Source organism: Phascolarctos cinereus, unplaced genomic scaffold (genome assembly GCF_003287225.1).
Source record: "Phascolarctos cinereus isolate Bilbo 61053 unplaced genomic scaffold, phaCin_HiC Scaffold_4;HRSCAF=312, whole genome shotgun sequence".
In the NCBI taxonomy this organism is placed as follows: domain Eukaryota; kingdom Metazoa; phylum Chordata; class Mammalia; order Diprotodontia; family Phascolarctidae; genus Phascolarctos; species Phascolarctos cinereus.
This window is the reverse complement of record NW_027555847.1, coordinates 502,661,640-502,805,818: the sequence shown is the minus strand read 5'-3', so window position 1 is coordinate 502,805,818 and position 144,179 is coordinate 502,661,640. Positions and strand designations below refer to the sequence as shown.

At 36.3% G+C, this 144,179-nt stretch overlaps 1 protein-coding gene across 4 annotated transcripts; it reads left to right on the top strand.

Annotated features, from left to right (window-relative positions):
- Nucleotides 1–26,218: 26,218 nt before the first annotated feature.
- On the top strand, nt 26,219–139,503 carry RBBP8 (RB binding protein 8, endonuclease). Of its 4 annotated transcripts, none has more exons than XM_020968712.2 (19): nt 26,219–26,387; nt 56,575–56,788; nt 64,098–64,140; nt 70,368–70,463; nt 92,771–92,883; nt 94,466–94,532; nt 98,401–98,570; nt 103,238–103,342; nt 108,990–109,087; nt 111,817–111,929; nt 113,265–114,153; nt 114,244–114,370; nt 115,404–115,495; nt 118,132–118,246; nt 123,424–123,585; nt 127,853–127,922; nt 130,313–130,409; nt 134,095–134,236; nt 139,085–139,503. In XM_020968712.2, the coding sequence occupies exons 2-19, from the start codon at nt 56,680–56,682 to the stop codon at nt 139,180–139,182; spliced, it is 2,706 nt and encodes a 901-aa protein (XP_020824371.1). In that variant the 5' UTR covers nt 26,219–26,387; nt 56,575–56,679; the 3' UTR covers nt 139,183–139,503. The 4 variants fall into 4 exon arrangements, with proteins under 4 accessions (XP_020824371.1, XP_020824373.1, XP_020824370.1 ...); XM_020968714.2 differs by lacking the exon at nt 26,219–26,387 and adding an exon at nt 49,525–49,887 and having other exon boundaries at nt 56,596–56,788; XM_020968711.2 differs by lacking the exon at nt 26,219–26,387 and adding an exon at nt 49,525–49,887.
- Nucleotides 139,504–144,179: the final 4,676 nt, after the last annotated feature.

Sequence of the window (144,179 nt, the reverse complement as noted above, 5' to 3'; positions counted from 1 at the left end):
TCCCATTCACATTCACAATTATGATTGCAAACTATAAATTTCCCCCCTTTCCAATTCTCTTCTATTTATACTTTTTTTTTAACCCTCTCCCCTCCTTAAAAATCTGCTTAGCTTTTGATCACTACCTCCCTTAATCTTTCCTTCCTCTTAACATCCCCTTCATTTTCTTAGTCCCTTCTGCTCCTACTTCCCTGTTGGATAAGGTGAATGTCTATATCAACTCTCTGTGTGTATACATACATAATGTTTCCTCTTTGAACCAGTTTAGATAAGAGTATGGTTCAAGTGTTATCCTCTCCCTCCCATTTTCCCTTCTATTGTAAAAACTCTTCCTCAAGCACTTCTTTCTTCCTCTCCCTTCCCCCTTCTCCCAGTGTTTCCCTCCTTCTCAACCTCTCATTTTTTTTAGATCCCAACATAATATACTCCTACTCATGCCCTGTGTCAAAGAAGACTCCTTCTAACTGCCCTAATAATATCCAAGTTCTTAGAAGTTATATATATCATCTTCCCATATAAAAAAATATGAAGTTTAATTTTGTTAAGTCCCTTGTGATTTTTCATTCATGTTTACCTTTTTATGCTTCTCTTGAGTCATGTTTGAATGTCAAATTTTCTATTTAGCTCTGGTCTTTTCATCAGGAATGTTTGAAAGCCCTCTATTTCATTAAATATTTATTTTTCCCCAGGAGGATTATACTAAGTTTTGCTGGGTAGGTTATTCTTGGTTGCAATTCTAGATCCTTTGCCTTCTGGAATATCATATTGTAAGCCCCCCACTTCTCTATAGTTGTAGCTGCTAAGTTTTGTGTGATCCTATCTATGGCTCCACAGCAATTGAACCATTTCTTTCTGGCTACTTTCAGTATTTTCTCATTGACTTAGGAGCTTTGGAATTAAGCTCTAATATTCCTGGAAGTTTTCATTTTGGAATCCATTTCAGTAGATGATTGGTGGATTCTTTCAATTTCTGCTTTGCCCTTTGGTTCTATATCTGGGAAGTTTTCTTTGATACTTTGTTAAAATATGATGTCTATGTTGTTTTTTAATATTACTTTAGGTAGTCCAATAATTCTTAAATTATCTTTCCTTGAATTGTTTTCTAGGTCAGTTGTTTTTCTGATGAGATATTTCACATTTTCTTCTATTTCTCCTTTAACTTTAACTTTTTAAACTTTGTTTTATTGTTTCTTGACATCTTATGAGACAATTAGCTTCCACTTGACCAATTTTGTTTTTTAAGGAATTATTTCCTTTAGAGGGATTTTGTACCACTTTTACCAACTCATTCTTTTTCCTTAATGTTCTTGCATTGTTCTCATTTCTTTTTCCAGTTTTCTTTCAACCACTCTTATTTGATTTTTAAAGTAATTTTTGTGTCTCCTTTTAAAAATCTCATTCTTTGAGTGAATCTTATTCTCATAGGATTTGGCTTAAGGAGGGAATAACACACACATTCAATTGGGTATGGAAATCTACAGGAAAATGGGGAGAGAAGGGGACAAGAGAGCAGGGGGATGATAGAGAGGAGGGCAGATTGGGAAAGGGGGTAATCAGAAGTAAATACTTCTGAGGAGGGACAGGGTCAAAAGAAAGAATAGAATAAATGGGAGGGTAGGATAGGATTAAGGGAAATAGAGTTAGTTTTTCACAACATGTCTACTATGGACGTGTTTTACACAACTGCACATGTGCAACCTATATTGAGTTGCTTGCCTTTTCAATGAGGGGGGGGGGGGGAGGAAGAGAAAATTTGAAACCTAAAGTTTTAAAAACATATGTTTAAAAAAAATGTTTTCACATGCTACTGGGAAATAAGAAATATAGGAAATGGGGTACAGAAGTCTATCCTGCCCTACAGGAAAGTAGAAGGGGAAGGGGATAAGAGAAGGGGAGAGAGATAGAAGAGAGGACAGACTAGGGGAAGGGATATTCAGAATGTATGACATCTTGGGGTGGGGGAAGGGGGGAGATGGAGTGAAAATTTGGAACTCAAAATCTTGTGGAAGTGAATGTTGAAAACTAAAAATAAATAAATTTATATTTAAAAAAAATAAAAATCTCATTCTTTAGTTCTCCTAGGAATTCTTCTTGGTCTTGTGTCCAATCTGCATTTTTTTTTCTTTGAAGCTTTGTTATAGATGTTTTCAAGTCATTGTCTGCTTATGAGTCTATGTCTTGAGCATCACTGTCACCACAGAAGATTTTAATGGTCAGGTCCTTTTTTTGTTGTTTGTTCATTTTACAACCTATTTCTTAACTTTGGACTCTGCTTAAAGTTAGACTCTGGTTATTTGGATGAGGGAATGGCCAGTCTGAGCTATATTGTAGCTTGATCTGGGAGGACTGTATTTGTTGCTTCCAAGGTGGTATGATCCAGAGAGAGGTCTGGTCACTGCTTTTTTACTCGGTGCTCTGATCCTTACCTTGTTCCTTCATCACCGCAACTGCTTCTCTCTGCCGTAGAACTGCAACCTTGAACTGGATAATAGGCTAAGGAGCTGCCAAATGGTGCATGATCCTTAACCCAGTGCTAGCAGAGGGGTCTCCTGGAATCTCTTTCTGACCAAGTGTCCCTTACTGACCTTGTTCATTGGGAATACCTCCAGGGCCACAACCTGTGCTGCTCTCAACACAATCTGCAAGTGGCAGTCCTGGCTAACCTCTATCACAGTGTCCATAAACATCTCTTTCTGTCTACCTAAGCTGCCCTGGGCTAGAATAATGACTCAGTCTGACTTTTCTTGCTCAGAATTCAATTTGGTGTTTTCTGTGGTCATTTTATAAGAGAGGTTCTGAAGGAAGTTTGGCAGTTGTGAGCCTTCACTCCACCATCTTGACTCCACCCATCGACACAATTATTAACTATTAAATAACATCTGTCTGACAAATGTTCTTGACCCCAAAGGCCACACGATGTTTCGGAAGAATCATAGTTTGCACTCCTGAGGCAACCTGGAATATTGTAAGCATAAATGCTTATTGATTGATTATTTTGTTTCCCTTTTGCTTCTATTTTTGTTCAAACTAATGGCAAAAAGGGAGTTTTAAAGTATAGAGAACAGTCCTGTGAAATACAGAAATATAATTTTACATTTTTTTACATTATAGTGTTGTGCAATTTATGACATCTCATGAAATACACAGTGCAGGTACAGGATAGAAAAGTATAAAGTAGGGTTAACCACAGGTCTCAGGAAAATTACCTTTGTTAAGGCTAAGTCCCTGGGGTTCATATTTTGAAAACACAGCTACATTCATATTAATACTTGTTAATGCTATCATTAGGGAGGGAGAGGAGAAATTCAGATATTAAATTTTCATGGAAAGCGAACCTAGATTGATGAAAATGCCAAAGTTTTCTTTCCTGTTTCAGTTTGAAATTAAAGTTATAATCTATTAAAATTCTGCATAGGAAACATTTCTCAATTCAAATCAGAACTATAGCATAAAGAAGACTGGAAATGACAGGTAATTGTATAATCAAGTGTGCATTCTGATTTGCAGTATGAATTCTCTCTTTCTCATGACTTGCCTAAGGAGAGTGAGAAAATCAACAGTAACTGTTTAGCAACAGTTTTTATGTCCTTTATGTACTGAAAACAAATAAGAATGGATGGAGAAAGCATCTGGGGGAGAACACACCTTTCCATGATTACCACCACTGCCAGTTGCATACGGTAAGAGGAAGAACGGGGGAGAAGGAAACATGAGGATTTAACTGAGACAGAAATGTTTTGTCAGGTATTTCTAAAAGTATACCTAAGCTGGAGTGGTATGGGAAGGGTAGAGGGCAGGGGTGCCCCTTTATGCAAAGATTCTACTCATTTAGCTCCTGTGTAGGTACAATACACATACACAGGGCTATTATATATTATAAGATTCCCTCTACGCATGATGAAGCCTCATAGCACCAAAGTCGAACTAAAATGCATGATATGAATTTAGCTGTCCTTTTACTCCTCAGAGAAAAAGCCATCAAAATGTTAACACAGGTTTAACAAACAGTTGTCATAGTAAAGCAGACCATATAATCTACACCTTTTATTCCTGAGAACAAAATAAAATTGTAGAGATTTGGAAAGCTAAGTGCAAAGCAAAAAATCTTTTGATTTGTGCCCTCAAATTCAATGAGTTCTTCCTTTTCATTCCAACTCCTACTGTTTTCAAGGCTTGGTAGCAAAGCATAGTGGATAGAATACTAGTCTTGGAATCAGGAAGAAATGTATTTAACTGCTGCCTCTGCTACTTTCTTATTAAGTCTGTGACTATAAGTAAATCACTTAACCTTTCTGAGCCAACTGCCTAAAAATTATTTGCCAAGATAAATTTCTAAAGTGAAGTTTCCACATTCTCGATGTGGTATGACACACAGTGGTACATGAACAAGCAATGGTGGAGTGGGCAGATGGATCATATCCCACCCTCCTTAGGATAAACAATTTGACAGCTTAACCGTAACACAACCCTACACTCCTCCCCCACCCCTCCTGACACTGTACAACCTCCCAATCTCTCCCCTTCTGTATTAAATTTCAGGCCATAACCAACTGGTGACCCAGGCAACTGCATCAGTAGCTCAGATGTCATTGAGAAAACCTCATTCTCTGCTCTCTATCACCTCATGGCTCATACAGCAGGTTCTAGACTCCAGAGAAGTGGCTGGTGAATAAGAGTCCTTCCTTGCCTTTCATTTTTGGTGGAACAGAGTGCCCAGGACATGAGGATGAAGAAAGCATCTGGGGGAGAATATACCTTTCCATGATTACCACCACTGCCAGTTGCATATGGTAAGAGGAAGAATGGGGGAGAAGGAAACACAAGGATTTAACTGAGACAGAAACGTTTTGTCAGGTATTTCTAAAAGTATACCTAAGCTGTATTGGGATCTACATCAGAGACTTCATTATCTTTCCCCAAAAATCCACTCCTCTTCTAAGCTTCTCTATTTTCTGCCAGGAGTAGCATGATCCTTCCACTTAATTATGTTTTAAACTTGGTATCATCCCCAACTCTTTGTCCAAACTTACCCCATATATTCAATCTTGTTTCTACATTTACAATATCTCTCAGACCTGTCCCCTTCTCTCTATTCACACAGCTGCCATCCAAGTTCAGGCCCTAATCACCTCTTGTCTGGATTATTCCAATCACTTCCTAAATGATTTCCCTGCCTCAAGTGTTTCCCCACCAAAATGGTTTTCCCAAGGTGCAAGTCTAAACACGTTACTCCCCACTCTACAAACTTCAATGATTATTAACCCTAGTATTGAATATGAACTCATCTGTTTGACCTTTAACGTTCTTCAAAACCTGACCTCAGATCACCTTTCCTGCCTTGTTATACATTACTCCTTTTCCTGCATTCCACAGTCCAGTCAAACTGGCCATCTTGCTACTCCTCATGTGTAACATTCCGTCTCCCGTACCATTGCCTTTGCACTTGCTGTATCCCATGCCTAGAATTTGCTCCCTTCTTACCTCTCTCTGCCTCTTGGAATCACTTATTTCCTTCAAGTCTCAGCTCAGCCACCACCTTCTACATGAAACCTATACTGATTATTCACCACCTCTCCCTGGTTCCTAGTAGCACCTTGTACTGATTTAGTATATGTTCTATATATGCTTATTTAGGTATATATTGTTCCCTCCCCCAAAAGAATATAAGCTCCTTGATGGAATGGACTATCCTCATTTCATTCTTTATATCTTCGTTGCCTAACAGTGCCTGGTACATAGTAGCTGCTTAATGAATAATCAATACTTATTGATTGACTAGTTGATTTTTGGAGGGAATTTCCAAATTGATCAAGTCACAGATCCATTTGAAGATTTGAGATTTTGAGAGGTACACCTACTTTGTTTCAACATCTAGTTAGCTAAATCCCCAGATCCATTTGTCAAACTAGAGGAAGAATAAATATGTTTTGGGGGAGGGGGTTGCTTGCTTTTCAGATATTTTAATTTTTTTCCAATTATATGTAAAAATAATTTTAATATTCTTTTTTTAATTTTGGAGTCCCTAATCTTATGTTACAATAATACAAGATTCCTCAATAAATAAAAATCCACAGAAATAACTACTCAAAATCTGATAATTATTTTAAAAAATCAAATGAAGTAAAAAAGGGGAAGATACATACTTGCCAAATGTGCTTCACTGTCATGGAAGAGATGCCCTGCATAAGGCCTAAGTGGAAAATGAATTCCCATTAGGCAGCAAAGTCCTCTAGATAAGTCTTATTTGTGGATGATATTGTGCTGATTGTGTCTAGCCACAAAATATCACAGTTTCCTCAACCAGATCCATGATTAACCAAAAGAAATGAGCCTAACTATCCACATAAGAAAGAAACACTTTCCAACTAAGGTTGGAAAATACCTATTGTCCAGACTATGATACTCAATGGGACAGCTGACCTGTTATTACATACATTTGGGGCAGATACTGCTAATGTTCAGAATAAGAGAAAAGGAGCAATTGTGTTTGGGAAATGGCATAGTGCTTTCATGGGATCATAGATTTAGAGCTGGAAAGGACCTGAGGAAAGGTCATCTTGTCTAACCTCCATAACTTAACAAAGATGAAGAAACACTGACACAGAGTGAAGTGAGCAGAACCAGGAGAACACTGGACACAGTAACAGCAACATTGTGCGATGATAAACTTTGATAGACTTGGCTCTTCTGAGAAATACAATGAATGAATGTTGAAAATTTAAAAATTTAAAATTAATTAAAATAAAATTTAAAAATAAAATGGAGGAAAAAATTTAAAAATGAATACCATAAAAAAGACAAAGAAATAGAGAAGTTAATAATAATAATAATAACAATAACAATAACTAACACTTATATGGCACCTGCTATGTGCCAGGCTTTGGGCTGTGCTTTATAATTATTATCTCATTTTGATCCTTGTGACAAGTGTTATTATTATCTCCATTTTACAGATGAGGAAACAGAGACACAGAGGTTAAGTGACTTGCCCAGGATCACATAGCTAATAAGTCTCTGAGGACAGATTTGGCTTCAGGTCTTCCTGGCTCCAGACCCAGCACTCTATCCAGTGTGCCACTTAGCTGCCTCAAATATAAGTGACTTGTTCAAGGTCACACAGTTAGGAAATAGCAAAGCCATTATTAGAAACCAGGTCTTTTTGCTCCAACTTGGTTTATTCTTTACACTGAAACTCACTGCCTTTTGAGGGCCCCAAGCTTGTCCCTATCATGATCTTTTTAACATCAATATTCTTCCGGTGATGTTAATAAAATGTCACATCTCCTAAGGAAATAAAACTGCAGGGTTAGCCAAAGGACAATTAAAGAGACAAACGGGGCATGTAAAATGAAATAAAAGATACCATACTAAAAGATGTTAGAAAGACATAGGCTTATAAATCTAACCCTATGAGGGATCTCAGAGGTCATCTAGTTCAATCTCTTCAGTTTAGAGATGAGAAAACTTGAGTTTGCAAGAAAGACCTTTGAAAATAATTACTCACCAAAAAGAAAATAATTACTCACAACAACATATAATAGTACAATAATGGTTAACATTTATACAGCCCTTACTATGTTCCAGGCACTGGGCTAATCACTTTGTAATTATTATCTCATTGTGTCCTCCCAACCACCTTGGGAAGTAGGTGCTATTATTCTTCCCATTTAACAGATGAGGAAACTGAGGCAAACAGAGTGACTTGCCCAAGATCCCACAGCTATTAAGTATCTGAAGTCACATTTGAACTCAGTTTTTTCTGATTCTAGGCTCAATGCTCTATCCTCTGCACCACCTAGTTGCAATGGTATTGTCAGCAGGTGTGTTCTCACTCTTGTAAATTACTGAATTTTAGCTTAAGAAGGTCATTGTATTGAACCATAAGTTTACTGATGCTCAGTATTGATTATTTGTAAAATAATACCTAGGTATTATTTTAAGCTGGAAATTTTCAGGTAGATCAACTATATTAAATTGTATCATAAGTGCCTGAATTTTAGGTCTTTTCTTTCCTTAATTTTGCTAAAAATTATTTGGGAATTACTTTGAATACTTAAAATTAATTTGAATATGAATCAATTTTGTCTGCATGTCTACTGTGCAAGATGGTTCTGTGGATAAATGAAATAATATTTATAATTCCCTTAGCACAGTGCCTGACATGTAGTAGATGATATATACATGCTAATTCCCTTCTCCTGCATGCAGATTGCGTGAAATCATGGTTTGCATTGCAATATTTTTTCTACATTGCTTATTTTTTCATGACCACTTTACTAAAAATTATGGAAATGAAATGAAACTAGAAGAGTTTATCCCACAACAAGTGTGTATCGGATATGTGAACATTAATAAGAAATAAAATTGTATTGAACAAATACAATAAATACCAATTTACCTTGCTTCCATCTTTTTGTCCCATTAAAGAGTGAAAAATAGACAGGGGAAAAGAAAAACTTAGACCACATATAGACACACAAGGACAAAGAGAAAGATAAATAAGAGCTCAGTACTTCCTCCCTTCCTGGACCATACGGGCCATCATTTTCCATAATCCCAATCTAATTGGGCTTCTGCTAACCCACTACCCAAAAATCTGACTCATTGCCAGGTAACACTAATCCACCATATGACAACAAAGTCTGATAAATACTGCAATAGGTTGGCATAGTTTTTAACCCCCATTAGTCTCTATATAAGAAAAACCATGAGGGGGGAAAGGACACATATGGGCTCACACCTAAAGCAACAAAGTGTATTTGAGAAATATATGCTATCCTTTTTTCTACTGCGTCACATGTATTTTATTTCCTTTCTATTGTTGTGAGTTTTCTTGGTTTTTTTTTTATCTTACTAGTTGTTTTTCTGTCTTAAAAAAATTAGTTGATGGTTTGTCAGTCTTATTGGCTGACAAGAAGAAAAAACAGTTTTATTAATTCAATGTCTTTTCATTTCAATTTTGCCTCCTTTTTATTTCTCAGAATTCCTATTTTTTAGTTTATTTTTCAAAATTTCTTGTTTTTCTAGGTTTTTTAATTGTATGGTGATTTCACTGATCTCTTGTTTCTGTTTTTGATGCATGTTTATAGATACAGAATTTTCCATAACGACTATTGAGTTGTTTCCCACAGGTTTTGCTATGTTGTTGCATTGTTGCCAAAATTACCTATTGTTTCTATGATTTGTTCTTTGACCCACACATTCTTTAACATTATATTTAGTCTCTTTTAAAGTCTGAATTCTTTATTCAACCTTTCTTTATTATTAAAATTTTATTGCACTGTATTAGTAAAGGATTTGTATAGTATCTGCTTTTTTGAATTTTTATGTTTTTATAACTTAGAATTCGATCTTTTTTTTTTTTTGCTTTTTAGGCAATTGGTGTTAAGTGACTTGCCCAGGGTCACACAGCTAGTAAGTGTTAAGTGTTGGTCTGAGGCCAGATTTGAACTCAGGTCGTCCTGACTTCAGGGCTGGTGCTCTATCCACTGCGCCAACTAGCTGCCCTCAATCACTCTTTGTAAAGGTGCCATGCACAGCTGAGAAAAACTCGTATCAACTTTTCTGAGTGAGTTCATTGCATTCATATTGACAGTTATTGTTATTGTGTGTGTTTTTTCCTTCTATCATATTCCTACTGTGATGTTGTTTTCCTCTTCCCCCACTGGGCCCTTCTTTATGAAGAAAAATTAGGTGGGGAAAAAAAAGAGAATGGGATAAAAACTAATAACCTATCATGGGAGAGATCTGATGCCCCTCTTCTGGCTTTCCTTTCTTTTCTTTTCTTTTTAAATAGCATTTTTGTTTTCTAATTACAAGTAAAGACAAATTTTAACATTCATTTAAAATTTTTGAGTTGCAAATTTTCTCCCTCCCTCCCTCATGTCCCCTCTCCCTAAGACAATAAGCAATTTAATATGTTATATATGTGCAATCATGTAATAACTTATTTCCATATTAGTCATGTTGTGAAAGAAGAAACAGACCAAAAAAAAAACCACAAAAAAATAAGATGAAAATTGTATACTTTGATCTTCATTCAGATTCCATCAGTTCTTTCTCTGGATGTGAATAGCATTTTTCTTCATAAGTCCTTTGGAATTGTCTTGGATTATTGTATTATTGGGAATAGCTAACTCATACCATAGTTGATCACCATACAATGTTGTTGTTACTATGTATAATGTCCTTTCTGGTTCTACTCACTTCACCTTGTATCAGTTCATGTAACTCCAGGTTTTTCTGAAATCTGCCTACTCATCATTTCTTATAGCTGTATAGTATTCCATTACATTCATATACCACAATTTGTTCAGCCATTCCCCAAATGATGCGTATCCCCTCAATTTCCAGTTCTTTCTGGCCTTCCTTTCTTCGTACAGACCAGATCCCAGATACTAGGTCTTACCCTTTCTCTCCTTGCAATTCCTCTGTCATAATCAGTGCTCCTCTCCTGGCAGGAATCCAAGTCCCTCTTGGAGAAGGGCTAGTGGAGGAGATGTTAAAGATATCTATCCAGACCTTCCCATGTGAAACTAGACGGCCTCATGTGGGCAAAAACAATTTACATGGGCAACACATACATACCCTACATACGTGATAGGTATGGCCAAGGCAGGTGCAAAGAGGGGCCCATGCTTCCAGTGCTGAAGGTCAGGGGGACAATTGATGTATTCACATCACTACCAGTGACCTTGGACTCCAGTCTTTGCTAGGTGCTTATCCACTTGTAGCTAGCTGTTTGATCCTTCTCTAATAGGTGTTACATGGTTCTTTGACTATCTATCATCCACTTTACCTCTAGCTTCTAGTACAACTGAAATCCTCAATGGCTTTGTTTTCCAAGTAGAACTTAGTACACAAACAATACGGACTGTTTCTTTCTCCAAAGAGCAGACTACATCAAGAAAATCTCTCTCTAGAAGATCCAGATTCTGGAACTCTAAAACTTGGAAATGCTCCTACTTAGGGGTTACCTACAAGGCGATCTCAAAAGTCCTCCTTTCCTGGCAAAAGATTAGATCCCAGGATCATGCTGTCTAGAGAATTCACAATCCCCTGTCCTCTACACACAAGGTTGAGGTTCAGGAAACAATGTCCTTGAATTCCCCCTCCCAGGCTATGTGTAAGTTTCTCATGGCCATGTGCTTCTGCAGCAAGTAAAATATTGTTTGTTTGTTGAATTTGTATAATCTTGCATTTGCAGATGATTATAATCTCCAGGCCCACCAGTACTGGTAGATCTGGACCCTCAGAAAAGACTCTTAATTATTAGATTGTCTAAAAACTGTGCTATTTGTGTTTTTCCAATTTTGTCTAGTGCAAGGTATTGGGGAAGATACTAAAAAGGATAGTGCTTGAACCTCCCCAAGTCACCAGAGTTATGCAAAATAGAAATTTGGACCAATGAGCCAAGAACATCCCAGACTGTTTTCTATGAACAATGCAGGGAATGTGTAAAGGGAATGAATCAGAGCAATCTCTAATCTAACTCCTTTACACACAGTATAAGTATATTGATCATTTGTGAGCAATTAGAATTCAGATCACCCATTGTGGAATGGGAGACAGTATGCTGGCGTCAGATATTTGAAAGCTTATTATCTGGAAGAGGCAGTTAAATGGCATAGTGGATAGAGTGCTAGGCCTGAAATCAGGAAGACTCATCTTCCTGACTTCAAATTTGGCCTCAGCATTTTCTAGTTGTATAACCCTGGGCAAGTCATTTGACCCTGTTTGCCTCAGTTCCTCATCTGTAAAATGAGCTGGAGAAGAAAATAGCAAACCAGTATATTTGCTAAGAAAACTCCAAATGCGGGTCACGAACAGTAGGATATGACTTAAGTAACTGGACAACAAATTATGTAAAAGAGAAATTAGATTTATTCTACTTGGCCCCAAAAGGCAGAATTAGAACCAAATGGTGAAAACTACTCATAGATAAGTTTTTACACATGGAATGGTCTGCCTAACGAGATAGAGAATTCTTCAATACTACAAGACTTTTGGCTGAGATTGAATAATCACTTGTTAGGGATGTCGTAGATAAGGAGTTAACTAGATGACCTTTGAGATCTCAGTTCCCTTTTTTAAATGAGAATAGGAAGGGGAAGGGGAAAAGAGTAGGGAATTTAGAGTCCCTATTACTAATGGCCTAGGACCCAAAATGCCTAGGGGCTCTTGTTTTGTAATTCCCATTTTTAACTCCCTTTGTCCTGATGAATATTTATTCCCTAGCTGATTCCCTTTGGGTTTACTTTCTTTCATTCCTTCCTTTTCATGTCAGCCTTCAATCCTGTGCTTCTTCAAAGGGAGAGGAATTTTTGTCCTACAGTCCAACTTAAACAAACATTTATTGTGTTTTTTTCTTTTTCAAAGGGAGAGGGGAGAAGAGAGAGAGAACAATAGATTTTTCTTAATAAACACTTTTTAAAACAAAAATATATATATTGAGATCCTACTGCTGACATTGTAGACAGCACACTATACTAGGATTCAGGAAGACCTGAATTGAAGTTTTGGCCCAGACACTTACAACAATAGAACTTTTGCTAAGCTCTCTCAGTCTGTTTCCTTATTTGTAAAATGTTGTTGATAACAGTAATGGCTTTTGTTAGATCATATAAAATAATATATGTATTTTGCAAACCTTCAACCACCATATTATCATTATTAATTAGTAATTTAGTAGTATTACTCTGGATATAGAAGGGACTATGTCACTTTATCTCCCAACTCAGGGCATTTTCACTGGCTGTCACCTATGCCTAAAATTCTCTCCCTCTTCTCATCTCTACCTCCTGCCTTCCCTGGCTTCTTTCAAGTCCCAGGTCATATCCCACCTTCTTCAGGAAGCCTTTCTGGATCCCTCTTAACTCTAGTGCCTTCCCTTTGTTGATTATCTCCAGTTTACCCTGTATATATTCTTGTTTGTACGTAGTTGTTTGTATGACTGTGCTGAGAATGAATACAATCTAGTAGGGTGGGAATAAAACATGCTTACAAATAAATACAACAGCATGGGTCAGGATGCATAAGAGCACCATGCTAATAGCATTCAAAATAGTTGTGCTGCCTCTGGCAGAAACCAAAACTCATCTTGAGAATACTTGTGGCAATGGGGAAGAATCTCATGACCTAACTATCTCACTAGGCTATTTGTGTGGAAAATGCTTTGCAAACTTTGAAGTGCTATCTAGATGGGAGTTGTTATGTTTATGATCAGGTCAGATATATGTGATTTCATCAGTGTAGAGAATTCTCAGTGAGGAAACACTGTTCTACAATTTATTTTTGTTCCTGTTGCTCAGTTGTTTCAGTTGTATCCAACCCTTCACGACCCCATTTGTGGTTTTCTTGGCAAAGACACTGGAGTGGTTTGCCATTATCCTCCTCCAGCTCATTTTTACAGATGAGGAAACTGAGACAAACAGGGTTAAGTGACTTGCCCAGGTTCACACAGTTAGAAAGTGTCTGAGGGCAGATTTGAACTTGGTCTTTCTGACTCCAGACCTGGTGCTCCATCCATTGCACCACCTAGCTGTCCCTCTACAATTTATAGTCTTAGAGAAATTAAATGATTTGCCCGACCATATCACACAGCCAGTATATATCAGAAGTAGAACCAGGTTTTCCTAATTTTGAGATTACCTTGCTTTCTTTGCATTATGATTACCACCAGAAAGTCCTTTATAAAGTCCTAAAGCATAAGTCTGCCATGTCATCCTCCAATTCAATAACCTCCAGTGGTTCCCAACTGCCCACAGGATCAAATTCATAATCCTATGTTTGGCATTCAAAGCCCCTCATAACCTAGCCCCTTCCTACTTTTCCAGTCTTCTTACATCTTATGCCTGTCCAAGAACTCTTTGACCCAGTGACACTGGCCTCCTTGCTGTTCCATGAAGAACAGCCTCCATCTCTCAGCCCCAGGTATTCTCTTTGGCTGTCCCCCATGCCTGGAATGCTCTCCCTCCTCAAATATCAGTAAGGTTTCTTGGCTTCCTGTAAGTCCCAACTAACATTCCATCTTTTACAGGAAGCCTTTACCAGCCCCTCTTAATTCCAGTGCCTTCCCTCTGTTGTTTCCTATTTACCCCACATATAGTTTGCTTTGTATGTATTTGTTTGTCTGTTGTCTCTCCCATTAGACTGTAAACTCCTTGAAGGCAGGAATTGTCTTTCACCTCTTTTTGTATCCCCAGCATTTAACACAGAGCCTGGCATATGTGCCAGGCACTTAATATTTACTGATAGGTCATTCTGATCATTTCCTGAAACTTGTGTTTTGATGGGTTTATACTTCAACTATTTTCTTTATATAAAGCTAGTTCCCCTTTATGATCAGTTTGTACTACTTCACAGCATTATTTTTTGTCCATTAAATCTTCAGGGTGAGACATTTTTAAGGAGTTTGGAGAGGGTGGGCCCATTATCTTAATTTATTAGTCAAAATACTGATTAGCTTTTAATGGCTCTAGAAAGGTATGTTGCAAACTCTTTGCTATGAATACTTGTTGGTAGGAATGTTTGTTCAGTTTTTCTGCAGAAGCAAGACTGTACTTGCACCAAATTGATTGCTTTCTACACATGCTCAATGCGTACTTCTGATGTTTTTTCAAGAAGGGAATTGTCTGCTAATGTTGACTAAATTGGCAATGGTTTATAAATATACACTAGTAGCTTGCTTTAATCAAATCCTGAAAAATAGCCAAATTAGTTCTTTTGGTTAAGCTAAGAAAGCAGAAGTGTTATAGTAGGCAGCCTCAAAGAAGAATGTAAACTCCTGGAGGGCAAGAATTGGTTATTTGTTTTTTTAATCTTTGTCTGTATAGCACAGTAACAAGAACATAGTAGGGTCTCAATAAATGCTTGTTAAATTAAATTGAATCTAGTTTACATGTAAGTAAAACCTTTTTTAAAATTTATTTTTGCTTGGACCCTTGATTTCAACTGCATATAAAACTCCAGAGAAATGGACTCCCATTGCCAAAGCAGATCAATAAATGTCCTACAACTTACGAGCTACCTGGGGCACTGAGTAGTAAGGTGATTAGCCCATAGCCACATGACAGTACATAACAGGCGAGATTTGAACTTAGGTCTTCTTGCCAGGAGGAGCCAGGCTCGGATCTATTTTGCCACATCGCCTCTCAAAACCTTAAAAGCTCACCAGATAAGTTTTAAGTTTTTTAAATTGTCACAATCAAAGTAAATTTTTAAAGTGAAAAAGACATTAATAATAGTGTTTGAGGAAATTAAAGTTAATAGTAAAGAGAAATCAATACAATACGGACCACTCAAAATTAAGAAAATGTCTTTAAATATATAAAATCCTTTTTTATATTTATTACATTTATTCCAAATTAGCATGAAAAGGATATGATTTACACAAGAGGAGACCCAGGACACCTTCTCTTCTTCCTCTGTACTGCTTCATTTGCTGTCCCATGAACAAAACACCCTATCTCTCTGCTCTGGGTATTTCCTCTGATGGCCCTTTGCTGTGAATGCTTTCACTCCTCGTTTCCCTGGCTTCCTCCAAGTCCCAAATGAAATACCACCTTCTATAGGAAGCCTTTCCCAATCCTTCCTAATCCCAATGCCTTCCCTTTATTTGCTATTTATCTTATATATAGATTGTCTGTGCGTGTTTGTTTACTTATTATTTCCTTCATTAGATTGTGAGCTCCTGAAGGATAGGGATTGCCTTTTGCCTTTCTTTGTATCCCCAGGACTTAGCCCAATGCCTGGCATGTAGTAGGTGCTTAATAAAAGCTTACTGACTGACTGAAATATCCCTATAGGTTGATGTGGGCTCTTTGTGCCACAGGAGACAAGAGCACAGGGTACAGCAGAAAGAACACCGGTTCTGGAATTAGAGGGTCTGGATTCAAATCCCACCTCTGACACTCTCTCTGAGAGTAACCTTAAGGGAAGTAATTTAACCTCCATAAACCTCCTTTTTCTCAGCTATAAAATGAGAGCTTAGACCAGACAGCTTTTAAGCTCAAGTTCTATCATTGTGCTATAGTCGGTTTAATATACCCTAGTTGAAATCAGCCTTTGTGAAAGGAAGAGTTTTGTTTTTACATGGCTTGGCTTTGTTCTGTTCTGTGACTGGAAGTTAAAAGTCTCAGATGTTTATACTAGCTTTGCCACTTCCTAGCTGTGGGACTATGGGTAAACCACTTAGTTTCTTTGGGTCTCAATTTCCTCACGTGTAAAAATCCTAGAATATAAACTCTAGAAAGGACCTCAGAGATCATCTAGTTCTGTGGAATCAAATTCAAATAGAAAACAGGAGCACTAAACAATACATAAGGATCCCTACTGGCTGGGTATTGACTTAGTTTTAAAATGCAATTTTTTTCCATGTTTTGTTGTGTTTTTATGTATTTTGCTAAATATTTCCCCTGTTTTAGTCTGGTTCTGGCCACAGGGAGCCTGCTGGCTAAGCCTTTATTGATGCCTCTGCTCTAGTTCAACCCATCCCTGAAGAATTCTCTTGTATAACATTCCCAATAAGTCTTCATCCAGCTTCTGACTGAACATCTCCAGGGAGAGGTCTTCTCTAATAGACTTCCCAAAGCAGCTCATTCCATTTTCAGATAGCTCTGGTAGGAAGATTTTCCTTAAATAAAGTCAAAATTTTCCCCTCTACTATTTCTAACTACTGTTCCTGGTTCTGCTCTCTTCTGCCCGGCAGCCCTTCAAATGCTTGAAGGCAACTACTCAAGGTCTTTAGGCTAAATGCTCCAAATTCCTTCAAAAGATCCTAATATGTCATGTTGTCCTGTCCTTTCATCATCCTGGTTGCCCTCTTCTAGACCTCCTCCAAATTGTCTATATCTTTCCTCAAATGTGGTGTTCAGAACTAATATGTACTCTAGATGTAACCTGATCAAGAAACAGTAACGGTGAATTATTACCTCCTTGTTCTGGAAATGATGTCTCTCAAGCCTAGATAACATCCTCTTTTGAAGCTTGCATAGCAATAGACTCATATTGAACCAGCAGTCCAATAATATCCCCAGATCTTTTTCATAAGGAGCTATTATCTGGCCTATTTGCCTTATTTGTGATAATGACTTTTAACTATGTGAGTCAAACTATGCATTTATCCCTATCAAGTTTCTTAATACTTGATTTGTCTTGTTGAAATGAGAGTTTGCTCCAATTACGTACTTAAAGTCTCATAATTCTATGTCATGAAACTTCTCGCTCTCAGTCTATATTATAGGTATTATGAGTAGTGGAAGTCAACAATTTATTAACAGGTTATACTCTTAGAGGCTGTAATTTGTTGGAAACATAATACTTCTCCTCCACCAAAACAATGATTTGGTCTTCAAGCCATGCTACAAAAGCACTATTTAATGTATAATGTACATGAAGTACAGAGACCCAGATGGATCCAGAGGAAAAAAGTGAGGCTGGTGACTTTGCCCAGCCTTCCCTCACTTAAATCTAATTCACTTATAAGTCATGACATCACCTTCCTGGTGTCATGGTTCTCTGCAAGAATGAAGGACAAGGAATAACAACAGGCAGCTGATGATGCAGTACTGGATGGAATTCAGAAGAGAAACTCAAACTGGAAACATAAATCTGGTAGTATTTGCATAGAGGTGATAGTTGAAACCATGGAAGCTCCTGTTGAGATCACTGACACTGTGTGGAGAGAAGAAAATTGGGCCCAAGGCAAAGATCTGGGGTATAGAGAAGGAGAGAAATAAGGATGATGAGCTTCCAAGAGAGACCAAGGAGCAGTTAGACAGGTAAGAGAATAACCAGGAGGGTTATCACACAAAACCAGGAGTAGGGAGCAGTCAACAGCATCAAATAAGAGAGGTCAAGAAGGCTGAAGATTGAGAAAAGGTCATGAGATTTGTCAGTTAAGGGATCTTTGGTGACTTTGGGGAGAGTAATTTTTCAGCTGAGTGATAGAAGCAGATTGCAAAGGGTTGAGAAGTATGAGGTGAGAAAGTAAAGGCAATGAGTATAGAGCTTTGTCTAGCAGTCCAGTTATGAAAAGGAGGAGAGATATAGGAGGATAGTTGCTGGGTCTGTGAGTATAAATACCTCTGAATCACCAAGGGGAAGATGCCACAGAAATTATGAAGGTCAGCTTCTACTACCTTAGATAGAAATTCTTTACAATATTTCTGACAAGTGGTCAGCCAGCCTCTGCTTAGACAAAGCCAGTAAAGGGAAACTCACTGCTGCATGAAGCAGCCCTGTTCACTTTTTTATTCTATAGCAACTGTGTTGACAAAATTCTCCTTCTAGCCTCATAACAACCTTACCAGTTGGACATTTTTTCCCCATTTCCCAGATAGTCTCAGGTTAAATGATTTTCCTAAGGTTACTTAGCAACACCAGTGCTATAACCTATATCTTCTAACTGGGTTTTTCTTTTAACTTTGGATACAATTTTCTTTCTAATGTTTGTATATAAAGTATTGCACTAATTCATGTGCAGAGAAAAATCTGACACCTCAGACAGTCCTAAGCATTTCATCCTGGATTATGAGATTCTGAGTCAAAGCATAGGACAGGGTCTAGAAGGTAGAAGTGAATATTTACTAAAGTGTCAAAGGTTTAGAGATACTATTGAGGAGACAATTTCTTAGGCATTGGCATCAATTTGGGAATTAAGGTGAAGGATTTTCCCATCCTTTTCTTCATCCAGATGATAATGATATCCTTGACGGCTTTCAGCAGATACAGGTGAGAAGTGGTAGTTAGTCTGGAGGGAGGGAAGAAAGAAATCCTAATATAGCCTAGATGTGGCATGTGTAGTACCCCAATTCTCCATCTCTAGGCTGAGTCATTCACTCAGCTCTTTACCACTCTCCTACCGTGTAAATCTATGTTCTAGTCGCTATGCTAAGCAATTGGGACACAAAGACAAAAATGAAAAATCATTACCCTCCAGGAGTTTTAAATTCCTTCATGGGAGACAGCATATACACATAAGTTATATATGTAGCCTGGGCTACATTCTCCAAAAACCCACTGGAACTGGAAGTTTGGGTCTTCAAAGGGAAGTTACCATATCTTTCTTCAGGGTCCTAGGGGACCCTGAGCAGTTTCGAGAGATGGTTCTCTGGTATTGTTGCTCATGAGCCCCCACTAGTGAGCTTCCCCCCAATAAGTAACAGTTGATATGAGTTAGCTACTCAGATTAAATTAGCTTCTAGAAATTGGTATTTACTTAGTATATTGTAAGACTTTGTACATCCCCCCTCCCAAAATGGGGGTATGCTCTCTTACAAGTATATACAGAGTCCAACTTAGCACATGATACAACCCTCGTAAAGTTCTCCTTAGGGATGGTGTAGCATTCTGCTGAGCTCCTTATAGAGACATAAAACTGCATCTCCTAGGGTCTCTAGTTTGTCTTTAGCTCCTGAAGCATATACTGCCATCAGCTATTCTAGAGATGCTACCAAGATGTCAATGAAAAGTCCAAATTTCCAACCTTTCAATATCGACTATGTCGTCCTCTGGTCACAGATAGAGGAGGAGGCAGGGAAGAAGACCCTTCTTCCTCACCCCTTGCCAAGAGATTCTCTCTTAAGGGTTTGGTTAGAACTGCTTTCTCCAGATACTTCTAGACACTTGAAAATGCCTGATTCTGAACTCCATTGTTGGTTTTATACAAAAACCAAAGGATAAGACTGTGTCTTTATTATCATTATTTCATAGCTTTAGTCCACATTTATAACAATACAATAAACTCTGTGATAGTGTAGAAAATTTCTCCTACAATCACAAAATATTCACTTGAAAGTTCCTCTCCAGGAAAAAAGGCCCTCTACCTCTATATCACCCTTCAGCTTTATCTTGATTTAAATTTTTTTTTAATACAAGAGGAATTTGATGAGTCAGTCATCTGGGTGTCCAATTTGTGTCCTTCATCTCTTTATTAAAAGATAGAAAGAATGTTGTGATGAAAATGTCTGGTATTTTCCATTCCACCTATAATCTATCTAAAAAGTACTACTCTATAAGCATTTAGGTAAGAAAAAAGGCAAACAACAAAACCTATGATTTTTCTTTAAAGAAAATCCTTATTGTAAACAAGGGCATTTATCAGTCAGTAAGCAATAGTGAGTAAGGATTCACAATGGTCCTTGTTTTTTCTTCTAACTGGCAGGTGCTTTTAAAAACCAGTAGCACAAGGGTTTTTAAACCCTCTCAGGTTTTTACAACGAGCATTTCTGATTTTATAGCCAATAACTGAAATGTCATGCCACATGAAATTCTAACCAGTGAATGTGATGCATCTTTATAGGTTATTTTCTGTCCTTAGTATTTAAGAGGAATTGAGATAGTATTTTCACTATCCAAGTCCTCTAATTTATTACAAAGTGGAAGCAGTTATTGTCAATCAATTTCAGCTCCTTTTTAGGGCTTTTTACAGTAGATTCTTAGGCATAGTTCTCAATCATGGAAACATAGCAATGACAGACATCTAAATACAAAATGGTCAAAATTTTTTTGTCTGCTTTAAAAATATGGTTATTATTTACAACAGGATTTTTGTGCTGAGAATAACAAACCATAGATTCTAGCTTCACTTCACAAAGAGAGTCTAATAACAGTTTAAAAAATTAATACATTTCTTTAAAAAATTCACAGCAATTTGATATTAAACTGAAACTATTACAAAAGGAACAATAAATGACAAAAAAATTTTAACCACGAGTTGTCAGAATTTCAGTTTACTGTTTACATATTTTGTCATATAGTTGAAACTACCATGTACAAAAAATGAATCACTCTGAACCCTAACTAAACTGCACAGTCTAGGAATAAAAGCTTTATAATAATAATAAAAAAAGTTTGTACCTAACAGTTAGTTGAAAAAAAACTGTTCATTCACCTGTTGGCCTGTAAAAATCCAGAATTTACTCTAAATGATTAGCAAAACCTTTGTTTTGTGTAGCGGGATCCTATTTTCTCCTCCCACGGCTGCTTAGGTCATAAAGTCAATGATGTTCTTCTCCAGGTCTTTGGATTGCTCATATCATCGATTCAGCCTATTATCTGATCTGACATGGTCTGAAACTTGTCTTGCATCTGCTGGAGAAGTGTCTGAACCAGAGTGGTCAGGTCTTGTAGTTTCGGGGTTTGTCTCCAACCATAGCGCCAGCTCCTGACTTCAGTCAGTTTCCCAATTTGTCTCTCTGAGTTTTTTCAATCATTTCCAACATACCTCTTTGATACATTACTCTATATCATCGAATAGCATTCATTTCTTTCCCCTACTTATGATTAACTAGGTTTTTCTTACATGTTTTTGATTGATTGATAGGATTGAAGTAGGCTTTATTTATACCTACTTAATTCTGTTTGTCCAGACCCTCTGAAATTAGTCTGGTACAGGTATGAAACAGCCCTCTTCCATATATATTTGTATATTAAATAGTTTATTATTTTGTATATTATTTGTATATGTATTTTGTAGTTTATTATTTGTATATTAAATAGTTTAGTATATTAGTTTGTATATTAAATAATTTGTATAAATATATGTGTACATATACTTGCTGGGATTTCATTGGCACAGTGAGCTCTGGGGTGAGGAAATTCTTTGTAGCAAAATAAAGTTTGCAGGTTATCTTCAACTTAGAAAATATTGAGGGGTTAGGAGACTTGCCCAGGGTCACACAGTCAGTCTATATCAGATGAAAGATCTAATCCCAGGTTTTCCTGGGTTCCATGCCAGCCCTTCATTCACTAAGCCTTGAAAAAATAAATACAAAATAATTTTCAAGAGGAGGTACTAGCAAGTAGGAGAATCATGAAAGACTTTATGTTGGAGGTGGTATTTAAACTGAACACTGAAATAAACTCAAGATTCTAAGAGGCAGAGGCCAGGAGGTATACCTCCCAGGAAGAAAGAGTCTGTGATGATATGAAGGTGTTAGATGGAAGTCTTGTGTGAGGAACAGCAAAAAAACCCATTTGGATAGACTTTAGTGTCTTGAAGGGAAGTGTTTTGTATTGTCTAATTTGGAGGGAAAGGTAGTTTTGAGTCACTTTGTGAAGGGCCAAAGGTGAGTTTGTATTTGCTCCTGGAGTTTATTGAACAGGGGAGTCACATGGTCAGACTCCTATACATTTTTATATTTTAATTTAATTGCAGGTGTCTAGTTTCTATTTTTCATCATTTCTAAGCAGGGAGCCACTAAATTGTTTCCTTCTACAAAAGACAAGTACAATAGTCTTATACTCATCCTAGATTTTCCATGCAGCCCTTATTTTAAGAAAAGAAAGTCTATTCCACAAAACGTCTTAGAAAAAGTGACAGCCTTTGTTCAGAACATGTTTAGTTGTGTTCTTGGTCAAGGTAAGCTATGAATAATCAGTAATGAGGTATTTAATATAACGCTAATTTTAGAAGTTTATCAAGATGGAAATTTGATGGGCAGACTCCATGGGGAAGAACCTCAATTTTCCTTCACCCAGGAAGATTAAAGCAGCACAAAGTGCTCCCAACTGGCCTCCTACATTGCTAATCAGAGGACACACCTTAGCTTTGGAATCACCAAACCACTTCCTGAGGCAACTTTTCTTTTGGGTCAACTTTAGTATCAAGCTAATAGTTCAGCCCAGCCCAGCTAAATGCTATCTGTCAGTTGATAATGATATCCAGAACTGATGTCTGCAGGCAAAGGGAGGAGTCACTCAGCATTACCACAAGACTGGTTTTCCTTCTTCAAGTTACCTCCTGTTTTCAAAATCTTTCTGTACCTGGAATTCAAACAGCATAAAGGATAATTTTGTAGGACAGTTTCTATGGATTTTTATTCTTCAGAGAAGTGTTTTTTATTGACCTAATCAATTCAAGATGCTTTCACTCCGGTAGTTTTAATTATAGCTCTGTTCATGTATAATATGTATAGTTCTTTGTAAAAACAAGTTCTTAGATTCCAGACTTTCTTCTGTAAAGTTACTGACTTCAACAAACGTCAACTATGGTGATTTTTGCAACCTTGCTGCTGGACTAGATTTAATTGTGGGGACCATATATAAATGCAATTCCATTCAGTTTAATAAATATTTAAGATGAAATATTGGAGGCAGCTAGCACGTGGGTGTATGTTGTTTACTCTGCGTCACCTTGGGCAAATTACTTAGCTTCCTGGGCTTCAGTTTCTTCATCTATAAAATGAGGGGGAAGGGGAATTGACTAGATGGTCACCCCAGGCTTGTTTCCTTGAGTCTAAAATGAAGGGTTAGGACTAAGTGGCTAAAAATTTACTTCCAGCTATAAATATATGTTCACATGATTGTCCCTACTCCATCAGAGTTTCCATTATTAAAGAAACAGGACATAGGACACAAAATTGTAGGTACATTTTACTGGATGCTTGTTATTTTATTTCTTGGGAGAATGTAAGAGACAAAGAAGGTGGAAAGAAGAAAGAAAATCAAATAGATAAAGGAACAATTTATTGGTGATAGGAGAAGGAAGAAGTATAAATTCAGTAGGGATTGAAATTAGACCTGTAATTTCATTGGTACAGGAAACTCTCAGGTAAGGAAATTTCCAAGCCAGTACAGGTCAGCACCTTCTCTGCAAAATACTGTTATCCCTTCCACATTCTGACTTTCCCCATTGCAGTTTTGATATATGGTGGGTTGGCATAAGAAATTAAATAGGAATTTTGGAGGAGTCTTGAGGAAGCTGCAGCATAAGACATAGAAAAAGTTTAGAAACTCAGAAATGCATAAAATATATGTATAGCATTGTATAATATCAATATATTTTATCTTTTAAGGTACTGTAAGTACCCCATAAAAGAAAAAGAAAAAATTCAGAAAGAAAGAAGTTCTTCTCCAGTACAAAAGGGGGCCCAAAAGATTTTATGTGGATTTTCCAGATTTCGGGGAGTGCCACAACACTAAGCCCTGCAATGTGGAAGGGATAACCGTAGAATCTTAGAGAGGTGCCCAGAGTACTGAAGGGTTAAGCAAATTGTACAGGGTCACACAGTTGGTATCTGCCATTAGCTCAACTTGAGCCCAGCTATTTCTGGCTTCAAGGTCAGTTGGCTATCCATGGTGACATGCTGTCTCTTTATACATATAATACCAGGGTAATTATGCCAGGATAAAAACTAGATTTAAAGTGGACTTCTTCCAAAAAACCAAATTTAATCATTTTTTATCATGAATATTAATGGGAACATTTTAAACTTCTTGATTTCTTATGTATAAAGCTTAAAATAGTATGTTCTAACATCCCACTCTTTTCCTGTTTCTGTTTTCCAGTATGTATCCACATGCATCACTAGGGAGGTCAGCAGGGTAGTTACTCTGAATTTAACATGATTATAAAGGGCTCAGGAAACGTATCAACCCAGAAGCTCTTCCAGTACAATCACCTTCCTAGTGGTTATTGTTTTATTTTAAGTCAGGGACACCAAAACACATGGAGCTAGTGAATGAAGGTGAGGTTTATATCAAGTTCTCCCTGCAGAAGGAGCATTCTTTAGTTAGACTCTTATGAACCTCCACTAATGAAAGACCTAATTATGAAGATGACCTAGAGTAGAGAGTATTAATGTAGCATCTAAGAACTTTCAAAAAATATTTTGATAACTACATTTCAGTATATTGGTTCATTTTGTAATGCTATGTATTTTATTTCATGTGTTTAAAAAACATGATGCTGAGGAACAGTCCATAGGCAGGGGTATGCTGGCAAATGTTTAACAGCCACCTGGGGGTGGGTGGAATGTAAAAAACACTTTTAAGTTTCATCAGCATTATTAACATTTCTTTCACTTTTTTTGAATCTAGAAATCAACAAGTATTAAGTCCTAATTTTTGAGGTCTGAATGCTCACACTCAAAATTTAATAATCAGCTGTCTCCTCCAGTTTAATTAAGCTCCAGCACAGCCCTATCTTCACTGGACTGACCTAAGGGTTCCCAACACAAAAAAAGATTAAGAACCTCAGACCTAGAGGGATTCTTGATGGCTATGCCAGCAGGGAACATAGTCTAGCATGACCTGTCAAGCTGGGACAACTTCAAGTAGGGCTCTGGCAAATAGGATCTATTCAAGTAGGTAGCCTTGGTAATTTTCAGCCTAACTAAATTTTCAGAGGCTTATCATCAGAAAGCTGTCCACCAGGTAGTGAACATTTTTGGGACATCCTGTATACGTCTTATATAGTTTTTATGTATCCTATGGGATACATATAACTTGACTCCCACCACCACCACACACACAGGGTGTCCCAAAAGTTTTGTGCAGTTTTAAACTTTAAATTCTTGCCTAGAATGCAAAAATTTTGCCAGTATGGATCTGATAGAACATGGAGGCCATGTGAGAAGACAAGGAAGATTACACATATCTGCACGTGGTTGATCACTCGGAACTCCATTTCCACAACTGCTTCTAGGTCATTTGGAAACTGGAGACTTTGGGAATTAAATAGATTTGAGTTCTCTCATATCTACTGGGGTGGGGACGGGGGTTGCTTTGATTTGGAATTCCTATGCAAAGGATCCCAAACAGAAGCCAGCTGGGAGGAAGAGGAAGAACAACTGAAGACTCTTGGGCCAGTCCAGATCTCTCAGAGTCCCTAAAAACCAGGCCAGATCTCTCCCTACAAGGCTGGGCTAGAACCAAATATGTCACAAGGGGGACAAGGATGGAGGCAGGAAATTAATAGTCATCCATTTCGCTGAATGTTTTTTTTTCCTCTCTAAATTTTGGAGTACCTATTTCAGGGGACTCTAATCACCTTGGAGCTCTAGACTATTTTTAAATGTCATGTAACTCAGAGGCTGTAGACCACTAGCTTTAACTAAAATAAAAGTTTACAACAATGGGACATTGCCGTACTTGACAGAGCTCTATCTCTCCCACTCCCTCCTTCTCTCTGTGAATTATTTTGCTGGAGGCTACAACATTCTAGCTGAGGAGTTTGTTGGGAGTGGACTGGGAGGCGTGAATAATTCACCATCTATGAAGCTGAGCTGAGCTGAGCCGCTGCAGCATGTTGGGCTAGCCTTTGATGCAGACTGGTTGAACAGGTTCTGGGTCTACTGAAGAACCAGTTTGACTGGCCTGTTATGCCAACAAATTCTGGTATGAGTCCATGTTCCACAGACTGTAGAAACCTGCCCAGCCAGTTAAATGAAAGGCATATTAGGTTATCCATTGCAAGCTGAATATATCTTAGATGCAGGAGACCTCCTGTGCACAGCAGTAGTTTCTTAGCATTCTCTAGTGTGGTCCAGAGTGGTGGCTTCCTCCACTGATTTTATGTTTAAAGTTTATAGCTTCAGGGAAAGTCAGTAAAGTATTCTCTACCCTTGACCAAGAGCAGAAATTTTCTAAATAAAAACTGAAGGGTAAGTCAATTTATTTTCTATATTTCTCTATTTTCTGTGCATTCTGAAAAATGCTTATGAAATTATACTTAGTGTTTGATATAATGCACTAATTTTTTCCCTTAAATTTAAGCAGGCTAGATATTAATATTTTTATTACAAAAATACTAGATCTTGTATCTATTTATTGGTTAGCTTAAATTAAGACAATTTGGTATAGAATGGACTTCTTGTTTTTTGCTATAATCTTACAAAGCTGTCATTTTAATTGATCTGGAGAGAACAAGTTCATTAATATTCAACATCTAATGTTTAAACCTTAAGAAGTTACCCATTTCTCTGATAAGGATATTTAACTATAAGTATGTCCACAGGACATATGCATGGATATGTTCCTATTAAATCCAAGCTATCACAGCAATAATTTCAAAAAATGTTTACAGCAGAAAAAAAATGTTGGTTTACTTGTGAATCATAAGCACACCTACAAGAACAGTTGTTCCTAGTTAGAAAAATTAAAGAGTGTGAAAAACAAAGGCTGTGGAATCTGGTAACTGATTAACTATTAGAACTCAAAAGCACTTGCTGAGCTGAATAGAAAGGAATGAAGACAGGTTTTGTCATGCCTGTTAGGTCTGAAAAACTCTTTAGATTAAAAAAAATGAATCTTTCTGTCAACTGTATTATAGTAAAAACTTATCCTGTTCCCTCTTCCCTTTTATAGCAGCCAGTTTGTTTAGTAGATATTGTCACTATTCAGGAAACTAACAGTTACCATCTTTTACTTTATTTTGATTTAGTGAATGGTAGAGCTCTTTCCCCCCTAGCCATTTATATGAAACAGGATTGAATATCTTCAATGGTTTATGCATTGATCTAAGAATCTGAAGTCCTACAACATGCAATATTTAAGCAAAGTATTGTCTAGATGTGAAGGAAACAGTTACCTTTAGTATGTCTTGGCAGAACCTTGACTCAAATTGGAGATCATTAAATAACTCTTGTTCTCCCTGTATGGAAGGGATGTTCTCTACTATTAAGGGGACAACAAAGAGATCTCATTTGTAAGGTCTGAAAAATGAACATGTTGTTTAGGTATGAGATACTTCCATTTCTGGAGAGGAAACCTTTGGTTACCTTTTCATCTTCTAATTCTATATATATGACTTTTGAGAAACTAACTCTCAAAAGATGCTATGTTTTGTTTTTCTTAATTTTGGAGGCAATGGGGGTTAAGTGACTTGCACAGGGTCACACAACTAGCTAGTAAGTGTATGAGGCTAGATTTGAACTCAAGTCCTCTTGCCTCTAGGGCTGGTGCTCTACCCACTGCGCCACCTAGCGGCTCTAGACATTATGCCAAATGAACTGGTGGATTCAGTTAGCAAAAAAAAAAAATCAATTCAATGAAAATTTTTCTTCATTGAAATTTTGGTCATATGGATGAAAATTTCTAGTTGACAGAATTTTTCACTTTTCAATTCAATACAATAACATTTGTCTAGAATGTATGGATCACCAGAGAGTACCCCGGTTTGGGTGCTTTTTGTAGAAAGTAATTTAATTCCTTAGAATATGCTCTTTTAAGCAGTATAGTGACATGGTATCTAAAACACTACTTAGAATAATAGATTTTGAGCTGGATAAGATCTTGAAGGTCATTTAGTTTAGCTTCCTCATCTTCCAGAAGGGGAAACTGAAGCTCAGAGAGGTAAAGCGATTTACCCAAGGATACAAAATAGTAAGTACCAGAGCACTGAACCTGGGTTCTCTGGCCCCAAACACTGCCTTCCTCATTCAGGAGTACCACTTCATTCTATTTTTCATGTTTATGGTCTAAAGAATATTTGGGAACTAGCTTTGGTTTATGTTGTATCTCAGGTTTAATTTAGAGCCCAAATTTCAAATCTAAATCTTATAACTCTAAATTCTCTATAATTATTTTCATTTTTTTGATGGCATATTTCAAATGAAAGAAACTAGGCTGTTAAAATATCTATTACTCATAGCTTGTTTAATGGTCCTTTTTATTAGTTATTTTGGAGCATTTAAAATAAAATTGATCATGTAATCTTTTAAAAATACTTAAAGACATGAGATCTCTGAATGAATCCATTGTATATAGATAGCTATGTGCATGTTCATATATGTATATGTATATATGTATATGTGTATATACACACACACACACACATGTTCCAAAATGTCTCTGCCTAGACAATTTCCCAGATGGAATCATTTTTTCCTTCAACTGTTCTCCATATCTTGAAAAGTTGCATTTTCCCTAACTCATGATTGCTTATTAATTTTTCTTCTAAAAGGACTTAGAATTAAGCACTGCAATGCTGGAAGAGACCTTAGAGATTAACCTCTACTTCAACACCCTTATTTTATAGATGAAGAAATAATAATGACTCTGGCTTATATAGTGTTCCATAGTTTATAGAGGACTTCTTTCCCAACAGCATTATAAAGTGTGCGGCGCAAATACGATTATCTTCATTCTATGTATACTGAAACTGAGGACTGCAAAACTAGTCTTGGAACCCAAGACTTCAATTCACAGTCCAGTATTTTCTCAACATCATCAAGCAAGTCCTTAGCGGTTTTCCCCCTTGCCCCCCATACTAATTGTTATACTAGAAGTCCAACTTAAGCTTGTTATTTAAGATATATCCATAAGAACGAAAATATGTTACGTTCACTGCACTTCGTAAGATGGTGGATCAGTTTGTTATCAGCTCATTTCCATTAGTTTGGTAAAAAATTATATTTAAAATATAGTGCTTTACAACTGTATAGCATACATACCTGTTGATATTGTTGTTGAATCATTTTTCAGTCATGTCCAACTCTTCTTCACCCCACTTGGGATTTTCTTGGCAAAGATACTGGAGTGGTTTGCCATTTCCTTTTCAGGTCATTTGCAAATGAGGAAACTGAGACAAATATGGTTAAGTGACTCACCTAGCGTCACACAGCTAGTAAGTGTCTGAGGTCAAATTTGAGCTCAGGTCTTTATAACTATAGGTCCAGCACTGTATCCACTGTGCCACCTAGCTGCCCCAGCTTGTATACCTATATTATCCTCAATTGATCTTCAAAAGAACCCTATAAAATACTATAGATTCTCCATTGTAAATATAAGAAAAGTGAAGCTCAGAGAGATCACAAAACTTGCCAAGGCCACAGAGTTAGCTGGTAGGTAGCAGAGTTTGGACTGGAACCCATGTCATCTCACTCTAGGTTGAAGGTTCTTTCTACTATTACACACTTCCCTGGCCTCCCAGTTCCTTTTTATAATGTCTTCAGTTAACCTCCTCAGGGCATTTTACTTCTCATAATCTAAATTTCTAATGCCATTGTAAGATTTTGCCACAGCAGCAAAGTCTATCTGCTGCTATCATTTTTCTTGTTTATGTAATGGGGGCAAAGACGTGAGTATCCTATAATCTATGACACCTTAGGCCATTTGAAGTGAGCCATCTGTTCTGAAGATCAGGGGGCCATGGAAAGGGAGACTCATCTGTTTGCCCTCATTATAACAGGGATAGGGACCTGCGATGTCATTAGTACAGAGAACTCCTGGGTGAGCAAACTCTCTTTACTAAGGCAGGTCAACAAGATCAGCTTTAACTCTTTACTCTCAGTCATCCCACATATACAATCAGTTGTCAATCCTTGTCATTTCTACTTCTACAACATCATTTGCACACATTTTTTTTCTCTATTCCCAATACACAGCCTAGTGCAGGCCTTCACCATCTCTTTCTAGTTGGTCTTCCTGCCTCAGGTCTCTCCTTATTCCAATCCTTCCTCTAGACAGCCACAAAAGTGGTTTTCCTATTGCACAATTGCAGTGGCCACACCCCAGTAAAATGATCTCAACAGACAGGCTAAACCAGATGGAGGGTAACTGACAAGTCCTAAACCCATTGGAAAGGTAGGGGGATGTCTACCCCAAGCAAGTGAAGCCGCCTCCCTGTGGAATGGGTGGATGAGAACAATTTGTTCCAACAGTCATGAAGGCAGTTGAAGCAGACACTGTGGAGTGCTTAGAGCTTGGTCAGACATCGAAGACACCAAGGTCACCTGCTGTATCACCAGGCCATAGCCAATCATCTTGAGTTTGTCTTGCCACTGTACTTCAAGGACTCTGGAAGAGAAAGTAAGGATGATGACTTTGGGCAATTCTGCCTCCCTTAAATCCAATACATGAGCAAGTCAAGACGTCATCCTGTGATGTCACTGGTCCTCTTTGAAAACAAATGAAAAACAATCACAAATATAAACTCCTCTGACATTTAAAGCAGTCCCCTCTACACTATGTTTTAGCCAGATTATCCTTCTTGCTATTACTTTCACATTCTATCTTCTATCTCCATGAGTTTGCACTGGCTGCCCTCATGCCTGGAGTGGGCTCTTTCATCTCTGTCTCTTGTAGTCTCTGGTTTCCTTCAAAATAGCTCAAGTGCCACCATTTACATAAGGCTCTTCCTGGTCTCCAACTCCTGGTGCTTCCCCATTATCTTGTATTTGTTTTGTTTGTGTTTTGCATATAAATTTTTATGTGTGTGTGTGTGTGTGTGTGTGTGTGTGTGTTCATGTTGTCTCCCTGTGGAAATATAAGCTCTTTGATGACACAGGCTGTTTCGCTTTGCTGTTGTCTTTGCACTATGAAAGCTTAATACAGTGCCTGGCACATAGTAAGAGCATAATCAGTGTTCACCAATTAACTGTTTTATTACATGCCTGAGTGCTTTGTCTAGGCGGGATGGTTTTAAACTCATTCTAAGCAAACGCTTCAGAAACATCATTAAACACTGTATTTGATCTGACTTACATTATTTACATAAAGCACGGGCTCAAAACTTGAAAAGACCTTAGAGGTCATATAATTCAACCTTCACTTTACTACAGAGGAGACTGAGGCCCAAAAAGATGGTGTGACTTGTCCAAAGTCGCACTGATTGATAGAAAGTAGAACAACTACCAAAGTCTCCTGACTTCTAATCCACTATTTTTTCTATCATACTTCACTTCTACTCAATTTATAGTTTGCAATAAAAAAGCCAAACATAAAGTGACTTAAACTTTGACTTCTGCATTTTTCACAGAAATATAAGTATGGCTAGGTCCCTATTAGTACAAATAATGAATCTCCCTGAAGTGGTTGCATGTATTCCAATTTGCACTATTTGAAGTTATAATTATGTAAAATGTGGTAACTGGTTCCAGCCCAATGGAAATATGCAGGACAAATTCAAATAATGTGACCACTTCAAGGGATTCATTATCAGCACTAATCTGGGATTAAAACAACTGACTACTTCATTATGTACTTAGTAAAGAAACTGGTTGGCTGCTTAACTAATAACTAAGCATTAAAAGATTTCATTACGGAAAGCATATTTGACTTCAACAAATTTGTAACTGGAAAAACTATCCAAGTCTCTTTTCCATGTCCCCAAATAAGATTTAAATCAAAGAATTTCTTGCTAAACTAAGTTTGTACACAAGGGGTAGAATTTTACAGGTTTAGAAACAAAGAAACAAACGGCCTGAATCTATAAATCATTATTTTAAACAAATGCTATTTTCTAATTTATCCTTTCCAAGTTTAAGAAATACTTCTAAAGAACTACCTTTTTGAAGTGCTCAGATAGCTGTCCTATTAAAGAAGAAACATACATTCAAAATTAATAGGTAGAAGTACTATACCACCTTTTAATATGAAGCTAAATAATTTTTAAATGAATCTAGATATATCTCAATGAAAATTATAATCTATCTAAAATAATAATCTTTTGCATTTAAATAAATACATAGAGCCATATGTACATATACATATGTATATGTATATCTCAGTGCACTAGAAAGAGGAAACACAAAACTCAGTTTCTCCTTTATGTACCTAATTTATTACAATGCTCCAGGCAAGTCACAGCCTTTCTAGGCCTCACTTTCATAGACTCATATGTATTTGGAACTGGAAAGTACCTGTGAGAGAGGGTTGAACTAGAATCATTCTTTCTTTCTTTCTTTTCTTTCTTTCTTTCTTTTTTTTTTGCCTTTTGGTGAGGCAATTGGGATTAAGTGATTTGCCCAGGGTCATACAGCTAGTAAGTCTGAGGCCAGATTTGAACTCAGGTCCTCCTGACCCCAAGGCCAAAGCTCTATCTACTGAGCCACCTTAGCAGCCCCTATAATCATTATTTCTAAGACTCCATACTATAGAGTCAATAAATATGTACTTTCAACATGAGTAGTAAGGCTATATAAATTCAGGATAAAGAAAAATTTCATTTTAAGGCATGAATTATATTATTTGGCAGTCTATATTGTTATAGGGCCCAACTCTAATGTTTCAACATGGCGTGATGTGACCCTCGTTTTTCAAAAGTATGCCAGTAAAATGCAAGGTCTTGACTGCCAAACTGGAAAGTCTTTGGGTATGGGCCTGGTGTTAGACTATATGTCTACTTTTTAGGAACCTGCTTTTGTTCCAGTATGAAAAGGCTTGTCACAAGAAGGTTGAAAATTTTGGCCACTTGGTGAGTTTTTGGTGGGAAAGGCCCCAAAGGCCCCATGCAATTCATGAAGATTATATGTAAACATATTACACATAATATGTGACCAAAAACTATTCCTGTGGAGAGAGCACTCACATGTAAGGACATGGTGCCACAAGTAAAGAAAGGGACCATATGTATTGAGGGAAGAAGAAGGAGAAGAAAGAGGAAGAAGGGGGACAGGAGGAAAAGAAGGAAGAAGAGGAGACAGAAGATGACAAGAAGAAGAAGGAGGAGGAGGAGGAGGAGAAGGAAAAGAAGAAGAAGAAGAAGAAGAAGAAGAAGAAGAAGAAGAAGAAGAAGAAGAAGAAGAAGAAGTAGAAGAAGAAGTAGAAGAAGAAGTAGAAGAAGTAGAAGAAGAAGAAAAAGAAGAAGAAAAGAAGAAGAAATAGCATCCCATAATTTCTGCTTGAATTGACAATTTGGGTCTCCAGAGGACAGCTAACTACTCTCAGGGTTCCAGAGGTAACTCTAGGGTTTGGGGGGAATATGTTAGATTTAAACATTTAAAATTTTCCATTTATTTAGTTATTTTTCAAAAAGCTGAGATAATTTACTTTTTGTCTTGTATAGTTTTCTTTTATGATTTCTTAAAAAACAGCTCTGAAAAAAACAGGCTTTAAAAAGGCCCATTGTGTTTCAAATGGAGCTACTTAACTATACTTTAAACCCAAATCACTCTAGCTTTCATTGAATGGCCAACAACAGCCCCCAGCCCAAGCCTCTGTGGCTCATCCTTTAAGTTTTGATGGCTTAGAATGAGTGTAAATAGCAATTGTTTTCTATTCTGGCCAGAAACTTTGAGGGTCTTCCCCTCCCAGACTGATTTTTTTTCTTTTTCTTCCTTTTCTTTCTTTCTTTTTTTTAAGACAATTGGGGTTAAGTGACTTGCCCAGGGTCACACAGGTAGTAAGTGTCAAGCGTTTCGTCTAAGGCCAGATTTGGACTCAGGTACCCCTGACTTCAGGGCTGGTGCTCTATCCACTGCACCACCTAGCTGCCCCTTCATTTCCTTTTTTGACAAGGTTACTAAAACCAGTAAATGAGGAGAATGTTGTGGATACAGTTTGTCTTGCTTTCTGTAAAGCTTTTGACAAAGTATCTCATACCATTATTGTGGAAAATATGGAGAGATAGGCATTAGATTATGATATAATCAAATGGATTCAAAACTGTTTGTATAACTGGACTCAAAGAATAGTTACAATGGTCCAATCACAATATTGCAGAAAGTCTCCAATGACATATCCCAGGGATCTCTACTTGGTCTTGTGCCATTTAACATTTTTATCACTGTCTTGGATAAGTGCATACATGGCACACTCATCCAATTTGCAGATGACACAAAAGTAGGAGGGATAACTAACACAAAGATGACAGAGTCAAGATCCAAAATGATCTTCACAGGTTAGAGACTTAAACTGAATCTAATAAGATAAAATTCAATGTCTTGCATGGGGACAAGAAAATCAAATATCAAATTCTCAAGCATAAAGTGAGAAAGGTAGGATTAGATAGCAGCTGTTCTGAAAGAGATCCAGGAGTCTTGGTGGACTGCAAGCTCAATATGAGTCAGCAATGTGACACAGTAGCCAGGATTGTGTTCATTCCTTGGCAACACAATTTAAGGGCACTGAGAAATCAGAATGTCCAGAGGAGGGCAAGCAGGTGAAGGGCTTTGAGTCCTTGTTGTAACAGAATTAATTGAAGAACGAAACACGTTTAGCCTGGAGAAGAGCAGGGAGGGACATAGCAGCTATTTACATGTATATGAAAAACTCTCTTTGAGGTGGAACCAGATGTGTACTGTTTGGCCTCAAAGAGCAGAACCCAGAAGCAAAAGGCAGAAGCTGCAAAGAGGCATATTAGACTTCATGTTAAGAAAACATTTTAATAATTAGATATTAGATTTAATAATTAAGAGTTATGCAGCAAAAATGGAACAGGCTGTCCCCAGAGGTAGTGGATTTCCATTCCTTGGAAGTCTTTAAGTAGAGACTACTTGACAACTTACCAAGTATATCATAGTGGAGAGTCTTTTCAAGCATGGTTTGGACTAAATGGCCCTTGAGGTACCTTCTAATTCTCAAATTTTGTGATTTTATATAGAAAATGCTTTATAAAACTAAGAATGCTATGTGAATATTAGCTATTATTGTTGTTATATGTAATAACATCTAAATTAATAAGGAAAATTGACTGAATTTTTAAAAGATATAGATAGTAACAATAATTATAGGAGACAGCTGGGTGGATATAATAGAAAAATAAAAAAGGAAAATATAGAATTGGCAAAATTGCTGGAAAAAATAGAGTGGAAAGACTTATGGTATCTTTTGAATAGGAACATTAAGGAATATACTTTTTTTTCAGCACCACATGGCATCTTTACAAAAGCAGAGCATTTACTAGGGCTCAGAGAAATGATAAATAAATGCAAGAAAGCATAAACACTAAATACATTTTATAAGCCTTGACAAAATTAAAATTATAATCAATCCAGAGAACAAAAACAAAAGATACAGACTTAATGGAGACTTCATACTGAAATACTAATCAGTGATTGGATCAAAGAATAAAACCAAAGAAAAACAAATACTACACAACAAAGAATGATAATGATTAGAGAATATATCAACATTTTGGGGATACAGCTAATGCAGACCTTGAAAGAAAAGTATATCTTTGATTGCATATAAGAAGAAAATAGAAAAAGAGATGATTATTAAACTGAGGTTACAATTCAAATACTAGAAAATCAACAGATAAACTCAAAAAGCACAAAAGAAGAATTCTTAAAAATTAGAAGAGAAATAGCTAAAATGAAAAAAGCTTTAGAACTGATGAACAAAAATCTTTAGTTAGTCTGATTAAAAAGGAGAGAGGAAGAACAAATTAACAAAAGAAAAAATAAATAAGGCAAAAATCACAACATAGAAGAAATGAAAAGAAATATCAGGACCCAGCATACAATTATATGCCTAGAATTTAAAAGAGAATTGAAAGATTATTTATAAAAAATAATGTACCCCAATTCAAAGAACATTAAATAGAGATCTTAAACCACCCAGTTTCAGAAAAGGAAACTGAACTAGCCATAAAGGAACTACCAAAGAAAAACATCACTGGTCTACATGGATTCACAGGAGAACTATATAGGTTTTAGAGAAGAATTCTATCGAACTTGTAAAGAACCACTAATACATATGTCATACAAATTACGCACATAAGGTCTTACTACCTAAATCAGGAAAGAGTAAAATTAAAAGAACTACAGACCAACATCATTAATGAACAGAGATTCAAATTTTTAAAATAAATTTCTTGCAAAAGGACTATGGTAATAGATCTGTCTAAAAACAATTGTTCACTATGACCAAGTGAGATTTGTATCAGGGATGTAAGGAGGGTTCAAGGGCAGCTAGGTGACATAGTGGATAGGGTGCCTGGCCTGACAACAGGAAAACTCATCTTCCTAAGTTCAAATCTAGCCTCAAACTCTTACTAGCTGTGTGACTCTGGGCAAGTCACTTGCACCTGTTTGCCTCAGTTCCTCTTCTGTAAAATGAGCTGGAGAAGGAAATGGCAAACCACTCCAGCCAAGAAAACCCTAAATAGGGTCACAAAGAAGCAGGCATGACTGAAATGACTAAACACATACGTACACAAAAAGGAAGGTTCAACATTAGGAAAATAATTAAAATAATTATATTGCAACTAAAAATACACCATTGGGGGAAAAATAGGAACCACAATGATTTCATGACATCTTGATGGACTACTAGCATAGAAATCCCCCAACCACCTGGTGGTCTAATCATGAAAAGTAAGGAAAAATAAAATATAACAAACTATGTAAAGTGGATATTCTTATCCATTGTTCTAAAAACTATTCATTGTCGTCCTAGGATAAGAGACACCTGTAGATAGCTTTGCTTAACCCTGCAGTTTTGTCTAAAAGGACTTCTTTCACAGTTGTAAAAATATTTGGTCACCTCATCTAATCTCTTGCCCTTGAATAGAGAATGTCTTATTATGATAACAAATCCTGCCAGCTGCAAGGCAAGTATGAAGTGCCCCAGAAGTCCCACTTTTTTCCCTTAAATGATTTTCCCTTTCTCTACCACTCTTTCTCCTTTGAAAGGCTGCTGCAAAATGCTGCTGATAGACTATGTACTCTAAGTGAGCCTGAAAAGTTAGAAAAACTATGTCTGCATCCTAGGAAAGTTGAAGCTGCTATCAGCAGTCTTCCTTAGCATGCAAATACACTTTTTTGCTTTCCGTTTGAACTCTTATCTTTGATGCAAAAACATTGGACCCCCTCTTCCAAGAGGCCTCATCCTTCTCAGTTGAGAGAATTCCCTAACAACCTCAGACAGCTTAATATCAATAGATTCAGGAAAAAAGCCTTTGACAAAATACAACACTCTTTTATGCTAAAAAAATATCTTGCAAAATATGGGCGTGGGTGGGACAATTTTTAATATAATAAAAAGTATATACCTACAGGGAAAAGTCAGGATTATTTGAAATGGTAAAACACAAAGAAGGGTAAATATTTAAGTTAAGAAATATTCATACACTATTGAATTGAATTTGGATTGTCCAGATTTTGCTTTCTGGTCTGAGAGCTATTTAAACAATGTATCAGCATTTCATTTGACTACTTCATGTAACATGGAAGACTATCCTAGAACTTGGCTGATAGGACAAATGTTAAAAAAAAGATCCTTAGTTCCTGTGCAATAATACAAGTGTCTTCCTCCCCCTCCCCTCCAAGTTTTACTTGTCTAGGTGTGGTGGATGTTTACATCTTCGATATGAATGACATGCTGTTCTTGTTCCACCAGTAAAGCTTAAGTGGGAAAGTTTAATGAAATTCTCAACAGTTCCCTGCAATCATAACTTAGATTTTAATACTGGAACTAGATCCAAATGAGTAATCCTAAACCACATTTCCTTAGGGGAAGAGCCAAGTGATTATGAAAAAGCAAATAAGAGTTAGAGGAAGACTTCCTTTTTATCATATGCTCTTGACTATGGCATGTCATCTCACTGGGTTAAGAACTCAGTGTTACTAAAACCAAGGTTTAGTCCACAGGTGGCTTGGCTAGTTTCAATCCATTCCATAACCACAGGCTTAATCTAGGGTGTACCTTTGATCAGAAAATGAACCGAGAAAGAGTTGGTGGGTGCCCTAATGCAAATCAATCATCACTACTGGGAAACAACTTAAAGCATAGTTCTATTGACCATATTAGTAATGTCATTTTTATTTACAAATGTAGCATATTATTAATATAACTTTTTGGTCCACACAAAAGAAACTTCCAAGAGTTTAGTTTTCTAGGAATGACTCTAAAACAGTGACTTTGGGTGTCACTTGAGTTTTTTTTTTCATCTCATATGACATTAATATAGTCAAATATTTTTCTCTATTTTGTAATCAACAATTTCTCTGAATTTTAGCTTATTAGCTACATTATCAAAAATAAATTTGTCAAGAAATTTACTAGGCTATTTCCACAAACCCAGTTTTTTTTCATACAAGTATAAAGCCAAAAAACCTGCCTTTGCTTGCTAGGTTTGATCTATTCCCACAAAACCTGAGAGGCACTGAAACTTGATCTTCTGTGAGAAAGTTATTTTCTGATGTTCTACAATTAACAGCAAATGATCACCTCCTAAGTTTGTTTACTAGTTGTTAAGGTGCTGAACCATAGTACATTATATTAGTTAACATGTAATCTGAAAGTACTGTTATTTCTAACACTAGTCTCTATGGTTTTATCTACTTATAAAGGAAATATAGTGTTTACAACTTAATGAAAAGAAATTGACCACACTGAAGTCTCTTGGACTCAGTTTAAGAGCATTTAGTTAATATCTCTGAAAACTTATTTATATCACAAGGGACAGAGCCTAATAAGACCATATTATAAACAAGGCACAAGTAGTTAGATGAAAAATAGAAAAACTGAACATCTTCTGCATAGATGTTCTTTATTATTTTATTTAAGTAACTATCATATTTGCTCACAAAATTGATGCAACTTTTAAAAAGATGGTTGGGAAAAGCTATACTAAAAGAGCCACAATTTGTTTGGTTATTTGAAGTGATGTTAAAATAAGTTCCATAAATATCTTCCAGGGGTGGGGAACCTGCAGCCTCAAGGCCACATGTGGCCTTCTAAATCCTCAAGAGCAGCTCTTTGACTGAATCCAAACTTCACAGAACAAATCTCCTTAATAAAAGAATTTGTTATGTAAAACTTGGACTTAGTCAAAAGGCTGTACTGAGGCCATAGAAAGCCACATGTGGCCTTGAGGCTGAAGGTTCCCCACCCGACCTTTAATAAATACTTATAAATGGGTAAGAGATAAGACATAGGGTACAAGACTGCTACAAGTTAGCTATGTAAAGCACATTCCATTGTGCAGTGCCGGACATCTAGAACTTACCCTCACAAAGAAATAAAAATCACCAATTTTTACCAACTTTCCCATACATTTTAAGATCCAGATCAGATCCCTGCTAATATATGACTTCTCTTTCACCCTGGGAGTTGAGTATTTCAGAAGATAAAGGTATATGAATGATTTTTAATTACTTAGAACAACCTGTGACAAATTGGCATATTAGTTTCTTTCATCTCGAGGGTGAAGGATTTCGATTAGAGTGCCTCTCTTAGAGTTCTGAGGATCAGCCACCGCAGCCCAAACAAGAACAAAGAACTTAACTTCTAGATCAGTACACTGGTAACCTCCAGAGAGGCCCTAAGCTGGGCCAGAGGGGATTGAGGATTCTAGAGCCTAAAACAACTCATAACAATATTCCTTGGAAGGCTTCTGCTCTAATAATACCAGCAAGTCTACCAAGCCACTGAGCTCAAAACTCAACTGTTTGGCAGAATCAACAACTTGATACAGCTGAGAAGGCCTTGTCCGATCTTCTTACGCTTTCCCATGTATTCTACCTGCCCCTTTGCTATCACTCACTCAAAACACTCCATTTCTTTACTCCGAGTATTCTTACTGGCTGTGCCTCCCAAGTCCCTCCTCATCAACATCTCCTGGCTTTCCTGACCTGCTTCAAGTACTACTTTTTGCAAGAAGTCTTTCCCTCAATGCTAGTGCCTGACCTCTTCTGGAAGGACAAGGCACTAGCATTAGTGCCTTTTTACTTCCAATTTCAGGGCAGGTAGGTGACACAGTGAATAAAGTGCCAGGCCTGGAATCAGGAAGACTTGTCTTCTTGAATTCAAATCTGGCCTCAGGCATTTACTAGTTGTGTGACCCTGAGCAAGTCACTCAAATCCTGTTTGCTTCAGTTTCCTCATCTGTAAAATGAGCTAGGGAAGGAAATGGCAAACCACTCTACTTCTTTTGCCAAGAAAACGCCAAATGGGGTCACAAAGAATTGGACATGTGATAACTGAACAACAAAAATTTCCAATTTATCCTGTATATATGTGTGTGCATAGCTGTTTGTCTAGCATGTTGTCTTTCCCATTAGAATGCGCTATCTTTGAAGGTGGGGATTTTTTCTGCCTTTCTTTGTATCCCCAGTGCTTAGCACAGTGACAGGCACATAGTAAGCACTTAATAAATACTTATGGACTTGAACTGACTTGAAACTGACTCTAGCTACAGAAACACTAGTATTTGTTGTTAGTTTGTACTCAGTTATCAAACATTGCTTGCATTCCTTTGAGGGCGAGCAAAGAAGTTCAGGAAAAAACAGCTTCTTTTTTTTTCTTTTTACCATTATTAGTATACACACACATATATATCTATATCAATATACATTTAAATTTTCATATAAGCAAGCCAACAGAGTGAGCATCTAGGATTTGTTCAAACAACATAAGCACCAATGAAAGCATCTCCATACAACTCTGTTAATATCGTTAGACAGACTAAGAGCACTCCATTCAGTTTCATACCTACCCAATATGGGGCCTCTGAAATCAGACTAACATCCGAAGGGCTGATTAATTATGTCTTACTATGTAAACATTTCTGAGGTGTGCAAGAATACAGAGACCACGATAAGTATGCTTCTGGTTAGTAATCACTTTCAGTCATTCATTACTCAGCTACTTAAGAGATTCTATCTGATGATACATCTCGAACAACTTATTAAAATTAAAAAGAAACTGAAAAAGCAGACCAAGCTTGCAAAAGGGCTTCTTCTTTGTGTATTTGTGAGATGTCTCCTATAAAACCAAGCATGAAGGGTGTTCCACTGTAAGTGATGTGCACATGAGACAGCTAGAGGAAAATCATATCTTTATGTTTCAAAACCATTTCACATTTGCTCAACCATCAGATATGTACTGAGTACCTGCAATGTTAAAGACACTGTGCTTGATATAAAGCAGCACAGTATATAACCAGTACAGAGCTTGCTGTATTATCTCCACCTATGACATACAACAGTCAGTCAACAAGCATTTTTAAACACCTAGTATGTGTCAGGCACTGTGCTAAGTGCTTAATATGGGAATAAATGTTTATAGAGTGCCTTCTATGTACCAGGCATTGTGCTAAGTGCTATCTCATATGAGACTCACAACTCCACAAAGTAGGTGCTTTTATTAGACTCATTTTACCCTTGAGGAAACTCAAGCAAACAGAAGTTAAGTGACTTGCCCAGGCTCCCATAGCTAAGTATCTGAGGCCAGATTTAAAGTCAGGGCTTCCTGACTCCAGGTCCAGCACTCTATCCACTGTGCCACCAACTGCTTCTAGTCCTCTGCCTTTATATAAAGAAAGGCAAAAATAGTTTTGGTCTCAAAGACCTCACAGTCTAATGAGGGATACAATATGAGAACAATTCTGTACAAACAAGATATAAAAAGGTATATTGAAGATAATCAATAGACAGAAGGCACTAGCATTGAGGGAAGCTAGGAAAGGCCTCTTGCAAAAAGTGGGATTTTAGCTGAGACTTGAAAGAAGTAAGGAAATCCAGAAGGTGGAAATGAAGAAAACATCCTAGGCATGGGGGACAGCCAGGAAAAAGCACAGTCAGCAAATGGAGTATCTTAGGAACTTCAGAGAAGCTGCTCCTACTGGACTACAGAGTATATGGAATGGAGGGAAGTGAAGTATAAGATTAGAAAGATAGGGAGGGGCTGGGTTATCAAAGGCTTTACAACTAAACAGAAGATTTTATATATTATGATTCTGGAGATAATAGAAAGCCACTGGTGTTTAGGAGGTGACATAGTCAGACCTGCAGTTTATAAACATTGCTTTAATAGCAGAGTGAAGGATGAACTGGAGTGAGGAAAGCCTCAAGGCAGGGAGACCAGTGGAAAAGCTATTGCAATAGTCCAGGTGTGAGGTTGATAAGGGCCTACACTAGGGAGGTGGTGATGTCAGAGGAGAGAAGGGAGTGTATACAAGAGATATGGAATCAACAGGACTTGGTAACAGATTGAGATGGAAACTGAGAGTGAGGAATAGAGGACAACACCTAGTTTGCAAGCCCTACACAGTAAGAGGCAAATTAGAAAGAAGGGAGAGATTTAGGGGAAAATAATGGGGTCAGTTTTAGATATATTGAGTTTAAGATGTGCATCAGGCAGAGATTCAAGACTGGAGGTCAGGAGAAGGGTTACAGCTGGAAAAATAAATATGAGAATTATCTGTGTAGAGATGATCATTGAATCCAGAGAATTTTGCCTAAGTTCATATAACTTAGGGGGACAAATATTTCAGGTTACAAAGGAAGAGTTTTAGCTCCTTATTTTGTTACTCAAGTACCTTCCAGAAAGATAGGAGGATTTAGAGCTCCAAGCCACCTCAGGTATCATTAATTTTTTAATTAACAAGCATTTATTTTCTCCTCCTCCCATCTCTCCTCAAGTACGCAAAAAAAAATTTTAAAGAGGAAAAAAAGCCCTTTATAACAAATAAACATAGTCAAGCAAACCAAATTCCCACAGTCTCCATTTCCAAAAAATGTATGTTTCATTTTATACCTTAAGTCCATTATCTACCTCATCATCTGTCCTCTAGCATCATGATTAATCATTACATCAATCAGATTTCACAAGTTTTTTGAAGTTGGTTTTCTTTAAAATATTGATTTGTATTAATTTTTTTCCTGGTTTTTCAAGTCTAATATTTTTCCCACTAAGACCAAGGTAACATAATGTTATTTTTTAGTCTGGATCAATTTAAGAGCCCACAAGTCAGATACACTTACAAGAAAAATATGAATGGGAATATGATTTAATTTCGCCATTCAGTGCTGAACAATTCCATTGATATGGTAACTAAGAATTGAAACAAGAAGTAAATAAGACCCAGGAAGTGTTTTGATTGAATTTTGATCCCAAAATATGTTAGGAATGACAACAACATGTTGTTTCCTTAACCTTTCAGCCTGAATAATTTAATCAGGAAAAGCAAAGGGCCAATTTCTGAAACCAGGGTATAATTTTTCTTAAGCTGTTTTAGAATAGGTTGAGAGAACAAGAAATCTGTGAATATTTCCAGTATTGCATATGGAATACAAATTTTTGTCTGTGTATGTGTCTGTGAAATATCATTAGCCAAAAAGTTTTAGCTCTAGGCCAACAATGGAAAACATTAATTAGCAAGTAGCCACATTAGTTTTAAAAATATGACTTTAATATTTTAAGGACAATTTAATATCTATGATTGTTCTCATTCCACTGTTTTTGATTATAACCATTCTGTACCTTCATAGATGTACTATCCCTTATTGTGATTAATCTGATAATAATGAACCCCTCCACACTTAACTAGGCAGCTGTGCTGGTCTTCACAAAATAGTTTATCGCTGAGTTCAAATTCTTAAAGCTTTTTCAGCTTAGTGGAACTTGCTAGAGCTCACGCTTTCATGGAATGGCTTTTAAAAACTCATGATCACTTATATGCCACAATAAGAACATTCAAGGACATTAGTGAAGTTTAAGAGATTACAAATCTTTTTTTTAAACTATATTAAAAAGGCAGTGAACTTTGAAATAACGTGCTCTTGTGACTGACAATTTCAATAACTGAATCACAGAATTTGGGAATTGGAAGAGATCTCAGCAGCCATCTAGTTCACTCTGTATATGAAGGAATCCTGTCTATCTCATTCCCTAAAAGTTGTTGTCTTGAAGCCAACTTAATCTGTCTTCTTGAGTTGCCATATTTTCCTGGAACATTGGACCCAGGGTATGCAGGAGGCCCTGAACAAGTCAAGGATGAAACTGTCCTCTGAGCTGACATTATTTGTTACTTCCACTCTTAAGTGATTCTCTAACCTCTGCAGAGAGACCTCTAAAGAAGGGGAATCCATCACTTCTTGAGGCAAGCCATCTCACTTTTGGACAGCTCAAATTATACTGACAGCCAAGTGTCAGCAATTTGTTTGTCCTTGAATACTCCTCACCCTCTACACACTGTGGTAAACATTGTTTCTACAGCTTCTATTATAACATTAAATCCTGAGAGACAGCATTTAAGGGTATAGTGGGGGGGAAATGCAGGAATTGGGAGTCAGAACAACTGAGTTTGAATCTTCACTTGTTATAAAACAGTTATTTGACAATGGGCCTCAGTTTCCTCATCTGTAAATTGAGTTAGTCTAGCTGACCTCTATCGGCTCCAAATTCGTGATCCTAGAACTCATTTCCAGTTCCTTCCCCCCTGCCTCAAGCAGTTCTCCTCTTGTCTTATTTTCACTTTCTTTCTGTCTGCAATAGTGCAATTTGCCCTAGTACATAACTCGCTTTAGGACTGGTAGTTCTGTCTGGAGATAAAAGCACTCATTAGTTTCTCTTATCTTGCCCTTGGGTCATAGTCTTCTTCATACCTGGTTTGAAATCACAGGAAACAAAACCCTTGTAGTGTCTAGTTGCTCCTCCACTGAAGTCCTTCTCTGATGCTTCATCATGTTCTGGATGGGATCCTGAGCTCTCAAAGGCTGGGCAAGCCGAGGATGAGTTCTGGCAGGTCCTTCCAAGCTGGAAAAGCTGTAAGTCTGGCAGGTGACAGACTCTAACCTATTGTGGATCAACTAGCCAGGCCAAGTTTGAAGGGGAACTGTTCACTAGGCTGGCCACAAGGTGATACATTTTTTGCCTACAACACACTTCAAGACCATAAGTTAAAGTTAAAGAGGGATCCAGTCTAATAATAATGATGATGATGATAATAGTTTAAATAGTTCCTACTGTGCTAGAGCTAACATTGAGCTAAGCTTTTTATAAATATTATCTCATTTGATCCTCACAACCAACCCTGAGTTGTCATCTTTTAGCTGATTCAGTCATATCTGACTCTTTGTGACCCTATTTAGGATTTTCTTGGCAAAGATACTGAGGTAGGTACTACTATTATCCTCAATTTACATTTGAAGAAACTGAGGCAAACAGAGGTTGTGACTTACCCAGGGTCACCAAGCTAGTAAGTGTCTAAGGCCATATTTGAACTTAAGACTTCCTGACTTCAGACCTAAAGCTCTATCCACTGTACCACCTCGATGCCTCAGTCTGCTTTGGGGATGGGGGGGTGTGGGCTGTGGTGGGTGAAGAGTGGGATGCGATAAAATCCACCACAGTGAAGTCATGAATTCTTTAAGAAATGAAGTAAATGCCTAGTAGTGTGTGGTAAACAGTGAACATTCAAAATTAACTTATTGTGTGCAACCTAAATTCAGAACAGTTAGTATTTTCTGCACATATACGGACACACACACATTTATATGTATATGTACTGTTTAGTTTTAAGGTCTAAGTATTAGATTTGACTGCTTAAGTCAGGATTTTTCAATGTACCAAATGGCACACAATAATGCTAAAGCAGTAACTCCCAAACTTTCTCTGCCCCCAAGGGAACAACTGCCTACCCATGTACCCCCAAAATGATAAAGGGAGATAATATACTTCAGCTTCCTGGGAGAAGGGGGGGGGGAAAGAGAAGGGGAGCATTAAATAGTTTTAATTCCAGAGAAGGAAAACTCGTCAAGCTGAAGAACTTCAGTCATTGATCTCAATTCTAAGTTTTAACGAAAAGTCACCATAATTTACTTGCATCTTACCTGATCTACCTGTATCTTAACACTGTTGTTCTATTACCCCCCCAAAATCATTGATATCTATGAATACAGACAGAATTATCTTTTTTCATTTCTTTAATTAGCACTTCATTGTATTCATACAAGTACTTTACAGACATTTAATCAGTGGTTAAGCTATAAAACATCCCTTTGACAGAAGCCAAGAGGCAGGTTATTTAATTTGTATACCCCAAGATGGCTGGAATTATAATTCAAATCTCAGTTCACTGGATTTTTGGGGTCTATAGTTCTGGTTTCCTTGAGAAATCACTATAAAATAATTCCAACACTTTCTGATTTTTATTTGTTGATTTTTCTAGCCTACTGAAGCTCACCAAGACATAAAGTAATACAACATTCATAGAGGGCAGGCAGCTAATATTACTAGTACATGCTTTACAAATAAGAAGAGACTCTGAAGTCTGTGAGCACTGGGTTTGGAGTCAGAAGACCTAATTGCAAAGCTGGCCTTAGACCCTTACTTAGCTGTGTGACCCTGTGCAAGTAACTTAACCTCTGTTTGCTTTCAGTTTACTGTAACATGAGAATAGCACCTACCTCCCAGGGTTGTTGTAAGGATCAAATCAGTTAATAATTGTAAAGCACTTAGCACAGTGCCTAGCACCTAGTAAGCACTATATAAATGTTAGTTAGCTATTATTATATGTATAGTATTGTGCTAGGAGCTATGGAGGATGTAAATGTAATTGGATAGATGGTTCTAAGGGAATTTACAATCTGATGATTTGGACTTTAATAGGTATGAATTCTTATTTAAAGACTATAGTCCAAGTAGTCTTTGATGAGGACTTCAAGCTTCTACTTTGCCTTTTACCTTGCTTCTGGAGAGGTCACAAAAAAAGGGCTTAGAAATTGCATTTGCTTCCCCAAGCCCATATGGCCTGTAAGTTATCTTCTTCACTCTTGAAGAAAAGTTAATAAACTGCTTCTTACAATGAATTCTCAAGGAGCCCTTTTTCTTGCTGTGAAACTAGTCATATAGAATTTAGTTCCAGTTAGAGGACGGCATTACAAACCATCTTACTTAAAGATGCATAACACTTCTACTAGAGTACCTGCTAGATGTACCTCAGCTTCCCATGTTACTGTCTAAGTTAAGAGAGGGAAGAAATTATATACCCCTTTCCCAAAAGAAAAAGACTCTCTTAACTCTGCTATGTAACAACAACCTAATTAATAGTCTTTCCTTTCTTAATGTAAAGCATTTTACTCCAGTCCTCAAAAATACTTAAGATTTTAATGCTTTTCAACTTTGCTTAAGTTTAGCAAAAACAACAATTTTACATAAAGAATAAGGTAAGTATTACTTAGTCAGTATTCCTTGGCTTAATTTTGGTTATTCTTAAAGATAGAAAGCATTTTCTTCACATGCAAGGTGGGTGGAAAACATCAAAATCACTTTAAGTCAGATAAATCTTGCCATAAGTACTATAATGAAGTGAATACTTTGGACTACTACATAAGATTATTGTAACACAGTTAAAATTTTTTAGCTTTTCAAAACACACCAGCTTCCTTAAGGTTCTCAATTTTTCCTCAAATTAATTATTTCAATATGTTCTTAGCAAAATTTATTGGGTTTTGAGATACTGAAACTCTACTAGGTTCTGTTACATCAAACAACTTAATCCTTCTCTGGTCTATAGAGGTAATAATCATAGGAGATAAAAAACCAACTCAAAATTGTCAAAATGATTGTGTCCAGTACCAGATAAAGATTATCTCCTTTTAATTTTCTATTTGGTATTTGGGCTCATTTTCTCCACGTTTACGTAAAGCAATATATTAATTTAGTCGGATTACTTTCTAAAATAACTCAAACAACGTTCTGGCTAAAGCTCAAGGAAGATGGTACCCTGTAGTGAAAAAGTCAATGAATACAAAGCCCTTCAAAATTAGGCTCCAAACTGCTTTTCCAGACTTACCTAGTAATCTCTTTCACACATACCACGATCTAGGGCCAAACTGACCATCTTGGGGGTAGCTAGGTGGTGCAGTGGATAGAGCACAGGCTCTGGAGTCAGAAGGACCTCAGTTCAAATCTGTCCTCAGACATATAACACTCACTAGCTGTGTGACTCTGGGCAAGTCACTTAACCCCAATTGCCTCATATTAAAAAAAAAAAAACAAAAATGAAAGACAGATTGGCCATCTTGCTCTTTCCAACATAGGATACTTAAAGCTTTCCACAAATTGTCCTCCCAAGCCTGGAATGTACCCCTTCTTCACCTCTACTTCATAAAATCTCTAGCTTCTTCCCATGCTCACCCCAGATCATCTCAGCAGGGGGTTTTTCCTGACCACAACCACCTCATCCCCAATATATTATCTTATAGTATGTGTATAGTTTGTGTTAATTTATCATTATACATATTTTATAATTATGTATGTACATATATGTCTCTATATATATTCACACTAAGTTCGTTGAGGGCAGAGACTGTTTTCTTTTGTGTGTGTGTGTGGTTTTTTTTGGGGGGGGCAAGGGAATCGAGGTTAACTGACTTGCCCAGAGTCACACAGCTAGTAAGTGTCAAGTGTCTGAGTCCACATTTGAACTCGGGTCCTCCTGACTTCTGGCCCATTACTCTATCCACTGCGCCATCTAGCTGCCCCTTGGTTTTTATTTTGAAATTCATCCTCAAGGCCTAGCAGGGTGCTCGGTTCCTAAGAAACCCTCATGGACTGATTTAATTTGTAATCAGAAGAGCTGGGATCACAATCTGACTCTTGTCATTTACATTACACTTCTTGGGGGGGAAAAATTTTTTAAAAATTACCCTTCTTGGGGCCTCAGTTTCCTCAACTGCAAAAGCATTTGCTTCAGTTATTATGGGGAATCAAATAAGATAAAGTAGGTGCATAAAGCACTTCGCAAATCCTTTATCAAAACGCGATTCTTGTATACAAACTTTAAAACCTCTTTCAGCCCTAAGATCCTACGATTCCCATAACGCAGGGGTTCTCGCACCTTTTTTGTGCCATAAACCTCTTACAGCAGTTTGGTGAAGTCCATGCATCCCTTCTCAGAACGTCTTGGTTTTTTTTTTAAGTAGTTTAATTCATAACTGTAGGAAATGCTCAATTTCAGTTAGCGGTTAGGAGAAGTGAAAGATTCAAGTTTTGTTAAGAGTTCACATTTTTCTTTTCCATCCAAGTTCGGATATCCCCCAAGAGCTTTCCAGATTCCGGGTGACATACCCCTGCTTGGAAGGGGATTCTGCTCCCTCCCAGGCATCACCAAAATGCCTCTGCCATAGCCTACTTCCGAGCGAGCTCGAACTCCCTCACCCAAACCGTTAGCGTTGAGACGAACCACAACGGCCCGGGTACTCGCACGTCTGGGAATCCCCTTGCGGCCCGCCCGCCCTTTTATAGAGGGGCGAAGGGGCGGGGCCTGGCGCGAGCCCTGGGAACCAAGCCACTGCGAGGGGAGTACAGGGGAAGCCTGACCTCGTGACGTCTCGCGGCGTCCCCAATGAGGGGGCGGGGCCGCTTCAAGCAGGCTCTTGGCAGTTCGCACCAGCTGTCTTTCCCTCCGCCTCTTCCCCTCCCCTCCCCAAAAGCGCGGGCTGGCCCCGGGGCCGAGGTTCCGCTGGCCGGGCTCGGACGCCGGGGAAGGGGGGGAGTAAAGAGAGCGAACGCTTCAGTCCAACTCCCGGAGGGGCTCTCCTCCTTCACCGGGACCGCTCCTCGGTCCTGCAGGCGCCCAGAGATCTTCGCGTGGAGTCCGGCTGCCTCGCGTTTCTCGGGTCTTTCGGTCCCGCTTGTCCGGAGTTCCCCCCATTTCCGGTGGGGCGGTGAGAGGCCACTCCCCCTCCCCCACGAGCGCGCTCTGGGGTAAGTTGTGAGTCGGGGTTGAGGGTGCGCGGGAGTGTGCGGGGGAGGGGGCGATCGAGTGCGCGGACGTCCGCGCCGGAATCCGGGCTTATGGTTCGAAGTGACCACCAAGAGTCCACCCCCTGGTTCCACGCCTTCGTTTTCCAGATGAGGAAACTGAGGCCCAGAGAGGGGAGGGCCTGACCCTGCCCGCTCCCTAACCCCCCCGCACGTCTCGTTCCCTCCCACGCTGGCGGAGCTGGGGCGCGGGACCCAGCTGGTGCCCCAGTGGGACGGGTCGCTAGCCGGCCACCCCCGATGAATGGAGCCACTTGTCCGGAGCGGGCTTGGAAGTGACCCCAGGACGAACAGCCGGGCCAGGCGCCTTCATTCAGCCCCGCGTCCCTCCGTGTCCGCGGCGCCCGGTGCCAGGTGGAGTGGGGAGGATAGAAAGTTTGGAACAGAGGCTCTCCTGTCAGTGCTGCTTCCAGTGCAGGCTTCCTTTTTCTTTTCTTTTCCTTTTCTTGCGGTCTTGTAAAGTACAGAGATTGTCTCTTCTCTTTTTCTTCTCTTTCTTTGCACTTCTTTCCACTTCTTTTCTTCCTCTTCTTCCCCTTCCCTCTTCTCTCCCCGTTCTCCTTCCCCATCTTTTGTCTTCCCTCTGCTTTCTTTTTCTATTCCCCCTTCCCACTTCTCTTCCATTTTCTTCTCTTTCCTTCTCCCTCTCTTCTTTTCTTTCTCTTCCTCCTCCCTTCTCTTTCCTCTTCCATTTTCCTTCTCTTCTCTTCTTTCAGTTTGAATTGAATGGGATAACTCCCCTGTCTCTTTATCTAGCTCTTTATCTTTGCACTGAGCTCTAGTCCTATACAGGCTCCTCCAAAAAGTCTTAATACAGTTTTAAACAAAACTAAAAAGACTTTTGCAAAACCTTGTATTTGCATCTTTGATGGACATCTTTAGTGCCTGAATTTCAATGTGTCCTAAATCGAACTCCAAACCCTGAATGCCTTTGGAACTGCTTTGTCTAGTTAATTGCCAAGTCCTATAGATTCTGTCTTACCAGAATCTGTAGAAACAGTTCCTCTCCCTAACCACAAAAATTGCTACTGCCTTAGTTCAAGGCAACCCTTCCCCACCTTTACCTTTCTCATGGACTGTTGCAGTAAGTTTCCTAACTAGTCTCTCTGCTTTCATTCTCTCACCTCTTTATAACACCTCTTATACATTTGCTAAAAAGACCCTCCTAATGCATTGGTCTGGTTTTGTCATTCCCTTTTGCCTGTAGGATAAAATACAAACTCATTTACCTAGTATTTAAAGATCTCTAGATTCTGATTCCTTTCCTAGATTCTGTCTTTCCTATTTTATTTCATTCTACTCCTATTTACTCACATTTAAGTGCTCCAGTCCTCCATATGCATAGACTGCTCCCCATGTCTAGAATACAAGAATCTATAGATTTCTTGTTCACATCTTCCTCTTTCAAGTTGCACTCAGCTCAGGTGCCACCTCTGTGAAGTGTTCTTTACTTAACACGTCCCAGCCCTCAAAAGTCATCTGTTTCTACAATTTTTTTAGCACTTTCTCTAGATCTTTCATGTAAAATTTAGTGTTAGAAGAGATCTTGGAGATTTAGTCCAATCCTCATTTTACAAATGATTACGCCCAGGCCTAGAGAAGGAAACAACTTGCCCAAATACGCATAGCTACTAACCAGCAGAGCTGGAATTTAAACTGAGATGTGCTAACTCCAAATCTAGTACTTTATAAAACTTATGTGTGTGTGTGTGTTTTGTATACAATATAAAGGGTTTATCAGGTATTACATATGCAAATATGTATGTACACACACATACATATGATTTATAAAGTCCTTTACCAAAAACAATCCTGCAGTGTAATCCAACTATGTATGGTAGGAACAGTGCTGGATCAGTCAGAGGTCTTGAATTCAAATCTTGGCTCTTCTACTACTTTCTGTGTGATCTTGAGTAGATCATTTGACTTCTTTGACTTTTATTGTCCTTAGTAATTACATAAGAGTGTTAGACTAGGTGACCTCAAAGATCCCATCCATCCCCAAATCTATGAAACTCTGGTCCCCATTTTACAGATGAGTAAACTGACACTCAAGTGACTTGATTGTGGTTGCATAGCTAGTAAAAATGTTGGAGCTGGAATGGAACACAACTCTCATAACTGCAAGCCTTAACACCCTTCATCACATCAAACTGTCGCTAGAGTGCAGGGTAAGGGGTAAGTATCATGTACACAGATTGTTATTGTGTATGGCTTATCTATCACATTAAATTGTAAGTTCCTCAAGGACTGAGACTTTCTTTTGTCTTTGTTGTATCCTTAGCATCACTGCTTTGCCACATAGTGGGTTGTTAACATATTGGCTTAATTGATAAGGTTCATAATTAATTTTACACTTAAGATAACAGATTAACACTGTTCTAGGGAGTACAAAAGTATAAGACACAGTACTTGTCCCATGAGGAATTTAAAATTTAGTTGAGAGGGACGCCACACATGTTAAAATACCTAAAAGAATTTGACAGGATAAATGCTATAGAAATTCAGGATAGGAATGGATCACTGCAAGTTAGAATTTCCATGTCATAAGTTCATAGGATCATAGATTTTAGAGCTGAAAGGGAGCATGGAGACGTATTGATAAAGGATTTTAGAATTTTATGAAAATAAAATAGGCTATGTTACAGAGAAGAGTATATAATTATGTCTTTTCTGTAGGACTACTCCTGTAAAATGAATAGCTCCATTTTATAAACTGGAGGAGGCCTAAAGGATAGGTGGGAGATGCTACATTTTTGTCACTCATGCCTGTTTTTCTTTTCTGAAAGCCAAGGGCTGTATTAAAGCAGTACATTGTTTCACAGTTTATCTTTTCAGTTCTGTTGTTCTTAAAAGTATGTTGTATCTTTCAGAGATACTTAGTAAATATTAATCTGTATTTATTGCCAAGTACAGAAATTTTGTTGTAGAGAATTAGATCTAACAGCCTATTTAGAGTGTTTGCTTTTGTTTTCTTTTCTGTTTTTGCTTGCCTTTGAACATTTCACAGAGTCCAATTTTAGTCTCTGTGTTACACTGATCCCCAGGTCATACTCCCCTACTTTCTTGGCTAGTTTGGTGCCTGGTTCACAATATTCATTTCTTTCCCAACTCCTGTTCTTCTACTAGGGGACTTGAATATCCACAAATATTCCATCCTCTCAATTCTTCAGTCTCAAGTCCAATGACTCACTTTTTTACCTCAGCCAATTATAGGGGTGGATCAGAAACTAGAACTCACTATCTATCCTCACGTACTCCAGTTCCCAAATTAGAACCTTTGACATTCCCCTGACCATAATTCCATATGCCTCCATCCTTCCCAAATGTATTCTCCTTTAAGATCTCCAGAAATTATTCTCCTTCAGTCCCTCCATCCCTCAGTATTTTCTTAGGCTGTTAACCCTGCTCTGATTTCCGTTTTCTCCCTTTGTAATCTCTATCAAATAGTTAACCTTTTCAGCTATACAGTGTTCTCTGTTCTTGGATTGTCTTGTCCTGTTGCCACTTACCCTTGCCAGACCTTAGCCTTGCATACCTCTTATCATCTAACTCTTCTGCTGTTATTGAGGAGCTGCTGAACACCACTGTAGAAATATAGAAATTCTCAGCCATGCTGATTGACTATATACATTATCATATCTAACCTCAACTGGATCCTCCCTTTGACAAGGCAGTACTTTTATTCCTCCCTAATTGATTTCCCTTTTCATTCCACTCAGAAGCTATTTCAAACCTCTTCCCTCCTCAAGCCTCCTATACCTTCCCCTCTTTCTCAGCTGAGGGCTTTTCTTTTTCTTTTTTTGCTTTTTGGTGAGGCAGTTGGGGTTAAGCCCAGGGTCAAGGCCTTTCTTTTTCAATAAGAAAATAGAGACTATTCAATTTGAACTCCTGTTTCTCCCATTTACTTAATCTGAAAGTGCCTTGGTATCACCTCACATTCTCTCCTCTTTTACTTTCCTCGTTTCTGGCAGAGATGTGGCCCTTGTTGCCAAGATCAACTACTCTAGGGGCAGCTAGGTGGTGCAGTAGATAGAGCACCAGCCCTGAAGTCAGAAGGACCTGAGTTCAAATATGGCCTCAGAGCAGACACTTGACACTTACTAGCTGTGTGACCCTGGGCAAGTCACTTAACCCCCAATTGCCTAACAAAACAAACAAACAAACAAAAAAGACCAACTACTCTACATGTGTACTTGATCCTATCCCTTTTCTTCTAGTAGATATCCTTGATCCTCCCTGCTCTGCAATCTCTCTCACCTCTATTTCCACTGATTTCTTCCCTACTACCCTCAAACATGCCAGAGTCTAATCTCATCCTGAAAAAACCTTCACTATACTCTTCCATTCTCCTCAAGCTTTTGTTCTCTACCTTACCTCCCCTTTTGACCCAAGCTCCTTGTAAGAACTGTCCATACTCTCCACTTTTCTCTGCTGTCACTCTTCAACCCTTACTTCATGACCCATCACTTAACTGAAATTGCTCTTTTGAAGTTTTCTTTGATCTCTTAATTGCCAAATCTGGTGGTCCTTTCTCAGTCCTTATCCTTCTTGACCTCTGCTGTATTTGACACTAATGAACTCCTTGAGCAGGGACCTTTTTTTCCCCCATTTTTATGTCTTCATTGTTTAGCATGATGGTTGGGACTACCTAGTAAACTTGTTAACTGACTTGTCATACCCCTCCTCTGTCTATTTTGCTGGATCATAATCCTTATCATGCCCCCTAACTGTGGATACTCTCTCAGATTCTGTCCTAAATTCCTTTAACCCCCTAAAATTCCTTAAGTTTGATAATCATGTCTCTGCTTGTAACTCAAAATCAGTCCCTGTCTCTCCCCTGACTTTTAGTACCGTGTCACCAGTTGCCTATTGGGTATTTCAAACTGGATACCCCAGAAGCATCTTAAATTCAGCATGTCTAAAACTGAATTCATATTTCCCCGTAAACCCTACCCTCTTCCAAATTTCTTTATATTTATCCCAGGCATTGCCGTCTTTCCAGTCTCACTTATGCAGAGCTTTGGCGTTACCTTGAACTTGTCACTCTCCCTCACCCAACACATCCAGACAACATCTTTCGCATCCATCCTCTTGTCACCACTTACACAGGTCCCATCTTAGTCTAGGCCCTCCTTGTGTCTTGCCTCAGATGCCTGGAATGCATCCGTCCTAATGAAGTACTCTTATTTAAAGAGAAGTACTTGTGGCTCAAAGGCTTCTGCATGAAGCCTTTTCTAATTATCCCAATTTCTTGTGTGTTCCTTCCCAAACTACTTTGAATATATTTGTATTTGTTTACTTTATATTTAGGTTATATGTGTTTGTAGATGTGATTGTCTTTCCCCATTCGAATGTAAACTTTGATTAATAAAATACTTATAGATTCCTTGATTGGATAACACCTTTACTAGAAGATTTAACTTTGTTTAATGGGAGACTCAAATCAATTTCTTGTTCATCTAGGGCAAGGAGTTTCTTGTAGGAGATGATATTCAAACTTCTAAAATGAGACTTGGCAAATTATCAGTAGATTTGTTATGTGTGTAATGTTCTGATGGTGACTAGTTCATAGTATTTATTTGATGACCTTTTTTCAGCTTGGTAACTAATAATTCAAAATATTTATTAGTCTTGAGAAACTTCTATAAGTATCTTTCTGCAGGTACACAGATAGAGAAACACACTTTGCTGCACCTCTAAACATTAACTACCTTTAAAATTCTTGGTTGATAAACTTATTTGTATAGCCCTTTTCAGTTTCATATATGTTTGATCTGTCACTTTTGTTCTCCCATTTTACGAAGAGAAAATGCAGTCAGATAACTGAAATGATAATATAGCTTTAACTTAAAGTTTATGTATTCAGTCTGCTGAGCATTTGAAGTCAGGGAAGACCTGAAAGAAGAAGCTGCTTAGGGCACTTAGTAGTATGTGACTCTGGAAAGTTTCTTTACCTACCTGAACAGAGTTTCCTTATCTGTAAAATGAAAATAGTATAGGAATCATCCTCTCTAGGTGTTATGAGGATTAAATGAGATAATATATGCAAAGCTCTTCGAAAACCTGAAAGCACTGTTTTTAAAAGTTAGCACTTTCTCTGCACATATGTATATGGAGTGGAGGAGGAGATGTGTGTTTATATGTATGTCTTGTATATCTTCATGTTGAGATGATTGTCCCCATAATTAAGGATTTTCATAGAATATGTCCAAGTTTCTATCCAGTGTTTTGTTAGTTCGTGTATCAATCCCAAATATGTAAGTAGCCACTTCCTCTGTACTAAAGAAAAGTTGACTGGATGTGATAGAAAAAGCAAAAGAATATAGTCAAATATATATTGGCCATATGTGACTTAGAATCTTTCAGTCAAAATGTCTTTAATTTAGCATAATTTCTACAAAAGTTCTATTCTTGTGAAAATAAAACGATTACCTGAAAACTATTTTAATTTAATTCAAAACCAAATTCCTGGAGTTGTGGTGTCATCCCACCTATCTCCACCTTTCACACTTTTAAGGTGATTAATTATACATAAATTTAAAAACAAACAAACAAAACCCACGTAGTTCTTTTTCATGCATAATTGCAAGTCACACATTGATAAAGTGTTGTCATCTGTCATCACAGGTGTCCCAACTGTCTTCACAGAAACAAGTCCATAAATATATAATGTGACAGCAAGGTGAAGAGAGTACATCAGGTAAACAGAAGATTGGGAACAGAGAAAACAAGATGAGTGTTCCTGCAAGTAGTTGTGGTAGCCCCAGTTCTGCAGAAACAGTCAGTGATTTCAAAGATCTCTGGGCAAAACTGAAGGAGTGTCATGACAAAGAAGTACAAGGTAATTTTTTTTCAATGTTGTTTTACCTTTCTTAAGCAATGATATTATAAAGATACATATCAGATAAAAAAGAACTGAATTTGGCTGAGTCTAGAAAAAGTTACTTTTTGAATGCCACAGAGATCTGATCACTTTACTAGGGGTAATTAACTTCAGTTGACCGTTTGTGCTCCATTTTGATTGCAATTAAATTAGCTTTGGTCTACAAACAACCACATTTGTATTCATGAATAATTGTGTGTTAAGTAGACTTGTTTGTCTCTTTTAGCTCTAAAATTCTTAGATTGTAATGCATTTATTGCTGGAATGTCACTGAAACCTGAACCATTATAATATGAGATTCATTATAAAATCTGTCAGTTTTAGAGCCTGTTCAAGGCAGTTCAGTTATTTGAAGGACTTTATGGCATAGCCTCAACCTTAAAATAACTTGATGAGACCCTTATACTATTACTGCAAGCTCTAGCATTATTCTTTAGCTTGTTTTGGATTTTCCTATGATTTTTAGTTTCGTTAGGATTACTTTTTAGTGGAAAATGTTTCATATAAAATATATTATAAATCCAGTCAGGTAGTAACTTTTAAAATTGTTAATTTGGCTTTTAAAGTTAAATTTCAGTTTTTTTACCTCTCGAATATATGCTCACAAAGTAATATAATTAGAGTTCTGTACTTTACTGGACTTCATTATTCCTTTGAAATTTTAGGTAATATGAATGACAACACACTAAATAAAGCTTAAGAGTGCCATTGATACTGTTTTGCTTCTTTTTTAGAAAAATTGATTTGCCTATTACCTTGTGACAGTTAATGAATTAGCTTTAAATAGTTTTTCTGCATCAATATGAAAGTCTTGTCATGTGTCCCTTTCTTGCATTGGTGGTTAAATGATGTAAGATACTTGAGTTTGGGGGAATACATCAATTAAAAGTTCTTAGAGCTAGATCTGGAAGATTAGTGAAGGAAAATTATAGAGAAGCTCCAGTTGTCCCATCTACAGTATTTTTTTATGAAAATATTTTTCACTTTAAGTTTAGACTAAACAGACATTTAGGTAAGGCCATTAGTATAAAGAAGCAATTTTCACAATCTACCAAATAACTGTACCAACCCCCGAACCTCCATCTCCCATTCTTGGGAGGAGCTTTTCTAGAGAATGTTTACTTGTGGTTACAGTATGGGTAAATCAAGTAGAGCAGCACTAAGTTTGAACTACAGTAGTGTTAATATATATTTTTAAAACTTTATATTCCTTTGTGATCTGGAAGTGAAATAAGGTAACCTTTTAAATTAATATAGTTTGAGTTAGAGCAGTTAGGAGTCAAAAAGACCTGGATTCAAATCTAACCTCAGACACTAGCTGGGTGACCCTGGGCAAATTATTTAGCGTCTGCCTGCCCCAGTTTTCTCAACTGTAAAATAATTGCCCATCCCTCCCAGGGTTGTTGTGAAGATCAAATGAGAATATTTGTAAAGCACAGTGCCTGGCATATGGATGCTTGATAAATCCTTGTTTCCTTTTCTTCCTTCCTCAGTACTGCATGTTACCAAGAACATCTGTGACAGAAAAATTAACATTTTACCAGATTTTATTTATGAATATTTTAAAATATTCATCAGTTAATCTTACGTTTATAACCAATAGGTTTAAGAGCTTTATTTTATTTGCGTTACCTTTAGGGATCCTGTGGCATTTGGTAGATTTTCTTGAATGCTAGTTTTTTGTTTGTTTTTTAATGCTCATCAGAAATCAGCAAACTTAAAAATTGTTTATCCAGATAGACTCAGGGCAACTTCATTAAAAACTCTGTTTAAAACTAGGACTTTTCAGATACTTAACTTGGTGTTGATAATTTTTCAATAACATTGCCTTTTTTTAATCACATTTTTTGTTTGAGATTCCTTATCTTCGAATAACTCACCTTTTAAGGAATATGACAGTCTCATGAGGAAAAAAAGCAGTATAATTCTTTATAATGCAGCTTGCTTTTTTATATCCTCTAGGTAATAAATTATACAATTGTTGCAAATACTCTAATCAGTCATAGTGCCATCATTAGTTAGGTTCCTACAAAAAATTTCCAAGGGAGATCCATCTGGCAGCTCATGGCTTGTTTGCCTACCATGAATAATAAAGAAAAAGGGAAAAATTCTGTAGTTTAATGTACAAAATGTCTTTCCTTTCCCATTTATTTGGTGGTATTTCACAGATTCCTAAAACTTTTAAATGCTAATTTAAAGTTCATTTAAAAACATACTTTAGGTGGGGTCAGTCACATTTGCCAGCAGGCAGACCTTTTCATGCTTAGCCCTTTGTCAGTATTTCTCATCCAAAACTTTTGTATAAAATTAGATCCTCTGACTATGTGATAACATCAAAGACATGCCTGAAGGATAGTTAATTTTTTAAGAAGGTGGAGATCCTCTTATAGAACTAGTATAAGAGGCTATTTGAGAGACATCAAACATGGACTTGCCTGGACTGTATTTGTTTTGAAGTTTATAAATAGAGATGAAAATTGACTAAATTCTTTTAAATCTAGGTGTCAGCAAAAAGCAAGTTTTTATGAATAGTGGTACCTGAAGAAGATGGCATTTTCATTTGAACATTCTGTCCACAGATAAATATTTATATGCACTCAAACACCTTCCCATATGTATCCAAAGGCAAAATTTGGTCAAGCGGGTATTTATTACTTTATTGTGCCATTTCACAGTGTAATTATGGTTGGAGATTTTCTCTTAAGAATTGTTTTCATCCTATATATGTTCATAGGACATGAAAACAGGTTTTCATAAATGAAGTTTTTGCTTTAGGACTTTCAGATAAATTATTTCATACTCAAGAAAGTATATACTTACCACAGTGTGTTTTATGATTTTATTGTACCAGATGTTATGTAAGTATAAACACCATACAGAATGTTGTTATTTATTTAGCTTTTATATTTTAGAAATGTGTTATGAAGATTTTAATTTGTTCAGAGTTGATAGAAATTATGTTTTGAAGTTTCCTAATTTTTCTTGATGAATAACCTTTTAGGTAGTCTTGGATTCCTTTTCCTTTCTATATTTATTCTTATTTGTCTAATTACTTTCAGGTGCAAGATGCATTAATGAATTAGAATTTAGAAAATACTATTTCCCCGATTCATTATTGTTACAAATATATATCTTGTGGATGCTCAGTTCAGTTGTTTTCTTATACCTTAGTAAAAGTATTTTCCACAGCTTGCAAGTATGCTTAGGACCTTTTCAGTCTTATCTTGCTCCTAAAAGAACAGACATAATGCACTTAGTTTCTTAAGAATGTCTGTATTTATTTTATCAGTCACATTAATATTCACAAACAATGATGTGAGATGAGGACTAAAAATAAAGAGAAATAACATACAGTTTCTGTCTATAACTTCAGAGTCTATTGTGTGGGTCTTCTGTAATTTCCTATGATTTCACTACAGTTTGCCAAAGTACAGAATAGCATTCTAGAAATTTTTATGAACACTTAAAAGAGAGGTATTATGTCTTTAGTGTAGTATTGAAATCTTTCTAAGCAGAATGATAGTTAAATTTCAAGGATAATTAATTGTAGCTTCCCATAATATGCCAGTATTTCCACAGTGACAAGAATGTGACCTTATTCTTTTTTGTTCTGTTAATGGATATCAGTAAATTTAAAATTTTTAATTTCACATAGATGAAGCTGTCCATATTTAATCATTTATTTGAGATTAAGCTATGTATTTGTATGTCATAAATATGGGCAAACAATGTACATTTAAAAATTTTAACTTTGAAATTTCTATCCACCGAAGGAACACTAGCAACATTATTAATCTTCAAAGTCAAAAAGATGATCTGCCTCAAATTAATCTATTATTAAGAGGGAAGTGATTTTATGAACATATTAGATATTTGGACAATCACAAATCTTTTTAAATGTCCCGGTTGCATATAGTTTGATCTTGTAGTCAAGTGATTTTGATCATTCAGTCCACTTAAATATTTTGGGGGAAGATTGAGGGCATAAAAATGGGAATTAGGGTCAAATTCTTAACACTTTTTTGAATAACAAACAATTCCTGCTACATTGCTGGATTCTTGTTTAAACTTAATTTGTTTGTATTTTAAGCATACATCTATTCACCTAATGCTTAATCAGTCCTGTTGCTGCTGAATTCAGATGCCAGTGAGGGGGGATAGTGTTACTGGTAGCATGATGTTTGGCCTTCTGAGCAGTGCCTCTTGAACTGGTGGCTCAGGTTGCCACTGTTACAATTCCAAATACTTGGCTGAACAGAATGCCTGTTCATACAAGAGCTGCATTGTTGTACAGCCTCATTCCTTCCGATGGGTGTGGAGCAGGATTAAAGTACACTTTATAGGGGTTCTAATTGCAGATGCCTAATTGACTTGATGAATAGCAAGCACTTTAAAAAAAAACACAAACCTCTGTTTCTGGACTGATCTGCATGACAGAACAAATGTCTCACAGGTGTTGAATGCTTATAAGATAAAAGAGTAGTCTTTCCATATTTCCCAAGAATTTTCTTTTGAAGTCTATACAGATTTTTGTATCTCATTGTTACCTTTCTTTTTGAAATAGTCCTTGGCACGAATCCATTTTATCTTTGGCTCCACCTTCCTTTTTTAAATACAAGTCTGAATTTCAGAGGGTCGGCCAAAACAAAAAGCCAAGGAAATCTTGTCAACAAGTAAATTTTCATGTAATCATTCTTTGGAAGGGGAAAAGAGTGAGAAGAAAGATTGCTAATTCCAAATACTGCCCTAACAAGGTCATGTATTGGTGGTGATTCTTCAAGATTAAATTAGTTAGTATGTTGTAAACCCCTAATTTGAAGGGCTTATGAATTTATCACTATTACCTAGGAAAAAGGAAAAAAATGTTTTCAATTCATAAAATTCTACTTCGTCATGGAGAACAAACAAGAAAAATGTGAAAGAAATGTATGTTATCTCTAAGTGGTATCTCAGTCTACCCTCTGAGGAAGTGTTATAGCCAAGAGTATTAACATTAATTTTGTTTCCAAGGATGTTATTTTTTTCCTTTCTTTTCTTTCTTTTTTTTTTAAGGCAATTGGGGCTAAGCGACTTGCCCAGGGTCACACAGCTAGTAAGTGTTTGGTGTGAGGCTAGATTTGAACTCAGGTCCTCCTGACTTCAGGGTCAGTGCTCTGTCTATCCACTGTGCCACCTAGCTATCCCCTCAAGGATGTTAACTTTTCCACAAGATTAAGTTTCACAGTTTATGAATAAATTGTTGACAGTTTGGAGCACCAGAGAAATGTGACCACTGTATCGGTATCTGTGTGAAATATACTCAATTTCCATACTACTACCAGGGAGAAAAATAGCTTAATAGTTTTAAAAAAACCAAACACTAGGACGAGAAAGAAGAGTTTGGATGCATACAGAAAGTTGGGATCAGCTGGTTGTGCACACCTTCTAATGGGGAGTGGGGGCAGAATGGCAGCAAGGCTGATAGATTGCTTGAATTTTGGAGTTCTGAGTTGTAGTAGGACCAAGGTTGATCCAGTGTCCACACTGTCTGCTACCAGTAGAGTGTGCTCCCTGGAGCAGGGGGCCACCATACTGTCCAAGGAGAGTTGAACCAGCCAGGATCAAAAACAGAACAAGTTAAAGCTTCCATGTTGCTCAGCAAGGGGATTGGCCTGTGACTAATGTGCTTCAAGCCTGGATGAAAATGGGGTCTAGTCTCAAAAAAAAAAACAACCCAGATAAACAAAAACCCCACTTAGGAATTTGACATTATTATTTTAGCAGTTAATGATGGAACTAGCAGTGAGAAACTTTAAATTTAACATAGTCTTTAAAAGATTGAGTAGCTAATTTTTTGTCATACAATTGTATTGATGATGCTATTATAAATTCCCATTAATAACATGAAAAGCTTTTCTAAAATAATAATTTAAGTAGAATTATAAAGACAGAAGAAACCTGAAATCATTTGGTCTGACCCCTACCAATTTATACCTAAACAATGACTTTTTTTTTAACAGCATCCACAATATGTGCCTAATTGTCCAGCCCCTTTATGAGGACCTTTAAGGAGGGCAAACTCACTATTCCCTGAGGCAATCTGTTTCATTTTTTAATAGCTGTAGCTATTGGAAAGTGTTTACTTATGTAATAAAGGAAAGTTGCTTCCTTACACTTCCATCCATTAGTGCTAATTCTGTCTTCTGTGGCCAGAGTATATGAAAACCATTTTTTGTTTTGTTTTGTTTTGTTTTTCCTTTTGGCTAGGCAGTGGGGTTAAGTGACTTGCCCCAGCATCACATAGCTAGTATGTGTTATGTGTCTGAGGCCGAATTTGATTTGAACTCAGGTCCTCCTGAATCCAGGGCTGGTACTCTATCCACTGTGCCACCTAGCTGCCCCAAAAACCAATTTTTTTTTAAAATAGGAAAATCATTTATCACAAAAAGTAATGAAATTGGATTCAAGAAACTTTTAGTAGCTTTGTCTTTACCTGCTATTCCTCTTCCTATCAACATAATTCCTTCATAAAAGCTGTCGAAGACCCAGGCTATTTACCTGCTTTGTGACTTTCCCTATCAGGGGCTTAGGCCAAGGATAAAGGCATAAGATCCCTAGCATGTCTTATTCTGTTTCATATACCAAACTGTGTCCATTTCAGTGGTTCTCATTAATGAAATTATAAATACATAAAAAGATGCTTATTCAGATACGAATGTTAGATTAAATAACTTGGTTAAATAACTTTTATGTGTTGAAAAAATGAAAAATAGGATTTGTAGGTCCTGGAGATGATGCTATCAGAGAAATCATGTCGTAACACTAACAATTCGTATAACATATGCAGGTATATATGTGTATGTACATACTTAAACAAAACCTAAAATCATTAAACCTGAAACTTCTGTTAAGAGTAAATTACATATGGAGGCTTTTTAAAAAAACTGTATAGTTATCATGTCATGAGCTGAAAGGAATAATTTAGTTAGTGGACCTCAGCATCGTAGACATTAGTATAACCTATATCAAATTGCTTTCTTTCTCAGTGAGGGGGGAGCAAAGGGAAGGAGAGAATTTGGAACTCAAAAATTTAAAAAACAAATGTTGAAAATTGTTTTTACATGTAAGCAGGAAAAAAATAAAATATTCCATTTTAAAAACAAGCATAATAGATTTTAGGGGAAATGTTATTTCCTTCTTATTAATGCTATCATTATTCAAATACCAGACTGAAGTTGTGAAATATATCAGTAAATTACAGCTGTTCTTTTTTCCCCCTACTTTTCAGCCTTACAGATCAAAGTAACCAAACTGAAAAAGGAACGGATTTTGTAAGTATCTGTAATGTAACATCAGTATTTTTGCTTAAAAAGAAAATGGTATTTTATTTTTCTCATAGTCACCTATAATTTTTGAGCTGGAAAAAAAATTTATCTGATTCAGTTACTTCATCTTACATATAGGCAAACTTAAGCACAGAGTGTTGCCTACCCATGATCATATGACTAGTTAGTAGCAGAGGTGGCATTAGAAGCCTGTCTCCTGACTTCCAGTCCAGTATTCTTTCCATTATACCATACTGGCATGGGCCTTTAGGGGTGAGGAGGGGAGAGAAAAATTGATTTCTAAAAATGTATTCAAATAAAACTTAGTATTCACAAATGTAACATAAATTTTTAGAAGGCGAATTTTAATTTTGCTTTTTTTTAACTAATCATTTTAGATGATATTATAATTATCCAGTTCTTTTTTGTTTGTTTGTTTGTTTTTGTTTTGGTGAGTCAATTGGGGTTAAGTGACTTGTCTAGGGTCACACAGCTAGTAAGTGTTAAGTGTCTGAGGCTGGATTTGAACTCAGGTCCTCCTGACTCCAAGGCCAGAGCTCTATTCACTGTGCCACCTAGCTGCCCGTAACCAGTTCTTCAAATTATAAACAGCTACTGCATAAATGGAGGCAGCTAAGTGGCTCAGTAGATAGAGCATTGGGCCTGGAGTCAGGAAGACCTGAGTTCAAATGTGGCCTCAGGTACTTACTAGCTATGGGACCCTGGGCAAGTCATTTCTGTTTGTGATATACTATAGAAGGAAATGGCAAATCACTCCAGTATCTTTGCCAAGAAAACTCCATGCACAGTGGTTTGAATTGAATGCCCTTTTTATCTTCTAATATCTTAATATATATTATAATCATGTTATAGGCAGGTTTAGGCTTAGTACCAGCACTTACGCTATACCCTAACGGTGAGATCATTTCTTCTCACTATATTTTGTGTCAGGTGGCTTCAATTCCTCCTTTTCTTTTAAACAGTCAAGGATGTGGTAAAAAGCTAGAATTGTTGGACACATACCTGGGAGCACTTAAATTTTACCTATTTTTATCTGAAAATGAATGTAAAAAGAAATACTTTCCTTCTCATAGGTTAGGCTAAGTTTTTGGCTAGCCCCTTAGAATCTATTTGTAACATGCCAAACTTGAAATTCTTTAAAGTCACGTACAGTATAATAGGGGAGTCAAAACTGAAGCAATGTGTAAGCAATATAGATTGAGCTGATTGACTGAAATTGACAGTTGGGCATTTCAAATCAGTTTTTATTAGAGTATGACTAAAAACAGCTTTTATAGATGCTATAGAACACTTTATTTAACTTATGTATCCATATATCCTATTTCCTTATGAAGTTCTGCTACAAGAGACAACCCCTAATTCTCAGATTCCTTCACTTCTAGAGAAGCTTCCAACAGGTTTCTCCTGAAGAGAAGAGTCAAGATGGGGTACACAAGCCACATTTTTGTAACCCTCAGTTTTGGGATAAACTCAGTGAGTATTCATTGTACTTCTTACACAATGGCTCCCACTTAGGCAATACTGAATTATCAACATGATCACAGTATAGGGAATGAGCATATATTTCCTGCTTTTTTTGTGGAAAGTTACTGCAAGGAACTGCAGTGAACTTAAATCTACAGCCAGACCTTGTCTTTGTGTTGTTGTTCAGTCATTTTCAATAGTGACCCTGTTTGGGCTTTCTTGGCAAAGATGCTAGAGTGGTTTGCCATTTCCTTCTCCAGCTCATTTTACAGATGAGGAAACTGAGGCAAACAGGGTTAAGTTGATTTGTCCAGGGTCATACAGCTAGTAATTATCTGAGGATACATTTGAGTTCATGAAGATGAGTCTTCCTGACTCCAGGCCCAGCTCTTTATCCTCTGCACTTCCTAGCTGTCTTTATGTTTAAGAGTTATCTGCATGGTTATAGGGTTTGGATTTCTTAAAAAGTCAATCAAAGGCTAAAATCAAGTAGTACTCATTTTTGATTGCATCATTAAAATTTCTTACTACCTATTTGTTCCCTGGTTTTATGAGGTTTATAACGATTTTGTCCATTGAAAATTCCAAGGTAAAATGTATGTTTTGCTTTCAGAAAAAGATAGGCATTTTTGTTAATGGTAAAGAATTTTTTCTGAAGTGTTTTTAGAAAGAATAGTTTTCTGTTTTAGAATTATAAAGTTTACTTATGTTGTTCATTTCATACTCAGAATAGCCTGAATAGTGAATATATTTGATTTAGTTTCTACTGGTTTTTTAATCATCTCTAGAAGATGAGTATTATCTGTTTGTGACTTAATACATACCAAACTAAATAGCTAAATTATTGTTCACTGGAATCATTCTACAAGCCTCTCATTGTATGTGTAATAGCCTTATATAGGAGGTCTTGTTCCTTCTGACTCTTTTGAATACCTAAGGTTTAATGTTTCAGAGTTGATAACTAGTTGGACAATAAGTCCCTTATGCTGTAGTTTCATTCAACATTGAAGCTAATGATCTTGTAAATGCTGGGTCATAGACCATTCATTAGGAATACAACCTTCAGAGCCAAAATGTCAGTCATTTTGGTCAAGTAGTATTTGAATTTGCAAGGTGATTGTAAATTTTAAGTTATATTCCCTACCAAAATGTTTTTCAAAAGAAGCTGAAGTTTTACAGCAAAGGATACTTAAAGTAAGCCTAGCAATAACATGTATATGTTACTTGTTGAGGAATTAAATGTTTAAAACAATACTTCCATAAACCTGAAATATTAACAGTGAATATTAAGTTTTGATATTGTCATAATCACAGAATTGTGGAAGTTTAGAGTTGGAAGGGACACCAGCGTCCATCTAGTCCAGCTCTTACCTGATCAGAAATCTCCACAATATATACCCTATACATGGGGGGGTCTTTCAGCCTTTGCTTGAAGACCTCAAATTAGGGAGGACCCATTACCTTCAAGATAATCCAAGTATGCTTTTGGATAGTTCTTATTGTTAGGAACTTTTTATTTATATCAGGCCTAAATTCACATTTTCACAATGTCTACTCATTTGTTTCTAGTTATGATGAAAACAGAACAAATCTATTTTCTCTTCCACATGGTAGCCCTTCATGTATTTGAAGACTGCTGTCATGTTCCCTTTAGTTGTCTTCTTCAGGCTAAATATTCCCAATTTCTGCACTAGTTATATATCATAATCTTAAGCTCCTTCACTATTCTGGTGGTTCTCCCCTGCACACTCTCCAGCTAGTTAATGTCTTTCTTAAATTGTGATACTTAACGACTGAACAAAATATTCTAGATGTAGTCTGACTAGGGCAGAATAAAATTAAACTGTTACCTCTTGATTCCTGGATACTAGATCTCGCAGGACAGCTTAAAATCACTTTGTTGATCAGAGTGAGCTCCAAATCTACCAAAATTCCCATATATTTCAGACACGCTCTTGTCTAGCCTTATCTTCTCTCTCTTGAACTTGTGAACTTGACTTTCTAAATGTAAGAGTACATTTATCCTTATTGAATTTCATTTTATTCCGTGTCCTGTGTTTGAACCTATCAAAGAGCTCTCTGAATCCTGTCTCCCAGTTGTGTGTCACCTGCAGGTATGATAAACATTCTGACTTTATCCAGATGATTAAATAAAAACATTAAATAACATAAGACCAAACATGAAACCCTAGAAGGCATGCTGCTGGAGATTACCTTTTTACTTCCTACTTCTTACCACTTTATCAGAATGAAATTATTTTCACTTGCAGATAGATGCTTATTTGTAATTAAAAATTAGGTAACTAAAATTTTTGAATTTTATAAACAAAATGCTAATGTGTATTTCCCTGACAGTGGCAGCCCCTGCCCAGTTACCCTTTTTTTTATTGAATTAAGAAAAAGTTCTTTAGATATGACACTTTATATGACTTGCTTAAAATATTATGAAGTCTATGAATAACATGCCAGGTATGAAAACAGACTAGTTATATAGTAACTACAATATAAGTACTGTGTAGCTATGTGCCTATAGTAGTATACTTCAAGTACTCCTAGAGGTCATATAAATGGCTACTTCGAGAAATGAGGAGAGAGCTACTAAGTTTCTACTGTCCGTAGAGCAAGTTAAGACTGTGCTTCAGGCCAGAGACTGGATTTCTCCTGATTTTAGTCCTTTTTGTCTTTTTCTCCCTGCTGCCAAATACCATTGTGATAAGAGTATAGCCTTTTCTGTTTCCGGAGGCTTCTTGCCCCTAGGAATCCCTCCTTGAGACAGAGACATGACCGTTAAGTGTGTTATCATTAAATCTTCCCAGACTTATATTTTGATCATAAATCATGCTGACTTGCAGTTGCATACATTTTACTTTATAAGAGTCAGGATCTGTTCCATTTTTGTCTTTGTATCATCAGCACCTAACAGGGTAATATGCTCAGAATAAGTGCTTAATAAATATTTATTGATTAATTGAACTTAGTTTTTTTAGATAAACTGATGAACATGAATAATTTTGTCAGGGGAGATGAAAATTTTAGGGACTATAATTGTTATCTCTTTGGGAGCATCTAGCTGTCTTAAGATGCAATTTATGGGGAAAGGATTTTGACTTTTTCATTATTTCTATCACAGATGACAATTTCTTTGTGGCGAGTCAGGTTCATAATGATTTATCTGTCTTCTGCTGTTGTCTTTTATTCAGAGTAGTTCTTTTTCTTGACCTGCTAAAGTAATGAGGCAGCTATGTTTTGGTTTGTCAAATCAGTCTTATTACTTTAAAATAATGTACATATAATTTTGCGCCACAATTTATCATTTGTTTACAGTATTTTACATGACTAGTACATTTGTTATATAACGGAATGCAAAATATTCCATTGACTCAGCAAAATAGCCATTTAACTCCGAGAATTATGTTGAGTCATCAGTTTGATAACATTCTGGGAATATATACATTGGGATACACTTATAGATAAAACTGCCTTAAAGCAAAATTCTTTTGGTATAGTTAACCCATTTTGGATAGGTTCCAGTATGGGTCCCTTTTATTGCATTGTATCCTAATTGTCAGAACAAAGTTCCAATATATTTGCAGTTGTTCGAACTATTTTGGTAGACTCATTTGTATGGCCTTGAAAAAATTTTTATGACCTTTTTTTTGGACAGTTTAAGAGTCATCATGTTACCCCTTTGAAGAATTTATAAATTTACACAGAGACCATTATTCTTACAACTGGGTTGAGGAGACTCATCAAGTAATTGAGATGCTAGTTTTATACTTTTAAAGCTGTCTTATCTTTCGTAACTTGGTTTAGTTTTAAGACAAACATTTGCTGATTCTTTGTTCTGAGTTATAATAGAATATTTAGCTGCCAGAAAGTCAAACAGTAATGTAAAATGTATTTCATTATGTTGATAGTTATAGAAAATACCTTTATGATATATACTTTTCACTCAAAATATATATTCTTATAAACAAATATATAGACTTGTAATGTGTGTATGTGTGTGTATATACGTTTTTGTGTGTATAATGGCACTTTTAAGGCCATTTAGATTTAATGCTATGCTTGAGGAGATGATATTATCTAGTAGCACAGAAACTAAAAGATAATCCTGCATATGAATTTAATTATGTTCTGAAACCATGATTAAGTTGTTTGATTTTTGTGGGATATACCTAAATTTACAAATTGTGGTCTGAATTTATTTATTGCTTATGGGCTGAATTTTTGGGTATTCATAAATGTACCTTTTGGAAAATTAGAAAATATTTGGTTATTCTGCTGAACTAGAAACAACAATTTAAAAGAATCAACTATATCATGAATTTTTGTGTTTTAGAAGGTACATTATGATTGCTTACAGATGCAACTTTATAGCAGTTATTATAAGAAGTGGAAAGCTATCATTCTTAAATTTTTTCAGTATCTGAAAGTCATTCATATTGTATACCTTTCATGCCCTTAATATTAAGAAATGAATATTTTTCAACCACTTAGCCTTTTGGGGAAAACCAATAAGAAGGCATTGGAATTTAAGGTAGTTCTTATCATTCTTATCCAGTACAATTAAAACCCTATACAATTTTGTTTCCAAATTCTGGCTGATTAGTTATTTTAGATGTTTTAAAGAAGCCAAATGCTAATAAAATGAGAAGGTATTGAAACAATTCCTTGTAATCCCATAGTAATAATATTTGACCTCTAAGGGCTATTTGTTTCATAAAAATACTTCTTTTTTTCTCAAGAGATGCACAAAGATTGGAAGAATTTTTTACCAAAAATCAACAACTGAGAGAGCAACAGAAAGCCCTTCATGACACCATTAAAGTTTTGGAAGATCGGTGAGTTTGCAAGTGATTATAAAGTGTATTTTGAAATAGAGGTAATTGTTTTATGTAAATACATTTAGTTTTTAATCATATTTGGAATTAAAAGCTAATATCCCCACCACTACCACTGCCACCACCACCACCTCTCTCCTGCCCCTTTCCCTCTGTAAATTCTGAAAAAGAATTGCCCCCAAGTGAGGAAATACTATCATGGCTATAGAACCAGAGATTAAGATATTGTTTTCTAATTCCTCCCTTCGTTCCACTAGGCTGGAAATAATCTCTTACTTCTGTGTTTTCATATTGTACAGCTCTCATAGCACTTACCTACTTTTCTTGTTGAAACAGGGAAGATACTAAATAGTGTCCTTTTTTTCTTCTACCCCACTTCTAGTCCCTTGCTTACATGAATACTGTATCTTTTTGAAATTTTATTTTATTTTCACTTCCAAATACTCTCTCCACATCCTTCACCACTGAGAAGGCTGGGAAAACAAACTCATTACAAATATATACAGACATGGGAAAGAAATTTCTGCATTAGTCAAGAAAAAAGGTAACATTGTGATTTTTATTATATTGGCTTAGCCTACCCATGAGCAATTACTATTTCTGCAACTATTTAGGTCTGGTTTTATGTGTATGAAGAGTTTTGTAATTGTATTTGTATAGTTCCTATGTGTATGTCTTGGCAGGTAAACTCACAGGTATTTTATATTTATTTTAAATGTAATTTCTGTCTGTAGTTATTTTAAATGTAATTTCCCTTTTTAGCTATTCCTTCTGGGTTTTGTTGATAATTTATAGAAATACTGATGATTTTCTGTGGGTTTATTTTGTATCCTGCAACTTTGCTGATGTTTTTAATTATTTTGATTAGTTTTTTAGTTTGCTCTGTAAGGATTCTATATAAACCATTATATCTGCAAAAAGTGATCATTTTGTTTTTTCATTGTTTATATTTCTTCAGTATCTTTTTCTTGTCTAATTGTTAAAGTCTGCATTACTAATACTATACTAATAGTATTACTAATATTAGTAGTAAATTTCTAATATACTGCTATTACTGCTACTGCTGATAATAATAATAATACATCAACTCTGATCTAATTTTTTCAATTCTTCAATTTTCTTTTTACAATTTTTTTACACTTAATAGTGTTTTATGTTTTCCAATTACAAGTAAGAATAGTTTTGAACTTTCATTTCTGTAAGATTTTCAGTTCCAAATTTTTCTTCCTCCTTCCTTTCCCTTCTCCCCTCCCCAAGATAGCAAGCAGTCTGATATAGGTTATACATCTACAGTCATGTTAAACATATTTCCACGTTACTCATGTTGTGAAAGAAGAATCAGAACTAAAGGGAGAAACCATGAGAAACAAAAAAACAAAGTGAAAATAGTATGCTTTGATCTGCATTCCGACTCCATAGTTCTTTCTCTGGATGTGGATAGCATTTTCTATCATGAGTCTTTTGGAATTGTCTTAGAGGGTTGCATTGCTGAGAAGAGCTAAGTCTATCATAGTTGATCATTGCACAGTGTTGCTGTTATTGTGTACAGTATTCTCCTGGTTCTGCTCACTTCACTCAGCATCAGTTCATGCAAGTGTTTCCAGGTTTTTCTGAAATCTACCTGTTCATCATTTCTTATAGCACAATAGTATTCCATTACATTCATATACCACAACTTATTTAGCCATTCCCCAATTGATGGGCATCCCCTCAATTCCCAATTCTTTGCCACCAGAAAAGAGCTACAATAAATGTTTGTATATGTGGGTACTTTTCCCTTTTTTATGATCTCTTTGAGATACGGACCTAGTAGTGGTTTTGCTGGATCAAAGGGTATGTACAGTTTTATAGCCTTTTGGGCATAGTTCCCAATTGCTTTCCAGAATCAACCCTGATCTTATTAAAGAAGGCTTCTGACTTTTCCCCGTTACAGATAATGTTTGCTCTTGCTTGTAAATCAGTAATACTTATCACTTTAAGTAAAGCTCCATTTATTGCCATAATTTCTAGGTTTTTTTAAAAGTAGCAAGAATGGGTGTTGTATTTTGTCAAAAACTTTTTCTGCATCTATTATAATAATTATATTTTTTCTGTTGATTTTGTTAATTTGGTCAGTTATGCTGCTAGTTTTCCTAATATTGAACCGGCTCTGCCTTCTTCATATAAGTCACAGTGGTAATAGTATGCAATTTTTTTATTATGTTGTTTTAATCTCCTTGCCAGTATTTCATTTAAAATTTTTGCATCAATCAGGGAAATTGGCTTATAGTTATCTATTTCTGTTTTGTCTCTCTCTGTTGTAGGTGTTAAGACTATATTTGTGTCAGGGAGGGAATTTGGTAGTATTCTTTGTTTATGTGTTTTTTCAAGTAATTTATGTCATATTGGAATTAATTGTTCTTTAAATGTTTGGTAGAATTCACTTGCAAATCCATCTAGTTCTAGTTTTTTGTTTTTTTTTCTTTAGGGAATTCACTTATGATTTGTTTAGTTTCTTTTTCAAAAATGAGATTATTTTAGTATTTTAAGTATTCTGTTAATCTGTGCAATTTATATTTTTGTAAATATTCATCTATTGATTGTCAGTTTTATCGGCATATAGTTCATCAAAATAGCTCCTAATAATTGCTTTTATTTCCCCTTCATTGGTTATTAATTCACCTTTTTCATTTTTTGGTACTGGTAATTTTGCTTTCTTTCACTTTAAGAAATCAATTAGCCATTAGCTGTCTTTAAAAAACAAAACAAAACAGCTCCTAGTTTGTGTGTGTGTGTGTGTGTGTGTGTGTGTGTGTGTGTGTGTGTTACTTTCAGTTTTGCTAATCTCTCCTTGGAGCATCAGGATTTCTATTTTGGAGGTTGGGGGGGCAGGGTTAATTTGTTGGTTTTCTTATTTTTTTTAATTGCATTGCCCAATTCATTGATCTGCTCTTTCTCTTTTTTGCTTCAAGTTATACATTTTCCATTAAGTACTGCATTAGCTGTATCCCACAAATTTTGGTATGTTTTCTCATTGTTGTCATTATCTTTAATAAAATTAGTGAGTGTTTCTGTGATTTGTTTTTGGACCCACCCATTCTTTAGGATTAAATGTTTAGTTTCTAATTAATGTTTACTCTATACTTTAAAGGCCTTTTAGCAAATGTAGTCTTTATTCCATTATGGTCAGAAAAAAACGCATTTAATATTTCAGTTTTTCTATATTTCTTTGTGAGATCTTTGTGCTCTAATTCATGGTAAACTTTTGTGAAGATGCCAGATACAGCTGTGAAATAGATATACAGACAGTTCTTGCTTAAAGTGAATTTGTATCATGCAAATTCAACTCCGGGGCAGGCAGACCCCATGCTAGAAGCAGTGCCAGTACACTGTGGAGCCAGGGGTTCTGTGCATTAGTGCTCTGGTACTGGGCCAGAGAGGGTGTGGAGCCACACTCACCCGCAAAAGGGGAGGAAGAGGTGTGCAGAATGGTCCACTTACATACATTTAGTGAAATCTGGCTGTACCCCTTTCTGTTCCCATATAGTATTTCCAGAGGTCTGCATGTCTAATTTTTCTAAGATTCTATTCATCTCCTTAACTTTCTTGTTTATTTTATGTTTAACTTTATCTAGGTTTGAGAGGGTTAAATTGAGGTCCTCTGCTGTTATAGTTTTACTGTTTATTTCAGATGCTAAGCCCTCCATTCCTTTATAGTGGCAGCTGTTAAATCTTTCATGATCCTAATTGTGACCCCATAGTACTTGAATTCTTTCTTTCTGGCTGCTTGCAGTATTTTCTGTTTGACCAAGAGTTCTGGATTTTGGCTGTGATATTCCTAGGAGCTTTCATCATGGTATATTTTTTTCAGGATTGTAACTGGTGGATTTTTTTTTTCAGTTTCTACTTTGCCTTCTGACTCTCCGATGTCTGGGCCATTTTCCTTTAAAATAATTTCTTGGATTAGCTAGGTGGAGCAGTGGATAGAGCACCAGCCTTGACATCAGGAGGACCCGAGTTCAAATACGGTCTCAGACCAAACACTTGACACTAGCTGTGTGACAAGTCACAACACCAATTGCTAAAAAAAAATTATAATAATAATAATTTCTTGAAATAATGTCAAGGTTTTATTTGTTTGTTCATTGCTTTCAAATAGACAGTGATTCTTAAATTAGCTGTCCTCAATCTGTTTTCCAAATCAGTTGTTTTTCCTGTCAGATATTTTGTATTTTCAGTCTTTTGTTTTTCTTTTATTATTTCTTGACATCAAAAGATGTCAGCTTCCATTTGGCCAATTCTAATTTTTTAAGGAATTCTCTTCTTCAGTAAGTATGTATTTTAATGAACTTTAAATCTCTTTTTATAACTTTCTTGGATAGCCCTCATTCCTTTTCTTTTTCCTCTTATTTGTTTTTAAAAATCATTTTTTGCTCTTTCTTATCTCTTTATTTAGCACTTACTTTGTCTAGTAATTCTTGTTGTGATTGTATCTGGTCTGCATTTTCCTTTAAGCCTATATTTGATGTTTTCAGGTCATTGTTTTCTTCTGTTTGTCACCCGAGCTTAGGTCTTTGTAGTTGGCTTCTTTTTCATTTGCTCATTCTTCCATCCTACTTCTCAGCTTTGGACTTTATACTGATATGGAGTTCTGCTCATTTCTGGGGGGCCTGAACTTCTGCTGTTTTTAAAACTCAATACAGGGGCCTACAAGTTTTCATTGTTTCCAAAGTGGGGAGGAGTCTGTTCACTGCCATCCTGGTCTTTGAGTTCTGCAAGTTCCTGACTCAGGTTTCACTCTGTTGCTTTGTGTGTAATTGAATTTCAGTCACTGTTATCCTGCAGAGAGGCTTTTAGCTTCAGAGTGACTGAATGGCTGGGATCCTTTTCATCTTGGGCAGAAGACCACTGGTTATTCCACTGTAGGCTTGTGTGCTGGGAGGAAGGTTAGAATTGAGTCGCCTCTCTGCTGCTATGCTCAGAGTTACACAGCTAAGTTTTGGAAATTTGTTTTGTGTTCATTATGCAGCTAGGGCACTGTGTTCCTCTCTAGTCTGCCTCCTATAACTGGGTATTAGGTCACAGAACTGCCAGATGGCAGGGGTCCCCTGGGATCTCTTTCTTGCCCTGGTGATCTATATTGGGTCCCTTTCCATTCCTGGGTGCTTGGGTGATTATGGTTCCACCACTGCTGCCATTGCCACCATGCTGTGCTCCTGCCCAGTCCCCAGACCTCTGTGTCTGTCTTCCTAAGCTGCCCTGGCCTGGAAAAATGACTCACTATGGCTTTTTCCTGGCTTTCCCAGTCAAAATTTGGTCTGTCCAATTTTCTTGGTTATTTTGGAGGTGTATTGGGAGAGTGAGGCAAAAATGTTGAGTCTCACTCCACCATCCTGATTCCACTTCACATGAATGCCTTATCCATCTCATTGACTTTCCTTGACCCAAAAGACTCTTTGTCTTATTGGTTTTTATACTTGGGATTCACAAAATCCTCTCTTCAGTATCTCCTTGTCTTTAGAATAAAATACAGATTTCTTTATTTAACATTTAAAGCTATCCACAATTTAACTCCAGTTTATCTTTCTACAGTTTAATTACATAATATTTCCCATCGAATACGCTATGTTCTAAACAAACTGGCTACTTTATATTCCATGTACGTAATTGTCCCTCCTACCAAGTTGCTTTCAGTGTCTCTCATGCCCTGAATGCCCTCACTCCTCCCCCTTCCTCTTAGAATCCCTGTTCCTCCTCCACTCAGTTTAAGTTAGCCTCTCCTACTTTAAGAGGACTTTTCCTGGACTTCTGGTCAGCACCACCTCCACCCCCAAATTGATGTATTTATTTTGTATACATACTGTATTTCCCAATCTGTGAGCATGTTGTATCTCACTAATAAAATGTGTGTTCCTTGAGGACAGAGATAGCCTCATTTTTGTATTTGTATTCCCAGGGACCAATACCTGGGTGCTTAATAAATGTTGATTGAGTTCACATTTAATAACCCTTTGATCTTCAGGGAAGTAGAGGTTATATCCAATATAATTTTGAGGGAGAGCAGTGGCAGATTCTTCACAGACATGTTCTTCGTTCCATGTAAAATTATCTTTTTCTTGCTTGTTGCCAATACAGGTCTTTGCCCATGAAGCTTTCCTTAACTAATACTAATATTAACTTTTTATATAGTGCTTTAAGGTTTACAAAGAAAATTCCTTACAATAACTCTCTGAGGTAGATAGTATAATTGATGTTATCACCATTCTGCAAATGGGGAAACTGAGGCTCAGAGAAGGCAAGTGGCATATCCAGGATTACACAGTTATTAGGTAAGTGTCGGACCTGAGACTGAACCCAGGGATCTTCATTCTAGTAGTCTTTTCCACTATACCCTGCTGTATTCCCTCTACACTTTGTGTGTAGAGTCTATACCAACTTCTCCAATATTTCCTCAGATGTTAAATCAGGATTGCTCATTAGTTGTTTTATCTATGTTGTGCCTATTCAACTTGAATCATTTCCCTTAGTGGAAGAAAATTTTGTGATTCTTACTGTAGCATTTGTCTATTACTATGTTTTGTACATAATAGTAGACACTTAAATACTTGTTGAATGAATAAGATTAGATTTACTGATGAGGTATTTTACATTTTCATCGATTTTTTCATTTTTTTGTTTCTGTTTGACTGATTCTTGCTCTCTCATAGAGACATTAGTTTCCATTTGTCCAATTCTAGTTTTTAACAGATTGTTTTCTTCTATTAGTTTTTGTACTTCCTTCTTCAACTGGCCAATTGTGTTTTTTAGGGACTTGTTTCCTTCAGCATACTCTTCTGTTAGATTTTGTACTTCCTTCTTCAACTGGCCAATTGTGTTTTTTAGGGGCTTGTTTTCTTCAGTGTACTCTTCTTTTAGTTTTTGTCCTTCCTTCTTCAATTGGCCAATTGTGTTTTTTAGAGACTTGTTTTCTTCAGTGTGTTTTTTTTCCAACTGGCCAATTGTATTTTTGAAGGACTCTTTTACCTCTCTCATTTGACTATTAAAATCCTTCTTCTAAGAAGGCTTTTTGGGCTTCAGACCAGTTCATATTCCCTTTTGTTGTTGCAGATGTGGGTTTGTTGACAATGTTGTCCTCTTCAGAATTTCTGTCTTGATCTTCACTCTTCTCATAATATGAATCTATGGTACGTTTCTTTTTACTCATGGTGTTTCTTTATTCCCTGGCCTTTAAAGAGATTGAGCTCTCCTGCTGGGGAACAGAGGGTACTGTCACTGGCTTTGCCTTCTGGGGCTTCTTATGCTGGGAATTGGAGACTGTAGGTTTCTGGCAGCTTACCTTGTGTTGGGCTGGAATCAGCAAGGCTGGAACTTTCAGGCAATTCTAGGTTGCCTGCTTTTCCTTTCCTTTAGCTTTCTTCAGCTTCTTTTAGATGGGTGCTACAGGGTGTTTATCTGCCTGGGGTCCCCTGCAGTGTTGTCTCCCTCGTTTCTGCTAATGCACCGGGAGATTCCTTTGCAGTGAAGTAGTGCGAGACTCCTGGTGGTTTTCTGAGCTGGTTTCCACCGGTTCCCCCACCGTCACTGAGGTACTCGGAGATCTAGGTGTTGGTGTTTGCCTGCTCTACCACCTGGGCTTCAGGATCTCTTCACAGTTGGGGGCTTCAGGGCTCCTAAAGCTCACCTGTTGTTGGGTTGGAATCAGCAAGGCCGGGGCTTTAGGAAGCCTTTAGGTTGTTTTCTTCACCTCCTTTCAGATGAATGCCTCAGGGTACTTATCTGCCTGGGGCCCCTTGTTTTTGCTGAGGCACTGGGAGACCTGTTTGCTGGGCTAGTGCACTGCTGTTCCTTGTCTTTCTTCTAGTTCAGGTGTTCCAGGGTTTTTTTTTTTTTCTGGAGTGATATTTTCTGGGTTTTCAGAGGTTGATAGGGGAGAGTGAGAGCGACTACCTTTTCACTCTGCCATCTTGGCTCCCGGAAGCAGAAGTCAAGATTAGATTTAAAGAAAGAATAATATGGAATTATTATTTAGAGAGAAACAAAATTTTATCACAAAACTTTATTCAAACCTACTGTGGGAGTCACCACTAAATAGGCTAGATGGATAGCTCTTGACCAAATCATCTGCCATGCCTGACAAGTACTCCTTTCTCATTTTCCCTTTTAGAATCTTAGTTCAATCACCACCTTCTATAGGAAGCCTTTATTTCTGCACTTGGTAATTCCTTCCCCACTTCCCCCTAAAAAAATACTTTGTCCTGGTATCTGTTATGTATATATTATATATGAGGCAGCATGAAACAGTGGAGAGCTGGCCTTGGAATCAAAAAGACTTAGTTCAGTTTCCACCTCTGACACATTCAGCGTGACCCTGGGTAAGTAACCTAACTTCTTAGTACCTTAGGCAGCTCTTTAGAACAGGTAGGTGTTGGGGAGTAAGTTCCATAGGAGATCCCTGTATTGAAGAAACCATAGATGAAATCCAAAAATAAATCTATGTAGGTGTATGATTTTTGGGTATATGTATGTATGTATGTATGTATGTATGTATGTATGTATGTATGTATGTATTTACGTGTGTTCACCAATAGAAGGTCCAGTCCTTTGGTGCAGGAACTGTTTCATTTCTCTCTTTGTGTCTCTACCACCTAGCACATTTTGTTGTTAAGTCGTTTTTTCAGTCATGTCTAACTCTTCATGATTGCGCCTCCCCCTCCCCCCCTTGGGAGTTTTTCTTGGCAAAGATACTGGAGTTATTTGCCATTTCTTTTTTCAGCTCACTTTACAGATGAGGAAACTGAGGCAAATAGGGTTAAATGACTTGCCTAGAGTCACACAGCTAGTATTTGAGGCTGGATTTGAATTCAGGAAGATGAGTGTTCCTGACTCCAGGCCTGATAATTCCCACCTAGCTGCCCATACCTAGCACATAGTTGGTGCCTAATCAATACTTATAAAGTGATCGATTTAGCCTCTCTGATTATCAGGCTGTTTTCTAAGAACTCTTATTATGTTAAAGATAAGCTACGTTCTGCCTCAGGGGAAGGAGTTCTATTACTTGACAAAGTCACAATGCTTTGTTATATGATAATATAATAGTTGGTAACTTTGTGAAGTTATTAGGTTCAACTGTCTTGTTTGTGTTAGGAAAAAAAAAAGCATTTCCCACTCAAAAAAAGATCTTCAGGAGCTTTAGAGTAGATGATTTAATGTTTAGTTAAGTTATGCTTTAGTTAACTTATTTAATCCTTTAGAGTAAGCGTAAGTCATTAAAGTTTTATAGAGTGTTTAAGAGTATAATAAAGTGAGCTTATAAAGGCAATGCAGTTCTGCCAAGGTCTTTAAAAGGTTATGTGTAGTTTTGCTAAATATCTAAACATTTATTCTGAAATTTGTTACCCACTCTTTAAAAGACTTACTATTCTTTCAATAATGTTTTGCAAGGACTTCAGCAGTAGACAGAAAATCAAAGGTCTTAGTCTTGGTTCTGCCATTGCTATCTTTGTGACCTGTACAAGTCCCTTAACTTCTTAGGTTATAATTAACTTAAAAAGAAGGGGAAAAGATGAATAAAATGACCTCTAACGGTCAGCTCTCAATTTCCATGGTTTTTATTGAAATCTTTGAGTGAAAGGCAAGCTGTTAAACCAATCAGAATCCTCTTTTCTATATAATGAGGATTATAATACCTGTAGTGTCTGTATTATTTGAGGATCACATGAAATAGTATTTTGAAAGTCTACAGAAGATCAGCTGTTGTTATCTCATTACTATTGGTATTTCCATCAAGGAACTCTAAGTACTTTACTAAATCTTAAAAAATGAAAAATAAAAAGTGCCAATAAACAATGTCAATAAGTTATCTAAAGATTGAAACTTTAAAGGTCTATGGTCTCATTGAGGATGGGGTTATTGCAAGTCGTAGTGGTTAGAAAGCATGAATTACATTAATTGCTAATGGCCCAGTTTCAATTGATAAGCCTGTCTGAGTTTAGTGAGGCTTTCTCTTCAATGACAGGAGTGCAGAATGTTTTGAGGCCTATCCCTGAAGTCTCTCTAGCTTGATAGGTATGTCCTCACTTTCATGCCAATTTTAGCAAACCGTTTAGATAACCCAAATGAACTACAGTTTATTAAATATATTCAGTATGCATATACATTTGTATGTGCACGCCAAATGCATTTTTATTGATCTCTTGAAGTTTCATTTGCAGTTAATAATTCAGGTAGGTTGTTTTATGTCATAACTATTTTCTACTCCCTCCACTGAGGTAGAACAAGTAGTCAAGAGAACTCTTTTGGGTTGTAGCTTGTAATTTAATATGCTTACTAGCCAGGAGTAGTTTTAATTCCAAAGAAGAAGCTTCTTGACCCCTGAACTTAAGATCAAACTTGTATAAAGGAAAATACATGCTTTTCTTTTCCAAACAGTGTGATGACTCTCTCACCCACACCCTACTCCCAACCCTTCAACCTGCTCCTGTTCCTCTTATCTTCTACTCTCAGGTAGCTAGGTGGCACAGTAGATAGAGCACTGGACCTAGCATTGGGAAGACCTGAGTTCAAATCCAGCCTCATACACTTACTAGCTATGTGACCCCAGGCAAATCACTTAACCTTGTTTGCCTCTGTTTCCTTATCTGTAAATTGAGCTGGAGAAGGAAATGGCAAACCTCTCCAGTATCTTTGCCAAGAAAACCCCAAACAGGGTTACAGAGTCAGACACCACTGAAATGACTGAACAACAACAACTCCTCTCAGGTAGCCACAGTAGGAATGGGTGGTAGGTAGGTAAGAGGATAAGAAGTTAAGCTTTACTTATATGAAATGCTTTTCTGATATCAATTTAGGTTTGATTTCCAAGGTCTGTGGTAGGAATATAGTATGCCCTGACTTAATGTGAAAGGTGGTTTGTGTTTTTTTTGTCCACTTGTTTTGACCAAAAAGACCTTTTCTGAAGGCTGCCTCCTTTGGATTTTCCCACACTGGTGCAGAAACAAGGAGTTCTGCCCATTTACTTCATGTTAACACATGGCATTTTCATATCCTTTTTAACCACACTATACCTTTTGATGAGAGATTTCAGAAAAACAGTGGGATTCTACTGAAACACAAACTACTCACTTTTTAGAGGCAAATTAACCAGGCAACAGGATGTTGCTTAATACCCAGAATTATAGCATTTAGTAAAGTGATTATTGAATGTCTCAAAAGGCTTCTTTGTCTACTAGTTTACTTCTAGCTGTAGCTTTTATTCACCCAGATCAAGTCTATTATTCCTGTTATCAACTGTTGCAAAAATTCTGATGCTGAAGATTTAATGGAAATACCAAGTCTATTAGAAAAATGCTTCAAATTGTCCATCCATCAGCAAAAGTTTAATAGTATCTTGGTTGGAGATTAGTAAAGAGATACTGTAATCTTATATTTATTTTGGAATTTTAAATATAAGTATAAACATAAAGAATACCACAAATATTATATGTAACTAAAAGGTAGAAGTGTTTCATTTGAGGGATAAGAATATGCATTTCCTTTATTGTAGCTTAAAGGCCTATGTTGTGTTTTATTTAGCTTGCCAAAGTGTAATTTTAATTTGGTACCATACAGAAGTGGAGAATCTACACAGTATAGCCAATTTTTTCTATACCGTTTTTTTTTTCCTTTGGTGAGACAGTTGGGGTTAAGTTGGTTGCCCAGGGTCACACAGCTAGTAAGTTTCAAGAGTCTGAGGCCGGATTTGAACCCAGATCCTCCAGACCCCAAGGCCAGAGCTCTATCTACTGCGCCACCTAGCTGCCCCTTTCTGTACCATTTTAAAAGAACATAAGTCCACACTGATCTGAAAGACAGAGACTTTACTATTTCCTTACCTCAGGTACCTTGCATTAGAATGATGGCAGACTGAACATTTCCCATCTGTTTTATTCTGAGATGAGATTATACATGATTCTTACTTACTTTACACTCTCCATTGTTATGATCTGCTTAGTACCCAGGTGGATCTGTGATCCTACCTATTTATAAATTTCCTCCAACAATACAAATCTGAACACTTGACCTACTTAAATGTTTCAAATGTGTGATTGGGCTTATTTTTTTTTTAATCATAGATTATTATGTGACTTTCATTGTGGTCTCTTAATGTCATTGACTTAAAATTTGAAATACATTGTAGAGCAAAACTATTCAAATTCAATTCAGTAAACATTAAGTGTCTACCCAGGTGTAAGACATTGTTCTAGACACAGAGAATACAGATGGTCCCTCTGCTTAAGAAGCTTGCATTCTATAGTAGGGTAGAATGTGGTGTGAAAGAAATAATGTATATGCACCAATAAAAACTATGCAAGAAAAATTGATGTAAGAGAGAACAAAAATAATCAAGTGGAAGGGGATCAAGGAATGCTTTATGGAGGAGGAAACACTGGAATTGAGTCTTGAAGAAGGAAGGAAGATAAGAATTTTGAAAAGTGAAGATGAGGGGAGTGCATTCCAGATTGGGGAATGGGGCAATTTGTACAGAAACACAGTAAGTGGGAGACCTATTGAATTCTGAGAACAGCTAGCAGACTAGTTTGGCTACAAGAATTCATGCAGAGAAGTGATGTGAAATAAGGCTGAAAGTATAGGTAAGAGCTAAATGGTGGAAGACCTTATGTACCAAATTTTAAGGAGGTTGTATTTATCCTATAGATGATGGCTAGCTGTTGAAATTTTTTGACTCTGCACATCACATGATCAGATTTATGCTTTAGGAAAATTATTTTGGCAGCTGGATAGAAGATGGATTAAGAGGGAACTACTGAAAGCAGTGAGACCAAAAAGGAAGTTATTATCAAAGTAAGAGGGTTAAGAACTTGAATTATGGTGATGGCTGTGTCATTGGAAAGAAAGCACTAGGTCCAACAGATGCTATAGAAGCAGAATAATTGGTTATGGGGAGTGAGAGAAAGGGAAGAGTCAAGGATGACTCTGAGATTATGAGGAGCTCTGGGAATATCAGTGCCTCCCAGGCCACTGGCTCTGCTTCTAGCCTGGTCTCCAAAGCCATTGTGTAGGGGAGATGGACCTTGCTACAACCAATATCAGCTGCTTTCACCTGTGGCAAGCAAACCATTTTAGCCAAAGCAGTGTTTCCCTAGACAGAAAGAGATTTGGGCGGGGGGAGTAAAAACAGCAGCCACCATTTTGTCCCAAGAATTTAATTGGAAAATTGTACTCTTGTTTTCTAGAGTAAACCAAATGAAGGTTAAGAGACATAAAAAGTAACGAAGTTTTGTAGTGATCTATTATTATCAGCAGCAATAGTGATGGAAAGGCATAGGGGGCTGTAACATGCATTGGTGGAGGTCGTCTTCACATCCGTGAAATCGTGTCTCCGTTAAAGCAATAGAATATGTTTCTTCTATTTTATTAATGATAATTATTTTCATTTTATCAATGTGAGATGAAGCATATATTTAAAATTTTTCTATTAGATAATTCATTTTTCTATGTTAGAATTCAAACAGAGGTATTAAAATAATTATAAACATTTTTTGCATTTTTATTAGAAAAGTTCTCTGGGAGAGGGAGAATGCTGGGGAGAAACTATGGTGATATTAAAAAGCAAAATATATTAACAGACTTTATTTTTTAAATTATATTACATAAAAATGGGATTAAACAATTTTTCACAGAGAAATCTGCATTTTTATTTCTCTATCACATGCTAAATCACAAGCAATGCTTTTAAAAACATATATAAAGACTTAGTTGACTTGAAGATAAATTAGGATCCACCTCAGAATCTTAATAAAAAATAGGAAAGTTAATTAGAAAACTTAAATATTTTTAAATTTTTAGAGGCATTTTATTTTGGCAGTATTTATTTTGGCAGGGATATGCTAGTTTCAAAACTGAAAGTATACTTTTATTCCCTTTGGCTTCTGGACTCCTATCTTATTTATTGCGTTGTGAATCACTCCCTTCAAAAAGAAGGAAGCCATACTATTTTTAGCACAGGTTCACTGCTGGGTTCAGTCATCCATCAGCTTTCCCTCAATAGTGCAATCTGTTATCTAGAATATAGCAATCATTTTATTTTTCTGTCTTATTTTTGATGTGTTCAGAAAGCTATTCTATGATCAGTTTTGTTCTGATTGTTTTGACTATTAGAATTGGATTTCTTTAGTATGGGAGGATAATGATAACTAACATTTACAAAGTACTTTAAGGCTTCCAAAGGACTTTCTTTATGTATACTATCTCATTTAATCTTCAGAACAGCCTTCTGAGGTAGGCACTTTTATAACTGTTATTCCCCGTTTTGCAGACTAGGATACAGATTCAGAGACGTTAGATGAATTGCCAGAAGTGTCATACCTAGTATCAAAGGCAGGATTTGGAGCCCAGATCTAACCCCCAAATCTTCCATTCTTTCTATTCTACCATGTTTTCCTGACCAGAAATTACATTATCTTTAGTTGCAAATATCTTCTCTAAGATACCTACCCCCCCAAAAAACATTTAAGCAAGAACAAGTAATTAATCAAGCATTTATCAAGTGCTTACTGTGTACCAGGAATTTGTGCTGTGTCCTTGGGATATAAAGAAGACACAAAATCAATTCCTGTCTTAAATTAGTTGCCTCCTGAAATTAAATTCCATGAATTCTTGGCTTGTCTAAGTAGGGGAGTGACATGGTCAAATCTGCATTTTAGGAAAACTTACTTGGTAGCTCTGTGGAGAATGGATTGGAGAGGGAAGAAGCATAATGGAAGGGAGATCCATCATGGTAATTATGGCTCTTTGGCCCTTGAATTCTTTCTGGCTGCTTGTAGTACTCTGACCTGTGGGCTCTGGATTTTGGCTATAATATTCATGGCAATTTTCTTTAAGGAGATAAACAGTGGATTCTTTCATTTCTGTTTTGCCCTCTGATCCTAAGAGATGTATATAGTTTTCTTTTGTGATTTCTAAAAATATGATGTTTAGGCTAATTTTTTTTTGGTCATGGCTTTGGTTGGGGGGAGGCTACAGTGTTCAAAAGTATATTAATAAATAAATATAAAATATGATAAAGTAATTTTAAGATGGAGACAGTACTAATAAATTGGCAAGTATCAGGAAAGGCTTAGGAGTAGAAGATGGCACCTGAGCTGTGCTTTGAAGAAAATGAGGAATTCTACAAAGCAGAGCCAGGGAGAGGAGGGTATTGTAGACAGACGGAACTCCCTGATACAGATGCCCCAAAGTAGGAAAGGGAGTGTCACTTATAGGGAATAGTCATATAACCGAACATTAACCTTGCACATCAAGTGGTTCCAAAGATATTTTAATGCAGCTCCCTCACAAATTTAGAAACCATTTAATTATATTTAGGAGACATGATAATGGATTTAAGACAATGTAAAACCATAATGAATTTAAACAGAAATGTACCATGCTTTATATAGAGTGTCCCAAGGGTCTTAGTGTAGTTTTAAGCTACTGTAAGGGACACCCTGTATTAATTGTTCTTGACATCATTGTATTGATGGCCTGTTTTTAAATAAAGAGAAGTTTTCTGTATGGATTTCAAATGCACTAACATTTCTACTATGCTTGGTTTTATTTATATTTATAATACATGAATAAGCCATGAGTATAGAACTGAATTAGAAGCTCCTAGTGCCTCAGTAACGGCGCTGTAAATGTTATATTGTTTTCAGGCAGCTTGTTGAATTCTTACTAAATTAATTATAATAGAATAGGTATTGGAATAAGAATTTTTCCCAGTGATTTCTCATGTTTACCAGACTTTGTCCAAGAGTAGTTTTGATGTTTCTTTTCCAAGTATTATACCTGGATTTTGAGGGAATTTTTAGAGAGTAGCTGGAAAATTGGAATAATATAATGTTAGTAATAAAAGAGCCTCTCTAATAATCTAGTTCAAAATCTGTTATTTTGCAAATGAAGAAATTAAAGTAGTTGAGTGGCAGAGTTAGGCCTAGAATCTAGGTCCAATACCATCTGTAGTACACCACATTTATTCAGAGAGGCAGCATGGGGTAATGGAGTGAAGTAATTATTGGTTGTTGTCAACATTAACAAAAATAATTCCTGGAGGCAGATCTCACTGGTTATAGGCAAGGTTTTATGCTTTTTAAAAGTCAGTAATGCCCTCAGTTCCAAGTTATACATCAATTTTTGCAGACCAATACCGGGGCAGTTATAAGAAATAAATTTTGTCAACAAGCCCATGTTAGCCGAAATGAGCTGACATTGAGGAGTTACTAAAACTTGAAGGCAGAAATGTTGAAGAACATAGCAAGGATCACTGAAAATCTTCACTTAACACAAATTTTATAAATTCTTGTTAATAATGAAATGCTTGACAAAAATGTCATTTTGAGACCAGTGTCTCAAATAATTTTTAAGAGAAGGTAGGCATGCTGGAATTTTGAAATGGCTTTTTTTGTCACAAAACCAATTATCAGACCAGCTGTACCAAAAGAATAATTTTTTTAAAGATTTAGCCTTTGCCATAACCACCATTAATATGCCCAAATTATTTAACAGAAAGTGTAAAAATATTTCAAAAACTGCACACAGTATAATGTGACTGTTCTTACCTTGGTAAGAACTGTAGGAGGAAAGGTGGAGCTATCAAAGAATATAGCTAAAGACAGGTGCCAAAACACCCATCATAGCAGGGGTGGCTTGAGAAAACTTTTGAAGCCCTGAGGAAAAGCTTTGGAAGATTGAAACAATATCTAGTTTGTGTTTGCAGTAGAAAACTTTGGTGCCATTTTATACGATTAAAAGTAACCCAAAAAGCCATAGAACCTGGAAAGAGAATTCCAGAAGTCTTGAATAGAATGTAGAAAACAAAAGTGTTTTAGAAGTTCTAGATTCCCTTAATAAACAGTTTAAAGTAAAGGTCAAAAATGTGAGGCAGCACAAGGTCTCAAGCCGATGCAAAGAACAAAATCAGCAGTTCAGCATCTACCAAAACTTGACTTCAAGAACCAATGAAATCATTAGAGAGAGAGTACCCTTTGAAGAAGTATAATGTTGAAAATTTCTGGGCATCTATATGTTTGCAAGAATTCCAATATGACAAAAACTCAGAGTGAATCAAATGCAAAATAAAATGTACACACCGTAATATAATGAACCAAAAAGCAGTTTATGTTCAATGAAACTCTGACTTCTCTACAAAACTGAAGCAGAATAGCCATATAAAATCTGTAATTGTTGGCTCATATATTTCCCAACGGCACATGAATGTCTGTCAAAGTGTTTCCTTTCAGACTGAAACCACTTTTTAAAAAAAAAATTTTATAAAGAGGATGACAGCTGAAGGTGATATGGAAAAATAGGGACATAATGCTCTGTTGGTGAAGCTGTGAGCTTGCCTAACCATTCTGGACAACTGTGCCCAAAAGGTTGTAAAAATCTTCATACCATTTGACTATTAACCACTACTAGGTCTATATATATTCCAAAGAATCAAAGAAAAGAGGAAAGGACCTATTTATTAAAAAAAAATTATAGCATCTCTTTTTGTGGTGGCAAAGAACTGGAAATTAAGACACTAAGCCCATCAATTGGGGGATGGCTAAACAAGTTGTGGTATATGATTGTAATGGAATACTATTGTGCTGTAAGAAATGATGTGTTAGGATGGTTTTAGAAAAACCTAAGAAATCTTATATGAATTGATGCAAAGTAAAGTGGGTAGGAGAGTGCTGAATAGAGTAACAGCAATGTTATAACAATGATCAACTGTGAAAGACTTAGCTACCCTGATCAAGATAATCCAAGACAGTTTCGTAGGACCCATGATGAAAAGTGCTATCCACTTCCAGAGAGAGAACTGATGAACACATAGTGCAGATTGAAGCATAATTTTTTCCACTTGATTTTTCATGTGTGTGTATTCTTCTGCATCATGGCCAATGTGGAAATATGTTTTGTACAACTTCGTATGTCTGATTGATATCATGCTGCTTGCCTTCTCAAGGCACGGAAGGTAGGGAGAAGGATAGAAAAGAGGGAGAAAATTTGGGACTTAGAATTTTTTAAAATGAATGCTAAAATGTTTTAAAAATGTAATTGGAAAATATTTAATGACATAAATGAAGAGGATGACAACTCACTTTTTCACTTAACCCTACATATATCCAGTCCATTGCCAAGTCTCAGCATTTCTGCCTTCACAATATCACTTGTATATATCCCCTTTTCTCTACTTATGCAACTCCTTACCCTGGTTCAGACCATCCTCATCACGTCTTGCACGGGCTGTTGCAGTAGCCTTTTAATTATTCTTTCTGCTTCTAACCTTTCCCTCTTCCATCCATCTCTATTCAGCTGCCTAGATGATTTTAATAAAAAATTGGTTTGCCTATGTCACCCTGCTCTGCCCCTTCCATTCTCCCCTGCCCCCAACTCTATCCCCCCAATTCTACACACACTCACACACTCACTGACTTCTAGTAAATTTCACCGGTTTTCTCTTTGGCATTTAAAGCTTTTAAGAAAGCTTTTCCCACCTTCTTGTATCCACTCTACTCCATACACTTTACTATCCAACTACATTGGCTGTCTCTCATCTCTCTGTCTTTGCACTGGCCATCCCTTTGGTCTGAAATGCTATTTTTTCTTACACTTCTTAGTTTCCATGGCTTCTTTTAAGATTTCTGCTCAAGCCCCGCCTCTCCAGGCATCCTTTTCCAGTCACCCCTGAGCTTTCATCTTGTATGTACCTAGTTATTTACAACCTGTCTTCCCCCACTAGAATGGGTGGGCAGGGACCCTTTTTTCACCATTCTTTGTATCCCCCGAACTTAGCACGGTGCTTGGAACATAGTAAGCACTTTGGTAAATGCTTTTTGACTGACCTTGTTACCAAAATACAAGAACACAAGTGACCCCTCCAAATATAGGCCAGTTATGTGTTGAAGTACTTTATACAAAGGATTCACATCTTGCATCACCCCACCCTATCCCCAATTGATAAACATACAGGAAAACAATATGTTGGCTCAGGAACAAAAATGATGCACAAAAACATCTCAGAATAAGAAAGAATAATTTATCAAATCAGTAATTATTGAACAAGCCACCCGAAAGCATTGTCTTTATGGTTTTTTTAGTGCATGTGTTGATGATTTCAAAGCTGTTGACTCAGCTCTACCTTCATGGTTTATTCATGTCAAAATATATGAAATAGGTCATGGATTTCTTAACCTGGGTTTATAAACTTTTTTTTCAATATTTTGACAACTATTTCAATATAATTTATTTTCTTTATAATCCTACGTATTTTATGCATTTAAAAACTTCTTAGAAGATGTTCATGGTCTTCACTAGACTTCCAAAGGAATCTGTGACATTAAAAAGAAATTCAGAATCTCTGTAATAGATTTGTTGCAGTGGAACTTTAAGAGTGGTTGAAGTCCACATAGAAAACTATTCTCTATTTAAAAGAGACTAATAATAGTGATGTTGAGAAAAATTAATATAAAATCTATCTTTTAGGGACAAAGTTTACACCCATTCTGATTTTGTTCAGTTGTTCAACCTTGACCAACTCTTCATGACTCCGTGAACCATAACACCCTAATACCTTCCATGGGAGTTTCTTGGCAAAGTGGAGTGGTTTGCCATTTCCTTCTCCAGTGGATTAAGGCAAACAAAGGTTAAATGGCTTCCTAGGGTCACACAGCTAGCAAGTGTCTGAGATTGGATTTTAATTTAGATCTTCCAGACTCCAGGCCCAGTACTCTATCCTCTGAGCCATCTAGCTGCCTCTGGTTTTGCCTTGCATTAAACCCATTATCCTGTGTTCTGAATAGTCCTGAATGACCCCCAGACTTAGGAGGCAGTTGTACCAAACCATTTTGTTAACCACTTGGTGTACGTGTATGAGTCATATTACGTGACTCTACTGAAAAACATATTAAACAGATCCTTCATCTCATGGAATCTTTTTCCCATGGCATGAAATTGTTATTTGGACTTGAAGTAAAACATTTTTAATGTATGCCAAGGAAAAAGAGAAACTGAAGGCTTCTGGCTTGAATCATAAGATTGAATCGAACCAACTGGTGAAGACACTATTTACAAGTACCGTGGTCATCTTAAGACACGTTGAATATAAGTCTTTTTAAGGAGAAAGTTATGTCTGTATATGTCAGGAAACTTAACTATCATCCTTAAAGGAAAAACAGATTTAAAGCAATTAACACTTATAGAATAACAGTTTTATACAGTTTTGGAACCTCAAAATGGAAAATGAAATTTTGAAAATATTCTAACAAAAACCAATAAAATATTAACAAGAGTAGTCCTTTCACCCTACAGCTAGTATAGAAAGATTAATAATTTCTCTTTTACAAAGTAAGAGGATTCAGTTAGTCAAGTAACATTAGGCTGCTGCTCTGTAGCAGACTCAGTACTAGGTATAGGGGATTTAAATACAACTAGAACTTAATTATTAGCAGGGAAAGCAACATTTGCATGAATATCTATATAAAAAAACACAAAATAAAAGTAAGTTTAGGGAACCTTAGTACTTGGGAGGATAAGCAAATGCTTTCTGTAGAGGTTAGTGTTTGAACTGAATCGTTAACACAGAGATAAAGCCCTCTTGTAAAGATCAGAAAGAAGATTGCAGTTAGTGCAAATAATGATTCTTCTACAGTGAATACATTTTTCATATTTGTATTTCATATTTCCATTGGGCTGGAACCAATTATTTTACATAACTATAACTTCAAATAGCATACATTTAAATACATGAATATGTGTGACCATTCCAGGGGATTCATTATTTGCAGCAAACTGGACTTCACTGTACCATAAAGTGAACAGTGAGGCTAGAAAAGTAATTGGGATGAGGTCGAGAAGAGTTTTAACAGCCAAATCGAATTTTTCTGTTTGATCATAGAGACTATAGGAACTACTGAGTTTTATACTTAGGGGAGTATGAAATCAGATCTCTGTGGAGGAAAGTAACATTGGAATCAGTATGAAGGATGGATTGGAATGGGAAGAGACTTAGGTTAGGAGACTTCTAACTAGGGATGCCATTGTGAGATGTGACAAGGGCCTGAATTCGGGTGTTGTCTGTATGAATAGTGAGGAAGGTATGGATCTGAGACATGGAGGATTATCAGAGCACATAAAAATATCTTTAGAAGTTTTGAAAATATTTTTGTAACTTTTGAGCAATTAGTTAAGGCTAACAATAGGTACTTGCCTCTATATTTGTCCAACATAGCCAAAAATGAAGTGGCTGAGATCTAAAAATGAAATCAAAAGCCTCCCTATGTGTAACATCTACATGAATATCTACCCTGCAGCTATACTGTATTTTATGTGTTGTCTTTCTCAATTAGAGTTGGAATATCTATTGGAAGTATCCCCAGCACTCAGCCTAGTTCTTGGCATAAGAACATGGAAGCACTTAACAAATGCTCATTCATTCATTCAGCAAAGAAGGATCAAGCAAATGACCAGTCATGATCTATTTATAGAAAAAGAAGAGTTTATCATGATAGTTCAGTATGTGACTACTGGAATTATGGAAGGTATATCCTTTAGGAGCCCAGTCTTAGGGACCAATGCAGAATATTGCTGAACAGAACCCAAGTGCTTTTTCTGTGGCTTGATAATGACAAAGGCTTATTCTTATTCTTCATGATAAACATTTATTTGATGATAAAGGTAATAAGTTTGGTTTCTAGGCAGCTGATGCTTGGCGATATGATGGGTACTAAAAACATAAGGGTAAAGCTTCTCTTAAAAAAATTCTTAAAATTTAATATTATATACTGTAGTCTTGCTGTAATATTGGGCTTGGAATTTGCCATGGAAACAACCTCCATAGGTAAAATAAGATGCTTTTCTTCAATATATAAAGCCTCTTGGTAAAATCCCAAATGGGCCAAGCTTATAGAACAAAATTCACTCAAAATTCAAGGTTCCTAACATATGTAGATGATGTTCAAAGACTTTGTTAATGTTGTTCTAGGCCTGTGATTTCGTTGGTGTGGCAAACTACTTCCTGCATAGAATTCAACTAATCTGTAACTTAGAGCCTTGGAGAGTTGCTTGATGCATTGAAAGATTAAGTGACTTGCCCATGTTCACAACTGCTAGTATGAGTCAGAGGCAGGCCCATAAGTGATACTGCCTTCTAAATGAAACAAAACTATTAAACCTTTTCAATTTATCTAGTGTCTTTGACTTTATATTTAACTCATTTGTGAATACTTAAAGCTAATCAGGTGAAAAAATCTTAAAGTTTAAATGCAAGTATTTTTACAATAGCAAGTTTCATTTCTGTTCCATAGGTTAAGAGCAGGGTTATGTGACCGTTGTGCAGTGACTGAAGAACACATGAGGAAAAAACAACAGGAGTTTGAAAATATTCGGCAACAAAACCTCAAACTTATCACCGAACTTAGTGAGTTTTTCTTTGTTCAAAATTTTAATATGCAATGTAAGATTATTGATACAGTATTAAAACTTGTTAGTAAATTGGTAATAATGTTATTTAACTATTGCCTTTTAAAATACATTTGTGAGATTCTGCAGATATAAATCAGGTGAGAGAAGGAAGGAATCCTTTACATAGAAATAGGAGAGTGTATGTGTGTGTGTATATGAAGACGAGAGATTGGCTGATTCGTATTTTGGGGTGCATGTGTCCTTTCTTCTCCATTCAAAGTACCGGGATTTGAATGCTCCAAAGCACTATCCTTTCTCATACACTGTAGTTGTTTCGTAAAAACTGAATAAAGTGTAGAGATGGAGAGTTACCAGATTACCTGGGTCTGCTCCCAGCATTCTCAACTGTTTTCCTATTTGGGAGAAGCCAGTCTAGCTGGCAAAGCATGGGGAGATGTGTAGTCATTCAAATGTATTTTTCCGTAGAGACAGTATTAAATGCAATAGTTGAAATAATACTAATACTGTACTTCCAGCACATTCACTTCAAATATACTATGGATTAAAATTGGCCTTTATGGGCTAGCCTGGAAACTTATCCATTATTTATATTGTTATTTTACTGATAGGAAAATGTAATCCAAGTTTCAAACCACTGGTTTACTAATAAACTTTTGAAGCAGCCTAGTCTTAAAGCTTGTGTTGTTGGTATTTACTGTAATCTAACTTTTTCCACATTAGTAGCTTCATAACAAAAGCAGAGGTAAGTGTTTGCTAACTGTTCTTGCTGAACATAGCAGAGAATTGTAGCTCCGAGATAGATCATTGTTTCAGCATTGGGTATTGATTGTTAAGTAAATTTTAATGAGTCAGATTTCTAAAAAGTAGTTAGTTCTTTGATGTACATAACAATTTATTTACTGTTATTTACATTCATAAACAGAAGAGATTATTTTCAAGAAATAACATTTGACTTGTTTCTATATCATTTTTTATTTCAATTGTATTTACTTTGTGTTACTTTCTGTGATCAGATTTAGTCTGACAGTTTTCATCATAGAGACTTAGAATTGTAAGGAACCTCAAAGGCACCACCATACCTGAACAGAAACTTCCTTTACTTTATCCCTGACAAGTGAAACTATGTCTCTGATTTCATCTATAATATCTATCACTAAAATTCATGTCTGTAATGTATTCTATCTGAGGAGGTAAGGCAGTTGGAAATTAGATGGAATGAGTAACCAAACAGAATGTTTTCCACTGCCTTCTTATCCTCAGCGTGAATAATGATATACTCCTTTACACATTAAGTGCTTTTTCTTTTTAGTCACCAAGTATTACATAAAATCATCAGTTAATCAGTTACATAGCAGTCATGAAGCTTCAGACGTAATAATCAGTGCCTGGTAACAAATTAATTTTGCACAGTACAATTAATAAGCTTAACTGACATTGTCCTGACCTAAGAGTTAGGAAAAATCTAACATAAATCAATAAATCAGCAGTTATCTAGTAATGCATATTTTCCCATGATTGCCAGTTTATTTTGTTAGATTTCAGTTTCTTATGTGGCTTCTTTTCCCAAAATGTTTCAGTGAATGATAAGAATGCCTTACAAGAAGAAAACAAAAAACTTTCAGAGCAACTACATCAGAAAATTGAGTGAGTAACTATACTAAATTTCTTTTACAATGTCTTCTTCAGTTTTTTTTTTTGTGTGTGTGTGTGTGTGTGTGTGTGTGTTGTGAATACATAAGTTTATTTAGGACAGTACTTGTAGGGAGTTTATCCAGGATATAATCATTTGACTTATTAAACTACTTCAAAGATATTTTTATTCTGATGGCAGTTGTATACAATTTGTCTAATTTTGATTTCTCTAAATTAGACCATATTTTATTTTAATGGGGAAATAAAAACAAGCCTTGTAATGTCTCACTGACTTAAAATATCTTGTTTATAATTCTTGAAACATTTAAGGGTTCCTTCTTTTAGAGCTTGGTTTTTTTTTTTTTTAAAAGACTCTTAATATTTAATCATTTAAAGCAGTGGTCTCAAATTCAGATAGGAATGTGAACCACTAAACTGTACATAAGGATCCCAGTGAAACACATTTTGACTTGCAAAGCTATACATTAACAATATCTATATTTTATTGTATTTTATTTGTTTTGTTAAATATTGCCCACATACATTTTTAATTAATTAATTTTTAGTATCCAGCATTCACTTCTATAAGATCAGAACTTAGTTTCCATAAAACATATAGCAACAATCATTAGGTTTGGGTCCAAATTGGTTTGTCATGTGCTTTAAAGAGTCTTTTTTTTTTGTGGGTATGCATTCCTGTAATACAATAAGTTACTCTAGATGCCTTAGGGCAACTGATGGAGACAATTTCTTAGCTATTACAAGTGCTTCAGCTTCTAGGCCCTGGGTCTCATGGCTTTCATTAAAGTCTGTACCAATTTTCTCTTAGATCAGTAGTAATAGTAGGATTTTGAGTTTTCCCAATTTTGTGCTGTTTAGGCTATAATATTTTTTTCTTTTTGGAAAAAAATCTTAGACTTTATTTATAACAACAACAAAAACCAAAAAGGCAACCAGGAAAACAACAACTACTAACATATATACTTACTTTTCTATCTATATAAAATTCTGTGGGGATATAATACACATATCAAGGGCATACTTGATAAGAATATTAGTAAAAAAATAGGGAAGCTTTCACAAATGGCGTTCTACAGTAGACCCCTCTCTACTATTATGCAGTTGGCCAAAAAATAGACTATAATATTCCATGGTATGTATGTATGTATGTATGTATGTATTATGTATGTATCCATCTACAAGAGATAACTACTGTATAGCTTGTTTCCATTGGTTTTCTTTTGGTAAGAGAATTTCTTTTTTCTTTTTTTCTTTTAAATTGATTAATTTATTTTTTGTTTTTAACATTCATTTTCACAAGATTTTGAGTTCCAGATTTTCTCCCCATCACATCCCTTCCCTTGCCCCAAGACAGCATGCATTCTGAATATCCTTTCCTCTAATCTGCCCTCTCTTCTATTACCACCACCACCCCTTCTCTTATCCCCTTTCCCTTCTATTTTCCTGTAGGGCAGCATAGATTTCTATACCCCATTTAGGCTATCATATTTACTATGTCATCATCCAGCATGAAAATTAAAGGTGGGGAATTGTTAGTGTCACATAAAGGAGGTAGTAGGGGAAAGACAGTATTAGCAGAAGGAGGGCTGAAATTGTCATGTAGGTGTGTATGTTCAGTGGTTTTCAGTTGTGTCCAACTCTTTTTGTCTCCGTTTGGGTTTCTCTTGGCAAAGATACTGGAATGATTTGCCATTTCCTTCTCCAGCTCATTTTACAGATGATGAAACTGAGGCAAATAGGGTTAAGTGACTTGCCCAGGGTCATACAGCTAGTAAGTGTCTGAGGCCGTAATTAAACTCAGAAAGATGAGTCTCCCTGACTTCAGGCCCAGCATTCTGTCCGCTGCCATTTAGCTGCCCTTCATCTAGTTATAGGTAATGACATTAGCACTTCTTGATTCTCTTTCCACTGATCTGTTGCATTTGGTAGGGAACGTTATTGCCCGTGTCTGTGACTGTCTTACAACTTGTAGTTAAGTATAAGAGACGAATGGCAGCTACATGTAAATATAGTAGGCAAAAGTGTGATAATTGGTGTTGAAAACAAAACTAAAATTAAACTCCTATAGATGCTACAAAGATCTGAGTGAAATGTTTTGAAAATGTCTGATGCTTATTGCTGCATAGAAGTGTCTGTACAGTTTGAAAGCTTATGCTTTATCTTCACTCTCAACTCACAAGTGCCTTTTTTTAATCCTATAAAAATTGACTATAGGAAAGTAATAAAAACACTAGGAGTTTGGATTTATGATCAGTGTAAATTGGATGAGCTCAGTGCAAAAGTCTGTCTTTCTTTTTTTTAACCTAGGATGTCAACAGTATAGGAGGTTAATCTAATCCCTCTCAGTTTTTGAGTTTCTTAATGAACCTGCCCTTGTTTACCTTCTCTCAAAGCAATTTCCTTTTATTTGGCAAGTTAGAAAACATAAAGTGCAAAGGCTAACAGTAGGATTTGTCTCAAATAAAATGAGAACTAAGATTTTTGTAAACAGAGTAGTCATTTATCAAAGTTAGTTGTCTTTTCCCCTTCCCTTTTTATTCACTTTGTGTCAGAAGGACAAAGAAGGACAAAGCTAGCAAGTTGTTTGTTTGGTTTAGAAATCTCTGGTTAGAGCTAGCTTTTTCCTTCTGAAAGCCCTGCTTCTTCTAGACTGGCCTTGTCAGGGAATCAGTTTTTCCTCGTGACTCATTCATGATTCAGATAGAATTTTTATGACTAACAGGCAAGTAGACTGTGATGTGATCAGTTTAAAGCTAGGTCAGGTAGACTTCATGCTCCAATAATCTATAAGCCTTTTTCATGTGATTTGTCTTGTTATGGTGTGATTTTTTTTTTGTCAAAGACAACATAATTATGGAGAAAAAATATTAAAATTAGAGAGATTTAAAGATAATAGCACTTAAAAGAATTCCTAGAAAGCTCAGAACTTTGAAAAACAGAATTATTTGTAGAATTAAGGTATGAATTGTTTACTAGAGGAAAAAACCCCTTTTAGGCAGTTTTAGTATATCTTTTATGAAAGAGATTTTAGTCTGTACTATTCTATAGGTTTGAAAACTTAAACTTTTAGAATAGTGAAATGAAGTTTAAATGTTGTCTTACATGAAACTATATTAATAATATATCCAGAAGTGAGAATTCTCAGTATTTTTTTAGAAAATATTTTAACATTAGTCTGTGCTTAAATAGAAATTGCTTATGTTATTATTAAACGTGAATAAGCTAGCCATTCTTAGTTCTTTGGAAATTAATGTTAGATCTACTTGTGGGCTTACTTATCTCCATTTATTTCTATGGCCACAAACTTCAGTCTGAATCTTGTTCTACCATGTCATTAGTCACAGGATGACCTGTGTATGTTTAATTGGATCAGCATAAATTCTGCACTGTTAACCAGAAAGATAAAGATAGGCTTGAGCTAGATTGCAGAAGAGCTCAAATGTCAGGATTAGAATTTTCTCCCTCTTTGGTAGGCATTGGGGATCTCTTGAAAATTTATTAGTAGAGGGAATGATAGGTCCAGGGAAGATTACTAAGGTACAGTGTAAGGGATGAATTGGGGAGGGGATAGATTGAAGGGAGGAAAACAAATTAGGATGCTGTTAAATATGCTAAACCGAGAAATGTGAAAAAGCGAGAGCCCGAAGTGATTGCCTGACAAATGATTGGTTTTATTGGAGCAGAGGAGGTATGAAAAAGAATGGGGGGGGGGTCAGAAATGTTGGCTGGCTAGAATGGTGGTAATGTTAACAACAGAAATCAAGGTGTGAAAGCAGGTGGGGGGTGGGCAGATAGAAGGCATTATTAGATATTCTGAAATAGGTTTCTTTATATTGACTTCATGCCCTGACCCCATCAGGAAGAAACAGCATAAAGCAGCAGAGCCTGAGGAGGAAGTTATCCCTGATTCACCTATATTGACTTTCTCATTTCCTGGACTTAACCGACTGCGAAGAAAGAAGGAGAACCTACATGTCCGATATATAGAGCAAACTCACAGTCATTTGGAGCACCCTCTATGTAGTAATGGTAAGGATCTATGGAGAATTTTGTGGAATTCAGTCACTTAAGTCATAACTATAATCACTTGGCATGTTTTATGTCAGAACAATAGAATGTCTTCATTATTTAGTTAACCTCTGCTGTAGCTCATTGATGCCAAACTTAAATAGAAATGGATCCCTCTGGGCCACGTATTGACTTAGACAACCACACATTAACATCATCTATGTTGTATTATATTTTTATTTATTTTGTTAAAGACTTCCCAATTACATTTTAATCTGGTTTGAGCAGCACCTGGAGTTTTGTGGTCTATAAATTGTATACCTCTGCTGTAGGTGAATTTGTTAGTTTATTAGATTTAAGGTCAAATATGTTGAGGCTAGAATTTTGCTCATAGTTCTACTTGTGACCTTGGAAAATTATTTTAAAATGTATTATATATGGCACTCTCCACAAAAGTATTATTCTGATGCTGCTTCCTGATGTGGAGCTGAAATGGGACTTTAGAAGGCTGTACCATCATAACCAGCTTTTTTGCTATAAGGTTCTACTAAATTGGAGAACCTCCAACTACAACCTAGTGACATCCTAGGAATCTGGTGCCTGAGAACCCAGGATCATGGGTTTAGATCTGGAAAGAACCTTAGAAAGGGACTTACAATCGCTGACATTTACATAACACATTAAGGTTTATAAAATTCTTTGTGTAGGTTATCTCATTTAAGCCTTATAGCAACCCAGGGAACTAGGTACTACAAGCATCCCCAGTTACAAATAAGAAAATTAAGCCTTGGTTGAAGTGACTTGCTTGTTCATAGTCCCATAGCCATTATGTGTTGGCAGCAAGATTTGAGCAAAGGCCTTATGACCCCAAGTTTGCCTCTTTCCACTACACCAAAACTGCCTCTCTAATGTGCTGATTAAAAGTCATAAAGTTAATACTTACAAAAGCTGTGACCTCTGGTTTCAAACCTGCTATTATTTAAAGGCCCATTATCAGAAGGTTGGTCATCACATGATTAATTTTTTAACTTAGATGAACCAGGATAAAAAAATGCACATTGGTTTTCAATGCAGAGTAACCCATTTAGGTCCATGCAGTGACGGTGGTTAAATGGTGGAACAGAGAATGCTAAGAATAACACTAATCTAACTGTTGGAATTTAGTGTGTTCTTTATCAAATAGCCAGCGAGTTGATGCTATAGTTAATACTAATGCACAGTTCTTCTCTAAGTCTCACCCTAAATTCCACTTTCTACAAAGGGCTTTTCCTAGTCTCTAATCAATACTAGTCCCTTCACTTTGAGGTGATCTTCTATCTATTCTTTATGTATCTTGTGTGTACAGAGTTGTTTGTTTGCTTGTTGTCCATCTTTTTTATTAGAATGTGAGTTCATAGAGGGCAGAGGCTGTAGTTTTTTACCTTTATAGCCCCAGTGCTTGGCACATAGTAAATGCTAAATAAAAACTTCTTGTTACTGGTATCCATATGGATATTCTTCATATAAATGAAATAAGACCTAAGAAGTTACAGTTATTTGGAAGGACAATTTGCTAGTTCTCTAAGCAACAAATCAGGTAACTAGGTAGTATAGTGGAGAGAGCACTGGACCAGGAGTCAGGAAGACTTGAGTTCAAATCCAACCTCAGACACTTCCTAGCTGTGTGACCCTGGACAGGTCACTTCACCTCTACCTCAGTTCTTGGGAGGAGCTTTTCTGGAGCGTCAATTTCAATAGGCTTTCTTCAGTAACTATGCAGAAAGGAGGAAATAAGGATTAATTTAATAAAATGCCTACTACATGCCAGGTACTGTGCTGATAGATTTACACATATTTCATTTGATCCCCACAAGAATCCTGTGAAGTTGGGGCTATTATTATCATTCCCATTTTACAGTTGAAGAAACCAAGGCTAACAGTGACTTGCCCAGGGTCACACTACTAGTATCTGAGGCTGTATTTGAACTCAGATCTTCTTGACTCCAGGCCCAGTGTTCTATGCGCTATGTGTCCTAGTGTGACCTACCTTCCTTAAGTGAAGTTATATAACTATGAGCCCTGGAACAGCACCGTCTCTGAAGAATCAAAATTATGGGTGACCCAAACAGCAGTGGTAGGCATATGTCCATGGTGGGCCTAAGTAGACCACCTCATTCACAGTGATGACTTCATTGTGAAAGGTAGAATAGAAAAGACATTGTTTGAAGATATAGGAGGCAGTTGAATCTTCTACTGAGAATGAGAGATAATAACAGAATTAGAAAGATTTAAGGGATTAAGTTCTGCAGTTCAAGGAGGAGGGAAATGATCCACACTAGGGAAATGAACAGATTCATCCATCTGTTTATGTTGTATGTGGATATGCACATTTAATCTGATGTGTGTGCATTTGTACACACTGGACATTTTGTAATGTGATCAGTTCATGTACGTGTGTGTGTGTGTGTGTGTGTGTGTGTGTGTGCGCTCTAAATTTTATTAAAACTGTGTTACTGTTCATATCGTAGTAGGTGATAAATCTCACCTTTCGTTATCTGCTTTATATATTGTTCATGTCATTTTCAGTACCTGGCTCTTTATCCTCTCTGGCATGCTCCTCTCCATGGGGTCATCTCCCATGTTGCTCTGCTCTTTATCATGTGCTATGGGAAACTGCTTTGTGATGTAGTACTGGATTTGGAATAAAAAAAATTTAGTTTCAGATTCCAACTTTGTTAACAGCCATTTAACATTGAGCAAGCCAACCTCTCTGAGCTTCACTTTTCTTCTTGTCAGTATCAGATAAGATCATGGATAGGAAAAGTGCTTTGCAAACTCTAAAGGAGGATGTGAACGTGAGTTTTGCTATTAGGCTGAAACCCAGAATAACCAGGAAGATCTCTTGGGTAAAAGATATAGTAATGTGTTTCAGTTATATGTAAATTATTTTTTAGTTATTCACATCATGATTTATCTTCTACTTATGCAAATAAACAAATTTAATTGTAGTTGTCTTTATAGAATTATGAATCAGGAGAAAGAACACCATAGATATTATGTTGAAAAATAGTGAATTTCAGTAGGTTTTCTTCAAAGACTATGCAGAAAGTAACAGGAATCTTTCTTTTAAAAATGAAGAAACTTATGAAGTTGCTGGAATTTTTTTTACTGTATGCACTTGTGTCACCATCTAGTGGAGGACAGACACATCACTCTCCTGCACTATTATAAGGCATTGTGATTTCATCTGTATAGGTATACCTTTACAGAAGCAGAGTAGCCCCTTAACCCCTTAATAAATCATTTAAGGGGTTGCTTTGGCCAAAAATATCATCGGCTTGTGGCCAACCTTCTGATAATGAGCTTCTCCAACCTGACTTATCTAGACAGATCTTTTAGAACTAAATTCTTAGCCTGATGTCCATGCATGGATTTTTGGGAATCCATGAACATAGAAGGGGGGAAAATATATCTTTATTTCTACTAACCTCTAACTCAAAATTAGCATTTCTTTCAATTATTTAAAAACATTCTAAGAAAGTGGAACACTGACTTTACTAGTCTGACAGAGGAGTCCATGACAAAACAAAGGTTAACCCCTGTTTTAGACTGTGAACATAACAGTCTGTGAGCAGGCTAATTCATGAAGATTGCCACTTAAAACTTTCTAGTGCTTCCACACTGCCAGCTTGTCCCTAGAGAATTTAAAGTCACCTCCACATTGGAATAAGGCTTTAGTGGATACAGCAGGTAGATGCTAAATTAAAAATCAATGACATAGTTTTTTGAAGGAACTTCAGTTATATCAGCCCTTCTTTTTAATACCAGGCAGGATTGTACTTAAACCATTTTAAAATGATACACATTTAGGACACTCTCTAAACCATCTTAAATGCATGCAAACATGCAGTAAAGCAGATTATACCAATTTCCTTTGTTAGAGAATTCTTCTCTGGATGTATTATAAATTCCTCTGGTTCATTTTTCCCTTATTGAGGATTATTATGTAACTTTAACTTCTAAAAAAAATTGCATTCGTGTGTATTCCTCCTCTGCTGAACATTCATATTACTATTACTATGAACCTAAAACATTTGGTTGCAAAGAATATTGTGAACATTTTGAGCCAGCTAAATTATTTGAATGAGATTAACTCTGTTCAATTCATTAAATATTTATTAGGCATCTGGTGTATTTCTCCAACGAATCTGTACTGATATAATTCTAAGTTTGTAATGTTGGCTTTTTTCAGTGAAACTGAATTTTTATAGGACCAGGTATTTTAAAACTACATTCTGGTTATAACTAAAGTTCCCCTCCTCCAATCCCTTAAAAAATTACTTCAGGTATTTCTGTTTTTTAGACTATATATTCTAGTAGATGAAACCGGATTTAGGTCCTCTTTCAGATAGCAGTATATAAAATATTATCATGTATACTTTTGATAAGACAAAAAATGGAAAGATATAAGGTAGTCATACAGATGAAATACTAACCTGTAAGTCTCAGAAAATCTGTTTATTCAGGCAATGATTTGTCCTTTTGCTGTGCCACCTCATGGTTTTTATCAGTTATGAAATGAAGATACTGTATTTTTACAGGCTTATGAAAATTTCTGTAATAAAACCATATTTTTAATGCATTTGATTTTTTTCATGTTTTCTTTAATCTTTTATAAAAAGTTTCATATATGTGTTTTGTTTTTCCAGAATTAGCAAAAGGTCTAAAGTCTTCAACTCAACTGCAGCAAAACCACTATGAAAGTGAGATTCTTGTAGCGGACACATGTGATCAAACATTATCAGCTATGACCAGTAAGAATAACATTGGATTATTTAATAATACAGGGTTGTTGGGTTTTTTTGTAAACTTCTTTAAAGTAGGAGAAGTCATGTCTATTTTATGTATTATCTAATTATATGGGAAATACTCAACTAATTGAATTGTTTAGAGAATGTGGTGTTTTATAGTTTTCTGATGAATTTAAATTTGACCTATTAAGCACTATAACCCTTTCTTTCCTAGCTGTTGTTAAAAAGTCTATCTAGAATATGTTTGTATATTCTCCTACCTCACTAAGTGCAGTATGCACAATACTACTTAAAATTTCTTTTATTTTTCTATTATTATCCTGAAGGTATTTTAGAGACAGCAATAGCAAAAAAAAAAATCCCCATACCTTTTAGATTTAATGTATTTGGGAGAAATTTTTAAGTGACATGATAGGCATCAATAATAACTATTAAATAGGCCTGTAAAAGATTGGTATGAATCTATATTGGGCTCCAAAAGCTGCTTTAAAAAATAAGTCTCTGGTAGTAAGTGTCTTATTAATCTTCTAAAATAAAATGCATTAAAAAAATTCAAGTTCATTTTTTTTTAGTTTATTGTAATTATCAGATCATGTTGCCTTGTAATTGTTTCATTCAAATAGGAGATTTAAAGTGCTTGGAAATGGTCATTTAAACATTTCTCTTGATGTATCATTTGTAGTCTCAGTTTACTTAGCAAACTTTTTTAAATAACAAAAACAAACTTGAGATCAACTCATTTTTAAGTCATTCCAAATTAGTAGTCTGTATTAATGAGGCTTGATTCTCTCCAGTGGTCTCTAAAGTGATTACCATAGCTCCTTGGTGGGAGTGGGGAGAACCATGGCCTAATTTGAAGGGTCAGCCAGCTAGAAGGTGGGAAGACAAATCATTTTCCATCCTTGCTTATAATAGCCAACCTCATGAAGCTTGTTTCCAATGTACCCATGCCTCCCTTTATCGCTACGTTCTTCCCTCTTCCTTCTCCTTCTGTATAACCTCTCAGCGTCTCTCCTTGAGTAGCTTGTTGGCGCCACAGGTCATTTGTAACCTAAACTAGTTAGACATCTCTTCAGATACCACTGGGAAGATTTGGACCTATTCTCTATCTCTCAGATCACCTCATTGCTGAGACAGGAGTCCTTTAGAAGGCAGTCTCTGCTCCTTGGGGCAATAACCAGTAAGAACCATTCCTTGTCATTTTCATTTTGAGGATGAGACAGAGTAAGTAGATAGATTACATTATTTTTCCTCCCAAATCTATGGATCTTCTTGTCAAGGACTTTTGAATAATTATTTATAAAATATGCCAGTATATAGTGTAAGGCAGCTATATTATTTGGATATCCTTTATTCAGTTACTTATCTGTAGTCATTAAGGAAAGACTTTCAACCTTCAACAGTATTTCTCCATTTGGAATAAATCTCTGATTATTATGAGGTCAAGGGAAAAGAGAATAAATGGAAGTTCCTTTTATGCTCATTTTGTATTCTTATAAATTTGACTCAGTTCTCTATATTTGAGAAATTGGGTCTTTTATCAGCGATGCTTACTGTAAAGATTGTTTCCTAGCTTTCTGCATTCCTTCTCATCTTGATTGTATTGGTTTTTGTGCAAAAGCTTTTTAGTTTAATATAATCAAAATTATCTATTTTGCATTTCATAATGCCCTATCTCTTTTTGGTCATGACTTCTTCCTTTTTCCATAGATCTTCTCATTTACTTGTGCCATGCAGGAGTGGGGGACTTGCGGTCTCAAGGCCACATGTGGCCCCCTAGGTCCTCAAGTGCAGTCCTTTGACTGAATGCAAAGGATCCCCACCCATGGCTTAATGTGTCACACCCTTTATGTCTAAATCATGTACCCATTTTTTTCCAGCAGTTTTTGTCAAATAGTGAGTTCTTATCCCAAAGCCTGGGATCTTTAGGTTTATCAAACACTAGGTTACTACGGTCATTGACTGTGTCTTGTGTACCTATTCTATTCCACTGATCCACCACTCTTTTTCTTAGCCAGTACCAAATAGTTTTGATGATTACTTCTTTATAATATAGTTTGAGATCTGGTATTTCTAGGTGCCTTCCTTTGTATTTTTTTTTCATTAATTCCCTTGATATTCTTGACCTCTTGTTCTTCCAGATGAATTTTGTGTTTTTTTCTAGCTCTATAAAATAATCTTTTTGGTAGTTTGGTGTGGCACTGAATAAGTAAATTAATTTAGATAGAATTGTCATTTTTATTATATTGGCTTAGGCTACCCATGGGCAATAGATATTTTTCCAGTTGTTTAGATCTGACTTTATTTGTGTGAGAAGTGTTTTGTAATTGTGTTCCTATAGCTCCTGGGTTTGTCTTGGCAAGTAGTCTTCCAGGTATTTTATATTGTTTACAGTTATTTTAATTGGAATTTCTCTTTCTCTTTCTTGCTGTTGGGCTTTGTTAGTAATATATAGAAAAGCTGATGATTTATGTGGGTTTATCTTATGTCCTGCAACTTTACTAAAGTTGTTAATTATTTCAAGCAGTTTTTTAGTTGATTCTCTAGGATTCTCTAAGTATACCATCATATCATCTGCAGAGAGTGATACTTTTGTTTCCTCATTGCCTATTCTAATTCCTTCTTAGTCCTATAACTAGCATTTCTAGTACTGTATGAAATAATAGTGATGATAATGGGCTTTTTTTTTGAGTTTTTTAAAATTTTATTTTATTTTTTTTTAATTTTTTTTTTCCATATGCTTTTAAGTTGAAAATTTTTTCTCCCTTTTTCTCCCCCCCCCAAGACGGCGTACAATCTGACATAGGCTTTACATTTACATACGATAATGGGCGTTCTTGCTTCACCCGTGATTATATTGGGAAGGCTTCTAGCTTGTCCCCATTACAGATAATGCTTGCTGATAGTTTTAGATTGATACTGCTTATCTTTATAAAGAATGCTCCCTTTATTCCTGTGCTTTCTAGTGTTTTTAATTGGAATGGGTGCTGTATTTTGTCAGAAACTTTTTGAGCGTCTGTTCAAATAATCATTATTTCTGTTGGTTTTGTTATTGATATGGTCAATTATGTTGATAGTTTTCCTAATATTGAACCAACCCTGCATTCCTTTTATAAATCCCACCTGGTCATAGTGTATAATCCTTGTTATTGCTGTAATTTCCTTGCTAGTATTTTGTTCAAAGTTTTTACATTGATATTCATTAGGGAAATTGGTCTATAATTTTCTTTCTCTGTATTAGTTTTTCCTGGTTTAGGTATCAGTAGCATATTTGTGTCATAACAGGAGTTTGTTAGGACTCCTTCACCTATTTTTCAAAATAGTCCGTATATAATTGGAATTAATTGTTCTTTAAATGTTTAGTAGACTTTACTTGCGAACCCATCTGGCCCTGGGGATTTTTCCTTAGGGAGTTCATTGATGATTTGTTCCATTTCTTTTTCTAAGATGGGGTTACTTACTCTATTTCTTGATAGGCTAAATCTGGCTAATTTACATTTTTGTAAATATTCATTGATTTCACTCAGGTTATCAGATTTATTGGCATATAATTGGGCAAAATATTTCTTAATGATTGCTTTAATTTCTTTTTCATTGGTGGTGATTTCACCCTTTATTTTGATACTAAATACTTGGTTTCCTTCTTTTTTTAATCAAATTAACGAATGGCTTATCTATTTATTGGTTTTTTCATAAAACCAGCTCCTAGTTTTATTTACTAGCTCAAAAGTTTGGGTTTTGTTTTGTTTTGTTTTGTTTTTACTTCCAGTTTTATCAATCTCACCTTTGATTTTTCAGGATTTCCAATTTGGTGTTCAATTGGGGATTTTTAATTTGTTCTTTTTCTAGTTTTTTTAGATGCATGCCCAATTCATTGATCTGTTCTTTCTGTTTTGTTGCTATAAGAATTTAGGGAAATTAGATATCCCCTAAGTACTGCTTTGGCTGTATCCTATAAATTTTGGAATGTTGTGTTGCTGTTAATAAAATTATTGGTTGTTTCTATAATTTGTTCGTTGACCTACTTTTTTTTAGGATTAGATTATTTAGTTTCCAATTAATTTTTAATCTGTCTTTCCACTGCCCTTCATTGAATGTAATTTTTATTGCATTATGATCTGAAAAGAATGCATATTTTTGCCTTTCTACATTTGGTTTTGAGGTTTTTATGCTCCAATACATGGTCAGGTTTTTGTGTAGGTACTATGTACTGCTGTTCCCATTCAGTTTTCTCCAAAGGTCTGTTATATCTAACTTTTCTAATCTTCCATTCACCTCCTTAGTTTCTTTTTTGTTTACTTTTTGGTTGGTGAGTCGGGGTCCTAGTGCTGGTGTGTGGCATGAGCTAATGCTAGTGGGGTATTTCTGAGTTTACCTGGGGCCACACTGAAGCATGTGGTGGTCTGGTCGCTGGAAGCAGCCTGTTTGCCCAGGGGTTCTCAGAGTTTGATGCTGAGGTACATGGGGGTCCTGGTGTTGTCATTTGCCTGCTCCACCACACTGGGGCTCAGATTCTCCCATTGGTTTGCTGAGGTGTGGCTTGCTGGTTTGCTGGAATGCTTCCTGTCTTGGACTGTGTTCCCCTTTTACCCAAGTGAGACAGACCTTTCCTGCCAAATCCTTCAAGTTTCTTAGGTTAAAAGATTGTTTCACCCTCTCTTTTTACTGGTTATTCTTTTCCAGGATTTGTTTTTGGGCTCTATTTTATGTGAGTTTGAAGGTGAATATAGGAGAGTTACCATGATTTACTGTTTACTCCACCATCTTGGCTCCTGGAAGTCTTTGGAGGAGTTTTTAAATGTGCATGTTACCAGTGCAGCACTGAAACTGTCCATCTGTTATCCTTCACCCTCCTCATACACACCTGCTTTTTAGATCACCACTATTTTGTGCAAGTCACCGTTGATGATAAGCTGTAGCCTACCCATATCCAGCATGCATTTCTTCATTGCCCCATGGGGCAACCTCAGTTTTGATTCTTTGGAAATTGTGTGCATATTTTTGTATTTTTAAATTTTTGTTTCAAAGAATAGCTTGAATGCTTGAAAGTTCTGAACGGTTTCTCAGCTTATTCTCTTCCTTCTCTTTAGTGGTATGTGTAATTCATTGTCCACATGCAGCATCTAAGATCTTCTTAAAGATATGCTCAATGAACTGTGTATTCAATAACATTTCACATTCTGGGAAATAAATATTTTTCATCCATTTGGTTTTGCTTTGGAATAGTCTTCAACTGAAATAAATGTTCACATTGAATTGAAATTAATTGAAACTGCTCATTTAGCCCTGGAAGGAAATAGATTCATTTAAGTTGACACTTCTAATTGCAAAAGGAAAAAAGAATTCACTATTTTGAAGAATTTAGGGGTTTTACTTAAGGGGCTTTAAGTTATGATTTGATAGCAATCTTATTTGATGAATGAGATAAAGCTTATCTAGTATAAACTATATAGTCATATTTTAGGATAATTTTGCATTAAGCATCAACTCCCTCCCCCACCCCTAACTTTTTAAAAACAAACTTTATGCCCTTTTATCAACTGCCATATTGTGCATAGTAGTCTTCATCTTAACCTCTCTACTAGGATGTGCTCTATTTTTATAAGAACGTAACTATATATTCACTTGCATATGCTTTTTTTAAACTTAGATATCCAAGATACCAATAGTTATCCCATTGAGAAATCATCTTTTAACTTAGCTGCAGTTGTTGCTGAAACACTTGGACTTGGTGTTCAAGAAGAATCTGTAAGTAATATATCTGTCTTGATAAGTATGATGACCAAATTGAGCTTAGAGAAAAATATTTTTTCAAGTCCTAAGACCTTCATGTTTAGGCCAATAACGTCAAAAGACTCAACCATCACCCAGGTTTTGGTCCAGCTATGAAGTGATGAGGGTCTGCACCAGAATGGTGGCAATATCAGGAGAAAAAGGTATGTGTAGGAGAGAGGTTAGGAAGGTGAAATATGAGGAATATAAAATTGATAGAACTTACACAGCTAATTGTATATCAGGGTGATTGACCTGTCAAAGGCTGAAGAGAAGTCAAGAAGGATGTGGATTGAGAAAAGACATTTAATTTGGGAATTAAGAGATCATTGGTTACTTTGTAGAGTGCAGTTTTAGTTGAAGTATGAGTGAAGAAGAGAATGAGAGGAAACTAAATAGAAGCACCTATTGTAGACGGTCTCCTCAAGGAATTTAGTCACAAAAGGAGAGATAGAAGATGATAGCTAGAGTTAAAGGATGAGAGCAACGATAGATGGATCAAGTGAGGATATTTTTGAAAATAGGGAAAACATGGGCATTTTATAGACAATAGAAACATCGTCAGTAGGAAGGGAAAGATTGGTGATTAGTGAGAAAGTAGAAATGAGAGAGAGGGCAGTCTGCTAGAGAAGATGGAATGGAATGGGATCACTTGGGCATGTAGAGCCTTGGTAATGGGAAGGGCCACCTCTTCATGTGATGGAGTCATTCAAAGGGGTGATGGAGGAGGTAATACCAGAAAGCATTGAGATTATGTAGCATAAATTTCTAATGGATCCAGCTGGCTTAGTTTCATGATTTTCTCCACCTTTGTTCAATAGCATGTGAGTAAGAGTGAAGGCAGCAGATGGTGAGAGTAATCCAAAGCTGTAGTTTGGCAGGGCAAGATGTTAAAATAGGGTGAAGGGGTACAGGATCTGTCTGAGAAAAGAGGACTGACTAGAGTTGAACTGTGTGTAGCCAGTGCATAGGTCATTTATGGTTTAGGAAAGGGCAGAAGAGTAGAGGGACTGGAGGTGGCAGTGAGATAAGAAAAACAGGATTTGGAGCCAGAAAGAAGTAGAGGCAGATTAACAACAGATTATGATCATATAAAGATATTTCAGAGTTCTTGAACATGAAAATAGAACCCTTGTGGGTGATAGCAGTATGACCATCTTGGTGTGTAGCTATAATGGAGTAGAGTACAATTAGGTCATAAAAAATAAGGAGGTTGAGGAATTGGGAATTTAGGGTATTTGAGAAGTATCATTATGTCCATTGAAGTCCCCTTATATGGAGCAGGAGTTGAGGAGGAGATTGAACTTGTTGAGGAAGGAAGGAGAGTGTCTTATTGGTCCCTAGACAACAGCCTTCAGAATCTTGACTGAGTAATAAATCTGGATTGCACGAACCTTTCAAAGGAGGAGAGATTACTGAGTGGTTGAGGGAGAGCCTGGAAGTGGTGATAGGGAGGAGGGGTATTCCAGCATCTCCACCTCAGCCACTGAGATAGGGATGTGAGTGAAAGTACAACCTGTGCTAAAGGAGTAGCCAGGGAAGCTGTGTCATCAGGACAGAGCCAAGTCTCAGTGAGTACAAGAAGATAAGTGAATGAGAAAGAAAAGGTGTCAGACAAAAGTTAATGTGTTTTCTAAGGAGCAGGCATTCCAGAGAGCATGGTGGAAGAAGTGAGTAACTTTAGAGTGGAATGTTGGGGAGGGAGGTTTTGTTTGAGGTGGCTAAAGATAAGGGAGTAGACTGTGGAGGATGAAGAATAGGGTTTGAACAGTAGCATTTAGGAGTTCAGAATCACTGGAATGGGGAGGTATGATAGGTATGGTATTCATTAAAGAGTGAGTTCAGGTAGGTTATCATAAGAGTTGTAGGAGCCCTAGAATGCAAGGAATGGTTTTTCTGTGAGGCAAGTGAAGGCAAGGCAACACCTGTGGAGCTAACTGAGTCTTTTCAGTGTTCTTTAGACTGAGGATAACTTAGTCACTCATTACTTAAGAGTTGCCATAGATGGCAGTGTCCACTACAACTTTTCTTGTCCAAGTAAACACTAGTACTACTCTTACCAGATCTGAACCTTCAGGGTTTTTGACCAAACCATTCTTTTGGTCACTGGGTGATTGGGGTTTGAGAGGAGGTAGAATTTGCCTTAATTTAGTTTCTTTTGTCAAGCAGGTTTTCCCTACTCCCCCTATATTGTTTTCCATGGGAGTAGAAAGATTTGGGTTCTTCAGACTGAGTGAAGAGTTTTCTTTCAATGTAGGATGATATTCTGTTGTTTTATATAATAGAGTTGTGTCCCTGTAGAGTTGTCTACAGATTAAATTTTTAAAAAATGAGTAACATTTTCCCATTTAAATATTTCTTCGTTATACTTTGAATTCGTCCTAAATTTAACTTTAAATTTATTTTCACTCCATGTATATATCCTACTTAACTTTTAATCTTAGTCTAGTAGTTTTACTCAACCTAAATTTTATTAAGGGAGATGATATTTAAAGTACGTTTTGGAGTTAATTTTGTAATGAAAAATTTCCTGATTTTTTTCTATTTAGTAAATTTTGATTTTTGTGTATTATCTTATATTAAAATATTTTTATAAAGTTGTCAGCTTTGAGTTTCATTTTTTGGCTTATTTTATTACAATTACATATTTTATATATATATATATGTATATGCATATGTATCACATATGCATTTTACTTTTGAAGGACTCTCAAAGTGCTTTGAATCCTCTCAGTGAAGAACTACACCATCAAGAGGAAGCAGAGCTAAAGAAACAACCTTTTCAGGAATCCACAAAAAATAATGAAGATGGTTTGAGGTAATTTTGGGGGGATTTTTAAAAAAATCCAAAAATAAAATGCTTTTAAAACAGAGATGGCATGATCATTGATTTAGAGCTGTAATGAGGGGCAGCTAGGTGGCGAAGTGGATAGAGCACCGGCCCTGAAGTCAGGAGCACCTGTGTTCAAATCCGGCCTCAGACCAAACATCTGACACTTACTAGCTGTGTGACCCTGGGCAAGTCACTTAACCCCAATTGCCTAAAAACAACCCCCCGCCCCAAAAAAAGTTGAGGTACAGCTGTAATGGTTCTTATTGGTCATCTGGTAGAACTCCTTCATTTTATAAATGTGAGAAGTTCAGTATAGCAGTATGGTTTGTAGAATTTTTGCAATGGATGTTTTCTCCAATTTTTTTTATATTGTGCTTTTTGCATTATACAAGGAGTGAGAGAGTAATTTAAGTAATATATTTACTTCTGTCAGGACTTGAAATTCATTATTCCCAAGTAGCTTTTTCCTTCTTTTAAAGGATCCAATCTTTCTTATCAGAAAAACAATCCATATTTTCAAATAATGTGCCAAAATTGAATTATCTCCCACCTCAGATTTTACCATACCACTTTATAACTGCACTTTCAATGATACTTTTTATTGTTACATGCATACATATCTTATCTTCCCTACTAGACTCTAACTTTAATGAGAACAAAGACCACATTTTATGCTTCTTCTTATCCCCGGCATTTACTTTGCATCTACAAAGTAATTGGATGTGTGTTGGATAAATGAATGAGTATTACCTTAAGTATAGTAGAGAAAGCAGGATTGAATCAGGGATTTTTGGAATCCCATATCTTGAATTTGCTAGCTTTATGAATATAGGCAAGTAGCTTATTCTCTTAGCCTCAGTTTACTCATCTGCAAAATGAGACAAATATAATGGGACTTACCTTCTAGGGTTTTTGTGATAATTGGATGACATAAATATATGTAAAATGCTTTCCAAGTCTCAAACCTCTCAATAAGTTTGTTGTTATTATTAATGTGCTTAATTTAAGGGCATAGGTTTTGGTTTTGGTTTTTTGTTTTTATAACCATTTGGCTGATAAAAAGTACAGTGTACCTAGCCAGTCACTGCATTCTACCTATATTTTTATTAATTCTTCTCTTAGCATCCTAGTCTACTACTAATAGGTAAACAAGACATCACTGTCAAAGATTTGGGATTGACAGAGCTTTTTGATATATAAACTATTGTTGTTGGTCAGTGTCTTTTCATTATAATTTTAGCATTTGTTTCGCTGTCCAGATCATTGCTTGTTTCCTCAGTAATAGGCAGGACATTTCAGTACTTCTGTTTCTTTGTTCAGATTTTCAGATTCCTCTCCTAGGACTCCACCAGAAGTTGACTGGGCTGCTCGGGCATCTTCTCCTGTGTTTGGGGCTGCTTCTAATTTGAAAAATGGCTTAGGCTTGAATACAAGCTTGTCCCCTTCTCTTTTAGAGGCTGGGAAAAAATCCCATCTCAAAACAAATTCCCTCAGCAATACTTCTCATTCTAGACCACAGAAACCTAGATCAAAATCTGAAGACACTAGCCATGTTACATGCCTTCATCTTGGTTCTCAAGCAAGCACTGTTATTGATCATTCTTCTACCATTAAGCAAATGCTTGTGAGAAAGAGTATAAATGAATCAATAAGTACACAAGTTGAGACTGATAATCCAAAAGATGAAGCTACTGAAAAAAATGATCTTTTTGTGCCATTGAAACCACTGGGAGGCAGAGGAACCAAAAGGAAGAAGACTGAAGAAGAAGGTGAACACTGCCTCCAGACCTCTTTTGATAAAGAAAATGCTTTTCCTTTCCGAGGAGATAGTTATCCTTCCATCAATGGAGACCCTGTGATGGATAAGCCCCTGGATCTTTCTGATCGATTTTCCACTATCCACCGTCAAGAAAAAAGCCAAGGAAATGAGGTTTGTAAAAACCAATTTAGGCAAATGGCTCTTCAGGATACTTTGAAACCCATTCCAGAGGGCTCTTCCTCTAGGCACACAAACTTAAATGGGAGCTACATAATAAGCAGAGAGTCCCACAAGGACCCCTATTTCCAGGAATATATCTTCCTGTCCCACAGTAAATCATCCCCAGATCAAAAATTACAGCTACAAATAAAAGAAGACAATCCTGCCTTCAGAGTCCCTCTACTTCCACATAAAAGTCTGGAGTCAGAGTGTCTTTTTGATGGCCTGAAGGTATATTGTTGTGCTAGGTGTGCAGGGATTTGTTTTCTAATTAATGTTTGTGAATTCCTCTCAGGTGCTAATACTGTCATCTGTTCTTAGGTTACTGGTGGTTATGAGCCAATAAAAATGAAAGGCAGGATGGGACATGGAGATTGTGAACTCGCCTCAGTTCTTCAGTTAAATCCTTGTAGGGTAACTAAAGCACAGGCTTTACAAGATAATCAAGGTATGTGTATGTTATCTACAGTATATTTTCAGTTTCTTTTTTAAAAAATCATTAAAATGAATGTAAATTTCAACTGAAATAGCAGTTCCCATTCATTATATTAGCTGAATTACAAGAAACTTTTAGTAACTACATTTGTATCTCGTTTCTTACATTTGAAAATGTTAGGTTTTTTAATGATGTTTTGTTTCAGTGCAAGACTCTTCCTAACAAAATCCACCACAAAGTATATTTTCTGAAAATACTGAAGCAAAATTGCCTAATAGCTTGATGAAATGTTACATTGCATACTTGTTCATTTTCACCAATTTCATCCTTTCCTGTTCCTTTCTTAAACTTTCTCAATTGAACAACAAGCAGTTTTTGAGCACCTACTAAATGCCTCAGTAGGGACAGAATAGTTCCCAGCCTGAAGGAACTTACATTCTTTTTCAGAGAAAGAGAATATACACTACTGAGTAAATGGAAAATATATATAAAGGGACTTGGGGGGCAGGAGGGAGCACTAGCAACTTGGGAATTCCACCTAGACGTCTTTTATGAGCTGGCACTTGATGAAGAGGGAGTGCATTCCAGTCATGAGGGACAGTCTGCAAAAAAACGTGGTGGTGGAAGGATGGAATGTTGTTTGGGGAAAACAGTAAAAAGGCTGGTTCAGCTGAAATGTACATGAAGCAAAGGTAGACTGGAGCCAAATTGTGAAGGGCTGTAGAAGCCAAATGAAAGAATGGCTATTTTATTCTAAAGATAAAAAGGAAACATAGGAGTTTCTTGAGCAATAGGAAGAAATGGGTAGGCCTGTGACTTAACCTGTGTCAAGTCTCCCTTTGCCACCTAATTTTAGTAATTGCTTCTAGTGAGAGAGAGGTTGAACTAGATTCAGGACACTAAGATAGATTCTGGCTTTAGTTTAGCTCTTTAGGGTGAGGTTGCTATGTTACTAACTTTAGACACATATATTAAATATGCTGGTTTTAAAAAGTGATGTAAATTCATAATTCAGCTTTTAATTATGAATTTTTTCTTCTCTAAGATAAATCATCCTTAGAAAATATCCAGTGGAGTATAGATCCAGCAGCAGATCTTTCTCAATATAAAATGGATATTACTGTAATAGATACAAAGGTAAGTTAATGAAATGAAGGCATATTTGCTTCTTTCTAGTCTATTAGAAAGAGTACTTATCTTTACAACTGTGATTCTTCTCCTGATTGACTGTGTGACCATGTAAACCCAGTTTCTCATTCCCAGACCTTCTTTTCTGTCTGTACCTCTTCTGTGATCTCATCATAATTGTATCAGTTCCCAAGGGTTCAGTTATCATTTCTAAGGATAAGATAAGTATCTCTGTCTATATATCCAGTCCTAATCTTTTTCAGAGCTACAAACCCATATTAATATCCATCTGATACGTATGTATATCTAGATTGTTATCATGAGCATTTCTAAAAGGGAATTGATTTATTTTCTGTTGAGGGCACCAACATCTTTTTGGAGTCATCCTTCACTCTTCCCATTCCCTCTTCCTCCTCCTCCCACATGCCCCAATCCAGTCAGAAGCCAGATCTCACACCTCCATCCCCTTCTCTCCATAATTCAGTTTATTATCACCTTACATACACCGTTCAGACAGCCTCCTAGCTGAACTCCTTGCTTCCAGATTTTGCTCCTTTCAGTCCATCTCCTCCTACACAGGTGCCAAAATAATTTTTGTAATATCACTCTGCTTAAGAACTTTCAATGGCCTTTGTCTCTTTGATAAAATAGCTTTTATAAAATAAAAACTCTTTTATTTGACATTTAAATTCTTCAGAATCTAATTCCACCCTTGGCTTTCAGAATTGGGGACTCTGTATGATATAATGAAAAGAGTACTGTCTCTGGAGTCAGGGTACCTGGGTTCAAATGTTGCCTCTGATGATTACCTGTATCACCTTGCACAAACCACATAACATCCTTGGGCCTCATAAAATGGAACTAGATGGCTCATGAAGTGGTGTCTTTCAGCTGTAAATCTTTGATCCTAGGACTTATTTTTGCCTTACTGTCCTTTATGTACTCTGTTCCAATCCAGACTTGCTTACTTGACACTTTGGGACCTTGAAACTGAGGAGCAGAGAGGTTAAGGGCTGAGAATTGAACCTAGGTCCTTTGATTTCAAATCCAGCACCCTCTTCTATTCCAAAATACTATTGCTAAAACTTGGTATTTATTCCCCTACTTCTAACTGCTTTTGTACAAGCTGTCCCTCATGCCTGGAATGCATCTCTTAAACTGTTTCTTAGAATCTTTATCTTCCTTCAAGACTCAATTCAGTGTCGTCACCTGTGGGAAAACTTTTCGGATTACGCTAGTTCAGGGGTTCTTAACTTGGGTCCATGAGCTTTTTTTTAGAGTTTTTGATAACAACCTGTCAGTATAATTCTTTTGAAATCCTATTTTTTTTATGCATTGAAAAACATTGATCTGAGAACGACTCCATCAGTGTCACCAGATGACCAAAGGGTAACACAGCAAAGTTAAAAACCCCTACCCTCCTCATTAATGCTCTCTCCTCAAATTCTCTTACCTACTTATCTGAGTATATGTTCTCTTCACTAGTAGAGTATATGCTTTTTGAAGGCAGGAATTTTCATTTTTTATCTTTATATCCTCATCATCTGTAACAGAACAAATTTAATAAATATTTGTTCATTGAATGAATTTCTAAAATGGGAAAAATAAGAACTATATGACCTAATTCATGCTGTTCCCATGAGTTAAACTGGGTGACATGTGAAAGAATAATTTCAATGTGTTAAGAATCTCTATGTTGAAAAAGCATCAGTGTAGCTTTGAACTGAAATATTGGCATAGAGTCCTGGATTTGGAGTCAAGAACCTTGGGCTTATATCCCACCTAAGACATCACTTATGTCACCTTGGGGAAGTCACTACCATTTCAGGACTATAGTTGCCTCATTTCATAGGGTTATGGATTTAGAGCTGGCAAAGATTATCTGACAGACATCATCGTGTTCAACCCTCTTATGTTATAAAAGAGAAAATGGAAGCCCAGAGAGGTTGTGAATTGTTCAAGGTTGCATAGGTATTAGGACTGGCATTTGAACCTTGTCCTCTGACTCCAAATCAGTGTTTCCCATGCTACAACATGGGAAAAGACTATATCCATTACCTACTTCACAGGGTTGTTGCCAATTAAATATGCTGTAAAATTTGCAGTGACATATAAATGAACTATTATAATTAAATCACAAAGCAGCAATTTTAGAAAAAATTACTTTCACCAGTTTGCAAAATAAACTTGTTGATAGTATTTTAACTCTTTTAGTTGACCAGTATTAAATGCTGCAAATACAAAAGCTCAAGGTAAAAATCAGGAGGAAAAATTTTTATCATTTTGTTTTATGCTTGGGTTTTGTGTCATTTAAGAAATTATTTTTAGTTTGTAAAAGTTTATATGATTATTTTAGTTAGTAGAGAAATTTAAAAAAAAGAAAGGTAGGTTATATTCGCTCCCTCTAGAGCTACTAGATTTTGAGGTAAATGAGAAAGGAGAAGAAGGCAGGAGAACCTTAGGTTTTACCAATAAAAGGCATCTTTTAAATTAATAGATACCAATTACTCATGAAACCCCTAGGGGGCTTTATTCTGTTATGAGTTGATAAACAACATCTCTGTCATCAATGTAAGCTATGTATGTTATTTCACAAGTTTTAAAAGATAATTAATGAAAATGCAAATTTTTTTATATTTATTCAGGATGGTAGTCAATCAAGATTAGGAGGCGAGACTATGGACATGGACTGTACCTTGATTAGTGAAACTGTGCTTTTAAAAATCAAGAAGCAAGAGCAGAAGGGGGAGAAAAGTCCAAGTAAGGTTTGATTGGGGGTGGGGAGGACGGGACAGGGCAGCGTAAAAGAGAGTTTTACAGTTGCATTCATGTTGCTTAATCACAGGACAATAGGATTTGTGCTGAAAGGAACCATAAAGATCATCATGTCTAGTCAGCATATTTTACAAATGAAGAAAAATTGAACACATCACTATCAACCTTTTTTCTGTTTTCTTTTGGTTTATGTATTCTGTCAATCATATCCAAAAGAAAATTTTTGGGAGATTTCATCAAAGAAATATGTTTGAACCTAAAATTATTGTACTGCTTGTTAAGAAATTGCTTAGATCTTTTTGAATAATTCAAAAAGATCTGTAAAACTCACTCTTAACATAGATTGGAAGCATATGTTTTTTGTGGATTAAAGCAATATAAAATTCCTTTTTTAAAAAGCCTGATAGGGAAGAAAACAAACATTTATTAAGCACCTACTGTGTGAGGTAGAGGCAAAGTGCCCTAACAATTAGTTAATGTCTATGGCCAGATTTAAACTAAAGTCTTCCTCATTCTAGGCCATACACTCTAGCCACTGTGCCATTTGCAAGTGAGCCAACATTCTAAGGAAGGTGCTGCATTCCTTTATCTTTCTCCAGTTACATTTTCCTACTTCTCTAGAAAAGAAGAATGACTAGATAAGAAGTCTCCAAATTCTGGGGTGGAGTTACTCCTCACCTGAAAAATTTTAATCTTTTGGAATGGATGAGATAGGAAGAGTGGTGATCACTACATTTTTTCCTGTGCATCACCGCCATTTCAGCAAGTGAGTCATTAAGAGGACAGTATGGCCAAAAGTCACTGCTACCACCATCACCATAGCTTCCCCCACTCAAAGGCACCCAAACATCTCAAATTGAAACAGAAGGAGACCTGTACTGCTTGAACCCGTATTCATGCCTTACTTTGATATGTTGGTAAGGAACCTCAGGATACCTATTAGTAGAGCTACTGAGCTGGGGGGCTCAGAAGCTAGATCAGATTCCACATGATTTCCTATTTCTGTCTTCTTCTTATGGCAGGAAAAACAAGCAACTGGAGTCTTGCTCAAATCCCATATTCCCTCATATCTTACCCATTATCTCCCTAAACCATCTAGTCAGAATTTGTAATTTATAACATTTGTTTATGTCTACAGCTCCATATCTCCTTCTAGAGATTAGCCAAGTATGTATGCTATCTGATATCTAGCTACCTGGAGCAGAAGGCTAAGTAACTATTTAAAATTTTTGATTTAAAGGCTGATTTTATAATCAGAGAAGAAGAGAGTTTTCATAATGTGTCAGTTGAGGTTTTAAATGATCATTTTGGCTGTGTCATATTAAAACACTACTAGATAACTGTGTAGTTGCAAAAAGGTGAATTCTAGGAGTGGTAGATGGAAGCTTCAGGGAGGTAAATTTTTCCATCTGGAATTGTCCAACAGCCAAAAATAGACATCTTAAGTATTAAGCTGACCATCGTTGGAGATGTTTAAGCTGTGACTATAAGAGATAACATACACAGGAAATTCTTATGTTTGTTTTGCTTTTTGGGGTTTTGTTTGTTTCGAGGTTAGGTTACTTGCCCAGGGTCACATAGCTAGTAAGTGTTTGAGTCTGGACCTGAACTCGGGTCCTCCTGACTCCAGGGCCAGTGCTCTATTCACTGCACCACCTAGCTGCCCAGAAATTCTTACATTTTGGTGAAAGATTAACTTTGGTACTCCCTAAGGTCTCTTCTAAAAATAATATTTAATGATTGTATTACTTGATAGTGATAATATGAATGCATGTCTAAACAACAGCAATTTTCATGATTTCATGTGTCAAACGTATCTTTAGAACAAAAAAAAAGTCCAACTTATTTAAAGTTTGTTGTTGTTCAGTCATGTGACTTCGTGACTCCACTTGGGATTTTCCTGGGAAAGACACTGTCATGGTTTGCCATTTCCTTCTCCAGCTCATTTTACACGTGAGGAAACTGAGGCAAACAGGATTAATTGACTTGCCCAGAGTTACGCAGCTAATGACTGTCAGAGACCAGATTTGAACTCAGGTCTTCCTGACTCCAGGCTTGGCTCAAGAGAAGGGCAGCAGTACATGGCACCTACACAAAAATTAACCATATATTGGACATAAAAGCCTCACAACCAAATGCAGAAAAGCAGAAATGGTAAATTTGTCTTTTTCAGAACATAATGGAATAAAAATTAATTTCTGTAATGGACAATGGAAAGATTAAAAATTAATTGGAAATTAATCCTAAAAAATAAGTGGGTCAAAGAACAAATCATAGAAACAATCAATAATTTAGTTTTAAAAAATGACAACAATGAGACAACATCCCAAAATTTATGGGATGCTGCCAAGGCAGTACTTAGGGGAAAATTTATATCTCTAATTGCTTACATCAATAAAATAGAGAAAAAGCAGATCAGTGAATTGGGCATGCAACTAAAAAACCCAGAAAAAGAACAAATTAAAAATCCCCAATTAAAGAACAAATTGGCGATCCTGAAAATCAGGAGAGATTAATAAAATTGAAAGTAAGAAAACCATTGAACTAATAAATAAAAGTAGAAGCTTGTTTTATGAAAAAACTAATAAAATACATAAACCATTAGCAAATTTGATTTTAAAAAGGAAAGAAAACCAAATTACTAGTATCAAAAATGAAAGGGTGAACTCACCACCAATGAAGAGGAAATTAAAACATTGTTAGGAGCTGTTTTGCCCAATTATATGCCAATAAATTTGACAATCTAAATGAAACCAATGAATATCTAGAAAAATGTAAATTACCTAGATTAACAGAAGAATAAAATACTTAACCCAATCTTAGGAAAAGAAATTGGACAAGCCATGAGAGAACTTACTAAGAAAAATCTGCAGTGCCAGATGGATTTACAAACAAATTCTACTAAACATTTAAAGAACAATTAATCCCAATACTATATAAACTATTTGGAGGTGAAGGAGTCCTACCACATACTTTTATGACACAAATATGGTGCTGATACCTAAACCAGGAAGAGCCAAAACAGAGAAAGAAAATTATAGACCAATTTCCCTAATGAATATTGATGCAAAAATTTTGAACAAAATACTAGCAAAGAGATTACAGCAGTATATCATCTCATACTGTATACTAAGAAAAAGTCAAAATGGGTACGTCATTTACACATAAAGGGTGATACCATAAGCAAATTAACATAGCATGGAGTAGTTTATCTGTCAAATTTATGGATAAGGGAAGAATTTAGGACCAAGAAGACATAGAGAGCATTACAAAATGTAAAATAGATAATTTTGATTATATAAAATTTAAAAGTATTTGCCAAGGGACAGCTAGGTGGTGCAGTGGATAGAGCACCGGCCCTGAAGTCAGGAGGACCTGAGTTCAAATCCAGCCTCAGACCAAACACTTGACACTAGCTGTGTGACCCTGGGCAAGTCACTTAACCCCAATTGCGTAAAAAAAAAGTATTTGTACGAACAAAACCAATGCATCCAAAATGATGAGGAAAGCAGGAAACTAGGGGGAAATTTGCACAAGTATCTCTGATAAAGAACTCATTTCTCAAATGTAGAGAACTGAGTCAAATTTATAAAAATACAAGCCAATGCCCAATTGATAAATAGTCAAAGGATATGAATAAGCGGTTTTTCAGTCATGTCAAAGCTATCTGTAGTCACATAAAACTGCTCTAAATCACTATTGATTAGAGAAATGCAAATTAAAACTGCGCTGAGGTACCACCTCACACCTATTAGATTGGCTAATATGACAAAAAAGGAAATTATTGGATATTGGAGGGGATGTGGGAAAACTGGGATACTAATGGCTGTTGGTAGAATTGTGAACTAATCAACCATTCTGGGTTTTTTTTTTAAAGGCAGTTGGGGTTAAGTGACTTGCCCAGGGTCACACAGCTAGTAAGTGTCAAGTGTTTGGTCTGAGGCCACATTTAAATTCAGGTCCTCCTGATTTCAGGGCGGTGCTCTATCCACCGCGCCACCTAGCTGCCCTTTCTAATCAGCCATTCTGGAGAGCAGTTTGGAACTTTGCCCAAGGGGCTACGCAAGTGCATATCCTTTGATCCAGCAATACCATTGCTAAGTCTTTATCCCAAAGACATCCAAAAAAAGGGGGAAGGTACCTATTTGTACAAAAATATTTATAGCTAAGGCTCTTTTTGTGGTGGCTAAGAAGTGGAAATCAGAGGAATGCCTATCAGTTGGGGAATGGCTAGACAAGCTGTGGTATATGATTGTAATGGAATGTTATTCTGCTATAAGAAATGACAAGCAGGATGATTTCAGAAAAACCTGAAAAAATTTACATGAACTGATACAAAGTGAAGAGAACCAAGAAATCATTATATACAGTAACAGCAATATTGTCTGTGAATGACTTAACTATTTTCAGCAATACAGTGATCCAAGACAATCCCAAAGGACTAATGATGAAGCATACTATCCGCCTCCAGAAAAAGAACTTATGTTGTTTGAATATAGATTGAAGCATGCCATTTTTCACTTTCATTTTTTTCCTTTTATTTTAGTCTTCTTGTACAAAATTACTAATATGGAAATAGTTTACATAAAAATAAAAACTTGAATGGGTCTTTGATCTCCTTCATTTGGAAGTTTCCTCCAGTAATGCAGAGTGTTTAACATCTGGGCCTGCCCATCCTATATGACTCTTGACTATGAGCCTCCATAAATTTGCTATACAGCTTCCACCTAATAGGCTGGAATCCTTTCTTTCACATCATCATTCACATCACCAGAATACTAGTGGAATACTTAGGCATTCCTGTCATTTCTTGCCCTTGACACATAACCAAACTCTTAAACAATTCCTAGATTACTCCCTTCTATTCCTGTTCTTCATTTCTTCATTCAGTATGTGTTACAGCCTGCTCATACCAACCAACCACATTCCTAGTAATTTAAAGATAAAAAGGTTAAAATATAAAATTTTATAACTGTCCCTATTTTAAGAATGAAGTTGCTTTTAATATAGCTAAGACATTTTATAGCCACATTGTAAAACATCAGGTTATTTTGTAAATATATGATGTAACTCCATGGCATTCAGGGTTTGTATTTCTTGCCCCTTAGACTTATGTATGTATAAATTGTTTATTGCCTAAAAACAATTTATGTTTTCCATAGAGCAAGAAAGAAAAGTGAATGATAGCTTATCAGAATTGTTTGATCAGACAACACGTGAAGAATATGAATCCTATTTGGCAGATAGTTCTCCACTGTGTGAGCCAGAAGAAAATCTCCAAGTAGAAGATGAAGAATTATCAGTTGCTGCAAAGAAACTAAACAGTAAGTATGTTGATCCTTTAAAGTGTAGCTTGTCTTTTAATCAACCGTTCATGAAAATTGCAGTGGAACCTTCTTAATCAAGACTAGACCTGGAAATTAATGTGCTAAGTAAATGATCATTCTAATTAAAAGAGGCATATAATTTATAGGTAGGCTGCATTTCAGAAGTTCATTTTTAAGTTTAGAACTCAAAACATGTTTTCCCATAGAAATACAGAGCAGTTTTTAGACCATCCCACAAAAGCTTACATAGTTCATATTTCTATAGTGCAAAAAGATGAAAATAAGAAGTCCACAGGCTTTGCAAACTTAATTATTTATAAATATTTTCCTTAAAAAAACATTCTACGGCAGGCAATTCAAGTGTTATTATCCTCATTTAACTGATGAGTGAAGCCCAGAGATTGGTGAGATGACTTCCAAGTTCACCTATCTAATAAGTTTGGGACCCCAGCCCAGAACTTTTCAGGGATTAGGACTGGCCTGATGATTTCAGCGATATAGGGAACTCCCAGAGGAAGAAATTCTCTCCCCCATTCCAGATTCGCACCTGACACTTATTGTCTTAGAGAGTCACATGCTCTGGTGTCAAATGCAATAAGAATGGGAGCCATTAAACTATGCAGAAAGATTCCTAGGGACTCCATATTAACATGGAAAAACACATATTAATATTATCTGTGCTTTATTGTGTTTTGCTTATTTTGTTAAATATTTCCCAATTACATTTTCTGCTGGTTTGGTCCAGAGTCAGAGCCAGCACTCATGGAGAGGCAAGGCTTGGAGCCAGGTCAGCCTATCTGCTGCACCACGCTGCCCCTCACAAGGCTTCTTATAGAGTACAAAATAACCTGACCACTATGTATATCTTTTTTTTTTAATAGGAAAAGTCATTCAGAGTTTCTAACTTGAGCTGCTAGTACAAAGAGCTTTATTCTCTTTTAACCTGTCAAGTAAAGGAAATAGGGACCATATCTCTGAGCCTCAACTGGTAATGTCTTGGGCTTCACATTTGTATTGAAAATGCCTGCCTTAGGGGCAGCTGGATAGCACAGTGGATAGAGCACTGGCCCTGGAGTCAGGAGGACCTGAGTTCAAATGTGGCCTGAGACACATTAACACTCACCAGCTGTGTGACTCTGGTCAAATCACTTAACTCCAATTGCTTGACCAAAAAAGCAAACAAACACACAAGAAAATACCTGCCTTAGACATTTTTGCATGCATGTCATGGGCACAAATAGCCACTTGGTTTTATATAAATATAAAAAGGAAAACCTTAAGTTTGAACATTTGCCCAAAGATGTGGAATGCAGAAGTTATCTGACTTTTGCATTCACATAAAAATATAAATTGTTGCAAAGCTACAGGAATAAAAAATGTTAATATTTCAAACAAACAAGTACTTTAAGTGTTCGTTAGTACTTATGACCAGTTTCCTCATCATTTAAAATACATGGCCCTCTATGTCAGATTGCTATGCCATGTGGGGGTGGGGGTAGGGGGAGAGAGAGAAAAAAAATTTGGAACTCAAAACCTTACAGAAGTGAAAGGTGAAAACTATCTTTACCTGTAATTGGAAAAAATAAAATACTATTAAGTGAGAGGGGAAAAACAAGATATATGGTCTCTATAATAACAGTATAGGCATCTGGTAGATTTTAGTTAAACCTTATAAATTTCTCATTTGTGTGTAATACTTATGAAGCTTCTGTGGGCTTCTCACTTTTCCTTTCAGGCTGTTAACCAGTGTCTTAGCTCTTTGTTTCAACATTTTTCCCATGGCCCACTGAAATGGTGTTTGTTTAAACCTTTTTTGAAAAAAAAATTTTGGAAGCTTTTGGGTTTTGTTGTGTGTGTGTGTATGTGTGTGTGTGTGTTTACAAACCTTTCTATACCAGTGATAACAGGTACTACTGACAACCAAAAAGGTTTTGGGCTTTTTCTGGTCTTTTTCTTTTACCACCCTACTTCTGAACTTCTGAAGAATGATCTACACTGAGTGCTGCAATTTCTTTATTATCTCTTTGTTGGCGGGGGCGGGGAGGGCGGCAGAGGTGTTTTTGTTTGTTTGTTTGTTTGTTTGTTTGCCACATTGCCCTGCAGTCTGGCTTCTACCCATATTACTCTGACAAACTATCTTCCTCAGGGTCACTAATGACCTTTTCTCTCTGTGGTTTTTAACAGTGTAAGTTTTTCTTTCCTGACTTCTGTGATACTCCTAGTATATTTCTCAAGAAATCAAGATGGAATGGTCAGAGCAAAGGACTTAGCTTCAGAACACGAGTTTGAGGACTACTGTCCCTGCCACTTATTAGTATTGCAGCCTTAGGCAAGTCACCTCACCCACCTCCAGACACACTGTCTGCAACATAAGGAGAGTGCATTTGATTATCTCCAAGGTCCCTTTCAGCTGTAATATACTACACTTCATGATTTTAGCTGTCCCTTTCTGGCTGCCTGGTTTCCTTCCCTTGCTGTATGTACATCGCCTCTCAGTGTAGGTTACCCCAAAGTTCAGTCCTTAGCCTTCTGCTCTTCTTTGTGTTCAGTCTGTTCTTAAAGCTGTTATAATCATTAAGCTTGACTTCTCCTCTGAGCTCTAGATGTGCCTACTGAACATTTTCACTTAAACATCCTCCTTCACCATGTTTCTCCTATCCATTCCTTCCTTTCAATCCCTGTTTCTATGGGATAGCTGTGCTAACATATTTTAGACTCCTGTTACCTTGTGCCTAAAATTAAGTTTCTTCACCTTTGGCCTCTGTTCCATTCTGTCTTATGTTCTACTGCCAGTAAAGTCATGTAATTCAAAAACCTTCAGCAGCTCTCCACTGCCTAAAGAATAAAGTCCATGCTCTTTAGACTGGCATTCAAAGCCTTCTGCCATCTGGTTCCTTTGACCCTTATCTCCCACTTTTCCCTTACATATAAATTCTTACCTTAGATAAATCTTCATTTTTCCCTCCTCACTACTGCCTCAGCATCATGTAACCTGCTCCCCTGTCTCTTTCACTTTGCTTGCCTTTTCCCCTTCTCTCTAGTTTTCTGTTTTTCATGGCCCAACTTAGTTACTACCCTCTATGAAATCTTCCTCAGCTTCCTCAGTACATAGTGATATCCCTTCTGAATTTCCATTTCATTTACCAACTGTATTCTTTTTTGCTTTTTTTTGGTGAGGCAATCAGGGTTAAGTGACTTGCCCAGGGTCACACAGCTAGTAAGTGTCAAATGTCTGAGGCCAGATTTGAACCCAGGTCCTCCTGACTTCAAGGCTGGAGCTCTATCCACTGTGCCCCCTAGCTGCCCTACCAGCTATATTCTTTACTTAGAATTGTGGAATTTTGACATTAGAAAGGACCCTAAAGATAATTTAGTACAAAGTCCTTCATTATATATATTGTTATCATTAATATTTTTACTTTTTAAATTTATATGTCTACCTAATTAGATTGTACTCTTTGAGGGTAAAGGCCTTATATTAGATTTCTTTGATTTCCCATGTTGAATGTAATGTCTTGAACATTAAAGATACACAAAGACTTTGTTAGTGATGATGATGGAGAGATACACTTTATTTTTTGGTTGAGAGAGACACTTTTTAAGGAAGGGGTATGCTTTAATAGTAAGCTTTCAATTCAGGGTCCATGAGCTCTGATCTTTATTGTGTCAACTAATTTTTTCTGTGTGCCCGATGAAAGCATTAAATTTTCTCCTTTTAAGAGGAATGTGTCAGTTTTAGCATATCTTAAGTGGCAGTTATAAACACTAATGGATTCAAAAGTAGGAAATAAAAGAGAGTGTTTCTTGTACTTCCACATAGGTAATACTAGAAAATAATGATACTTTAAATTTACAGAGTTTTTGTTAAGGTTCTAAACCTTTCACATGCACTTTCTGATTTTAGCTTCATGAGAGTACTGAGATAGGTACAAGAAGTACTAGTCCTGTTTTGCAGGTGAGAAACGAACCAAGCCATAGGAATTTGAACCCATTTGTACTTTGCAGGAGGCCATGCCACCCATTCAACTAGATAAATGGGAGGCAAAGGCCTGGGTTCAAATTCTGGCTCAGCTATTTAAGTACCTTCATGAGCTGAGAAAAGTCACTTAACATCTCTTAGCCTCATTTATAAAATGAAGATATTGAACTTGATAGCATCATCTATCCTTCTACCTCCATGAATTATATTAATTTCTTCTAAATTCCACCATCAGTTTATGACGTATGCATAAGTTGTTTTTTTGGTTTTTGGGGTTTTTTGCAGGTCATGAAGATATACCTGATAAAGTCAAACAAAAAGCATTTGTGGAGCCTTACTTTAAGGATGATGAAAGGTAATTCATCTCGATGGACATGGGTAATGTTAGAGAGTAATTGTAAGAACTGCAAAACTATCTCTGTTAGGAAGAAGGCTATCTTGAACTGCTAAAAGTCATTATTTATAAAAGAAGAAAAGGGATATCATCAGAAAATGTCCAAGTCATTTCATGGCAGCATTGTGAAGAAAGAAGGTCCAGTGGAGAAAAGGAAACAACTTTACAGGAGAGAAGGTTTATTAACTTTTGGCCCAGACAGTAGTTCTCTTTCATTACGGAACCAGGCATCTTTTATTCGATTGTATTTCAGACTTGAAATACTGCTATTTATAAGATTATCAAATTGTATGAAAATTGCCTGGTATTTTCTCCTGTAATGTAGTTTTTCTGGATTTTAAATTTCACTTTTTAACCTGTAGTAACCAGATTGTATGCTCCAATATCTCTATTCTATCTTTTGGTAAAAATTTTAAATTCTATTAATCCTTAGTCCACACAGTTCATATAATCTGTATATTGAATCATACTTTCTTTCTGTCATTCAGTGCATATACTATACATATACTTGAGAGGGAAAAAAAGCTGATATGCATTGTTAAAAAAGAAATAAGCAGCTTTAAAACATAAAATGCGTGTGTGCTACTAAAAGCAACTTTGACATCTATATTATTAGCAAATTGTCCAGTAAGCAAAGGATTCCAGTCCACTATGTTCTGTAATTTCAGGAACTTAAAAGGGGTGTGGCTACTGTGGAATCCAGGTGCGGGTTGGGGCAAAGGGAGGCAGGTGTTACTACTATCTCTGTACCTGAATGTGCCAGCAAACCCAGTTAAGGATATCTTTCAAATAATCTTCCAGTGGAGCCCAGGGTTCTTTCTGTAAGCCATCACTGTGTGTTCCTTGAAAGAAATGAGTAAAAATAACTGACAATATAGTTCTAAGAGTTTTACATACTTTTGGACTGTACAACAATCTTCTGAGGCAGGTACTACAGGCATTATTATCCTTATTTTATAGATAAATGAACTAAGACTCAGCGGTCAAGGAACTTGCCTATAGTCACAACTAGTAGGGTCAGAAACGGAATTTGAACACAGCTCTTCCTGATCCCAGCAACCTTTGTACTAAGGTCTGTCTGTGATAGCTGTATTCCTTGATCTCCATTCCTCATTCTTAAACTGTTTCAAGTATCTGGGATCTGGGACCTGGGGGAAAAAATACAGGAAAATCCTATGATGAAAGTAGAACAATTAGAAAATAATTTTGAGAGTAATATTCTTACTTAATATGTGTGTATTAGCCTAATTAGATATTAGTACCTTATTTTTATGAAATAGATAACGTATCTGAGTTACGTGAAAATTGACTCTAAATCAAATGATGTTTTTAATGCAATTGGAAATTCGCTTTTTTAATTGTGCAATTTTTTTTTAAATGAGGCAGTTGGGGTTAAGTGACTTGCCCAGAGTCACACAGCTAAGAAGTAGTGTCTGAGGCTGGATTTGAACTCAGGTCCTCCTGACTCCAGGGCCAGTGCTGTATCTACTGCACCACCTAGCTGCCCCAGGAATTCTCTTCTTGAAGCAAATAATTCTTTTGTAATGTGAAGCCACTCTGTCATTGATCTTTTGATTTTCATATGTTGGTTTCTTTGAGCAGGATACAGTTGTACCAATTATGCACAGTTTTGTGTTTATGGATTGCTTTTCTTCCTCCAAAGTACTTCATTATTTGCTTCTTGTTTTGTGTACACTTCAGTGGCTTTTATCCTTTTGTAGTGCTCCCCAAAGTGAAACACCTTTTTACGGGAAAGGATATAAAATAAGTCTTTTGATATTTGAATTGTGTTATGTTAAAGAATTTATAAGAAGGTGGTATTTCCTTCGGCAAAAAAGGCATACAGGTAAGCCTTAAATTTGTATAGTTTGTATGGATACGTGGCTTTAGACACAAAATTCTCTTCTTCAGCCATAATAGGGAACTCCAATCCCACTCACATTCCTTTTTTAATAGTGAATGATTTTTCACCTTATATCCCAATTATTTACTTCACTCAGAGGGATAAATAGGAAAGGAAAGCATCAGTATTGTCCTTTTTCATTATAGTACTGTGATACCTGGAAGAAGAAATGAATTCTTCCTTTCAAACAAAATGAGTAAATAAAAGGAGTATCTGGATTTTGCTAGGATTGTCTTATTTTGTTATTCTCGTTTGTCAAAAGTTGTCTGAACAAATCAGATAATATATATATATGACATTTTGCAAATCATAAAGTGCTATAAAAATGTCCATTATTAATTTTGATGCTTCCCCAAACTAAGGCCTGTGTGGTGTCACTCACCACAAACTAAGGTGTTTGTAATGAGTGTTATGATTGTAAGTCCTGTCTCTTTTTTTTTTCTTTCAGAAAAACCACATTGCAAAATTTCCCTCACATTGAGGTAGTACGGAAAAAAGAAGAGAGGAGAAAATTGCTTGGACACACATGTAAAGAATGTGAAATTGTAAGTAATCCTCTGACATTTGTAGTCATTGCTCTGGTTTTTTTTTTTAATACTTTTGTTTTACTTTTTCTCCACCATTTGCCAAAAAGAAAAAAAAAGGTATCAATCCTAGTCATATTTATGCCAGGAAAAGTTCTAGCCTAGTTTAAGAACTGTGGAAGCAACTAAATACTGAAGAAAGGAAAAATAAAAGTATTTGAGACAGTGTGCTGCAGTGACAAGTGGATGGAAACCCAGTCTCTTAAGCCCTCACATACAGTGAATCTGGAAACTAAAACCTTATTTCTTGTTACTAGGAATAAGAAATGTATACACTTTTTTACTTCAAATATAATTTTTTTAACCCATGTTTTCTCTTACTTGGTACTTCAGTGGCTCCTTAATATTTTGGAAAAAAGTTGATGGATGACTTTCTCTTTATCATCTTTTTCCCTCAGAGCTAAAACGGATCACAGAGATAAATCTCACTCCCCCAATTTTTTTAGTGGAATTAAAAAATATAAATTATTTTACAGTTAACAAGTCTTTATTTTCTCTTCCTCCAACCTTTTCCCCATTTGAAAAAGTCCTCATTTTACAGATGAAGAAAGTAAGGTCCAGAGAGTTTAAGTGATTTATCCAAGGACACATAGCTAGTAAGCTATGTGAGACAGGATTTAAACCCAATTCTTCTTGAAATGTATATTTAAATCTTACTGAGTCCTGATAGGGAATTTTATTTTATGAATTACTTTCATCAAGTTAGTAACACATTTGTTTATCTTTTCACACTGAAGAATAGTGCCCTGTGGGCAAAAGAGTCCTAGAATCAGAGCTAGGAGAGAACTAACTAGCTGTATGATCTCAGGCAGTTCTCTTTGTCACTTTCAATCTCAATATCCTTATTTCTACATTGAGGATAACAACACCTATTCACACTGTGGTGATCCAGTTAGAGAATCTAAGTAATAGTATATTTTACCAACCTTAAAGGAGGTATCATCTTACTAGGGGAAAATTCAATACAATAAATATTTATTAAGCTCCTACAATGTGCCAGGCAATGAAGAAGACAAAGATACCAAAGGCATAGAAAAAAATTGGACATTTTAATGCAAAAAAAAAAGTTGCCAAGAGACATAAAAAATTGGCAACATCATATGCCTCCTCTCCCATCTATACAAAATCTGTATGAGAGTCATCTATACATGATTTGAGTAATCTTGATGAAGGTTTGAGTATGGAACACGGTCCCAGTTTGTTGGGCAATTGCCATGCATTGCTTAATCGACATGCTTGTTAGGTTGAAACTTTGTTTCCTCAGTCTTTTCATTTTTGACACTCCAGAGAAGGCAAGTGACAAATATCAGTTATGCAAAGTGCCAGATACATAGTAGGCATTATAGAAATCCTTATTCTTATTCCCTATCCATTACAGAGAGGTGATAGATCCAGGGTTTGGATTGAGACATGTATATTTTTGTATATAGCTGTTGAAGGAATTTATTTTACTTGACTATGTGTATTTGTTATAAGAAATTTGTTTTTCTTTTCAGTGGGAGGAAGAGAAAATAGGTTTTTGTTAATTTTTTTGATTAATAGAAAGGAGAGAGGGATGCTACAGGAGTTCAACTATTGCATGTACTTTCAGATGAGGTCCATATTAGTTTTACCTGACTTTTTTATCTGGTTACAAGAGATCTCTTAAGAAACAGGAGTAATCTGTAAATGTTTGAAATGTGAAAACAAGCACATCAATAAAACTTTTATTTTAAAAGGCTTTATTAGGAACAAAAGTGATGATGAAGTGAAATAATAATTTGTAAAAGTGCATTGCCTTTTTAATGCCACATCAACTGATTTGGGATTGATTTGACTCTTCTTTTAAACCTTTATCAATAAGAGGTTGCTGTCTTTTAGATTAACTGTCTAGCACCAATTCAGTTTGGCATATAGTTCAGCACCTTCATTGAAAGCCCATTTTGCACCCCATTTGTTTTTGTTAACTTGGCTAGCTTAGAAAATATCATTATCAAAGGATTTTCTTTATCTTCGTTGTCCAGGCATTTTTTCCTCTCGCAGCCTGTTTCTATACATTATTAAACAGTGCATATAAATATGACCTTACATTCAATTCTTTATTTTCTCATGGCATGAGTCAGAACAAAGATTTAATGTAGACTTCTAGACATCCCTGTTTTGAAACATATTCATTGTTCTCTGGAGGGATCTCAGTAACATCCAACACAGCTGTCGATGGCTAATCCCATCGACAAACTACACATAATTGGATTGTGTGGCAGTTGGGGTTCAATTTCTTTCCATCTTTGTAGTCTCTCTTCTTTCATCAACCTGTAGTAGAGCATTTGGATATATGTCAAAAAGGTTTTTAAAATTCCACAACTTTATAATAGCTAAGATATAGACAGCCAATAAACATTTTAAAGCATACTATGTGCCAGGCACTGTAGTACGTGCTGGGAAGACAAAAGACAGTTCCCATCCACAAGAAGCTCACAATCTAATTTGTTCTGTAGCATCTGACTCTTTGTGACCCCATTTGGGGTTTTCTTGGCAGAGATAATGAAGTGGTTTGCCCTTTTCCTTTTCCAGCTCATTACAGACAAGGAAACTGAGGCAAATGGGGTTAAGTAACTTTCCCAGGGTCACATAGCTAGTAAGCATCCGTGGTCAGATATGAACGCAGGAAGATGAGTCTTTCTGAGTGCAGACCCAAAATTCAACCATTACACCATCTAACTGCCCCACCATCTAATAGGGGAGACAACATTCATGCAACTACTTACAAACAAGATCTATACAGGAGAAATAGGATTATAAGCAAATTAAGCTCCTCCCAGCTTAAAGAGACTTAATCTTTTAAGTCCTTTTGTTAAGATTGTCAGCATTTCATCTTAATCTTAAAAAAGTATATTTGAGCTACTCTTCCTTGCCTTCCCAAGTACTTAAAATTTGTAGAATTAACTAGGTAAGTTTCTGGCAAACTTCAGTATCACACTTTCTCTACAATACTATATACAATAATACAATATGTTCCATTTGATTTTTTCTTTTATGTCACTATAGTTGCCGTCCCATAATTTTTTTTCTCCTGAACATTGAGTAAAGTTGTATTAAAATCTCATCTATACAAATTTTAAAAATATATACATGCCATAAACTCCTTGTGATTGCAAAAAGAGTAGCATACTGAAAGTTAGGAGGTTTGTTTTCTGGTCCTGCCTCTGATTTTTACATTTGTAAAATTACAGGCCTAGACTAAATGATTCCTAAGGCCCTTTCCTACTATAAATTTTTTTGGCCAAATGTATTCAAACCATCAAAATAATTAAGATCTTTTGATGTGAATTTTTAGTATTTTACTTATGGTTTTCATCTATACACATATATGAGAAGCTTATTATCATTGCAGTTTGTCAGAAATAGAGTTCATTTTTCATTGAAAGGCATATAGCTTTCGGGGAAAGGCACAGTAACTGCAAACATTCAGCCCTAAAAGTGAACAGTTTTAAAAATAACATTGAAGAACACAAATCACTGAAAGTGTTGTGTTGATTTCCTGTACCAAGAAACTATTCACCCTTCAAACATTCTGTTTACATGCCTAACGGGTGCCATATTTGTCTTTGACTCTATAATGCCCATTTTAGGAGTGGGGAAAAAACTTGCTAACCTTTATTATTAGTATTATGCAGATATTCCAGAAGAAGAAAGAGAAAAGAAACTAGCCTCCTGTTCAAGACATCGTTTCCGCTATATTCCTCCTAACACACCTGAAAATTTCTGGGAAGTTGGGTTTCCTTCAACTCAGACTTGTGTGGACAGAGGTGAGGATATGTATGATCACATGCTTCAAAAATCTGTGATTTCACCCATGTAAATATGTCGTTTTCTCTGTTGTTGTGGTTCAGTTGTGGCCGACTCTTTGTTTTTTTGTTTTTTTATTTAATTTTTTTTAATTTTTTCCATATGCTTTTGAGTTGAAAATTTTTCTCCCTTTTCCTCCCCCCCACCCTCCCCAAGACGGCACACAATCTGATATAGGGTTTACGTTTACATACCCATTAAATGTATTTTCACATTAATGAAGTTGTAAGTAAAAATTAAAACCAATACGAGGAACCATCAGAAAGATGAAACAAAACTCAACAGAAGGTAAAAATAAGTGATAGCGATTCGACTTCCATAGTTCTTTCTTTGGATGTGAACAGCATTATCCATCCCGAGGCCTCTGGAGATGTCTTAGATCCTCATAATGCTGAGAAAGGTTCAGTTTAACAATCTTAGTCATTGCATAACGTGGCTGTTATTGTGTACAAAGTCCTCTTGGTTCTGCTCACTTCACTCAGCATCAGACCGTATAAGTCTTTCCAGGTTTTTCTGAAGTCAGCCTGTTCATCATTTCTTATAGCACAATAGTATTCCATTACATTCATATACCACAACTTGCTCAGCCATTCCCCAATTGATGGGCATCTTCTCAATTTCCAATTCTTTGCCACCACAAAAAGAGCTGCTATGAATATTTTTGTACATGTGGGTCCTTTTCCCATTTGTTTGATCTCTTTGGGATATAGCCCTAGAAGTGCTATTGCTGGATCAAAGGGTATGCACATTTTTGTAGCCCTTTGGGCATAGTTCCAAATTGTTCTCCAAAATGGTTGGATCATTTCACAACTCCACCAACAATGTTTAGTGTTCCAATTTTCCCACATCTCTCCAACATTTATCATTTTCCTGTTTTGTCATGTTGGCCAATCTGATAGGTGTGATGTGGTACCTCAGAGTTTTTTTGATTTGCATTTCTCTAATCAATAATGATTTAGAGCATTTTTTCATATGACTATAGATGGCTTTAATTTCTTCATCTGAGAACTGTCTGTTCATATCCTTTGACCATTTATCAATTGGGGAATGGCTTGTGTTCTTATAAATTTGTCTTAATTCTCTATATATTTTAGAAATGAGGCCTTTATCAGAGAGACTGGTTGTAAAAATTCTTTCCCAATTTTCTACCTTCCTTCTAATCTTAGTTGCATTGGCTTTTTTGTGCAAAAACTTTTCAATTTAATGTAATCAAAATTATCCATTTTGCTTTTCATAATGTTCTCTATCTCCTGTTTCATCATGAATTCTTCTGTTCTCCATAGATCTGATAGGTAAACTATTCCTTGTTCTCCCAGTTTACTTATGGTATCAGCCTTTATATCTAAGTCCTGAACCCATTTTGACTTTATTTTGGTATATGGTGTGAGATTTGGGTCTATGCCTAGTTTCTGCCATACTCTTTTCCAGTTTTCCCAGCAGTTTTTTTCAAAGAGTGGGTTCTTATCTCAGAAGCTGAGGTCTTTGGGTTTATCAAATAATAGATTACTATAGTCATTGACTACTGTGTCTTGCATATTTAACCTATTCCACTGATCCACCTCCCTATTTCTTAGCCAGTACCAAGCAGTTTTGATGATTGCTGCTTTATAATGCAATTTAAGATCTGGAATTGCTAGGCCACCTTCCCCTACTTTTCTTTTCATTAGTTCCTTTGATATTCTGGACCTTTTGTTTTTCCAAATGAATCTTGTTATTATTTTTTCTAACTCCATAAAATAATTTTTTGGTAGTTTGATTGGTATGGCACTGAATAAGTAAATTAGTTTAGGTAGGATTGTCATTTTTATTATATTAGGTCTGTGTGGCCAACTCTTTGTGACCAACTCTTTGTGACCCCATTTTTGGGATCTTCTTGGCAAAGATACTGGAGTGGTTTGCCACTTCCTTCTCCAGCTCATTTTACAGATGAAGAAACTGAGACAAACAGAGATAAGTGACTTGCCCAGGGTCACACAGCTAGTAAGTGTCTGAGGACAGATTTGAACTCAGGAAGATGTGTTCCTGACTCCAGGCCTGGCACTCTATCCACTATTCCACTCAATGTCCCTGGCTAAAATTCAGTTACAACCCTTCAAAAGTTTCTGTGGCCAAAAAAAAAAAATCACGTGGTGCCAGTCTTTCAGTGATGGACCTTTTACCTTAGCTAGGTTGTTCTTTTGAACGTGGTTGTCTTTAGGCCCATTCTTGAAGCCTTTCCAGCTTGGACAGGATTGTCAACTTTTTACCTACTAATACAGCCTTTGTAAAAAGAATCCCCTCCTGCAATGATAAGGCATTGGAATAGGATGTTAGTGGAGGAAGAGAATATCTGGGAGTTAATATAGTTTTATGTCTTTAGTGCAGTTAGCTAAAATTCAAATCAAGTACAACTCTTCCAATGTAGTCTGCAGTGATTTTGAAACCTAACAGGGATTTTGTTCCAAATTGCTAAGGTAAAAGGCCTTCTGCATTGGTATTCTATAAACTTTAGTGTAATTTCATTATGGACAGCAGCATAAATGTTTTGGATAAATTTAATTAAATATATATCCTAGTCTTTAATCACATTTATAGAGAAATAGGTTTTTTTTAAGTTTTAGCATGCAGAGAGTTTACTTTTTACATAAACAAGTGAATGTAGGATTTGAAATCTTTGATTCATATCTTAGCCTATCACTTAGTACCTGTGTTCCCTTTGATAAATCACTTAACTTCTGTGGGCTTTAGTTTTCTCATCTGTAAAATAAGGGGATTAGACTGGATGAATTCTGATGGCCCTTTTTAATTCTCTGTATTTATAGCTCAGCTTATAAGAGCTTTGTCCACAAAGCAGTAAAATAAAACTGAGCAAAGGTGATTTTTAATTGTCAACCTGGCTATATACACTGGTTAACAGACTTAAGATCTTGAAAGTCATCTCAATTTCATCATCAATTTAATGCAATGATTCTTTGTTTGAGTTTGTCAAGTGGGACCCTGGCTATGTTCTTTCCAAGACAGAATAACCATACGTTCTTACATTATGAAAATTTATTTGATAAATGACTACAAATATTCCCTTAATGTCAGAGTAAAAGACAAACTGAGCTAGAGACTGGCTAGGGAAGAGCATGCAAAGAACTAGGAGCCAACTAGAAAAGCTAAAATGGATCTGTCTAGAAAGTTAGGCAGTAGAGGCAGCTAGGTGGCTCAGTGGATAGGGCTCTGGCCCTGAAGGACCTGAGTTCAAATCTGGCCCCCCACCAAACACTTGACACTTACTAGCTGTGTGACCCTGGGCAAGTCACTTAACCACAATTGCCCCCACCCCCACCCCCAAAAAAGATGAAAGTTAGGCAGTAGAGAGAAAAACAGGAAAAGGTAAAGGGGAGAAGCCTTAAGAGAACAGAGTATCCACAAGGAAACAAAGGTAGTTTGAGTATGTCCTAAGTAGACTTATTTCATCAGATGTAGCCCTTTTCTGTGGCTGTGGGTATGATAAGTTACTACTTATGTTACATACATCTTTTATCACATATACTTTGTAAATTCTAGTTAATTTTTCAATGATTAGCTGCTATTCATAACTCTTTGTTTGTCCACATCATCTTCTTTTTTGCAAGATAAAGGCATAGCCTCCTTCTCCTAAGGAGAAAATCATTCTCTGGGCATCATGGCCAGAGTGGTATCATCCTTATGTAGTATTTACCACAGTATAATCAGAGGTCCTGAATTCCATTCTGGGAACCAGTGACTGGTAGAAGGTGACCAGAATGTTGATTGAGGTGACATGAAACTAAGTCATAACAACTAGAAGTTGAAGAAACCAGGTTTGTTTATCCTGGAGAGGAAAAGATTTCAAAAAGATAAGGAAGTAGTTTCCATATGTTTTAAGGATCTTTATTATTTATTAATCAGTAAGTGTTTATTATAGACTAAGATGCTGGGGATACAAGTACAGAGAATGAAACAATCCCTACTCTCAAGGAGTTTACATGTAGAAGGATTAAATTTATTTTGCTTGTTCCCTTGAGTAAACAGGTGACTTGTGGAGAGGTGATTGTAATGAAAAAATTTCTATCAATTAAAATGAGCATCCTCAGAGGAAAGTGTTGGGATTCCCATCACTGGAGGTTTTCAGAGAGAAGCCTGATGGATATTGTAGAGGGAGATTAGTGTTTGATTAATTAGGACATGGACTAGATGACCTCTCAAGTCTTTTCAAATTCTGAGATTCTTTGACTCTAATAATAAAGTCAGGCCAAGCACCTGGCCTAGCCCATGAGCCAGAGATTCCCCACTACTGGTCTAGGTATTTCATTGTTTTGTGTTTGGTTGTTGGTTGGCTCTTTTTCCTTATTCATGGGCAAATTCAAATAGTTTTAGTAAGTGTAAAGTATTTTGTACCTCAGAATTCTTCAGTCATCTAAGACTTGGTACATGGTCTTCAAGAGTTTCTATGGCTGAAAATATGCATAGCTCAGTCAACCTGGTGATATGCTTCTTAAACTTAAGCTGGTTCTCAGATAACAGACATACATTGTCACCAGGCCCATTTTCAAAGCCTTCCCACCTTGGTTCAAGACCTACCAGAATTTCCATTTCATAGGTGGAGCCTGAGAAGAACCAAGGCCACTATTTCTACATCAAGATTAGGCACAACAGAATATACTTCAGAACGTTAGTGTTAAAAAGAAATGCTTATGAACTAAATTGCTATAGGAAACATAAAATGCAAATAACGTAAGGTTTTAGTAGCATGTTCCTTTCTTAACAATGAATTATTTTGTGAAAGTGCTGATTTTTGTTGTTGTTCTCTTTTTTCTAAGGGTACATTAAGGAAGATCTTGATCCTTGTCCGCGTCCCAAAAGGCGGCAGCCTTACAATGCAATGTTTTCTCCGAAAGGCAAAGAACAGAAGACATAGGTATTGAGGAACTTACAAAAGGTTCCAGAACAAAATTCCTCGTTTATTTATAGTTAAAGTTGGAATTTAAAAATTATTTCCCCTCTCAAATCTGCTATAACCTGATTTATATAGCATTTAAATACAGTATATCAGGAAATATTATTTAAAAAAAATTTGAGTACGTTTATTGTGCTTATGCATTTTTCTTAATTTTGCACCTTTGAAACAATGAGGTGCTTCCATTTTGCACTGTGTAACTTAAAGGGGTGGATTTTATCCTTTGTTTTTTGTAATAACTAAATCTAATAAAAAAAATTGTGATAGAGATTTCATTATCGATTTGCGATTTTCCAGAATAGTCTTTTTTAAAAGTTTTGTTTCAAGTTTTCTGTGTGCATCCCTATTTTCAGTTTCAATTTGGAATTACACAGAGTGCCTGGCACACAGTAATTGCTTAATAAATGCATATTTTCTTCCTTCCTATCAGAGTTATACATAAGCCAAGCTAAGAGTGGATAGGCAACCCTTACATTTAGATAACTGGCTTATAGGTTGTTTTTTTTTTAAGATTTGAGGATGAGGAGGGTGTGAGAGGGCAGTAACCACAGCTGATTATGAGAAATAAGATTAGACCCATCAGATAGAGTCTTTAATAGAATAAAAGAACATGCTTAGAAATAGTCTCTAGATTTGCAACTCTGACCCAAAAGTCACTAGACTATGTGTATACCTTTTGACCCAGTGATACTTATACTGGCTCTTTATCACAGAAAAATCAAAGTGTGAGGGAAAAGACTCATGCAACAAAACAGCACATCAAAAAAACACATTGCAGCCCTTTTTGTGGTACCAAAAAACTGGAAACCAAGAGAGCATCAGTCATTTGAGAAGTAACTAAGCAAATTGTGTAACATACATATGGTAGAATGGTGGTGTACCATGAAAAATGAGTAAGATGTTTCCAGAGAAAACTGAAACGACTCATCTGCATGAACTGATGTAGAGTGAAGTTAATAGAATCAGAACAATTATACAATAACATTATAAAGATAAATTAATTTGAAGGGTTTAAATTTTTTTTCCTTTTTTTATTTAATTAATTTATTTTGATTTATCAACAATCACTTCCATATGCTTTTGAGTTTAAAATTTTTCTCCCCTTCCTCCCCACCACCCTCCCCAAGATGGCTCACAATCTGATATAGGCTATACATATACATTCCTATTAAACATATTTTCACATTAGTGATGTTGTAAGAATTAGAATCAATAGGAGGAACCACCAGAAAGAGGAAACAAAACTCAACAGAAGAAAAAAAATAGCAAATTGTATGCTTCAATTTGCATTCAAACTCCATAGTTCTTTGGATATGGATAGCATTTTCCATCACGAGGCTTTTGGAGATAGCTTAGATCCTTGTATTGCTGGGAAAGGTTAAGTTTATCAATATTAGTCATCGCACAATGTGGCTGTTATTGTGTACAATGTTCTCTTGGTTCTGCTCACTTCACTCAGCATCAGACCATACAAGTCTTTCCAGGTTTTTCTGAAGTCAGCCTGTTCATCATTTCTTATAGCACAATAGTATTCCATTACATTCATATATCACAACTTGTTCAGCCATTCCCCAGTTGATGGGCATCCTCTCAATTTCTAATTCTTTGCCACCACGAAAAGAGCTACTATGAATATTTTTGTACACGTGGGTCCTTTTCCCATTTGTATGATCTCTTTGGGATATAGCCCTAGAGAAGTGCTATTGCTGGGTTAAAGGGTATGCACATTTTTATAGCCCTTTGGGCATAGTTCTAAATTGCTTTCCAAAATGGTTGGATCGTTTCAAAATTCCACCAACAGTGTACTACATCTTCTCCAACATTTATCATTTTCCTGTTTTGTCATGTTGACCAATCTGATAGGTGTGATGTACCTCAGAGTTACTTTGATTTGCATTTCTTTAATCAATGGTGATTTAGAACATTTTTTCATATGACTATAGATGACTTTAATTTTTTCATCTGATAACTGTCTGTTCATATCCTTTGACCATTTATCAGTTGGGGAATGACTTTCATTCTTATAAATTTGACTTAATTCTCTATATATTTTAGAAATGAGACCCTTATCAGAGAAACTGGTTGTAAAAATTCTTTCCCAGTTTTCTACTGAAGGGTTTAAAAATTGATCGATGCAATGACCAACCACGATTCCAGAGGAACCATGATGACACATAATACCTCCTGGACTTGGGACACAGATTGAGTCACATATCTTTTGGATATGACGAATAGGATAATTTGTTTTGCTTGCACATATTTGTTACAAGGGTTTTGGTCACACACACACACACACACACACACACACACACACACACACACACACACACCTCCCATGGAGGAGGGAGAGAAAATAGATTTTTTTGTGTGAGAAAAACAAAATGCTTGTTGATTGAGAAGATAAAGTAATAGGTCTCAGTCACACTTAGCTGAAGTAATGCAGGGGAAGGGATATGACTTCTCAAGTCTCCAAATTCCCTGTAATGTAAGGTTTTTTTTCTTTTCAATTCACCAGTCACCTAAGGGAACAAACAAGAAATTTTTAGTTATCTAGCTGTTTTAAGCTTTCACCTCTCCTCTCCCTGAAAGCATAGGTTTGAAGAGGGTAACTATTAAGACACTATTACAAAATTGGTCCATCCCAGCATGCCTCTGAGCCACATGACTGGGTAGGAGGGTGGGGGAAGGAGGCAGGATGGGTTCAAGTACTTTCCTCTTAGAATGAAGTCTCCAGCTCATCCTTGAGAAACTCACCCTAGCAGCAAATCTGCTCTCCAGTTGCAGTCCATTTACATTCTTACCCTAGGAAGAAATACAACCCTCAGGACTTTAGCAACTTAGTCTTTCTTCCCTAACAAAAGCTAGTCTGAGCCTTGCCAGGAGGTATGTTACACACCAATAAAATAACTGAAGTTTCACCTCCTACTCTGCAAATGGTCAGATGATGAAAAATGGAGGCACTCAGTATTGAAAGGCCTGTGAGAAGATAGATATTCTAATAAAATGTTTATAGAGCTATGAAATCCATCTGTTTTCATTTCAGTTTGGAGCCATGCAGAAAAAAAAAAAGACCATACCACCTAACCCAGTAATCCCAACTACTGGACACAAACCTCTAAGTAAAGATAGAAGCAAGCATACAATATATGCCAAAATACCAAGCAGTACTGTGGTAGGAAAGAACTTGGAACAAAGTGGTTACCCAGGAATTATATGTATGTATGTATGTATGTATGTATGTATAAAACTTTTACAGTGAGAAGTAACGAACATTAAGAATTCAGAGAAACATGGGAAGATTATAAATGGATGCAGAGCAAAGTAATCAGAACAGAGTTCCGAGTCACATGTCCAGCAAGATGATGAATTAGTCACTCTTTTTAGTCCCCACTAATTTTTTTCTTACAGTATGATTTACCCATTAGGTATTGAACAGTTACAGCTAAAAACAAGACAAGGCAAAACTCCAATAAAGTAAATTTCTTATGAATTAACACTAAAGTTCCTATCCTTAAAGTGCACGTTCATCACCCCTTTCCCAGTAGCCTCCATTGTCTCTTCTGGGACACAAGCTGACTTCTAGACTTAGGTCTTGCAAACATCATGGTGCTTCTGTTCCAGCACATCCATTCCTCTTCAGCCTGCAACATTTTGAAGAATATAGACAGTGATTCAGCCCAACCTAAGAAAAGTCAGCCAAGAGAGGAATTAAGGGAAGGGCCCGCATGCTTCACTGGGCTGGGCTTGAGGGAAGTGACACTGAAACCCCACTGGAGTCTACACTGTTTGCTTAGAGTATTCTCAGGGTAGAGACCCAGGTTAATGGACTTGAGGTATCCTACTGCATGTTGGCTCAGATAAGCTTTGCAGCCCAGTCTTGGGTGTGTTCCCATCAAAAAGGGGTTGGGGGTGGGAAGAGCCAGAAATTTAGTGGCGCAGAATAAAAAAAATCAAGAGAAAAAAATTTCAATAAAAGGTCACTGCACAAACAGATAAATAAACAGAAGGAAAGGTGAATTCTAAATTCTCAGAGAGAATACACAGAGAATATTTGCAAGAGAAAGTGAGAACCAATGTGTCATGAAATGCAGAATCCTGTGGACTCCCAAGAGAGCATATAACCATGACAAGAAACTCCAGAATGTTTCAAAAGAGGCTATTAAAAACCGTAAAAGAAGGAATTAGGAATTAATATAGGATAGAAAAGAACATAACTCTCAATGCAGGATTTTAAAGCTTAATTAGCTAATTAGAAAACAATGTACAACAGAAAGTTTCTGAAGAGGTATTGAGAGATTTACAGATTTAGAACACACATGCACTGAAATGGAGGGAATTCTGACAAAAAAGCAAAAGCCAACGATGTTTAAAAAAAAAAACATGGATTCTATAAAAGCTGAAGTGATTAATTTTAAAGATAGGATGAGCAGAGCTAATTTAAGAATCATAGATCTTTCAAAATGACAAACCAAAAACCATGAGCACTACAATGTGGGAAACGCAAGAAAAGTACCCAGAACTTACTGAATAGTATGGGGAGGTGAGGACACCAAGGGATTCTAGATATTGCCTCCAGAAAAACAAACAAAAAAAGATGCCAAGAATCCTAATGCGGTTCTGATGAACTAGCAGAGAAGGCTAATCCCTAACTCACATAAGTAAGATCTACAAAACAATCATAGAAAAGGAAACTCAGAATAGATACCTTACAAGTTTTCATTTCTTGTGGAATTCAGAGTCTAAAGAAGGAAGAAATAAATATAAGGGCCATGAATCAGAATGAAAGTCTAGGATAGACAAAGGGAAGTGAAATAATGAAAACAATAAGGCAAAGAATTCCTTTTTAGTGTGAAAGTGAAAAATCGATACCCCAACTTTATTCTGTATTGTTAATTGAGAATTGTGTCTAACACTGGAATCATACTTATGGATCAAATTTAAATTTGATCATATAGATC

Bases quoted from the DNA above. Each gene is read 5' to 3' on its own strand.
- RBBP8 (XM_020968712.2), top strand. From the start codon at position 56,680: ATGAGTGTTCCTGCAAGTAGTTGTGGTAGCCCCAGTTCTGCAGAAACA. The intron at 114,154-114,243 runs GTATATTGTTGT...ATCTGTTCTTAG, and splicing joins GTCTTTTTGATGGCCTGAAG to GTTACTGGTGGTTATGAGCC. The intron at 114,371-115,403 runs GTATGTGTATGT...TTCTTCTCTAAG, and splicing joins GGCTTTACAAGATAATCAAG to ATAAATCATCCTTAGAAAAT.